This window comes from Amia ocellicauda, chromosome 9, assembly GCF_036373705.1.
Source record: "Amia ocellicauda isolate fAmiCal2 chromosome 9, fAmiCal2.hap1, whole genome shotgun sequence".
Classification (NCBI taxonomy): Eukaryota; Metazoa; Chordata; class Actinopteri; order Amiiformes; family Amiidae; genus Amia; species Amia ocellicauda.
This window is the reverse complement of record NC_089858.1, coordinates 2,480,182-2,624,360: the sequence shown is the minus strand read 5'-3', so window position 1 is coordinate 2,624,360 and position 144,179 is coordinate 2,480,182. Positions and strand designations below refer to the sequence as shown.

General features: G+C 45.4%; 3 protein-coding genes across 3 annotated transcripts; all 3 read right to left on the bottom strand.

Moving 5' to 3' along the window:
- Positions 1-54,491: 54,491 nt before the first annotated feature.
- Positions 54,492-74,524, bottom strand: lhx3 (LIM homeobox 3). The gene is made up of 6 exons (XM_066712620.1): positions 74,128-74,524; positions 64,538-64,709; positions 63,422-63,624; positions 60,094-60,245; positions 57,054-57,225; positions 54,492-56,416 (listed from the first exon to the last, which is right to left on the bottom strand). Exons 1-6 carry the CDS (start codon positions 74,195-74,197, stop codon positions 55,998-56,000), a joined length of 1,188 nt encoding a protein of 395 aa, XP_066568717.1. The 5' UTR covers positions 74,198-74,524; the 3' UTR covers positions 54,492-55,997.
- Positions 74,525-80,332: 5,808 nt separating this feature from the next.
- Positions 80,333-103,967, bottom strand: qsox2 (quiescin Q6 sulfhydryl oxidase 2). The gene is made up of 12 exons (XM_066712619.1): positions 103,656-103,967; positions 98,035-98,135; positions 97,580-97,628; positions 96,448-96,553; positions 95,925-96,015; positions 95,362-95,507; positions 93,830-93,973; positions 92,353-92,482; positions 90,358-90,480; positions 89,955-90,105; positions 87,586-87,774; positions 80,333-83,728 (listed from the first exon to the last, which is right to left on the bottom strand). Exons 1-12 carry the CDS (start codon positions 103,927-103,929, stop codon positions 83,226-83,228), a joined length of 2,007 nt encoding a protein of 668 aa, XP_066568716.1. The 5' UTR covers positions 103,930-103,967; the 3' UTR covers positions 80,333-83,225.
- A 333-nt stretch (positions 103,968-104,300) lies between these two features.
- On the bottom strand, positions 104,301-140,335 carry LOC136758184 (centrosome-associated protein 350). The gene is made up of 26 exons (XM_066712454.1): positions 138,437-140,335; positions 138,221-138,277; positions 137,603-137,697; positions 137,183-137,226; positions 135,765-135,858; positions 135,566-135,659; positions 135,008-135,471; positions 134,167-134,247; positions 133,283-133,375; positions 131,639-131,758; positions 130,828-131,405; positions 130,267-130,361; positions 129,681-129,952; positions 129,274-129,343; positions 124,646-124,758; positions 121,016-121,149; positions 120,101-120,288; positions 119,024-119,108; positions 117,977-118,723; positions 117,445-117,584; positions 114,516-114,799; positions 109,252-111,830; positions 108,618-108,893; positions 108,240-108,380; positions 106,474-106,599; positions 104,301-106,224 (listed from the first exon to the last, which is right to left on the bottom strand). Exons 3-26 carry the CDS (start codon positions 137,625-137,627, stop codon positions 106,027-106,029), a joined length of 7,041 nt encoding a protein of 2,346 aa, XP_066568551.1. The 5' UTR covers positions 137,628-137,697; positions 138,221-138,277; positions 138,437-140,335; the 3' UTR covers positions 104,301-106,026.
- Positions 140,336-144,179: the final 3,844 nt, after the last annotated feature.

The following is a 144,179-nucleotide window of genomic DNA, read 5'->3' as shown; positions in this document are numbered from 1 at the left end:
TGGGTCTCCCCTCATGAACATTTTTCTTTGGACCACAGTGCTATAGAAATACGAAAACACCAACGACAGCACCAGCAGCAGTATGGCGTATGGCTCAACAACCACATTTCTCACAAGGGACACAATCTGACAATCTGTCGGGAAGCTGCCCAGTTATAGAAACATACTCTTTAAAATGCAAAACAATCCGTCGCTTGCCAACGCCACAGAGACGAGCGATGTTAACTCTTTCTCCTCCGCTGAAGAGGCGTGGGAGGAAATTTGCATTCTCACATTGATCATTTGCAGGGATAATTCTCACCCTGTTGTCCTTTGAGGTCCTCGATGTCTGGGATTATGGGCAGAAGAAAGAGTTCAAGGTCTTGTGGCCACTTTTCTGCGAGTCTTTGGCTATTGTCCCTCCCTCAGCACTAAGCAGTTCTGCACAAACTCTGACACTGGCTCCGCCTCCCAACTCCTGCCAACGTATTTCTGATAAGGTGCTGTCTCTTCCAGCTGAGAGGAGATGTGGCTTTTTGACCAGATGTGCGTGGAAGACACATTGAACCGCAGGCTTATTTAGTGGGATCCTGCCAGCAACAATCTATACCAGTTTTGGATCAATACTTGTTAGCAAATGCGGACAATGAGCCAAAAGCCCTTCTCTATTTAGCCAATCTTTCTTACACTCCAGTAATGCGACACGAGTTAAATGTTTGCCAGGACTTTGATTCAGTTTTAAAAGGCAGGAGCAGCATCGATGAGCATCCGTCTGCGGTGACAGAGCAGGTTGGCCACAGACAGGTCTAGGAGGTGCAGAAATTGTATACATCTATTTAATTAATTTATGATTTCTCATTGCTATCATGTGCCCATTATATATATATGTTGGATTACAGTAAAACAAAACACTTATTTAAATAAACTCACAACAAAACAACCAGCACAGGGACCTGAAAAATAAAAATGGCTACCAGTCCCTCTGTTCTCTCTGAGTCCCTCTGTCCTCTCTGAGTCCCTCTGTCCTCTCTCAGTCCCTCTGTCCTCTCTCAGTCCCTCTACTCCACTCTCTGTCTAGGGCAGCTGAGTCTCCTTTAGGGTGTGGTGCCGCCCAGGGGATAATTGACTGGTTGGCCAACCATACAAAAGCATGAGGCATGGGCTGTATTCTCACATTAGCCAATTAGACAATTAAGTCTCCTAGAGCGGCACAGCAAATCCATGAGGCAGAGGGGAGCTCACCCGGTCACACTATATAAGAACATAAGAGAACATAAGACAGTGTCCAGTCTAGAGGAGCCCATTTGCCCCATCGTGCTCGTTTGGTGTCCATTAATAACTAAGTGATCAAGGATCCTATCCAGTCTGTTTTCGAATGTTCCCAAATTGTCTCTTCAGCCTCATCGCTGGGGAGTTTGTTCAGATTGTGACGCCTCTCTGTGTGAAGAAGTGTCTCCTGTTTTCTGTCTTGAATGCCTTGAAGCCCAATTTCCATTTGTGTCCCCGGATGCGTGTGTCCCTGCTGATCTGGAAAAGCTCCTCTGGTTTGATGTGGTCGATGTCTTTCATGATTTTGAAGACTTGGATCAAGTCCCCACATAGTCTTAATACCAATCGCGAGGTGTGTGGTGCATGGGCCCAAATTAAATTCCAAAAAGGTTACACAACACAGCACTGCTCTACAGTGTTGGGCTGAGGGTCGGCCATTTGTCTCTGAGTAGATGTGTTTGAAATGTGGAGAAAATAAATTATGGGAGCTGTTTGGGAGAAGGGGTCAAATTCCAGGATTCTCTAGCTGTCATCTCAATATCCTGCGCTGTGTTGTTATTTCAGTGCTGCTTCTCCTGTCCACTGGTTTTCATATAATTTCCTGATGAAGTGAAGTGTCCACCTCCTACTGCCATCTGGACTTCTCCATTAATTAATCTAGCCAATTAGACGCTCGACATTTTAGTCTGTTCTTTTTTCTTGACTTGGTGGCTCAACACATTCTTCTAAGTCAAGATGTCACAATTCATAATAACAGTCTGTGGAGACCTGTGACATCCGTCCAGTTAATCTGCTGCTTAGAGCTGGGACTGAACAAAAGTCAGTAGACAAAGCGGTGTTTCAGACGCCTGACTTTATTCCTGGATCTTTATTTACAGGACACTCTTGAGAGCTGAGCCTGCAGCCACCAGGGGGAGCCCTGGCCCCAGTCAAGAGACGAGAAGTGAGAGGAAAGATGTCCAGATGTCAGCATTACAAATGCAAGAGTTGGGAGTTTAATACCAGGAGGAGTTCGAACTACCTAAATGTCCCTGCATGTCTTTAAGAAGTAGATCACTAAAACAGTAAAAGTAGTTTTAAACCTAAACCAGGATTACATTTTTCTACCAGCTGGGATGGACTGTTATGATTTAATCACAGCCCTACACACCAATACCAGAAAGTTTAGGTTTCAACCTTCCTGCTGCAATGCACAGCACTTTTAAAAATGAAGCTTTAATGTATGGACAGTATTTAGGAAAAAATCTAACCAAAAACAGGCAGTTTGTACTTTGTTCTCTGACCACAAGATGGTGCTGTGTATCTACCAACCCAATGGACCGGAGCGACGGATCTCCGGGAAGGAAGGGCGAGAAGATTGTGTGTCTGGCGGGCATGTTTTGTATTTTGAGGGAAAAAGAGGTTTCTCAGTTTTCCTGAAAAAAGACACAATATTCCATACAGAAATATGCCCAGTCCTCTCCGCAAAGCATCTTAGATCCAAGTCACTGTTTGGATCAGTACATTATTCTTTATTGAATTGTATTGAATCTGCTACCGGGGTTTCAATTATCCACCAGCAGACACAGCCCTCCAATGGGAAGAATCTCAGGTGGAATTATATGTATAAGTATATACCCTCACTGTTTGAGACTAAAATGACTTCCACAGGTCCACTAGGAGGGTATGAATGCAAATTTGATTGCCTATATCTGGCTCATCCCTGGTAGTCGGGCTAAAGGAAGGAGCAGTGCTTAATGGGGGTTCCTGTAAGACGCTGCAGGGATGTGCAGGAATGGGAGACATTGAGCAGCACTAGGGCAGAGACGTCTGGTCAGGCCATAGCAGCGCTTCCCCCAAAATGATCAGTTGATTGGTTTTATATTTCTCACATTCCTTAGATCTATATTTTACGATATTTCATAACACAGAGAGGTGCAAGCTGAGCACTTTCTGTAGCCTCGGTTTTCACAATCTCTGAGCTTCCTAACCCACTCACATTCACACACACTGGGGCACACAGGAGTGGAAAACCATCCCCGGGAAACAGAGCTGTGATTCAGTGGTTCTGCTGTAAAATGTTCCCCTGACAACTGTCTCTTGATTATCTTTTTGCTCTTGTTCCTCTCTCTCTCCCTCTCTCCCTCTCTCAATTAGATTCAAAATTGACAACCATGTACAGATGGATAGTAAGACATAGAAAATAAAATAATACAGTAAAATATAATAATAATAAATGTATGGTTTGTGGTTAAATAATAAAGGTTTCAACTTTACAATGACAATAACAACAGTTTGAATCTAACTTACAGAAGGGGTTTATAAAGACGTGACTTTTAATTCTGCTCAGGTTAACTGGGGTGTTTTGGTAAATCCAATCTTTCAGAAATCATGTGAACACACAGAAGAATCCCTCAAGGACCAGAGTTCACTGGAAAAGTTACTTCCTTAACTGATCAATAACTGTCATGTGTCCCCAGTGTAAAGACACTATAGAACTATTGGCATGACTTAAAATAACCAGAATGGAGGGCTGCAGCACCAGGACCAGTCTACATACTGCACATTTGTGGGAACCAACACTACTGGACCGTTGAGAAAGAAAGACAAGAGAATAGAAGCTTGAAGGTCATCTTTAACTTGTGTTCCCAAAAAGACAAGTCTCCCAAATATGAACTTCCCCGCTGATGTGCTTCCTTCAGTCTTGGCCATTTCACGACCGCCTGCCTCTTTAATGGCCAACCGAGCGCCAGGCTGTTCACGAGTTACTACAGCCAGACGCGCTGTTTGCTGTTCTCAAGGGCACGGCGCTGACAAATATTTCTTTAGGTTGACTGGCTTTTTGAACAAGGTCCAACTTATACATTAAGAACCTCTCCTATAAATTCCAAGTTCTAATACTTACCTTCAGTGCTAACATTAAGTCTCCACTGGGGTCATTATGTTTAACCACTGACCCAACTGAGATGCAGATTTCAGTGCAAATTACATCCCGGTGCCACATTAATCTAAAAAGACCATATTGGATTTCAAAACCTATAGTGATTCAATGTATATAACCATTACACCTCAACACCACCTGTGGCTTCTGCTGCTCCAGTGAAGGAACTGAAATGTCTCATCACTCACATCCTGTTGCGTTCTCACACATACTAGTCCGATGGAATCTCTTCCAAGATGTCAGCCTGCATCGGTGCAGGGGGCGTGTCCTAAAGCCCGCTGTCTCTCTGACATCACTCCCAGCATTCCTCGGTTCTCAGCACACATTTATGGGTGACCTGCAAAGGATTACGTATATATAAGTAGAAAGGATGTCTCCAAAATTTGCTATTTGAACATACACAACAGGGACACAATAGCTTTCATTTAGGCCATTAACAATTTCAAAGCACCTTAGAAATATCCAAGATATAAAGGGATATCTTCTTAATTCAGACACACAGGCACAAATTCATGATTTCAGGTTTCAGTTCTGCTAACCTCTTTTCTGCGTCTTTCCAGAAATTTGTAGAGGAACGGCCTGACATTGTGTGTAATTTTGATCTCCATGTTACAGGATGGACATAGCTTTTCTAGAGAGATCACAAAGACAAGTGACTGGAGTAAATTCTGGGTTACAAAGGACTTCTTTCTTTTACGCAGATTAAAGGGCCTGAATCTGTTTAGTCTTGAACAAATCTGATTATGAGGGGATTTTATTTTGATCTTCCAATTCCTGAATGGGCTGGAGAAAGTCCACTCCAAGTGGACAATGGATTAAGATTAAGATTCAGATGAGGTACCTTCTGGACTGAAAACAGAATGCACTTCCTTACAAAAAGTTGTGGGGGTCTAGAAAAAGCTAGCCAGCCCACTAATTGGAGCTTTCACTGCTAAGACATGGCTGGGTGAAATCCTGAAGTCGTTTCACATCTAAGAAACAGATGAACAAGCTGGGCATTGAGTGAAGCTCATATCTCATACTTTTTCATATGTGCTCATAAATGACACCTAAAACTGTTGGTCTGATGGAATCAGATGCACTTTACCCACAAAACTGAGGAAAAAATATAAATAAATAAAAGGACGACAGGCGCCAACACTTTGAGGAAAGGCAAATTAAATCAATTACTGAGACTAATAAGACCCTGAAGGACTTTAATTAAAAGAAGTTTAATTAAAGCGGTGTTAGGTTGCAGCATTATGAGGTTCTGCAGAGCCCCCAGGAGACCCATGATACTCAATGCAATTTACACACTGTGGATTAATCAGTGGTCTTCATATCGGCGCCGGACCACCGCAGCCACCGCGCACTGAGCCGGAATAACAAACACAGACGGCCTCCTGGACACGGTGCTCCGGGGCGCCTCCACAGCCATAAAACTCTTCTTTCTTTCTTGTTATTTTTTTCTTCCACAAATACGCGTCCGGGAGCCATTGCTACATGAGGCTCGTTTCACAGACGGTACAGCCAGGCCTTTGAAAAGCATTTTGGGTGTTATTGGGCAGCACTGGGAGTAAATGGGAACTTTGGCGAGGGGACCTGCATTATAGGGATGGATGAGACAGTGTGGGTATAAATCTAAAAAAATAAAGCTTTGGTTTCCTTAAACAAATGTGTCAAATGAGCACAAACTGTACTGTTGTATTGTTTTCTGCTTTTCCCTCCTCTACCTCTTCTTCTTATTGGTGATTGGACTCAGACTGGACACTGGCTGGACACTGTCGAGACTCGGGCTGGACTCCCACTCAGTGGACCTCAATGTTGACATCCTGCCTGTCATACAACTGGACTCTGGCCGTTCTGTCTGTAGTGAATCACTGTCCAATAACCCCTCAGAAAATATAATTGATAAACACATAGTTGCATGAACAATATTTAAGAAACAATGAATCTCTGCATTACAGCATTTCAAATGGAGGGTGTCAGTCCTACTAAGTCTCCTAATTGCAGATCTCTGTATTAATCAGTCTCTTTCCATTATGGCGTGTGTGTCTAATTAATTAATTTTACTTGAAAGGCACTATATATGGGGGTTTTCAATGGGGTGGGTGTGAGGTTGAGGGGCTATAAAAGTGAGAGAAATTAATATGCCAATAAACCAAAGGGGCACCAACGCTTTGTCCTTGAGACCCTACAGTGTTCATTCGAGGACGGCTCTTAAGCAACTCATTGACCCAGATACACACATAACAAACCTATTTCCAGCTCTGATGAATAGAATAGAATAGATCTGCTCTTAGAGATTGCAAATTGAAGAACACTGCAAAACTGCCCACAGGACCAGGGGCGTCGCAAGGGGGTAGGCATCCTAGGCAATTGCCTGGGGCCCCGGGTAGAGGGGGGGCCCCCAAATGGGAACCCCCTCCCCCCCCCGGTCCGCCACCCCCCCACTCTCACGGAAAAAAACTCCACCGCACCCCCCCCAGCATCACCATGAAGAATTATTTTGCCTGGGGCCCACACATACCCTAGAATTGCCTCTGCACAGGACCTACAGTGGCAATCGTCCTGCTCGGCCAGATCTCCCCTTCGTCGCCTTAAAACACAATCCTGCCGCCTGGTCCAGGACTCCAGCAGCGCGTTCCCGTCTCCTCTGCTCTCAGACCCGGTGCTGTTTCACCTCGCTGCGCTGGTGTATCCTGATGGATTAGAGGGCGAGCAGAGGTTAAAAACGCAAGACATTTTTCTGGGGATTTGAATTGCTTTTCCATAAGGTTCCCCTTAGCTGTAAGATATTGGATTTTTTCTTTTTTTTTTGGGGGGGGGGAGGCGCAATCAGGAAAATCTTGATATCATGGTGCAATAAGTTACAAATCCTCACTGATTGTCCCCCACCAATCATTTCCCCCTTCAGTTTTATTGCCATCTGCTACCATCAGATCTGCACCAGTGTAGGAGACGGGATTCGCAGCATCAACATCCAGCTGTATTTCTTTCCTGTGCTGATTCTATCTGATTTCTGGTTCTCTCTCTCTCTCTCTCTCTCTCTCTCTCTCTCTTGCTTTTTTGCAACCCTCTCTCTCTCTAAGCATTTAAAACAAATACATTTCAACATGCATTCCCATTTTAAAACTGGATTAATGTTTAAAGTAGTTTTGTTAAACCTTTCAAAAAGATGTTCCTGTATTATCTATGTATTATATATCATGAAGATTCTTCATTATTGAGGCCTGTGCAATCTCTAATTGCACTCGTTTGTGACAGCAGGGCACATCTGTAGACCAACAGCTGGGCTGGAAGACTTCAATGTCTTTCTGTGTCAAAAAGGATTCGATACTTCTGTGACCGGTCACTGTCTATTATATTGCTATAGTAAATCTCTTCTTCCCTCTTTTGCTTTAACACTGGCCCAGTTGAGTGTCAGTAGAAATCTCATGAAGGACCCCGGACTGTTTTGTATAGGCGTTTGGAAAGCCCATCTTCAAAGTAAAGATTTTTATTCCAGCTGAACATACCAATTTATTTTTCAAATCTGCACTGCTAACAGGGCATAAAACAATGCTCTGGCAACACCCGTGACTCTTTCCATCGATGAAATCTCAGAATCGAGGGCCTCAGCTCTCAGATGTCTCTGGATTTGTTCACAGAATTGCAAAGTGAAGTCAAATTTCTTACTACAGAACTTTGCACAGAAATAGTCACGTTATATTCCCTCAGGAACCCCATGAATTACACAGACTTTCGATATTTTATTTAAGTGTAATGAAGGAGCCACAACCAATATTAATATTCAATAAAATCAGATTGAGGATGATTTGTTTTAAGCCTCATACGCAAAAGTGGTGAATTCACTTTTCCCCATCATCTATTAAACACTTGAAGGTCCAGATTTACACCAATGTCTGAGATATTATGTTTGACTTGCAAAGTAAATTAATTTACATCTCTGTGTGTTCTCTATACTATTCAAATGTGTGGAAAAAAATGCAAGAATACATTAAAAGCACTCAAATCAGAAATTAACCAGATTTGTTCTATATATAAAAGCCAATGTGAAGCAGAAAAAAGGTACAAGGTCCTTTCAATGATTCATTTCTGCTTTTAGGAATCAAAAACATCTGTAGTCGCTGAATGGACGTGGGTCTGTTTTGCTGCTGATCTCAGGGCTAAGGCCTTCTCTCAGCCCTCCCAGGACCCAGGTTCAAGGCCAGCCGAGAGAGATCTCACTATGTTGCTAATCCCTAACGCAGAGGACTTGGCTGGATTAAAGTGTCCGGGAATATCTGATGGGCCGCAGATCCGAGGGAACGGTGGGGAAAAATTAAGATATCTTGGATCCTTAAGACCTTAATATCCACCCAATATGGGACTTTCAATATGGGCATGAATTGCAGCAAGCTTGGCATTATTTCCTGACACAGCCAAGAAGCTTCAGGTCGAAGTAAATCTGTGATCTCTTTCTAATTTGCCACGGCATTTGATTCTGAGGACGTTCTATTGGCTTTTAAATGATCTCATCATGTTTCACCATGAACCACAGCAACGCTCCCCCCTTTGTGGCATGGTTCATCATGTGGGTATCTGTGTGGGTCCTCACCATTAAACGCCATGCTGACAAGTGACTGTTGTCCAGAATATCCATATGTACTGGTGCTCACTCTGCCCTTCACCAAACAACAGGCTAAACATAGGACAGAGCCCCCGGTACAGCCCAAGTCCTGTATCTTCTCTAATACAGTTTATACTCCTCTGCAGGGTGAGTTCCTGTGCATCTGCTGTAGATAATAAGGATTACTCAAAGAGGTCCAGCTCATCAATACAAACACATTCCTCACACACATCAGCTACAGAAAATGTTGCGAATGGGTCTCTATGTGCTTTCAGACCCTCAAGCGCGGCTCACTTTCACCCAGATTTATGTGTGCATTGAATTGTGTAATGGCCTCCTTAACTTTGAGGAGACGTGAGGTGTGTATTTGTGGACTGCGTGGAGGTGTGTATCTCAAAGCATGGGGGGGACATTTCCACCATGTGCTGTAACTTATCTAAGGAGGAGAATAATATGTGCAGAATACTTGTCAGTAGGTTCCCAGGGACTATTGACTCTCTCATAGCAATAGAAGACATTCCAGTTTTCTTCATGCATGTTGGATCATCCCAGTCCTGATATGAAACGCACAGTATATTATTTCCTCCTCAAGAAATACACACACCGGTTTCAGCTCCCAGAAGAACACTTTGCATAAGCAAAAGTTGATTTATACGGCTGGTCAAGGAACCGCTCCATATGGAAGCGTTTGCGATTTATTTCTGTTGACATTGTGCAGGGCTGGCACTTTTAAGAGCCAATGGTAGGGATCGGGAGAAAAATATATGGTGTTACACATCATTAGGTGTTGCTGTGACTGTCTGAGCAATGTGCCCGTCATCTCTCTTTGCCGCGTTCAAATCCTGACACATGATTTTTCTCTTCTACTTCCACAGAACTCAGAAGTTCTAGTTCACTTTATTTCAGGATTGGTGTGTGTCCTCTGGGCTGAGTCTGTATGATGTCACCTTACATTTTGTCAAGGTAACGCCTTTCTCCAAACTCTGATGCAATGGAAGCCCCTGGAGCCCCAAGTCTCTTCCACAGCTGAGTTTCAAGACAGACGACAGTGTTGAGGTCACCCTCCAAACGGCTGAAATACAAGCCGACACAATGAAAGGAACTGTACTGTACCAGCAAATACTTCTTTCAAAATGTGAACAGTGGGGCAACAATACACCATCGGCACTGAAATAAGATATGAACCAAATCTTTTATCTATTATTCTATGTGATGAAGAAAGAAGGTTAAGGCATGAAATGGTCTCAATGAGTAACTGACAAAATACAACGTAAGATTCTCAACCATCTATGAACCTTCGTGAACGGTCACAATGGACCTGCGCAGCAAGGGAGAGTTCAACACTGAAGATCTCCTTGATAAATAAAGAGAGACATTTCTAAGTAGCATAGACTGGGTCAAAGAGCTCTCGACAGGACTCTGTTGGAACCTGTTGTGTCAACCGGTCTGAAGCCGCACAGATCCCATGGCAGGAGCTGCTTAACCCAGTGTTCAGATTAGAGCTCTCTGACATGTCGCTTGCAAGGGTCAGGGCTGAAGCATAAGAAGGGAGATCAGGAAACTTGGGGGCTTAGAGATAATCTGCCACAACTCCTGCTCTCCATTCATAACCCAAATTTGAAATCCCTGCAATGTCTATGTTAAGCAGCCTTATTTTGTCACTCGACAGCTCTGTCACTCGAGCCCAGTCTGCACTCAAAACAGAGGCTTGCAAGTCTCATACATACAGAACTCGGCTCACCATCTTTTGGACACAGAAGCCAACACACAGATTAAAAACAAACACAGCCATCACTAGCAAACGCAATAATGGCACTACTGCATTCCCAGCAATTCAATTCAATGAAAATGGATCCCACTGGTCAATACAAATGGTGACTTATACTCTGTGTCCAACTCTCTGGGTAACAACTGATGTCTGGGGGCATCGCCGTGTGGGTCTTATGAATGTGAGAGCAGATCAATGACCAGCGTATGTCAGATCCTCCTTATTTTTCGGAGCTAGTAGCTGGGTCGTGTTGCTGGGCTGGTTGTAGGAGGAGGCGGCAATAATATGCTGTCAGTTCATCCGTTACCCCCCCAACACCACTCCTTCTTGGGGTTTGATTGAGTCATCAAATGGAGTCAATACATCAGAGTAGGAGTTGCTCAATTGAGTGACAGACAGGGGCAGGGCTGTTGGACAGGCGGCTATGAATTGAAAAAGTGGCCGGTTGGCTTTGCCTTGACCTGCCTCTCTTACTGATGAGACATCAAACTGAGGCACTGTCCACCCGGGGGGGCAAATAGCTGGGCTCAGAAACATCCTCACGTTAAGGAACGCAATCTGGTTCTGCCACGGAGGTAACTAGTCTGTTGAGTTCGACACACTTGTTTTCATGATGTCAGCTTGCATGGGTGCAGGGGGCGTGTCCTGCGAAGACCACCGCCCTCTGATGTCACGTAGTTGCCTTGGACCGAGTCCTCCACTTTAAAATACTCATCAGAGGGGAAACCACTGAAGGGGACACCACAGGCTCATTTCGTACACGGCCGAAGCAACTCATGGCGGTTCGCTGTGTCAGTTTTCATTTTGACACACAAAGAGTTTCGTGTTTTGAGACATTGAGCTCTTGGCACGTTGTAATAACAACACCAGAGGCAATATGCTGAAGACAAACAAGTGGGGAAATGGGTTAACGCTCTAAGAATGGGACAATCACATAAAAGTCACTACATATAGTGAGGCAGGAACCAAGTCTGTGCTGCCCACTTTGTCTTCTGCCCTTAAAAGGTTTATAGATCCGTCCTGAGCTCCAGTGGCCCAATTGAGACTAATAAGCTACCTCTTTTACCGATTTTGATACGACACCGTTCTGCATTGTCTAGAGCCAAGAGGAACAGTCACAGTCTTAACCTGTGGGTAACATAACTGCATAACAATGATTAACTGGTTTCCCCTGCCTTCCTTGTGGGCAGTGATCTCACTCGGGTGACTCGTACAGTAACCTGCCTGACCTCCACTCAGTCAAAGCAGGATTGGCAAACACATCCACAGTGCAGAAGTCAATACAGCGCGACTCGATGGAGACCCCGGGGTGACCAGGTCAGGGCTGGGGTGAGTCTGAAGAAGGAAATGTGTCGACAGAGTGAACAAAAGCCATAAGATTTGTAAGCTGAGATCATTTGAAAAAAATAGATATTTGTAAATCCCTGCACCTGCATACACACTAATTCTACAACAAATATTAAAGAAATCCACAATCCGTATAGATTCCCAGACCCTCCACGGAAGACATCCTTTCCATTGCAAACATCACAGCACTGATTCTGGCCCCTCAAATGTGCTTTTTTAAGTTTTAAGGCACGTTTCAAAGCCGGTCCTGAGTTAAAGTCTCTAGGGATCACAGGGTCAGGTATCCTGCACGACAGCACAGACACCTTCGCAAAGTGTATATATCTTTATATATTCTAGAGAGAGAAATCTAACAGAGATTATAAAAAACACCCAGATAATACAAAAGGGAAAGTTGATCAGACTCTGAATATTGGTGACAATATGTTCTCTGAAGTGGCTCTCTCTCTCTCTCTCTCTCTCTCTCTCACACACTTCTCACCAGCCTGTCGATATAGCGATCGGCGATGGCGGTTAAGTTTTACTGCCCCGGCGAGCGAGAGAGGTCAGTCCTAACGAGGGTCCGCGGACAGGACTGCCGATACGGCCAGTTAAAAACAGAGCACTTTATCAGGGGCCGGTTAGAGTCCTGCCGCGCTGGTGGGGGCGGCACACTCAGGACAGGCCATTAGCCTGATTGGCCCGGGGTCACCAGGGGTCACAATCGCAATGTCAATCCCGATTTCAGCCAAAAAGGGGCTGACGTCTTGCGTGGACCCGGCTCTCCCCCCCGGTGAGTTATGAGCATGCAGGGGCCGGACTGCATTAACAGAAATCAATCCCCCCCCCCACCAATACACACACACAAAACAAAATAATAAACTGACATCAGGTCTGTTTTGAAAACACAGCTTTGCTTTCTTTGGTTCTCTAAAGTCTCTGGCGGTCCTTCTGAAAACAAACCAAGCAAAACAAAACTGAGGTAGCTTTTTATGGGCTAATATCTAAAAAAGCATAAACCGGATTCAGAAATACTAATCCTGTATACCTTGCACAGACATGGGGTTTATTACAGGCATGTTTTAAGTACTGCTTGAATCAGACGTGTTTTGAATGCTAATGTACGAGTTTATTCCTTTGTTTTTGTTGCAAATGCTCCCTTAAGTCGAAGTTTTTTATACGCACCGTTCTCCCACTATTCATACAGCGCGTATTGCATGACGAGCAACACAGAAATACCCGTGCAACCCCCCAACCCCCCAACCCCCCACGCAATTACTCAGGACTTTCACTTAGACGTCGCTTTGCATTTTCACATATTTTCCACATTCATATTGACCCCTCATAATTTCCGCATTAACTTTTGCCAATGGCCGTCGATTCCACCTCTCGGGGCTTGAAAGCCTGACCTCGGGGTTCAGGAGGGCGAAAGGTGAGAAAGTGGAGAGACCCGGCCCATCGCGCCACGTCTTCAGAAGCAGCCTGTTCCGCAGCACCTCGTCGCAGAGAGCCGGACCACCCTCTCCCCTCCCGGCACCTCGGTCTCTAAGTGTCTGATTGATTACCGCAGGCTGCTATATTTCTCCACTGGCTTGGCAGGAGATTACTGCCTGCAATTTGTGTTTATGGGATTCCCAAAATTCGCTTAACAACCGTGTCTTATTAAAAGGTCAGGCAGGGAGCAGTCTGTGGTTTATCGATTTTGATTCCGTCCCCCCACCTTCCTTTCTTCTTCTTTTTTTTCTTCTTTGCTTCAGAACGAGGCGTCTTCAAGGTGATTTCCCTCCCAGGATTTCCCTGTCATCCTCAGACCCAGGCAGGTGGCTTGTCTCCTCATCCCATCGTTAGCGTTATCGCTGATGGCGTGATAAAGAAGCGGCCATTAAGGACCAAGATGAATCTGTTCGGTGTGGCCGGCTGTCGCGTTTCTCCCCCCTCCCCGTTTTATGAGAGACGTTGTTACTGTGACGTCGGGGGGGGAGGAATGTGTAATGCCACTATTTTGTGTGTGGAAACCTGAAAAGAAAATACAGGCGATTGCCACATGACAGAATCATTGTCAGACATTGTAAGAGAGTAAAAACAGAGGGGAGAACAAGGATGTTAAACAAAAGGACACATTATATCATCCTGTCAAAAGATAATATAATTATAATAATTTTTGCATTATTGTGACCCTGTGTCTGCAATAAAATTTTAAGAAAATGCTTTACCCTGTCTATACGATGTGGCCCTACAGAAGTATTGTCATTAAGCACCCCCCCAGCCAGCCTAGATTCTTAGAAGCTCTCAAACACAAATCACACAATTCCTGTGCCCATTAAAATGCCAGCTGGGTGATTTCCATATTTCCGAGCTCCAGAGAAGACCTGCCATCTCTGTTGTTACTCTGAGTTATTTGAGAACGGGGTGCAGATCTACCAGGAAGACATTATAGGTCAATGGCGTAGCTTTAGGTAGGGACGATTGGGTCATGTCTCTACCAATGTCAGGGGAATGTTGAATTGTCCCTATCAATAATTGTGATGAATCTGAAACGTCAAGTAATTTTATCTGCTCCAGAAAGACTTAACTCAGTCCAGATAGTTGCCCCAACTGCTTTAAATGTAATGGCACCCTGGGATTTGTAGGTGTTTGGAGATCCTTACCTTTGGTTTGGGGCGCAATCAGCAGACGAGAACTTCTAATCCCATAATGCATCACGCATTGCGCGGCTGACGTCAGGGGCCGCGTCGAGAGTGTTTTTAATCACCGAGGCGCAAAAGTGTGTGAGGACTCGGGAGGAAAAGGTAATTATCCGGGTTTAAAATAAAATAAAAACCCAGTCATTCTTAAATGGTGTATATTGTGCCTATTTAAGACACAGTAATGAATATAATCAGTTTAATATCTGCTTTGTTAGTTAAGGTGTGTAAAGTGCGAACTCGAACAGTGTATCGTGTATTAGATTGAATGGACGTGTGACTATTCAGGTATTATATAGGCTAGGCCTTTTTAATGTATAAGTTCATTTGAAAAGTGGGGGCGGGGCAGATATTAAAATAGTTTTCAGTGGGGGTGCATCCGTGGCTCGCTGTTGTTTCCCAGCTACATCATGATGTAAGAGTGCGAGCATGTGTTGTATGGAGTGAATTCACTGTCAACATTCAAGAGTAAAACTGCACTTTCTACACTCGCGGTTTGTATTTCACACACAGCTCCTTCATAGCGGTTACACATGCGCAGTTCTGTCTGTGCTCACAATACTCGCCGCCCACTTGCAGTAATTTCGATGATGATCGATGCTCTTTACTCAGTGACATCAAAACACAGTGCAGATCAGGCATCCTGGATCATCGGTACTGTCAATCTCATCAAACATGGCCCCAGCAGTGCGAGAGTCTGCGTGAATACATATGGGAATGGGAAAGAGAACTCTCCTTTATTTAGTGTTAATGAAAATGATGTTTTAGGCGAACTGCACAATCTAGGTTTTCTTCTGTCGAGGAGGGGTGACGCAGACATAGATTCAGAGACATACAAAGACAGACATTGCACTTTTTACCGTGTGGCTCTATGAATTTAATGATTTGTTCTTGTTAGTGAGCTACTTATACCCTTCAAGGTAATATTCCGCTACTTCAGTAACTTAAGTTTGAACTGTTCTCTGGTTGTCAGATGTTTCAGCTGATTTCAGTGGCCCTTTGAAGTTTCCCCATAAAACAAGGTTTCTAGTTATTATTGTTGTTTTAATTGGACTTTTCCAACAATAAAGCACTTCGAAGTTGAAGTTGGAGTCTGTCCTTATGACAGAAATACAGTGACCGACAGTAACAGTCAGAGTTTAGAGACAAAATGATCTATGAAGTGTGTGCCATTTAATATTTACTTTATGTATGTTATGTAGTGTTTTTTTATTTTCTTGGATATCAAGTAGTATATTCAGAGCATGACTGGCTTAGACATGCCTAAATCCCACTCTGAAACGCCACAAGAAACAAGCCATTTAATGGGTGATTTGAGAAAAAAAAAAAAAAATCCCAGGGGGGCAACCTTGACTCCACCCCCCCAAAATGTTGTGTCCCCACCAATGTTCAAACCAAACCTATGCCCTTATTATAACAACAGCAACAATAATAAAATACAGATTAAATTAACCTGTGTTAACCCTGACAAAATGAGCGGACGTGTATCTGGAAGTTCCGCACATTTACACTTGAGCAAAAGCCAGGTTATCTATATATCTGGATACAGGTGGTTCAGTTTGCTATATACCTATGTTTACCTGGATACAGGTGTCGTGGTCTGTTCTGAACAAATGCACACAGACAGTTATGTAGATTTTAAATTGTTCTAACTATATGTGCATTTGTGCTTCACAGATGCGATGCCAGAAACTGATAAATGAATGTATTCTGAAGCTGGCATACACTGTAAAGCCTGTACGGATTCCCCTGGACGTCGTGATCTCTAACCTAGAATGACGCGTATGGACTGACTGAATAGACATAAAGCACAGCCCTGGCCTGACTGAGCTCCCGTGACATTTCTTGAAATGTCCCAGAGTTGATAGCGACTCCAGAGTGAGTGACCCGTAGCCCTGGTGTTGGGTTTCATGCGTCAGTCACTGTACTCCAGTACAGCCCCTCCAATATTAATAAGGTGCTATAGTGCTGGAGTGGGGGGGTGGCATTGTCTCAGTCTGGCTCCTGTTACACAGAGAGAGCCGCTGTTGTGCCGAGTGTGAGTGCGCGTGTGTGTGTGTGTGTGTGTGTGTGTGTCTCTCTCTCTCTGTGTGTGTGTGTGTGTGTGCGTGTCTGTGTGAGTGTGTGCGTGTCTGTGTGAGTGTGTGTGAGTGTGTGTGTGTGACTGAGAGCGTGAGTTTGTGAGTGTGTGTAAGAGTAATAAGAGTGATACGGACACAGCTAGCGTTTTTAAAGATGAAAAGTGAGACAGCCCCCGTATACTCCTTAATTTGAACATGTACTCACTTTCTGTCTTTCAAAGGCTGTGGTTTAAAGAAAAGCATCCAAAAACATCTGAAGAGCTCATATAAATACACACTGTAAAAACACCTGTATTTTTGGGTGTGAAAAACATCACAGTTAGGCCTTCAATCCGGAGCAACGTTTCACTGGATTTCCAAGGCCATTCCTGAAGTTGTCACATAACACAATACTGAGAAAAGCTTCTCATTTCATTTATTGCCACACAGCCAATCCGGTGGAAATTGTCTTCGGTACAGCATGATTACAGATACATTAACTCTATTACACACCAGACATGACACCAGAAACATAATAAATAAACAAGCATCACATGAAACTGATTTACAAGCAGCAATTTGTGTTTCATGTGATGTTAATGTGATCTATATTTCCATATAAGACTGGAAATAACTATTTAAACACTTTAGTAAACTTGTCTACCTGGGACGCTGCTTGTGAAAACTGCTAGGTGCCTTGGGAAAGGGTGTCTGCTCGTAAATAAATTATAATAATATACAGAAGGAGCTCAACATCTAGAAGATCGCTATGAACCCAGAAAAGGAACATAACACTGTGACAGGTCAATTGTAACCAGTGGACAGTATTTAAATTGAAGACACCTCAATGGATAGACTAGAGCTTCTGCAGAAACACGACGGCGAGCTGCCGCAGAGTTGTGCTCGTCAGGGTCACTTTGTTTAACCTCGTTAGCTGCTGCTGCTAACGGTGGTGTCGACGAGATCTTGGTGAGTGAGGGCGATCGTGCGCTGACCCCTCTGTGATCCTGGTCACGGAGGGACAAAGTATTTTGCTGCTGTTTAATAATGGAGAGGCATGGGCAGGACACAGCATATGGAGTGTAGGTGAAATTCGAGCGCGACACACGAGACAGGGAGACCTCTGGCATTCGGTGCCCCGGGCGTGGCCCCCGGCCTGCCACCTGACCCTCTCCCCGCTCCGCCATGGGCTTTCGGGTCACAGGTGGGTGAGCTGTGGTCTCTCCCTCTCTCCCTCGTGAGATCACAGGTACAGACGCCTCAGGGAAGCCTAAGGTACAGACGCTTCGAACACACTTCTCAGAAGGACACTGTTTCTAGTCTTGATAGTTTAAAGCTGAAGAACCCTTGATTGACAGTGTGTGTGTGTCACGGACATTACACAGGCTTGTTTGTTTGTGTTTTGTTGACTATTCTCATTAGACATCAGGGGGGCCTCCTCCAGCAGTGCGTGTGAATACGAGACCCTAATTATTCATAAAGATGTGAAAGATTGAGCCTCACGTGTTGGTTATGCTCAAGAGGGGGTGTTTGCCTCCTTTTGGGCTCCTATATGCTTAACTACCTGCTCACAGATTGGGCTCTGATGTGGCTCCTTAATGAAGCAGAACAGAAAGCTATTGATTGAAGTCAAGGTCAATTGTTTTCGCTGCATAACTTGATTGAACTCTTTTACTGACGAAGAAGGAAGAGGAAACGGCCTCTAAATCAGGTGTGAAGACAAATGCGCCTTTTTCTGGCAGTTGTGCATTTGTTTGTTTTTCCACTCCCCCCGGCCTAGTTGCATTAATTATTTATTGCTCATTTAATTCAACAAAACACTCCCCAGAAAGGCTACAGGAAGCACGTTTAACTAGAAGCTCAAAGAGGAGTCTCTGCCTGCTAGCGGACGCCGTGCCAATCAATAAAAAACTCTTCACGACGAACGGGCAAATGATTGAGACAGGGAATAAAGAGGGAACTTTGTACACGAGAGCAGTGAGGGATGGAGGCCGAGGAGACCTAGAAGACCCTACTGAGGAGCTGGAGCTGCGAGACCGAGACGCCAGTGGGCCGGAGCTGAGATGCTGTGTGCTAAAGCTCCAAGAAGCGGGGCAGTGGGGCGCTGGACCGCTGTGAACTGGGCCGAGACGGGCTGAGACCGACGATCGAAGGGATAGGGCTGGCTCAGGGGAACGCAGCGTTTGGTGCTGAAGAGGCTGATGTGCCAGAGCTGGGAAACGGAGTCAACATTCAGCACTGCCTTCCACCTCTCTCTCTCTCTATCCCTGGTAGAGCTGGAGTCCCACTTATCACCCTGACAGTTCAATCAGCAGACAGAGAGGGAGGGCTGCAGTTCTGCCGAGGAAGAGGGTCCCAGATCCCACCTCACAAACTTTGGTTGGCATCTCCTGATCCGTGTCCTCGATCACGGCAGCTGGTTTCAGTCCAGCCAGCTCTGAGCACCTCACAGACCCGCACCCCTACAGACGGTTACTTTGCTCCTTCCCTCTCTCTCTTCCTCTTCCACCCCGCGTCTCCCTGCCTGCCTTCACTCTAATCCCATCTTGTCTCACCTCCTATTTTCTCTCTCCTGTTCTCCTCCTCCCTCCCTCCCTCCCTCCCACCCACTCCCCCGCCTCCCTCGCTCCCATCGCCCCCTGCACTCCCTCTCTGATGAATGCCTGGCCTTCTATTGATCGGTGCCGGGTGATGGATGGTGTGGCCGAGATGAGTGATGGGGTGCCTGGGAAGCTGCCAATAAGGGGGCTTCCGAGGTGCTGCCCAGAGCCGGAGCCTAATGAGAAGAGACCGGCCTTGGAGATGGGGGCCCCTCCCTGGCCCTCCCCGGCCCCCTGGCCCGCGTTGCCAACGCCACCCCCCCACCCCACACCGATAACGAATGGGAGGGGAAAGGGGGCCGGACGGGGGGCCAAGACACGCGCCGGGAGATGATGGATTATGAGCTGGGAAGGGAAGACTGCTCCCGCGCTCCAAATTGATACTCAGACAAATGTTTTTGTCTGCTGTGAAAAATGGTTCTGTGATCTCACTCGCGTCGCCCCCCCCACCCTCCGCCTCCATACACACATATTCAACTGCATCACCGATGCAGGCAATGCCCCCCCCACCCCACTGCTTACCCCAGCACCCACAACCCAAACTCTGCCACTTTGATAGACAACTGGAGGGAGACGGGGGCGCCTGAGAGGGGCGAATCACGACACTCCACTGGGTCAAAGCAATAACAAATAAAAAAAATTTATACAAAATAAAAAAAATCTCTCTTTTTAGGGGCTCAGTTTTTTAGTTTTTCAGCTTCCGTTCACAAAGTTACAGAGTTTAAGCAAAAGCAGGAGAAGAATAATAACACAAAAGTGCATTTTGCTCCCACGGTCAGCTTTGGAAATGGAATCGAAACCTGGTAGACGTCCCCGACATTTCCATTCTCTCTGGCTTCTTGCAAGAAAACAAATACATTACCTACATAAGAACATCAGAGAGTGTCCAATCGAGAGGAGCCCATTCGCCCCATCGTGCTCGTTTGGTGTCCATTAATAACTAAGTGATCAAGGATCCTATCCAGTCTGTTTTTGAATGTTCCCAAATTGTCTCTTCAGCCACATCGCTGGGGAGTTTGTTCAGATTGTGATGCCTCTCTGTGTGAAGAAGTGTCTCCTGTTTTCTGTCTTGAATGCCTTGAAGCCCAATTTCCATTTGTGTCCCCGGGTGCGTGTGTCCCTGCTGATCTGGAAAAGCTCCTCTGGTTTGATGTGGTCGATGCCTTTCATGATTTTGGAGACTTGGATCAAGTCCCCACGTAGTCTCCTCTGTTCCAGGGTGAAAAGGTTCAGGTCCTCAGTCTCTCAGTAGGACATTCCCTTCAGACCTGGAATAAGTCTGGTTGCTCTCCTCTGAACTGCCTCTAGAGCAGCGATATCTTTCTTGAAGTGTGGAGCCCCGAACTGTCCACAGTATCCAGATGAGCTCTAACTAGTGCATTGTACAGTCTGACCATCACTGCCCTTGTTCTCAATTCTACACTTTTGACAATATACCCTAGCATTGTGTTTGTCTTTTTTATTGCTTCCCCACATTGTTTGGATGGAGAAAGTGAGGAGTCCACATAGACTCCTAGGTCTTTCTCATGCGTTACTTCATCTAGTTCTATTCCATACATACATACACACATACATATATAACTTTCTTTCTTCAACAATGCCTGTGACAGACACGGCCACACAGTTAAAGACACAGAGTCCCTCTATTGCTTGCCACTCCAGGTTAAAAAGTCAGACCTTTGAAACACAGCCTGTTCCTGGGAGGTGGGGGGAGGCGAGGTGCTTTTCTGATGGCGTGTCTGGTGCCTGGATGTAGTTGAACACATGCTGGGCTGAAACAGGTCGACGACCAACGAGACCTCGACTGCAGCTCACCTGATCCCCTCAGACGGTTGCCTATTGATCCGAGCCGAGGAATTAGCAGGGGATCTCTTCCACTCTTGTTGTTTCCTTCAGACTTGTAGCCGGGGCGCGGGGATCGGAGACCCCACATTTGACTTCACCACGTTCTACCCCCAAAGTCAGGGGCTGATTTTACACCACAATGCAGAGGAGAGCATGGCGTTCTGTTGGGAGGTGTTTTTACCAATCAATTTGACAGCACGCTCTGGTTTGTGGTGCTCCCACTCTGAGTGGACAGACACTGTGAGGGCTGGTGAGGTGATGGTTGAAGGGGGGGGGGGTCTGGAATTGGGCTACTCCTTCTGACATCAGGGATCAGGGAATTAGGGATAAACTAAATTCTTCTGAAGTGCTTAAGGAGCGAACCATCTGCATAAAGATCGGGCCCAGATTACAGTTAACCTCATTCCTGCGTGTGGATTATGGACCCACGATTACAGTGTGTCACAGCTGTCAAGACACCAGCGCCAGGGAGGCAAACTGCCGCCCGCCAGCTGCCTCGCGTTCAGGAAGGACAAAGTTTGTTCATGCTGTTGAACAGTATAAAAAACAAACAAACAAAACGTATATGCACATAAATAAATATGACAGCACACTCAGTGAGAAGTAACAACCAGTCTTGGTTAGATTGGTTTATTGCCGTTCAGAAACTGTTTCCACCTGCATGTTTTTCTACAATTCCTCTGAATTTTTATAATAATAAGATGACAACACTGCTCAGTCAGATATTTAAACTGTATCTGATTAGACCATATCATAAAGATTCTTCCTTTAAAGAAAACTTGACCATATTACATTTATAAATTATTTATAACTACTCTAGAAACTGTAAATACTCAGAAGCATTCGTCTTTATCCCATCTTTAACTCCGTATGTTATCAGCTCGGGTAAGGGTCAAAGTTCTGCAGAATTTGGAAAAATGTCCCGCAGATTCTGTTCGGCCCGATTCATGAGCAAGAACAGCAGTGTGAAGACACTTTCTAACCGTTCGCAGTTTTTAAATAAGATTTATTTACAGGGGGAGTTCTACAGATGTAACTCTAACAGATGCATGTATTGTGTTCACCGACTTGGGAAGATCAGCACCCACTGTCTGGGATTTCAGTTTGTTAATGGAGGTAATTCACTCATTCATCCATCCATTAATTTGCTCAAATCAACCTTTATCAGCAATACCATACTTTGATCAACTGACACACGTCCTGCGTCGAGGACCCGCCCCACAGCGCCTGCACCGTTTGAATGATGAGCGCAGATTACAGACTGTTGAGCACATGTTCGGTGTTACACGGCTGCCCTCTCGCTCATTAAGCGCGGCCCTGGGGCTCCAGCGCAGTGCAGCGCAGTAAATACCTGCGATCGCAGGAGAGGAACTGGGCCACCAAGCCATACGGCCACAGCTCCGGCCTCTGCTTTGATAAGACCAATATCTGCAACATCTGGGCGGCAGGCTTTGCCCGTGTTAAGACGGATGCAGTTTACCTCTTTGAGCTCATAAGCCCACAAAAACAGATCACAACTGTTTTTTTTCCCTTTAACTAGCGCCAAAATAAACGACTGTGTGCAGCTTTATTTCCAGCCCGAGGAACCGAGCGTAGCAAGTCAACATTTTGTTTTAATGATTTAATGATTATGTTGTTTTCTCTGTTTGACTTCCACCTGAGATGCATCCAGTTTATCACGTTTTGTGGTAAAAGTAAATTAAATAGTAACATCTGCCAAGAATGGACACCCTGTATTAGTTTAATAACTTCAGGACAGGCTACTTTTCTTATAATTGTCACTCAGTCAACTGCTGTGAGGTGCCAGCAATCAGAACAAGCCAAAACTAATTTGCAACTTAAGAATTAAGTTTAGAATTAATATAATGTATGGCCATGCTTTGCTTGAAGGATTTTGCAACTATGAAGGGTTAACAACAGAGTTATTAGCACATTATTACATACATATACTTACATTTATGGTGGTAGTTGGCAGTAAGTATTGTATTATTTACTTATTAATGGTTTATACAAAGAGGAACATTAACATATATTGATCAGCATTCCATTGTATGAATTCTATCAACTATCAGTTCACATTTTCTATGAATTAACTGTTGACAGTACGATAAATCTGTTAATATGGGGTAAACCTAGACCCAAAAACTATCTTTTAGGACGTCTTTTAGGATTATTTATTTGTCGTTCCAATAGGCGCATTTACACGGCCATTTCTGATCCGGATCAAATGCATCAGAACATTTGATCAGGATCAGTGGTGTTGCATTTACACTGCCATTTGATCAGGATCAACTTTCTGCCGCCACAGGGGTGCTTGCACACACCAGCACGCAATTCCAAACTTCATAAGAGGCATTTATTAAATTAGTCCAATATCAAAAACTGTAGTTTTATCTCGTTATGAATTATTATAACAAGTAAATCCAAGGCACTTGCATATTTTTTCACAACCGAAGCATTGAAAATAAAAATACAATGATGTATTTTTGATAACATAAAGTAACAAGCCATTTAGTGTTAGTTTTTACAATATTTTAAGTATAATATGGTAGTAGGGAAGTGTTCTCCTATCTGCTCCACTGATGCGCCGGCTGTTTGTCTGCCCTCCATCTCTAAACACACGCCGCCGCAGTGCATTACAGGACTTCAGCCGGTCGAGTGTTTAAACTGCCAGGATCAAATGCTACTGATGCCTTTGATCCAGATCTGTACCATCTCCCTGAGAGGAGCATTTCATCCGATCGCCAAGTGTTTACACGGACGTTTCTGATCCTGATTGAATGCCACTGATGCCTTTGATCCGGATCAGAAATTGACGTGTAAAAGCGCCTATTGTTTAGCTCCCAGACTGCTGTTTGATTGGGTCAATAACTTGTGATTTTCGTTACCTTTCTCCTTCTAAAGCCCTTTGAGACATTTATAATTGGTATATAAGGTGCCACTATATATGTTTTATTTGATGGATCGGTTGAACAAAGAAATGAAGAATAACTGACTCTCTATTCACAAACAAACAAAATAAATACTTTTTTTGTAACACAACTGGTAACACTAAATATGGGCCCCTTAAAATCAGGAGTGACCGGAGAAGTGTTATACACAGCCATGCATGAAAAGATGCATTTAACTGCAAGGTCTTTTATTTTAATTTTTTAAGGAGTCACAGTTATTTTTGTATCGACCCATTACAAGCCAACAAAACAGAAAAATACAGATAAAAAGTAGATGTTTTTTAGTATATTAACACAATAAATATAAAAAATTATATAAAAATCAAGGATTTACCAAGGGGAGGACTTTAACTCCCCCCCTCAACACACACACATTTTTATCACCTTCTATAAATTTACGGTCAGCTGGCGATCCTGTTGGACGGGCACTATTAAAATAATTGAAGTTGTGATTTGCTGTGGTAACTGCACATGTTATTATGAGTGTAAATCAGATCGCAACTTCATAAAAATGAAAAATACTGGAGTCGCAGCAGCTCCCTGTTGATTTAGTGGTCAACTCTCCCCCAGCAGAGCAAACCCCAATCTACCCCCCACTCCTCGATGCTGAAGCCCTGCATTCGTCACATTAAACGGGGGCACAACGGCAGTGCTCAGCTCATTTTGGGACTGCGGCCAGTTTGGGTACAGAAATGTCACTGCGTATATAAATATTTTGACGATCGACGATCCCGGCAATCTCTATTAAATCTCCGCATTGAGAGTATATACACAGAGCTGAAGTGTGCTTAAATGTTTAATAGCACATTTTTAGATATTACCGAAAAGATGCAAGTAATCTTTTTTTTATATATATACATATATACTTTTTATTACTGCTCGATATGCATCTTCGCCTTTTACGGCGGACACTGTAGACACTGCAGCTGACATCCAGTATATTTCATTGAAATGTTTTTCCTCTTTTATGTTGTTGCTCCAATTATTCCATTTCACCCTTTCTGTGTGGAAACCGAAGCTCCGATTATACTGAGGTGGATTTTGAGGGCATGGACTTGGGGAAGAAAACTAGTGACGGACACTGCTATGAAGCCCATCAAGACGTAAAGCTTATGATATGCTTCTGTTTGAAGTATTTTGACAGCAAATTATTGTGAAGTGAAATGCCTCTCTCTTAAATGTGGATTTGACAATGATTTATTCTTTGTATGTCCATCCTGTGATCTCACACACGTTCCCTACTGTAGCTGGAAGAGAAAATGACCCCTAGATTTTTCATACGCCAAAATCGGCCCTGTTTCCTATATTTAAATGGGATAGACATGTTAAATATATTTCACTCGAAACACATCTATTTAGATCACACCTACAGACCATTCTGATCACCTCTTATACCTTAATGTAACGTTTTCTAGTTTTGTTGTTACTACTGAAATATTGCGGATAAAGATATTTGCTAAATGACATATATATGTTTATTAATTTATTTTAATTTTGACACAGATTCTCCCTCTTCATTGCAGCACAAACCTCAGAGCCACGCTGCTGTCACAGGGGCTGAGCTGTACGGGGGGTCTCTAGGGACATATCACAACATTACTTCATCTTTTGAGGAATCTAGTCAGTCAATTAAGTACAATTATGATGTTGAAATGTATTAATTCCGGAGATAATTAAGATTCTTTCCCTTTCTTCCAGGTTATTGTGGAAACACCTTTTTCATTTTGCGTTCCAATTTTCGTACGTGTTTCTCTTTTTCTTTTTCTATGCTTTTTGAGTTTTCCATTTTCTACCTTTTGCCTTTTTTAATTTTGTGTTTGTAGTTTTCTGACCAACAAGTTAGAAACCCAATTGTTTCAACTAATGTAGAGACTGTGGCTTAAACCCTTCATACTTTCAAATCTTCTCTCGTGGGGATGTTTGAGAAAAAGCCAGATTTCCACCTTATTACCAAGATCAATCCTGAGGAAGGCCTCGTGTTTTCTTCTTTCATAAAAGGACAAGGCATTGAATTGGTCAGCTATATTTGATTTGCTTGGTATGTACAAGTGCATTAACTTTCTCCAATGGTAAACAAACATATCCGATGTATTTTCAGATTGAATGTGATAAATATCAATATATTAAAACCAACAACAAAACACTTCCATATCTGTTCTTGTACAACAGTTTACACTTGCAATATATTGGCATAAGCTTTAGCAGACACCTCCCTCTATGCCTGACAGATTGTACTCGAAGTCCTGAGCCACAGAGAGGTCGTTTCTGGTGACCATTATCAGCGGTGCGTGCCGTAATATTCTGGACAGCAGCCTGCTTCCCACTCCGAGTGGATTTATATTGAGGGCGGTCTGTACATTGTCCGGCACAGTGATGCTGTGCTTCAACACCGCCGTGACCTCATAGAGAGAACACCCCTGAGATGAACTGGGATGGGCGAGGATGGGAACACAGAAATCAGCTGCTCCAGCAACTGCTCAGTGGAAGGACTGGCTCAGTACGTCTACAATACACAGGATCACAGCTGGAAACCAGGCCAAGTGTCGGCCTTCACACTACTGCACGGGCTGAGAGTGCTGTCCCAATAGTTTTGGTTAGATTGTGTACATTGCACATTGACAGCACAGACAACATTCCTCATGCACTTCACAACAAAACCTGAGCTCACTTTCCATAGACACCGAATACTGAAGTGCTAGAATCGACACACAACAATTCAGTTCAAAAGACTATTGTCACGGTTCTCTCACTAGCTGCGTCCAAGCAATAGCCAATATTGGCCAATATTTCATTTCCCCCAACAGGAAACCAAGACATCTGTATCCCCCATCGCACATGAATGCAGTTTCTTTTCCTTTCGTTTTTTTTTAAATTGGTTCAGAACAAGTCAAGACCCGATCTAGTCTAGTCTAATCCTCTACCTCGTGCTGCCAGAAAAACTGTTTGGCACAGAACACAGTAACCCCCAGCAACTCGACACACGCACCGAAAACAACACACGCTGTCGCAAAAATGATTTTGACATATACATCACCGAACACCGAGTGTCCTTGAAAAAGCTCCCCGAATACACACACACACACAAAGAGTTAAGAGGTATGTAGCCTAGTCCTGGTTTAAACCCATGGGATATTGTAAGGAAGTCACCTGAACTATTACACCCCAGGAGTTTAAGGCTGAGATCAAAACAGATCGGACGCCCACAGGCAGGAACACAGAAAATGACGATCGCTCTGGTTTCTCTTTTCTCGAAGACAGAGCACCTTGATAAAAGTTCTTATATTTTTATTTTTTTAAACATGCCTCCTGTTCTGCGGGGGGTTATAAATTTCCTCGGCTGCCCCCGTTGGAGCAGATGTTGATCCTGTTACTCCGCTGGATAGCTCCCCAGTGGCAGCAGCCCATCGATTTTTCGTCTCGCAAGCGCGTGGCCAGATTAACACGGTGATAAATGGCGGAGGATTGATTTGTACTTAATTGACAATTTGGTGGAGCCGTTTCTAAACTCTATGGTTTTTTTTTCTTTCCGTTTCTTTTTTTTTTGTGGGGACCAGAGAGGAGTGTGTATTCATGGGTAATTTATGGTCTGATCAATAAGTCTTGGCCTAACATCTATAGTCTGAAATAAGGAGGCTGGGAGTACTGTCAGGGTTTACACAAGCCAGCCGAGTGGAGGGATGGAAGGAGGGAAGCGGACAATAAAATAGGGGTTTCAGAGGAGGGAGGAAATGCACGCGCACACACAAATGCACACACGCACACACACACACAACTTCAGAAGATATTTGCATTACTAAATACATTTTTTCACCGCTTTTACTTCATAAAGGTTTGTTTTTCAGAAGGGGGAAAACACAAATCTTTCAGGCATGATGCTGACAGCGCTGTAAAGCCAAGGTCTATATTTTAGCTCTGTTGGCTTCTGGAATAAACCCTTAAACACTTTCGCCCCACTGGTTTATGTGGAGAGACAGAGGAATCCTGTTTGAGGAGAGAAAGGCAATTGGCCTGGGCGCCCTGTGAACGTGTCAAAGGGCTCTTGTCACTTTTTAAGCCCGAGATTTGAAAGATTTACAGTCCGAACAGGGCAAACCCCAACGGAGAGTGCTGGTAACTGGGAAATTCAGCTTTGGTGAAATAAATAAGTAAATACACACTTACACAAACACACAACATGCTTAAAGAGGTAAAGAAACATAAGGCAACTTGTCTCTGTCAAATCAGGAACACAACATCCTCCTCTTTTTTTATTGGTTTAAAAAAACATTCATGCAGAGGTCACACATAGTCCTCTGATGGGAATTGGGAACTCAGCCTCAAATAGGATTGCTACAGATCCCCATGAAAAGTTTTCACCCAGTAGGATTAGAGATTAGCTCAGAGGAAAGTACTCAACTGACCACCCACTAGACTACCACCACAATACAAATTAAGCCACCAGCACTGGGAGAAACTTGAGTCCTGGACAGGAGGAATACACACAATGGCCAGATTTCACAGAGACACAACATGGAGTGAAAAGCAGGTGAATGTATTCAGTTTGCTCACTGGGGTTTACCTGTGGCTTTGCTATTCAGAGGCTAGGAGAGTGAGGGGAGGGCTGGCAGTGCTGTCAACCGGCCAGTGGAGGGCAGTAGAGATTTTAAAAGCATCCTATGAAACATCATGGACAAAACAACACATATTCCAATCAGGAGAGGATCTTGAGCATGAATTACATCCAAACACATGTAGAAACACCTGAGTGAATGGTGAAATACACAGAGGTATCCTGGAGGATGACGAGACCGACGGGCAGAGATTATTTCTTGCTGGTTTATGTTAAAGAAGTGTTTTTCCCTGAAGGTCCGTCTGTTTGCGTAGGTGTCGGCCCACACAGATCTGTGCTGAAAGAGAAGGGACACGTTTCCCATAACTAAGTGGTACAAGGACTAAATCAGTTTAGGGCAGGTGTTTATCTCGTACAGTGGCTCTGTAGATCAGTTCTTCTACTTGATAAATTCATGCTGAAGAGCTTTGCAGTATAATCCCCCCCACACACTCCCGCCTTCTCCAGTGTTGTAATAAAAAATGTTTAATCCCGTGTTTAAAATATGAGATTTACTTGTTCAAATCCGACAGGGCATGTTGGATTATAACTGCCCGTCAGCAGCAATGTTTTCCTACACTGCCTCCCCCCTCCCCTGCGCAGTGTTTCCCGGGACTGTGCCACCCGCCTCCCCAGCCCCCGATGGCACACGGACCCCCGTCCCGACCTGCCCTGTCTGTCACCTGTTCCCGGCTCCTTTGTCTGAAGCAGAAGGTCTCCCCGCGACACGGTGGCTAACAAGCCGAATGAAACACGCAGGTCAGTTTCCCGAAGGGGCTTCATGTTTCCCTGTCGAGGGGGATCGTGTTTTAGCCCAGCGTCTCGTCTGGGGGGGTCTCTCTCACACAGTGGACTCCCTCCGGTGGATCCCTCACCTGCTACTGTATTTAGATGGTACACACTTGTCATAAACCTTCATCACCCATTGATTCTCACCCTTCTGTCCCACACACTTTGGTGGAAATCTTCTGTGCTTTCCTGTCATTTAGTTAAGGGATGCCGTGTCATGATCCTACGAGACACTGACGCCGGTTGGGTGCCAGCTCAGCTCAAACTCTGATTCCCAACGTCCCACCTTCCCTCAGTTCTGCGATCTAGAACAATGGACCCCACCTTGTTTTAATTTCCACTGGTCTGGGAAAGCACAGCCTAGAAATGTCCAACTCTTTTCTGAAAACAAACTGCTTTCGGAGAGACTGAGGAACTGAACCTTTTCACCCTGGAACAGAGGAGACTACGTGGGGACTTGATCCAAGTCTTCAAAATCATGAAAGGCATCGACCACATCAAACCAGAGGAGCTTTTCCAGATCAGCAGGGACACACGCACCCGGGACACAAATGGAAATTGGGCTTCAAGGTATTCAAGACAGAAAACAGGAGACACTTCTTCACACAGAGAGGCGTCACAATCTGAACAAACTCCCAGCGATGTGGCTGAAGAGACAATTTGGGAACATTCAAAAACAGACTGGATAGGATCCTTGATCACTTAGTTATTAATGGACACCAAACGAGCACGATGGGGCGAATGGACTCCTCTCGTTTGGACACTTTCTTATGTTCTTTCTTTCTTATGAAACCTACTCTGATAGTTTACTGTGCAAACTTCATTTCCACCCCGCATACTGAGGTGCAGGTGTGCGATTTATGACAAATATTTGTGGAACTAATGGAACTTTAAGTAAGAACTTCTAATGAAACATAATGACTTCTCAAGTGTCACTTCTTTCTGGGAGGCCTGGCAGGACCCCAAGTAACGCTGCCTGTCCCGAATCACCTGCTTTTACCTGCTGGAACTGGGCCTTTGAGCACAATAAGTATTTTTTGGTTACAAATGAAAGTGCGAAAAATAAAGAGCTTGCAACCCATTGGAAAGTGATTGTCCTAAAGAGGGATTATTGAACCATAATGGGATGTTGAGGGTTACTGTGGATGAAAAGTGAGCTCTCAAATTAGACGCACATTCTCCGGGACCAGGTAAACAAAGAGGTGGTTTGAACTGCAGGCCAAAGTGAAAGACCTTAATTACAGGGGTCGGAGAAGAAAGTATCCAAACAGGGAGAGCCAGGCATCTCCCAACACAGTTTTGATTTTCACAAAGTGTGACCCTTCTTAACCCCAACTTGTGGAGTTAGGTTTCATTTTGTAACAACTTCACTGTTTGATGGCTATTGTTTCCAAACATGGAGACCTTTCAGAAGGAGACATCAGGGAAAACAAACAGACAAACAATACAAGTGGACCGTGTCACTTTTTTTCATGGATCATTAAACTTTGTGCTTCACTTTATCAATAGTAATAATCAGACCACACTGGACTTGTGACCATTTCAAAACCAAAAGCCTACACAGAAATCTTTGACAAAGATACACATCCCAATTCAGGTGCATTTAATTATACCTTCACTTTTTGAATGCTATATTATTTTATTGGTTATAACAATTCAGTACAGAAAACAGGCGATACTAGTATTTGATATTTAGCTATCTGACCGAGGTAGATTTTGAAATATATTATTTTTAGCACCTTTACTCAGGTGCAAAATCTGTTTCCATTATTCTTTACTTTATTTGAACTTGGAATAGAAGGGATGTATTGATCAGCCATACAGAATACATATACATTTTTAATATATGGTTGAAATGTACAATCCTTTTATATGGTGAGAGTAGTTTCTACAAAATATGATCCACATTTAAAATAAATATATGGATTGCAGACGATAATATATTTAAAATATAGAACATATAGGCCCATTTTGGCAAATTAAAAGAATAAGGATTACATATTTCTACAATATATTCAAAATACACATTTGTTTAGTTTTAATGTATCAATGCAAAGCCAGCACTTATCAAACCCAGATCTTTCCAATGTCTATTCTATAAAAGGATGGCCATTTCTGCTAAATCTTTTTATATCGTTTTTCAATAACAATAGAGCAACAACAACAACACAAAATCTGTCACTGTAGGTCTCTCACCTCCACCCCCACCACCCCACTCTCTCAATACCCGCTCACACACACAGAGATCAGAGGCCTAAATTTATAGTCTAAAAATGGTAGGAAATATCAGCCACGGGGTGATTTATCGCTGCCGGGATCTGAAACGGCCGGACGGGCAAACCAGCGTTTCCCTGCTTCCCCCCCTCCTTTTACAGCTCATTTCTTTAATACCCCTCAGGATGTAAATGCTTATGCACACATGCATCCCACAGAGTGTCCCGATATGAATTTTATGTAAAACGCAACCATAACTCTGGGATGCAGCGCAACATTCGACTAATTATATAAAAGGGGAATATGGCCCAGTCGGACAGGGGGAGGGTGTATGTGTGCATCTGCGTGCGTGTGTGTGTGTGTGTGTGTACATGTTTGCTTGTGTGTGAGAGAGAGAAACGGGGGGTAAGACGAATGCAAAGAGCCTTTCTACTTTAAAAAAGACAGATCAAACACATTAAATAAAAGTAAAAGCAAAGGGAGCGAGAGGCTTTATGAAGCAGCGGACAATTTCCGTAATTATATTTAGGACAGCAGGCGGAGTCGGGCGATCAGGCCTGAGCTCCAATCAGCCTTAATAAACAGGAGAGGCTGAGACGGCTTCAATTCAATCACCCCCCCCAACACAACACCACACAATATAAAAATGTAGTCTAGCAAATAAGGAGATTCAGGCACAGTCTCAGGGGACAGTATTGTGTTTGATTTCCTCTGAATAGTCTACTTCCACCACCACCCCCGATTTGACCTGGTTTCCTGTTGTCCTGTTCAAGCACTCTCTTCTGGTCACAACGTCCAAGAAAGGTTCCTTGAGACTCAATGGGATGAAGTTACCTGGAGGAAGTTTATTCGTGCAACACAGCCCTCAGCGCTTCACCAATAGGCTTCAGAGCCCTGTGCTGCGCTACGATTCGCCTTCTCTCCACTGTTCGATCCCATTCTCTCACTGAGAAGACTCTGTCCTTCACACACTGAATACAGCACAAAGCAGACACAGGAAGTGGTGTAAATCTGAGGGCAGGCACACTGATGCTAGGCATACATATGATGGCATAGAATACAGATCAGAAGACGTCACGGAAAGTCCGGAGTCGTGTCCATGTCTATAAGGAAAGCCTCCCCTCCCACTATCAAGGCTACTGCAAGGTCAGTTGGACTCATCGCATCGGAGAACAGGTGCTCTGAATGGATGTGCAGCAGGACGGGCTTTGCTGGGCCTCCATGTTCAAAGGGATGGCGGAAAATTAAACCCCCTATTTGATGTGCGTCCGCAAGGAAAGAGGATTTTGACAGCTGCCCTCTGACCTTGGCTGTGTCCCTCTGGATTAGTCTTTGAACCCTGAGGACGCTGTGCCGGGCCAACTCCTAACATCTCTTTGGGGAGAGCTGCTCCGCTTCCCTCCCGCTCTCCATCTGGAATCAATCAAGGCTCCTTCGGTCCAACTATGGGTTCCATCCAAGCGTATTGACTTGTGATCCTTCACCCAATGAATGCTGTTGCCATTCAGATTTCTTCATCTTTTTGATTTACCCTGTTATGTCCAACTGAACAGTACTTTTGTCTTACTAGGGAATATCCCAGGCTGTTTGATCAGCTTCTCATTTTCTCAGTCACTAAACTAACCCTATTTTAAGTGAAATATTAAAAGCAGCCGCATGTTATTGTCATAATTACAGTTATTGTTTCTATTGTTGATAATATATATTTATTTCTCAGAAGTAAATATACAAATATTGATGATGATAACTTTATTTAGCTGACATTTTTATCCAAACCAACCTATAATTCTCATTTATACAGCTGGTTCATCACTGAGTGAAACTACTGGTTCTGGTTAAAGTTCAAACCCCATCCCATTACTCCACACTGCTGCCCATATCCAAAATCCTGTTGGGGGGACTTGAGGGGAAAATAACAATCCCTGCGGCCCGATTTCAGAAAGAGTTGTTCACCTCCCCACTCTTTTGTGTCGGGAAAATGATCTCCAAATACTGTGTCCCTCTCTTCTGTGATGGACGGCATCTCCTCTGTCAGCCCACACTCTCTCTATCCTAACAATAAGGAGGCTGCCGATGCACAGCGCGTGAATCACTCCCCCGGCTCATCGATCGGGCCGCGCCGCGCCGTCGGGCTGCGGGCGAGAGGCACAGACACTCCAGTCTATTGGATTGAGATTCATTCGCTATTTAAGGGTCAGGGATCAGGCCCAGCCAGCAGCGAGACCGCGCTGCAACTCCCCCTGATCGATATGCCCCGCAGCCGGGATCTTCCCCGACAGATTAGAGCGCCATAAATTCCTTCATCTGGGTTTTTATTTTTTTTCCATTCGCTTCCTGCGGGTGACTATTTAAAGAAGAGCGAGAGGCCAGAGACGGGGAGGACGGGGGGAGGTCTGTGACACCGGCTATTTATGTCGTGGGATGTCTTCTTTTTTTCTCAGTTTGAGTGTGTAGCCCACGGCACTTTGTGATGACCATCAAACGGGTACCTGTGAAGTCCAGCACCCTGTGATGCCAGTTACGGCACAGATGGGCAATCCCAGTCTCACCCACGCAAAGGTAAACACAAACTTAGGACACCCAACTTCTCCAGACCACCGTGCCGCGTCCCGGGTCTCAGTGCCAGCTGGGAAACCTCGGTGGAAGAGCGAGAGAGTGCCTCTTAATTTCTCCCGCACTCAAACCCCCCCATGGATCTTATTTCCTGAGCAAGAAAGCATTGAATATCAGAGTGTGCTTTAATAATGCACACAGACACATCGGAAAACAGGTTTCAAATACAGGGCTTTCACAGAATCACCTTTACAAGTGTTTTAGATATTAGTTTTTATCCCCTACAATGCTTTGCCTGTCTAATCTTGAATCGTTCATTTTCTAGCCCCCTTTCCCTCTCACTATCCCCCCGACTTCTCCCTGTCAGTAACCCACCCTGCCGCGTCCTTGAGCTGCCCTTGAGTCATGCTCATTTCCATACAGAATGCAAACAAGGGTCCCATCCCCCCACTCCCTCTCCTCTCTCCTCCCTCCTCCCCATCTTCTCGCAGACGCACACGCAGTCTGCCTCGCCTCCTGATATAGTGGGGCCGGGTTCTCTACGATCACCAAGGTCATGGTCGACCAATCTATTCAATCCACTCACTTATTAGGGATATAAATAATTTGGATGAGGACTGAACCTTGACTTTCGCCCTTTTACCCCGAGAGAAATGCATCTTTTCTTCCCTTCTCCTCCCGGTCCAGTCGCATCTGGAAAACGTCGAATCCATTAGGACAATGAGAGTTCTGCATATGCAATGATCTCAGATACAATTTCGTTAGGGCAATAGGGGAGACAGGAATATTAATTTTTTCCCTTTCTTTCTTTCTATTCCTCACTCTCGTACTTTAAGTCAGCAAGGGGAGTGAATTAAGTTGCCATAATTTACAGCGGATGTATGGCCTCTTACACCAGTCAAAAGGTTTCAGTCAGAAGGGGAGGTTGCGTCGGTGGAACTGGCCGTTTGGGAAGGTTGTGGGCGCTGCTTCGGCTCCCCAAATAACAACAAAGCAAAACAGAAAGACAATGCGTGATTGTGAAGCTACACAAAGCTTGCATGTTATAGGCCGAGCGGGTCAGTAACTTGCGGATTACCAACGCACAATTTGTAGTTGGTTTGATGAAGTACACAAGGTACACACTCCCACAACATTGGGCACAAAGTAAAAACAAACTTGGCTTGAAAGTCGGCTGAATTGGCATTGTTGTGGTGTGCCAGGGCTGTAGCTGCAGAGAGTAAGCCAGACTGTATGTGCTTGGTGTAACCTTTGAGTAAAAGTGTGTAAATGCACCACTAATATAATTTGCAGAGTGTGAACACTTTTGATGTTTAGGTTTAATTTATTAGGTGTTTTGTTAACACCTTTTTGCATAAACCTTATACGTGTCTTGTAATAACAGAACGCCCCCTCCCAAAATGTATTAAATTACAATCATGGGAATGTTTCTTGAGTTCATTTGGATCTATAGACAGAAGTATTTACAATTTGCCACAGATAGACACAGGAGAGTCCAGGTGAGAGGCAGCCATCTTGTTGTGTTCCTAGTTTCAGTTCCTGATTTTGTTTTAACTGCCTTAATTGAAGTTAATCTTGTCTGTAGTTTGCCTTAATTGTAGTCAATTCAGTTCAGCTGCTGAGTTGGTGAAAGTAAATAGGATGAAGGAAAGGTGATTTAGTCAAGGACGAGCAGGAATTCAGTTAAGTGAGTTGTGCCAGGTGGATCCAGTTGGAGACAGTAAGGTGTGAATTGGGGGCAGGTAGACAAAAGGGAACTTAAAAAGGGTAATGTGCCGTTTCTCTGTGACCAAAAAATCAGTTGACTACGGGACAGAAACCAAGAGCCCCCAAAAAATTAAAAATTAAAAACTTGCTAAATTTAGAAACATGTGGCTACAGTTTCAGGTTTGCAGAATGATTGCCTTCCTGGATTAACTCATCCAAGAAGGTTTCATTTGTCAATGTTGTCGGATCCGTGATCTTAAGGCTCAGCTTGTTGATCTGCACTGTATTAGGGATATACAGTGAAGGAAAAAAGTATTTGATCCCCTGCTGATTTTGTACGTTTGCCCATTGACAAAGAAATGATCAGTCTATAATTTTAATGGTAGGTGTATTTTAACAGTGAGAGACAGAATAACAACAAAAAAATCCAGAAAAACGCATTTCAAAAAAGTTATACATTGATTTGCATGTTAATGAGGGAAATAAGTATTTGATCCCCCTATCAATCAGCAAGATTTCTGGCTCCCAGGTGTCTTTTATACAGGTAACGAGCTGAGATTAGGAGCACTCTCTTAAAGGGACTCTCCTAATCTCAGCTCGTTACCCGTATAAAAGACACCTGTCCACAGAAGCAATCAATCAATCAGATTCCAAACTCTCCACCATGGCCAAGACCAAAGAGCTGTCCAAGGATGTCAGGGACAAGATTGTAGACCTACACAAGGCTGGAATGGGCTACAAGACCATCGCCAAGGAGCTTGGTGAGAAGGTGACAACAGTTGGTGCGATTATTCACAAATGGAAGAAACACAAAATAACTGTCAGTCTCCCTCGGTCTGGGGCTCCATGCAAGATCTCACCTCGTGGAGTTTCAATGATCATGAGAACGGTGAGGAATCAGCCCAGAACTACACGGGAGGATCTTGTTAATGATTTCAAGGCAGCTGGGACCATAGTCACCAAGAAAACAATTGGTAACACACTACGCCATGAAGGACTGAAATCCTGCAGCGCCCGCAAGGTCCCCCTGCTCAAGAAAGCACATGTACAGGCCCGTCTGAAGTTTGCCAATGAACATCTGAATGATTCAGAGGAGAACTGGGTGAAAGTGTTGTGGTCAGATGTGACCAAAATCAAGCTCTTTGGCATCAACTCAACTCGCCGTGTTTGGAGGAGGAGGAATGACCCCAAGAACATCATCCCCACCGTCAAACATGGAGGTGGGAACATTATGCTTTGGGGGTATTTTTCTGCTAAGGGGACAGGACAACTGCACCGCATCAAAGGGACGATGGACGGGGCCATGTACTGTCAAATCTTGGGTGAGAACCTCCTTCCCTCAGCCAGGGCATTGAAAATGGGTCGTGGATGGGTATTCCAGCATGACAATGACCCAAAACACACAGCCAAGGCAACAAAGGAGTGGCTCAAGAAGAAGCAGATTAAGGTCCTGGAGTGGCCTAGCCAGTCTCCAGACCTTAATCCCATAGAAAATCTGTGGAGGGAGCTGAAGGTTCGAGTTGCCAAACGTCAGCCTCGAAACCTTAATGACTTGGAGAGGATCTGCAAAGAGGAGTGGGACAAAATCCCTCCTGAGATGTGTGCAAACCTGGTGGCCAACTACAAGAAACGTCTGACCTCTGTGATTGCCAACAAGGGTTTTGCCACCAAGTACTAAGTCGAAGGGGTCAAATACTTATTTCCCTCATTAACATGCAAATCAATTGATAACTTTTTTGAAATGGGTTTTTCTGGATTTTTTTGTTGTTGTTCTGTCTCTCACTGTTAAAATAATGGTGCCCACTCCCCCCCAGAAGAGGGAGGTAGTTATAGTAGGAGACTCAATTCTTAGAGGCGTAGATCGCACAGTGTGTTCTAGTGATAAGGAGACCTGCATGGTATCTTGCCTGCCTGGTGCTCAGGTTCCAGATCTCCCTAAACTAGTAGACAGGCTACTGGCTAAAAGCCGGGGGGAATCCACTGGTCATGGTCCACATTGAAACCAATGACATAGGAAAAGGTAGGGGAGAGACACATTTAAAGAGCTAGGAACAATACTAAAGAGCAGAATCTTCACGGTACTTTTCTCCGAAATACTTCCGGTACCACGTGCCAGGCCAGGGAGACAGGCTGAGATTAGAAAGTTTAACACGTGGTTGAAAGATTGGTGTAGGGAAGGGGGATAGATGGGATAGATGGGACCTGTACAAACCGGACGGTCTACATCTAAACAGAAGGGGGGCTAATGCATTGGGAGAGCGTATGTGCAGAGAAATTGAGAATCTTTTAAACTAGGGACCAGGGGGGCAGGGAGCTCTGACAATGGGAGATGTTCCTCTAAGGAAAGAAAACCAAGGGAAACTGCTAGTAGGAAAGTCCTGAAATGTTTGTACCTCAATGCCAGGAGTATAAGGAACAAGATATTAGACCTAGAAGCCACAGTGCTGGCATGTGAATATGATGTTGTAGGTGTGACAGAAACATGGCTTACAGAAAACGATGGGGATAAATACAAGTTGAAAGGATACACACAGTTTAGGAGAGACAAAATCGAAGAGGGGGTGGGGTAGCATTATATATGAAAAATGACATTGAGGCAGAAGAACTGAAATTAGATCCCAGTAACGGAACAGAATATTTATGGGTGAAACTTTGGAATAAAAGATCCGGAGGATTAGTGGTAGGAGTGTGTTACAGACCACCAAACTCAGATATTCAGAAAGATGCTGCATTGTACAGTGTAATCAGGACACTTGCATGTAGCAAGGATGTGGCTGTTATAATGGGGGATTTCAATTTCCCAAACATAGACTGGGAAAGCCCAGTCGGAACTACAGAAGCAGAAATAGAAATGGTTGAGATGGTAAATGACTGCTTTCTAACTCAATTTGTCAGGGAAACATCCAGGGAGAGTGCATGTATTGACTTGATCTTTTCAAATGACCAAGATAGAGTCAGAGGGAGACTAGTTAGAGAACCAATGACAAACTGTGATCACAATATGGTTAGCTTTGAGGCATTCTTTCAAAGGTCCAAGTCTAAAACAATGGTCTACAATTTTAGAAAATCAAACCTTGAAGGTATGAGGCGGCACTTAGAAGAGGTAGACTGGAGCCCATTGGATACAGAGTCAGTTGAAAATGGATGGTTATATTTTAAAAATATACTACTTGAGGCTCAGGAGAAATGTGTATCAAAACTTAGCAGTATGAGGACCAAGAAACAGTGTCCAAAATGGTTTAATTGAAGTATGCAAAAAAAGACTGATCCTCAAATTGGAAGCTGTAGGCATTCAGGGTAATGTAAGTGGATGGGTTATGAACTGGTTGATGTCTAGGAAACAGAGGGTGTTGATTAGAGGAGTTGCTTCTAACTGGAGTGAGGTTGTTAGTGGAGTTCCACAGGGTTCAGTACTAGGGCCTTTGCTTTTTCTAATCTATATTAATGATCTGGACTCTGGGATAGTTAGCAAACTTGTCAAATTTGCAGATGATACTAAAATAGGCGGCTCAGCAGATACAATCTCGGCAGCACAGGCTATTCAAAGGGACTTGGATAATATTCAGTTGTGGGCCGACACCTGGCAGATGAAATTCAATGTGGACAAGTGCAAGGTATTATATGCAGGTAACAAAAATGTCCACTATAATTACACTGTGGGAGGAATAGAACTAGATGAAGTAACGCATGAGAAAGACCTAGGAGTCTATGTGGACTCCTCACTTTCTCCATCCAAACAATGTGGGGAAGCAATAAAAAAGGCAAACACAATGCTAGGGTATATTGTCAAAAGGCATCGACCACATCAAACCAGAGGAGCTTTTCCAGATCAGCAGGGACACACGCACCCGGGGACACAAATGGAAATTGGGCTTCAAGGCATTCAAGACAGAAAACAGGAGACACTTCTTCACACAGAGAACAAACTCCCCAGCGATGTGGCTGAAGAGACAATTTGGGAACATTCAAAAACAGACTGGATAGGATCCTTGATCACTTAGTTATTAATGGACACCAAACGAGCACGATGGGGCCAATGGGCTCCTCTCCATTGGACACTTTCTTATTTTCTTATGTTCTTATGCAGTAGGCTGAGTCTTTGTGTTATTCTTATAAGCATCATCATCATACTTATTATTGATAACATTGCTACTAGCTGTGGGCAAATCATAAGTTTGAGACCAAAATTATACTAAAGAATCATATCACATGCATATCATATCGTTTGTGTGCTGGTATATGAAACCATCCATCCATTTTTGAAACCGCTTATCCATGTGGGTCGCGGGGGATGCTGGAGCTGATCCTGGCAAGCATAGGGTGCAATACATCCAGGATGGGACGCCAGTCCATTGCTAGGTGCACACGCACAAGACAATTTAGTGTGGCCAGTTAACCTAACCAGCACATCTTTGGATGGTGGGAGGAAACCCACGCGAACACAGGGAGAACATGCAAACTCCATACAGACAGACACCCTGAGCCGAGACTCAAACCCAGGACCCGAACCACTGGAGCTGCGAGGCAGCAGCGCTAACCACCGCGCCACCCCTAAATAAAACCAAGTCTTTGAAAACAGACTTCAAAGTGGCTGATAAAATTCCCCCCCTGTTTCTCTTTGGCTTCCACACAGCAACCGATTTCCTGTTTTGCCTGAATGAAATCTCACAAGTAAAAACCACACACACACACACACACACACACACACACACACACACACACACAGTCTGGACATTCATTACACCAGTACATAAAGGCAAAAGCATGCCCTGAAATGTGCTCCTCAACTACACACCTGCCCAAACATACCAGCACATATATGTCTCCATCCAGTGAGCAGCTTAAAGCAAATCACAAATATTTCATAAACACACACACAGTTCTTCTTTTAAATCTGTAAATCTACCCTAACAACCATGCGCTCTTCTCTGCCCCTGATCCCCCTCAGACAAAATTATTAAATCATAGAAAGGCTGATGAGATTGCTGCCATTTTATTAATCTTCAATAAATACATCTTGGGCAGAGATTAAGCTTGCGCCCTCTCCGCCACGGATCAGAGAACAATAGATTGAAAGAACAAATGTTCAAACCTGGAATCCGTGGCACCAAAGTTGTGTCCTGAGAAACCCACGTCAGCCGGGATTACAGCAGCGCACATGGACCTGTGGACATGGCTCGACTGAAGGCCACTCCACGCTCTGTTGACACTGCCGGCCTGTCACATGACCAGAGTGGGCCGTCAAAACATCTGCTTAAATGAAACACGCAGTTAAGTTAAGGTTAATGATTCAAGTCTTCAAAATCATGAAAGGCATCGACCACATCAAACCAGAGGAGCTTTTCCAGATCAGCAGGGACACACGCACCCGGGGACACAAATGGAAATTGGGCTTCAAGGCATTCAAGACAGAAAACAGGAGACACTTCTTCACACAGAGAGGCGTCACAATCTGAACAAACTCCCCAGCGATGTGGCTGAAGAGACAATGTGGGGACATTCAAAAACAGACTGGATAGGATCCTTGATCACTCAGTTATTAATGGACACCAAACGCAGGAGCAGGATGGGCCGAATGGCCTCCTCTCGACTGGACACTGCTGGAGTCTGTAGTCCATCTAGTTCCTTATTTGTCTGTCAGTTTATGCAAATTGATTATATTGTTGTCTTGTAAACCACATTAGATTGTTGGATTAAGGCCTGTGCGAAGAAGAAGAAGAGTACTGCACCTATGTAAGCAGATGTACCATGAAGGACAATAGAGTCTGTTCCAATGACAGGCTTCATTCATTAAAGGTGCAATTTATCTTCAGCAATAAAACTGCACATGCAAATCTGAGCTCGACCCTCCCGAACCAAATGACTTTGTCTACTGGAGAGAGAAGCTCAAAAATAACAAGGGGTGACAAGAAAATAAAAAAAAAAGCACAAGTGACAGCAAGGGATACTGCTTTGTGTGACACCCCTGGGGAATTACTGTGGACCGTGTTTTAACCCACCCCCAATGGGAACCTTAATGTAGAGTTGCCACAAACGCGGTGTGAAAAGCCGGGCCAGTGTGTCTTAAACAACACGCTTTGCATTTCGAGATTTTGCAGCAGCTTAAAACAACCCTAATCCTCCATTAGTATGATTTTCGTTACCATTTGGTAATCCCCGAGTCATCCAGAATGGCAGAATAATTCAAACATGGAGACCTGCAGCGCACAGGACAACCTATAGCTGCTGATGTCTTGGTCTCCGCTGTCTTGAAAGGGGACAGGATGCACAAGTCACTTTCAAGGGGATGGTTTTTGTAGCATCTCATTGACACACTGCACATCTGTAAAGACAGCTGGGGGGCAGCTTTAAGGATGGTAGCCATTATACAAAGCTACAGTCTGCATCACCGGACCTGGAGAGACATTGAGGATTTGCGCTTTCCTGCTGGATAAGCTCTGGGCAACTCACTTGGACCGATTGATCGTTTATTAGTCCAAGAAAACATGTTTTCCAGGTCTCTACACATTAAGGCTCCCTTTTAAAGCCACAGAGCTAGAGCTACAGGGAGCCTAACGGAGAGACGCCTAATGTTGGGTCGCACGGTGGAAACACACCAGAGAACATCGACCACCATCTTTGAAATACAAGCATGTGGTGTCTGTTTAACACTAGACTGGGTTTGGGTTTTCCAATCACAGCAGCGACCCGACTCCTCGGCTGTGCAGTTGTATCCCATCATGCCCATTATGAGTTAATATGAAATCTTAGTCAATGATCAGAACCAAAAAGCAAACCAGTCCCTGCATGCGTGGTTTGCCGGACAGTTCTAGAAACACATATATTCAGATTTCTATCCAATTACTCCTTTAATAATGTTGCCGTTGAGCTTGTTAATGATCATGTCGCCCTGCAGCCCTGAAGTGGGCAAATAATCCTGACGGATGGAAGGAGCGTGTCATTGATTGATCTGCTGGATGAAACGAAACAGATGAATCGAAGCAGGCCGGCTTCCCAAAGCCAACCAATTTGCACTGATTAAAAATCTCTTCATGTGTGGGTTCGGAGGCAGGCTGAACCGTCTCCTGAGCGGCACGGCGAAAATAAAAGGCTTGCAGGGCCAGGTGACCACGTTTTACATGCCACTTAAATGTTCTTCAGATTTTCCTTTAGCAGGGTTGCATGTGAACTTTACTGCCCTGCCCCACTCTGAAAAGATGACTGATTATCACAGTACACGTTACAGGATAGTGACTGAATAGCCACACAGCAACAACAAACGAAACAAAACAAAAACAGAAAACGGAACTGCAGCGAGATGTCGAATGTGAAAAGGCTGGCACTCCTCCCAGTATGGCTCCATCATATTGAGACGTGGAGGTTCTGAAGGAAGTTCTGAAGGAGGAGAATCCAAACTCAATGGGCACCTCAGCTAAAGCAGAGAGGGACGGCACCACAACATTGTCACCCCAGTGGTGTTTTAGCCATGTCATGTGGTTGCAGAAGGTTCAGGACTGATTTTAGACTTGCGCAGGTGATTTATCGTCACACCCGCCTGTCTGTCTGTAATTATATATTTATACGAATCCACCTCTGAAGCCCTGATGCTCTACTCCTGGATGGACATCTCCCGGTATTGGAGGAAATGACCATGACTCCCCATGACATCATTTTGACCTCTTGTACCCTGAACAGCTGCACACAGCTGTCTTTCAAGGTCTACAACAGTGGTTCCCAGCCCTAGTTCTGGGGAGCCCCTGTCCTACTATTTTTTGTTCCAACAAACTTCTCAATTACATAATTAAAATCTAAATTGAACTAATTTACTTAATTTGTGTATTATGTGAAAATTCCAATGATTTAAAAGTATTAATAAGCTTTGATTAGGGAAATTATTAGCTCAATTAAGTAATTTACATCTTGCTTGGAAAAAAAACTACCAGGACATTGTGTTCCCAGGACTAGAGTTGGGAAGATTAAACATCAAGGACTGTGGCTGAACCAAAACACATACAGCCACCAAATACACTGTTACTACAGCCTTACCCAGCAAGAGTAGAGAAATATACAGTGTACATGTGTGTTTAATGTGTATGGGCGGTCAGTTGTTTGATTGACTGTGCAAGGAGAGCAAGGCAAAGAAACACTTTTTCATGCAAATCTACCAACCACTAAATCACTAAACTAACTAACTTCAGGTAGACAAACCTCTGCAAATCTAACGATAAGGAGTGGGAGGAGTGAGCCCCTCCACATAGACGAAACATGCTGGCTACTGTAACTGTTGAGTCCAGTTATTTGCCCACTGGAATTTATTCTGCGCGCATGCGTGGTGTCTCACTGCGCCGTGTTGACCGTTAATACGGTAGTAGGCGGATTATACAAGGACATACTTTTCACATTTCAAGCATGTTTATACAAGCAAGCACACATGCATACGAGCTCGCATTCACCAGGTCACATCGCTGTAAGTCCACGGCGGCTTCCTGGGCTGATCCACCCGGACACGGTTCCGAGCGGGCTGGACCTGGGCCATCCAGCGCAACCCCGTGAAACCGGCACCGGCTGCCAGGCCCAGCATATGCCCGCGGGTTAATGCACCGGCGCTAACTGCACCCACTTGTTGCTCTCGTAGCCCCCCATCCGCCGACCCTCGTCCAAAACAGCAGCACACGGCGTCCGAGATCTGCGCCCTGCGAGCAAATTGGACAACTTGCTAATGGCTGGTACGCAATTCGCCAGTGCTTGTCGACCCAATGTCCTGGTAGTTTTTATTTCAACCAACAATGTCAGTTACTTAATTGATCTGAAAATTCATTTTAAACAGCTGGACTTTTCACATATAATACAACATAGTAATATGCACCTGGATTTTGCAGCATTTTGTAAATTAAACAATTTAAAAGTAATTAAGTCAATTATAAGTTCAATTATGAGAAATGGGTTGAAACAAAAAAGCAGCAGTATAGTGTGTCCCCGGGAACAGGGTTGGGAACCATCGCAGTCCCACATGACGTGCGTGCTGTCCAGCAACACCTGTTTGCGGAAAGGACAAGCGAGTCTTTGAGTCTTTACAAGCACCAGTCATAGGAGATGTTTAGTGATTTGGACATGTATGATGGAAGCATGTTACACAACGATTTGTGGTTTCACAGGGAAGCGATAAAAACTGCTTTATGGCATATGAATTGTCTTGGTTTCTTTTCACGTTTTAACCGATGATAAACCGCTGATGTTCGGTTTGGTATGTATACTGACTCGGTACATTAAACAAGAATAGCAACCTTTCAATTATATAACATTACAAAACTAAGCATTTACATTATGTGTGACACTGACCAATTTTCTCTGTTAAGGTACAATTTTAAACAGAAATCGAATTTAACCCGTAGTAAATTACAGTGTTGTATAATTAGGGCATAATGTAATTACATAATGTAACGTAGGAATGCAACAGTATTATTAATTAATTAATTTATTATTATTATTATTATTATTATTAATATTATTATTATTAATAATAATAATAATAATAATAATAATAAACCATCGGTGTTTATTTGTTATTTTAAAATTGCTGTGATCCGTTCTGGTATAAGCAAAGGTTTGTTTATTTAGATTTATTTTTTGGCAATGGTTTAATGCTCAATTTACGCATTAATTTCTGATCAAGAGCAAAGTTTAAAGAATGACGATGTGTTATGAAGCCAAATCACAAAAACGTCTTATGTGGGGAAAAAACAATACTATAAATAATATACTTTAAAACAATCAAAAATATTGGTCGTTCCTTTTATAAACCAAACTAAAAATGTTACAAATGATTTGTTTTACTTATAATAATAATAATAATAATAATAATAATAATAATAATAATTGTCACAATCTGAACAAACTCCCCAGCGATGTGGCTGAAGAGGCAAATTGGGAACATTCAAAAACAGACTGGATAGGATCCTTGATCACTGAGTTATTAATGGACACCAAACGAGCACGATGGGGCGAATGGCCTCCTCTCGATTGGACACTTTCTTATGTTCTTATGTTCTTATGCAGTAGGCTGAGTCTTTGTGTAGTGGTGGACCGCACAACACCCTCTACAACCACCTGACAGCTAAGAAGGCTCCTCGTCTCTGTTTTGATTTCAGTTCTTCACTCAGAATCACCCTGGAGACCTCAAGTTAAATCACACCAGAACACTTTAAACCCTTTCGTGTCCTTTCGAGCACGATGGGTTGAATGGCCTCCTCTCGATTGTAACCTTTCTTACGTTCTTAATAATAAAATAATAATAATAATGCCAATAGTCTGTGCAATTGAAATTATTGTGGCAGTGGCCAGTGCAACAAACGAAATAAGACACAAAAGAAATACAATTTCATCAGAACTGTGCAGATTTATTGCCACCTGTTACACGCCAGGACCCGCGCAATGGATTTCATCTTTTTGACGATATGCTTTGGGTGCGAGCCACGCAGGCGCGGCAGGGGTTACATACTTTAGTTGAAGTGAATTGAAATAAGAGAGACCCAAACACTGCGCACACTCAGCCGCTCCGTGTTTAAACTGGCCACCTCCCCGCTGTTTGTTGGTTTCTTATTCTTCCCCACGGCTCTTTGTCGCCGCTTTCCATGCACATCGCATTGCGTCCCCTAAACAGCTTGCAGTCGCAAATAGCCAAACCCGTAAATCATCCGGGGGCTGAATAACTAAGACTCTTAAGGGGATCTGTCTCCTCTGAGCCCTATAAACCCATATTTAAATTAAACCCTAATGAGCGCACGGGGGGTGGGGGTGGGGGTGGGAGGTGGCACTTGAACTGGTGCCCCGGGCCGCCGCCACCCTCTCCATCTCCTTCAAAAACAGAAGATAGAAATATCCGTCGCACTTACGGCCCCATCGATGGATCCCAGGCTACCAGGACGTACAGGAACCCAAACCTACAGAGCATGAGGTTCTCCTCTCTGTTCTCTCTCACACGCACACTCTCTCCCTCTCTCTCTTTCTTTTCTCTCTCACTCACACACACTCTCTCTCTCTCGCCCCTCTCTCCATGCTGACACTCTGTTTGGTTATGAAGGATGGCCTTCCCTCCCAGTGTAATTGAAAAGTGTGGCTGCTGTTGAGGCCATCTGGGCCTGTGGGCTCTGTGGGGTCTAGTGGACCTCGGCTGGAGTCTCAGAGGGGCTGTTAACACTTTATAGACATGAGAGGCTCCTGGGACTGTGGGGGGGAAGGAAGAGAGGGTGGGGTGCTGGGGGTGAGGGCCTGTTAATTGGGTTTCTGAACCGACAGAGGAAATGTTTCTCTGGAAAATCAGCTGCAGTTTGCACCCTAACTGGATCAAATACTCGTCATCCTTTGAGTCAGTGCAAATTATAACTAACTATTGATTTAGGAGGTGAGATTTTTTTCAGTTCTCTAAAGTTATTTCTTGGAACAATATGTAGAGATAGATAGGAACATTGAAATACATATACTGTATATATAGCCTTAACTAGTGCGTATTAATCTATATGTATAGAAACATGGATGGATGGATAGATATGTTAGTATAATTACTACACCTGCACTAGACCAACAGTCATATTTAAAGAAACCATGACCTGAGAATGCAGGAACCAATTTTTCATGGAGTACAACCCTACATTTGGCAGAAACGTTAATGCTCTTTCTTACAAAGGGCATTTTAAAATCATATTATCTGTACAAAATGATACAAAATATAAGAAACTCGATTAAAAAATACTTGAAAGGGGTTTGGCTTTACCATTTCTTTGGCAGCTGCCAATACACCTGGTGTTTTATAGTCAAAATATAACAACAACGACAAGACCAGGAACACACGTTGCTGACAGTGGCTACACACACTAGATACTGAAAGCTATAGCTGTAAAACTGACTTTGTTAGGGAAACAATGCATTCCTTTAAATGCATACTTAGCTACTTCTATTTTCAGCATCTGTTTGCTCTGAGGAAGATTTTTTTCGTTGGGCCTTATTCTGTGCTTTGATTGAATACAGCTGTTCCCTCGAAGGCATCTGGCCACAGTCAGGAGGTTAGTTTAAAGAGTATGAAACAAAAAAGACAATGGGGGTGCCATAGAAAAGTGATGCCTCTGAATAAAAATACAACTTGTTTTTTTTCCAAAAAGATAGAAATCACAATCGTTTCCTGTGCAGTTGCAGCTTCTAAAGACCTTGTTTTGTTTTGTCCAGTCGGTACAATACCCCCCCGCATAGATAGGCAGATATTGTGTCGCAGTGCAGATTATTAAATTAACAGATAATTAACGCTAAGAGCGGATGATCGAAAGCAACGACCATGATGGATTGGAGGGAAGTCGTCAGCGAGAACATGCTAATGTGCTTGTTGATTAGGTGGACGGCTGTAACGATGCTGCCGGCATTAATCTACAGTATAAACAATCGTGTCAGTTATTGGGGCAGAGGTGGGGGCTGGGGGAGAAGAGACGGTACAGTAAAGATCAGAGTCTGAACCTTCACCACCGACACACTATACAACACGGGGCCAGTGGTTATGTCTCTCACAGGATGTTTCTGCTTGTTTTCCGGGCTGGTCAGACGGTCCAGATCAGTAAATCTTTTCACCCTGGAACAGAGGAGGACTTTGTGGGGACTTGATCCAAGTCTTCAACATCATGAAAGGCATCGACCACATCAAACCAGAGGAGCTTTTCCAGATCAGCAGGGACACACACACCCGGGGACACAAATGGAAATTGGGCTTCAAGGCATTCAAGACAGAAAACAGGAGACACTTCTTCACACAGAGAGGCGTCACAATCTGAACAAACTCCCCAGCGATGTGGCTGAAGAGACAATTTGGGAACATTCAAAAACAGACGGGATAGGATCCTTGATCACTTAGTTATTAATGGACACCAAATGAGCACGATGGGGCGAATGGACTCCTCTCGATTGGACACTTTCTTATGTTCTTATGTTCTTATGCAGTAGGCTGAGTCTTTGTGTAGTGGTGGACCGCACAACACCCTCTACAACCACCTGACAGCTAAGAAGGCTCCTCGTCTCTGTTTTGATTTCAGTTCTTCACTCAGAATCACCCTGGAGACCTCAAGTTAAATCACACCAGAACACTTTAAACCCTTTCGTGTCCTTGGGTGCTGCTAAGGTAAGAAAATGGCAGACTGGTTATCGGATAACATTTGGGGCACATGATTCCACAGATCTCGCTCGCAGAACGCACCCCTCTGGTAGAGAGCGGGGTTTTATGTAAAGGGGCCGACCTGCACCATACAAGGCTGTGGCCACCGAAGAGATGTCCTGGAAGGTGCGATATTGAAACCCCTGTCCACCCAAGGACATCAAACACAGCTCTTGAAAGAACATCTGAGACTGCTCCCCTGCTCCTCAGCATTTTTTTATTTCTTGGCATCCTCTGGGGCTCATGGGTTCAGAAACTGGCTCTCCGTACTTTAGTCTCTGATCAAAGAGTCCTGGGCTCCTAAACAATTAGACGCAGCCACAGCTTACCTCCCAAGTCCCCCGGCTCTTAAACAATGCAGCTGCCTCCCTCCCGCATGACAATTGACGGCCACCAAAAGGAAGTTATTCATTAACACACTGCTGTAATTGACTGGGGATGTATACTAATCAGGGCTCTCTTTCTTGGACACCCAACCACACACACACACACACACACACACACACACACACACACACACACACACACACACACACACACACACACACACATATCCATTCCCGCCTCCCCCAACAATCCAGTCCTGTAGAAGACAGGGTACTCTTTGCTGCTTCATTACCCCTGAATTGTCGCTCTAACATGTGGCACCCATGGGAGATGTAGCTGTCAAGGCTGATATACTTCAGCCAGCTGACACCAGTAGCCCGGAGAGGGAGGCGGGCGGGCAGGCACTCACACTCACATGCTGACTTCATCCTGTGGAAAACACAATACAGTCCCCACTCACAAACACAGACCTGTGAGTGCATTAGTGTAGTATAGTGTGTAGTGCTGGCTTTGCACACATTGTATAGGCAAAGCAAACAAGTAGATTTTCCTTTCTTTAAAAAAACTAACAACCTTAAAGGCACTGCTACACATTCATGTTTGTGCTCTGGTTTTAAGTGTGTTTAGAACAAACAACAGACAACAGTTTTTTATTTATGTAAAACATAAAATAAAATAAATGCTGCAAAATTGCACTGTGCTAGACATTTTATGCACCTAGTATGTGCTGTTGTACCTCTTGTGTATATTTATCTATAGGTTTAGAAATACTATTGAGCTTTTCAAATATAATAATAATAACACCAACAGCAGCTCCTGAACAACAGAGCAGAAAATAAGATATCCGCTCGCAGATCTGCAGTGTGCAGGGCTCTTGTGCGAATGGCAGAAGGACAGAAATTGAGTTTAACCCTGAGATTTGGGAGGAGGACAATCCCAATCTCAAACCTGACTTCCGCATACGCAGGCATAAGAGTCTGGCAACCAATGCACTTCCCAGCATTCATCGCTCGGCCTCCCTCCTCCACCCTGAACACCGCCATGGCCGCTCCTCAGCTCGTTCCCTCTAGTGGGGGGGTGTCATCCTGAAGGCCAGGTCATCGTTCCCTCAGTCAAGCGAGTCTAAGCCAAAATAAACTCTGTACCTTCTACTACATATGTCTACTGGGGTTGCCTGATTTTCATATTAGTTTGACTCATGGACAGTCGTGTTTACAATATTTTAATACTTTAAAATATTTGGAAGCATAGTAGTTATATTGTTGTAACCAGCAAAATAAAATATATTTCCTTCAGGAAAAAAAAGTGTTTTTGTGTAACAATCTCTCCTTTCACAACAGCCAGCTAGACCAGTTCCCAATGCACCCAAATGGAAAACAAGACTATGAAGACATTATGAAGATTTACACCTGTGTGTTTTCTAATAATTGTACGTTTTACAATTAGTCCACAATAACTTGTCCACACAGCTATTTGTTAAGATGTATAGTAGCAAAATCATGGACGTATTGTATTTAACTTCACCCGTATTGCAACTCAAAACCATATGTTTAACTTGCTAGATGAAATATTCAATTCTAGATTTTATTGAAAATCTCACAGTGCCTTGACTCTCAACCAAACAGTTCAGGTGTGTGTGTGTGTGTGTGTGTGTGTGTGTGTGTGTATTTAATAAAACCCAGAGCCCTTGCATTTAGGTTTGAATTTGTGTAATTTCCTCCCATTTTCTTTTGTAAGAGAACCACCCCCCTCAAATAAAACAGACTATGTTTTGTTCCTCTCGTCCTGGTGTTGGTCCCAGAAATCTATTGGGCATTTTACTCTTCCGCCAGTCTCTTCAGTGTGCTGTCTAGACCTTGGGGAATGACTGTCCCTTCAGGGACACCCTACCAACATGGCTGCCATATTGTAGGTATTGTGCTAGTTCACAGACAGAGATTTGTGAAGGATTGTGTCCCAAGCTTACATCACAGGCAACCTTTTCCTCCTGTCTTTGTTCTGTTTTTCAAACCCTGTAAACTCTTTCCTATATCTCTGACCCCTCCTCCACCCAGCACAGCCACGAGCCTTGCTGTCGGAGGACTCTGCTGTCATTCTGCCCTCGCTGTTGGGCATTGCACGTTACTCTTTGTATCCATAGCACTGCACTTGTGTAATATGGTCAAATTATGTAAATGTCGTGTCCTATATTGATTACACTGTAATCTCACAAACCTTGTAAACCACCCTGGATATAATATGGAATGGATACATGAAAATATGATTAAAAAAGTTTGTTCTCCAGTAGTCTGGGATACAAGATCCTGTTGACCAACCAAGTAAATGGACAGACCTTTGGTGGAGGCATTGGCTCATCTGGAAGAGATATTGCTCTCTTTAGATGCGGAAGCTGTAGCCTATTATATCTCAATCAAATGCCCTAGTCTTATCTTTATGACTCTACCTTCAACATTATTTTCACCAATATCCCAAACTGTGAAGTTACAAAAGACAACATATAACCTATTGTTTATTGAACCTACTAAATGTGGGGACCCCATCATCTTCGGGGCTTGATCAGGACCAGATTTCCTGACAAAAATCAATACACGTGTTTTGGCTTTTCTGTTCCTATTAACAGCATGGGTTATTATCATTGTGCTACCAGTTCAAGGGCTCTGAAAACAATAATCAATCATTGCGGCTTTTTTGATTGTATTTATTTCGTGGCACAAAATTGTGAATGTAGGGGAACCTGAATGCTAAATGGCGCTGGTGACGGAGGGAGCTGCCCAGCACGCACAGCTCATATTAAACAGGTGGTTGGTTTAAAAAAGGTGGAAGAAAGGAGATTTTGTAGATCAGTGGGACAAAAACAGCAATCAAAAATTCCAAGGACTAACAGAAAACACAACCAATCTGTAGAGCTTACAAAAAGAAACAAGTTACTTATAAAAACAAAACTAAAACTAAGGAACATTTTACGTATTCTTAAAAACTTTATTTTAGTTCCTGTCCAGACAGGAACTATACTGAGTGATTAATCCAGACTCATCTAGACAAATGCCTGATAATGTAATTCTCCAAATTCTCAAAATCTCACACCTGAATACACTGTGTGGTTCACCTGCAGGTCTGAGCATCTGTCTGCTTAAATCCCTCCTGTCCAGGGACCCATTGTCCTCTGCAGGCCAGTGAGAACAATGCCGGCTCTGAGAAGCACCGACCGGCTCAGCGCTGTGGAAACCGGATTCTCGGCGCTGTGTGGGTTGGCCTCTCCCGGGCGGGCAGCGAGATTAACTCTCTTGGAAACTGTCTGCTCGTCAGCCAGAGAGGGATCTGATGGGATTAGTGACACTGCTGACTCGTCACACAGGCGCTGCCCCCCTCTCCGCCACCCTGGACCCATACACATCGCCAAATCCTCACGCTTCTCTGGTTACTCACCTGTACCCTGACCGAGGAGATCCCAGTGTTGGGGAGTGGCGGAGTGGAATGATTCAGTTTGGGGACAGTTCGAGGTTCCGGGTCAGATACGGGTCACTGCGCACGGGGAGAGTCACCTTGAAGTGAGAGGCCTGTGTGAGAAAACAACATTCAGCCGTCCGTCCGGTGTCCTGTTGCAAATTAAGCCCCGTCTCTCTGGCAGCTGCTAACTCTGAGGTACTTCCCCTCCTGATCCTAGATTCTTTGTGCTTGCCTCATAATAAGCACACTAGCATGAGCAAAGCATTTAGTTTCTTTACTTTCAGAAGTTCAGAAGTTACACACACCAGAGCAAATGTGCCTAAATCGAAACACAATTAACCTGGATGCCATAGAGTAACATGATTGAAAGCAAAAGTGTGTTGACTTGGTGGTCACCAGGAAAAGGTGATCTAATTTTTTTTACCTAACTTCTAGAATAGAGTGGAAGCTCCCACTCACAGGTAGTCTTTTATCCAGTATGAAGAATAAAACTTTGTAATGCTAGCTCCAGAAAACTAGGGACAGGTTTTGTACAAGAAAGATCCTCACAAAAGTATTGTTGCATTGGTAGTCTTTTTTGTCAAAGATGGTCTTTACTGCTTCTCAGGATTTGTGACTGTAAATAGCTGGGAAAATGAGCATATCCCTGCAAGTGACCTGGTAGCCCTTACTCCACTAGGTGATGCATCTAATTAGTCTTTACCTTTTCTGGGCAACTTGAAATAAGGAGATACTTCCATCGCAGTTTCTATAAAGGTAAGCAGGCTCTGGCTCCTGACGTAATATGGTACTTGATCTCCTCAATGGATTAAGTCACTCCATCACAGTGGGGCATCAGGGTAAACAAAGCAGTTATCTCCCAATCGATGCCAGCGGGATTGCTGTGCATCAGATGTCTGTGCTAAAGAGTCTCTGAACTCCTGATACCGCTTTGGTAATTAGCCAGACCAGCAATTTGCAGATTCGGTGAGATCTCTCATTGCCCTGGCTCCATTGTCTACACAGCGTTATAGGAGCAAATTGGGCAACTTGATGCATCAGGGAAACAAGGGGAATAAATATTTCACAAGAGGTTTTCTCAGATTCTCTATGAAAGCTGACCAACTTGTGTTCGTCCCAGGCCAAGGGTTTCTTATTCCGTGTGTGTGTGCACTCGACCCATTTCCGATTCTCAGTCCATACTAAGACTCCTAATCATCAGGCCTTCTATTTCATACATAGTACATACAACACAGCCATTTCCTTTAAGCTGGAATTTGTGGACCCATATAGAGCTTTGTCTACCATGATATGAGCATCGTTTACTTTCCCAGTGAAGACTGCACCCCTGCCATCTTTCAAATTAATCTTCCTAGCGCTCAGACGATGCAGATTGTCATTGTCTTCCTCTCACTCATACTGTTTATATCTCACTTGGATGTGTTACAGCAGATGGAAATTCATATTTAATAACTCCAGCAGTGCCGCAGAAACTGAACAGCTCAAACTTGGGCAAGGTCATTCTGGCTGGAAATATGAATGAGTGATGGAGAGATGAGCAATGTGGGTCAAAGTGTGTGAACTAAACCATTTCAAATATATGTGTTTTATCAGACAATTCATTTGTTTTGTGTTTGGTTTGTTCAGGAAGCACGGGACCTTTGGTTTTGGTGACGTTCTGATTTACACACAGAGGCAGCACTGATTAGATTTAGCTGACAAATTTATTAAAGACCTTGTATCGCTTAATCATCAGAGAGAATAAATAAAAGACATAAAACATTTCCACAGAAACAAACACCTACACCAGCCCAGGGGCCCAGCGTCCCTGGGTGTCTCAGCATAATTGCAACGTACAAGATACATTTGAGGACACACAAATGCATAGACTAATACAGGTGAGTCGCTTTTTACAACTAGCCTGTCCCTTCTTTTTCAGCATTCTGGTAAAGTCCAATGTCCGGGTTCGGGTTCCGGGCAAATGCGGCTTCCAGAGGGTTGAGGCGTTTAAGAAAAAAACCCTAAAGTCTCTGCGACATAAACGGTCTTTTGTAGACATTTGGCAACAACCAGATGCTGTAAAACTGAGATCCTGACAGAAACACTCTCTGCTTTGTGTTCCACCAGAAAAGGCGGAGACAGACTTGGGGCTGGGATCAGATCTTGAGACTAGGAGGCCGGCCAAATTGTACCTTCTGTCCATGTGTACAATACCGTGATGGCTAATGCAGCACAAACAAAACAACTGACTCAAGTTAAACAGAAGAAATTGCAAAATGTCCTCCAGATGTGGATTTTAATTTCCTCATTCACTCAGCTGGATGACCTCTACCCCCTACACACACACACACACACCTTCAACAACCCAACCTCAATCAGTCCTCCTGGCAGACGGGCTTCAAAAGCCACAGTGGCCATGTCGATTGGAATTCGTTTTCCCTTTTTAGTGCAAATATGGCGCTGGTGCAAATCTGAGGGATGGATGGATAGAGGAAGTCCTGCCAACTCTGTGGAGAATGCATCCCAGGAAACACATTGCTTCTTTCCAGGTGTTTGTTCAGCCTTTAGGAATTACACATCCTATCTCACACCTTTAATTCTGGCCTGCGTTCCAGTGAAGGACAGCTCCATAGCTGCAGTAGGTGCTGCTGGCTGAGGAAGCAGCTGAGGAAGGTCCTGATTGGTGTTCGATGACCATCTAAAGGCAGGCAGGCAGGCCGGAAGCTGGTTGCTTTTCCTCTGTAGAAGATGTGGAGTGTGATCTTCAACCCGACACCCGGAGTTGAGCGTTCCTTAGTTTCTGAGAGAGAGAGCATCCATTGCTTTGCATTTTGGTCTAGACTCTTCTGAAGTAAAGACCTATTTTGAAGGCCTTTCTTATATATAAACTCCTGGCAGTTGATTCATGAAAAGTTGGAAAGCTCTTTCATCCGTCTCCAACCGATGCCCCTTTCGGTTCTTTGTAGGCCCGCATCTTTGTTTGTTTTCTCTGCCTGGGTTGCAGTCTTGCCAGTTCGGCGTGCATGGACACTAAGGGGGAGCAAACAAACCAACAAAGACAAACGATAGAGACAGAGAGTAATGCGCCCTGCGAACAGAGAAGACCTGACCCCCTCCACGCTTACTTTGAAGATACTGTGAAAAGACTGTCCATTTCCAGCCTTGAAGATCTTCAGAAGCAGCCCAGAAACAGCTGTAAACACGACGCCAGGACCTGGGACCCGAGACATCATCAAAACTGAGTGTGGTCCACTTCGTCTAACCAGGAGGCCGGACTGGCAGGGAAGTCCGGGTAGCCCCCGCTGCTGCCAGTGGACAGATCTGAGCTGGGTCCGTTGGCTCCTAATACTCTCATGGCCTGGGTCATGCCCTGTGCCCCTTGTGTCATTATGGCTAGGCCAGAGTCTGGGTAGACCAGGCTGGAGATGAGAGGCTGATGTCCAGGCATGGCCTGCAGGGAGTTGGGGGACTGAGGTAGGCCGTAGGGGCTGCTGGAGCGGATGTCGTGGTACTGGTCCTGGGACGGGATCACACCGTGCTCCAGAGGGAAGGCGCCGTGGCTGCCAGCTGGCCTCCCCAGGGCCGGGGGCGTCTCACTCAGGCCACTGTAGATGCCATTCGAGTGGCTCATCTCGGACATGGATGGCTCATCTGGAGAAACAGAGAAATGCTGGTCAGTTAGCTGCTCTAGCATTGGTGGCTCATTTTCAGCTCCCCCCCATCCCAAGCCCTGCAATAACCATCTGTATTTGGGTCATAGATGTGGCTGGAGAGATCCTTTGCACGGTACAATACTGAACCAGCAGCATTACATTCCCAACACAATATATTATTCTCTCTCTAAGGGCTCATCTTCCCCCCGATTGAAGTCCAGTCACTCTCAGGATTCCCGCTTTGATTTATGTGAACGATTCCATACTGCTTGTGGCAAACAATTAGTGTTTAGGGAGATAGCATTGATGTTTACGGGCTGGTATCGTGTCTGAATGCCAAATAGGCTTCACACAATGTAAAGTCATGCAATAATACACATTCAGGAGAGAATAAAGAACATTTAATGTTCTAGAAAAGAAATGTTTCATTTTGCAGAGTATATTTGAAATGCTGAATGCCCACAATAAAATATATTAAAAACCCACTTAGCATCCCCGGGGACAAGGCAATATTTTTACTTTAATTCAATTTATTTTGAAACGAAGGGTCACTTAAAACTAAACACAGTGCCAGTTAAGTGGCTGTTCGTGGTTTAACAAGAAAGACATCTCAGAGGCTGCGTGTCTAGACGTACCTGTGAAAGAGACCTCTGCGTCACTGTCCACCCCCTCTTCCTGGATGCTGTCCTTGTCAGATTTGGAGCTGCCTCTCGACCTCTTCATGTTGCGGAAGTACTGACCCCATCTCTGTCTGCCCGCATCCTTCTTCAGCCTCTTCTCCTTCGCTCGCCTATTTTGGAACCAGACCTGCACAAGGAAAAAGTAACAATGAAAATGCCAGTCAATATGCAATTCCCAGAGAGAATGTCATGCCTTTCCCAATGCTAACATACCTGCACAATTGGGACCAGTTTGAGGCAAGAATAGAGAGTAATAATGTCCCTTTGCCCGAGGTAAGGATGTTCCTGGCATTTCTCTCCTGCTCCAGTGTTTCATGGAACATTGTTGTGAGAGTTGTGTGCCGGAATTGGCAAATTCATGACATTATATTTCATTTATTTATTTTGTTCTGGAATAAAGTCAGCACAAAAAAAAAAAAAAACAGCAACTGTCTCGGTCCATCCTCAGTACATCCTTGTTGTTTCTCCTTTTAAATATCTCATACCTGAGCCTTTTAAGTGATAATCATTCAAGACAACCTTAGAATGCTATAATTGTATTATTTCTTGCTGCTCCTGTTGTTTATATGTCACACACACATTGTGTCACTTTCTATAGATTTGTACCAAAAGCACTTTAATTAAACCTTTCATTTACTCAACATTTCAACCTTTTAGTTTACTCAGTAACATTGCTGTTTCTTATTCATAATGGGTGTTAGAGCGCTGTATTTTTGATTTAAAGTTTTACATTAAAAACTGGTAAGACATGTTTGTCCAGACAAAAATAAAATTAACATTCCTTGGTATTTACTATAGGACATGTATCTATCTATCTATCATAGTGATCTAAATAACGAAAATATTTATAGAATTTTAAAAATACTGCAATGAATGAATGAATGTTGGGGTTTTGTTGTACTGTTACTAAACACTGCAAATAAATTGTGGGCAACGATATGTTTCGCGACTCTGAATTTCAAGAACAGTTAAAAATATACCGATACTGACCGAGCCCCACATGTAACAGGTGAGGAATACAGCCCCTTCAATATTTCATATCGGATTCAGACCACACACGACGCCTCATTCCGCTGAAACAGCCGACCAGCGGCCACTCTGAGCCGGTTTCTCCAGCCCTGTCCCTCCTTTCCGTTGAAACCCGTTTCATTGTCTTACCGATCTCTGTATTTTTACGGTGCAAGAAAAGCGTCAGCGTTTTAAAGATATTTAAATACTGTAAGTTTGATTATGAGGTCCGGTGTTATAATAGGTTAATTGTGTTGACAGCGTTTTAATGCCATTATTGTACTCTATTGTTTTACTTTAAATACAGTTTTTTTATTGAAATACATCCATATATACAATGAAAGGCAGATATAAATCAGTGGATCTAAATGAAGCTCTTATTAAGGACTGCATTGTCGTCCCTTTATCGCGTCGCTGTCCACACTGCAGGTGCTGAAAGCGCATTTTTCAGTTTAAGTTTCATATTGCTACAACGATATTATATAAGGCTGGTGTAGAATAAAGCTAATTAGCATTCAGTAAAATAAACCGGTAATAATCCTCTCGGTAAACATTTTAAACATGACACATATCGATGCATTGTTTTATGTGTTGTAGATGACAATTTAAAACAGTGGTTCCCAAACCGGTCCTGGGGGACCCCCTACCCTGCTGGTTTTTGTTCCAACCGAGCTCTCAATTACTTAATTGAACTTAATTGAAGTAACAATCTGCTTAGATTTTTACTTTTTAAATTGTGTAAGAAAATAGTTGTTTCTTCAATACGTTTTAATATAATTCTATACTTAATTATTTTAAACAGTAGGGGTTTTAAGTTAAGTCTGATTTAGGAAATTTGTTCAAATAAGTAACTGAGAGCTCGGTTGGAACAAAAACCAGCAGGGTAGGGGGTCCCCCAGGACCGGTTTGGGAACCACTGATTTAAAAGATGGTCGAACAGGGAGCGCAACCGGGTGAAGGCTTGGAAATGAAGCCCGTATGGATATTCGTGTTGGGACAATACTGACTTTACTTTATGATTTATTTCTGGCCATTAACTTCGAGACAGCTACAAGTTGTCCTCAACCTGTGGCACAGACGGGTTATATTTGGTGATAAAGATCACGCGTTGCTTGCATGAGATACTCCGCTGCTCAATATATTACAATTAGTGTTTCTTTTTGTCTCTCTCCAGTACCAGACTCAATTAAAAAAACCATTGTAAATCACGTTTCTTTAATGAGAGCTCAACTACTCGTGTACAGTGTGATTTTAAAAAGGGGGTCAAAATAAGCTGATGGCAAATAACTTTATAAATCCTAGTTTATTCCAAAGGGTTTATATACGTGTTGGCAACTTTATGTCTTTACAAATACTAATGACATGATTCGGGTAATTTAATCAGATAATTCAATTTTAAATACTAGCTTCGTACTGTGCTCATGTCGAGGACAGTGCTGATATGTCAATTATTATTATTATTATTATTATTAATAATAATAATAATAATAATAATAATAATAATAATAATAATAATAATAATAATAATAATAATTCAAACATGTTTGACTTTTGCACATGCAAGCTAACAGGACAATGAACAGTAGAGGTTACTACAGACAAAGCGTGTCTGTGTCGAGGACAGTGTGGGATGAAAAGGCGAGGGGAAGTCCTGTTGTCCTTGCAAATACATAAAATAATATATATAGCCACAGTCAGACACCACGAAGACCCCCCTCCTGGAGTCGTTAACGAGCTTGTCTCAGCCCTGTCCTCCCCACCCCTGACTTTCCAACGCGGGTCTCTTTTGACTCCATCTTACCGTAAATTAAGCCCATTAAACCCGCTGGCATCCAAAGACCAATTCAAGGCAATACGGCAAGTGATGCGCTCTGAAGACACGGACAACAACTAGGCCCTGGTACAACTGCTGGGCACCGGTGGGCCTATACTGTCAGTGTGTCGCTGAAACAACACAGAAATACAGAATAAAACCGAAGGGCGGTACCTGCACTACTCTCATATCCAGGCCGGTCTCCGAGGACAGCTGCTCCCTGACATGCCTGGCGGGCTTGGGCGAGTTATTGTAGGCGTTTTTCAGGGTTTCGAGCTGTTTGGCGGTGATGGTGGTCCGGGGTCTTTTCGCGGTGGAGTCAGCCTCTGGAAAACATTGAACGGCAAAGTTGGGTGGTGTGATTTGGGGCTCAGAGCTTGTGGGTGTTTGTTTGATTCCCACACAGAGTGGAAATTGATATGATTCCCAGTTGTCCAGAACCTTGACAGACTTCAAATGCCAGAGCTTACATTTCACTTCGGCACCCACTGTCCATAACATTGCGTCAAAACATGGGCAAAATACGTGGACTGATTGATTCGTTGATTGATTGATTGATTGATTGGTTAATTTAAACAAATATAATTTACATTATTTAAATATATTTGTATTTGTTTTATGTGTGACTACTTTATTACATATTGCAGTTACGTGCTTGCCTGAAGCGCTTTTCACACAGCAAATCAGTTCACCTGGAATTCAGGTACCCAATTTAAAAACAATTAGATTAAACTGGACAAAATCAAAAGCGACCGTCTTATTCTGGGAAGGCAGGTTCGTGCAGCAAAAATACTATGCAGGGAACATCCTGTCGCTGTGGCTCCAAAATTGCTTATAAGTAATGGCGCCCCCTTGATAACAAAAAACAAACTTGTGTGTTTTTGCTGAAAACTGCTCTGCTAATTGGCGAAGTACAGTGGAGTAAATCAGCGCCGGCGGGGACTGTAAATCCGGACAGGGCGGGGGCATCAGCAGCTGCCGAGAGACTCCGAGCAGAAGATAAGATATTTTGTCAGCAAAAAGCAGAATTCATTTGCATCATTGCTTATGTCACGACACCGTTTTTGGTTGCAACTGAATGAATACAATGCCGACATTGGGAAATGGATTTGGATGCTTTTGCGGTATTTATGTTATCCCGTGTAATGCCTTTTTGTAAAGATAAAAACGAGTGCTCTGCTGGAAAAGCATGCAAAATTAAATCAAAACAAAAGCACACAAAACATTATAAATAAATACACCGTTAAACGAGTGAGTTACAAATAATGTTGCAGTAAATATCACTGATCTACACGTTAGTGATTGTTAAAACGCACGCGTTATTTTATATAACCCATAAAACTAAACAGACAGACAGACAGACAGAGGTAGATAGATAGATACTATATATGTTTCACAAAGCTAAGCAGTTAAGCAATTATCTGTTTTACAATCAGCCAGAAAAGGTAATGGCGCTTTTTGTCAGTTGTGATGATTTTGTATTTTTTCTGGGAAGCCTCCAGTTCAATCAGTGGTAGAAAGTGCTGACTCCCCGCCCTGCCTGCACGACTGAGGGCCATTTTTCTTTTCCATCGCACTTGGATTTGCGATATATATATATATATATATATAAAGCGCGTTATCGATTAGGAGGCAGGCTGCGGCAGCGCTGCTGGGGGGTCAAGCGTTTATGGGTGACCTGCTGACCCCCGGGATGAAGTTCACAGTTCAAAGCGGTTGTTTAATGAAAGGTTATTGAGTACAAATAGAGAAAGCATCGGCTCACTGGACGCGGTGCCCAATCCTTCATTTCTATTAATGATACGCATGTATGAAGTGTGTGAGCCAGGCGAGCCGCACGGGGTTCCGTTTTTAATATTATTAATAATAATACAAATAATAACAACAACTGCAAAATGTTGGGGGGAAAATATCCCCTTTACATCTGATAATTGATCATTTAATATGTTCTGATTTAGAAGAAGACGAGAATGCAATTTACCACGTTCCAAATATTGTATTATTGGCGGGAAACACGGGAGAACTTAATATTTATTTAAATAGTATTTTCCAGCATTTAAGAATTTCAAATCGAATGCAAACCGCCGTCTTGTCTTCAACAAAACAATATCAGACGTCCGCCATAATGTAATTATTATCCATGTCGAAGTATTATTATTATTATTATTATTATTATTATTATTATTATTATTATTATTGCAATTTTAACACATAGTATTTAATAGGCCATTGAAACTGTTAACATGTTAATTAAATTATACATATAGGCTATATTATATACAAATAATCCAAATCCTCAAACAATCCTTCGGTGTAATAATAATAATAATAATAATAATAATAATAATAATAATAATAATAATAAAAATAAAAATAAAAATAATCTAATTTAAATCTGTAAAATACAATCTTATCTGTATAACGGAATTCATTATGTTGCCATATGTTTAGTCTTAGCCGAAAATATGTATTACACAGTTTTCCCAGTAAGAATAAATACAGTCAATAAAGTCTGAACATATATAATTGGAAAGAAAGTAAAGTTGAATGAACAATATTTAGTAAAATAAATAATTCACATTCATAAGATGTTCGACAGATGATCGTATGTACACAGCATTTTGTTTTCCAAATAAACTAAAACAAACCAAATAAATAAAGTCGCAGCAAAATAAATACTCTTGAGAGAAATACAAGCCAATGTCGGAAATTAGAAGTACTGATGCATTAGTAAATATGACACGACTGGGCTTTCTCCTCTTTGGTTTCAAATGTGGGAACCGCTCCGTTTCCCTGGACTGAATGAGCGACACACATCTAATAGCGAATTAATATTATTCACTGTGGATTTAAATAAACCCACATTGACAGAGTCCGGAAAGACGCCTCCTCGCCTGTTTAACGGAACCACTTGTGGCGTCTTCAATGGCTTGTATTTTAATTGCGACGTTACAGCAAAGTACAATTTGTCAAGAGGAGGCAAATAACCTAATTGTGTTACCCATAATGAACATCTGTGGGTTAAAAATAAAAATGATAATAATAATAACTATATGTCCCAAAGCGTAAAAACATAGTGTATCCTTGACGCCTTTTCTGATGTGGAGTGACAAGACGGTTTGACTGATATAACCTTGCCTCTTAGTATTAATAACGTTCGTAACAATAAGCTATTTAAGTGGAGTTACACTAGAAATGTGTCATTGTATTTATGTATTTAAATATGTATGTAGACTTGACCTGCTGACACACAGAGCGGTCCCTGGCCTCTTTAGAAACCCTACTAAAATCCAGAGCAATGGACCATGAAGTCAGATAACGTAGTCGGATATATCTGAGACACACACACAATGATCACAGTTTTAAGATAGTCGTACAGCGTGTGTGTTATTTGATATGCACACATGCAGGGCTGCGCAGGCTGGCGCGCTGCTCCACTAACGCTAGTGCAGGGGAAGGGTGCAGGGGCCTCCTCTCGGCGGGTCAGGGTGCAGGGGCTCACCTCTCTGTTTGGCCGTCTCGTAGTCTGCCTTGCACACCAGCCGGCTGTCCTCCATCAGGTAGTACTCGTCCCCGGTGGCCAGCTGCCTCTTGCACACGATGCAGGCGAAGCAGTGGAGATGGTAGACGAAGTCCTGCGCTCTTCGGACCACCTGGGTCGGCGGAATGCCTTGTTGGCAAGCGGCGCATTTAGTCCCAAATCTCCTTTTAGGAATAAAAATAACAACATGAAATGTCCCGCTATAACTAAGCGTGGTCTGTTACTAATATTGTCAGCATGAGCACGGGGCTGGTCCTATATGCGACTTTCTATATTTTTTATAATAATAATAATAATAATAATAATAATAATAATAATAGAAGAATATAAAACAAGTTTGTAAGACGATAACTGGGGGGAGGGTGGATAGGGTGCATCCTAATGGGTGCATAGGTCATATATGTTAACATCCCCCGCCCATTTCAATAGAATTATGCAAATGTATGAAAATAAATAAATACATACATACATACATACATACATACATACATACATACATAAAGCATGGAACTGCCTCTTTACAAACCATCAACATGTATTTACATTTATTTATTTATTTTTAAGACTAGCTGATGACCTTTTATCGGGGCCTTGTCGAAAGAAAAAAGTGAAACAATAACAGGTGCATCTATTAAACATTTATAAATGTCTAATTTAATTAAAAGATTGAAAAAAAATCTGAGGTCAAATAACGCCAATAGATAGAAAACACACAGGCGAGATGGTGGTGTAATCGCAGCGTATTAACATCCACCGCCCTAAATAAAGACAAATCCACAGAGAACAGAGGTGGCTGAGGACGGGCTGTGCCGGTGTGGGACAGAGGACCGGGCAGAGGACCCGCTGTGGGACAGAGGATGGTCGTGCCGGTGTGGGACAGAGGACCCGCTGTGGGACAGAGGACAGGGTCGTGCCGGTGTGGGACAGAGGACCCGCTGTGGGACAGAGGACAGGGTCGTGCCGGTGTGGGACAGAGGACCCGCTGTGGGACAGAGGATGGTCGTGCCGGTGTGGGACAGAGGACCCGTTGTGGGACAGAGGATGGTCGTGCCGGTGTGGGACGCTGAAAGCACTCACTTGAAGAAGTCTTCCTTGCAGTAGACACTCTCGCCTCGGCTGAAACACTTGTCCGCCAGCTGGGTTTGGCAGTCGCTGCACTTCAGGCACTTGCTGTGCCAGTGTCGGTCCAGGACTTTGAGGATGAAGCGGTCCACTATGTGCTGACTGCAGCCCGCACACACCGGGATCTCTGTGAGACACACACACACACACACACAGACACAAACAGAGACACACACACACACACACACAGAAACACAGACACACACACAGACACAAACAGAGACACACACACACACACACACACACAAACATAGACACACACAGACACACACACACACACACAGAGACACACAGACACAAACAGAGAGACACACACACACACACAAACAGAGACAAACATAGACACACAGAGAGAGAGAGAGAGACACACACAGACACACACACACACAAACATAGACACACACAGAGAGAGAGAGACACACAAAGACACACACAGAGACACACACACACACAGACACACACACACACAGACACAAACATAGACACACAGAGAGAGAGAGAGACACACAAAGACACACACAGAGACACACACACACACACACACACAGACACAAACAGAGAGACACACACACAGACACAAACAGAGACACACACACACACACAGACACAAACATAGACACACACAGAGAGAGAGAGACACACAAAGACACACACAGAGACACACACACACACACACACACAGACACAAACAGAGAGACACACACACAGACACAAACAGAGACACACACACACACACAGACACAAACAGAGAGACACACACACACAGAGAGAGACACACACACAGAGAGAGAGACACACACACACATCAGCCTTCGCTCCTTACTGTGCAACAAGAGCCGTCAGCAGACGGACAGGCATTTCATGGAATAATATACAGTCTCTCAGTTAGTATTATGATTACTGTTATTGATTAGTATTATGATAACAGTTGGACTGTTTAAATTATAGGCAACTACTGGATTGATATTATTTAATTATAACCATCATCATCACAAAAACACCGACGAGCCAGAGTGGTACAGATAGACTCTACAGTTCATTTTGACGTCACTGAAGGTTACATATTTTTCAAATAGATCATATTTAAGTTTAGCAATGGTGCCTTGATAGAGCAAAGAATACGATCCCGAGAGCCGAGCGGACGGATATCTGCGCATAAGGGCGTCTGCTACGAAATAAATGATAATACATGTGTGTATATATTCCACTTGTAATGTTCTAATAGATATAGGTATTATAAATATAGATCTATAGTGATTATCTTCATTTATCAAAAAATCGTGATTCAATTATTGTAAATTAAAGCATTTAATAATCTAATGTTTCCAGTTGTGTGTATAACAGGTCTGCTGAATCGCATTATGATGCTCCTATCATGTTTCTACCATCACTGAAGCGACTTGTAACATTTGTACTTGAATAATAATAATAATAATAATAATAATAATAATAATAATAATAATAATAATAATAATAATAATAATAATAGGAGTATAATTAAAATCTGTATATGACATTTGAAATTAGGAACTATTGGGGTTTGAAATCTAGAAACACAGGAATTAATAAAGTGGACTATAAAATCCATAAAACATCATTATTATAATTATTATAATAACAATTATAATAACTTTAATTTTCCGGCTCAGACAAATACATTTTTGAACAAGAAAACAAAACAATTGAATTCACAGATGTTTCTTGTGTAAAGTGCAAGTCGCACAGACACAATCAGCAATTGCAGCGAACTATTATTCTTTTATTCTCCTTATTATTGGAATGGTGAGAAAATATTCACAATAGAACGTTACAGAATAACAACCACAACACCACCAATACCACCACCACCACTACTACTAATTATAATATTAATAATAACACATCGCTGCGAGGTATGATTATTACACAGCCTATTTTTAGCTCTAATACGCAGAACAAAATTAAATCATCACGCAGTTTCATGCTCTACGTCTACAGGTGCAGCTGCTGCTTTGGAGACCCATAGGGCCCCTGAGGACCCGGACCCGGACTGGCCGGCGGAGGTGCGAGTCCGAGGCAGGCAGCCCATCTCCGGCCACAGGAGTGATTTTAAAGTTTGAAGAGCAGTTTCACACCGAGAGCCGCACGGAGCCGCCCGTACCTCCTCTCTCCTCCAGCAAGCCTCGCAAATCACAACAACACACATCTCTGCAGCCCTGTCACATCTGATCACCCAAGACCGCAATCTATAATCTCTTAATTTAATACCAACATCGACTCCCGAGACATCAATGTCACACCAATCCCCCCCACGTCTACCCCAAGGAGACGAGCCCCTCCAGACAGCCACCCCCGCGGCTCTTACTCTGCATGGCGGACGGCGGCCCTGGACTCGAGTCCCTGAAATCCCAGCAAATGTGACTGCAAGGTTGCTCTCTTCCACCGGTGTTTTTTTTTTCTATATAACTATAAAAGGTGGGTCGCGTCTCCTCGGATGTTTGTGCCCAACGACCACCCGTCCGGAGCTACTGGCGCTATTCCTCCTCCATGAGCGCGTCTCCATGTGTTGCTCCACAGGAAACTTGGTGCTAAAAACACCAGCCTCAGTTTACTGCCTCCTGGAAGTGAACCAGGCAAATCCCCAAACGGCTGAAGCACATAATGACTTAAGTCAGCAGCTCACCGGCCAATCACTGCCGGCCCAGGGCTGCTGGTTGGGTCTGCTTTCCATCCCACCTCCACTGAGTACCAAGGCGTGCAGAGTGAAACCGCGACATTTAAGGTAACGGCGCTTCATCCGCTGCTTTATTTTTCATGTTAAAGACTGTATTCCAGACGTATTTCAAAACGTTGTTCATAAAACCCAAACTGTTGAACACCTTCTCAAATCGAGCTGCATTAAAACAGAGCAACGTGCACATTATTGACTTAAAAACATTTTAAATCAGTATACTTCCTATCTATCTGTCTAGTCATCCATCCACCCGGACCTGCTCTAACCATCCTGGTATAACACTGGGCAGCAGATTTTGAATTCAACAAAGTCTTGCATGATCGATCCCTCTGTACCTGTGGAAAGGATGCCACTGCAGGCTGGGATCTAGTGACGAACAGCAGCTGAGATAGCCACGAATGGTGGATTAGAGGCCTATATGCATGAGTTCAGACAATGTGGAGACAGTGTGGGCTCTGCTTTATCTAGTGGCGAGGTGAGTTGTGTAGGCTGGTGAGTATTTGAAATCTACCTCTCCGCAGCCGAGGGAAATGGGAATCTCTTATGTATCCCTGTGCTGATGCCTCGGCTGTGTTTGAGCACATTTACGCACGACGGCGCATCTTAGAGAGTCACACAGAAACACACACGGGTTGCCATTCCTGGGCTGGTGGTGTGGTTGATACGGCTTCTATAGAGGACAGATAGTAAGTGACAAGAGACAGAGCCATGTGGGACAATGGGGTTTTTTGTTGCATCTGTCAATCATATTAACAACAGGAAAGTTTCCCAGTTCCAGGGTTACACGCATGTGCAGAACGGGTGCGAGGAGCTATATTCCGCGAATGCAAAACATGTATGTAATGTAAATATTCACGGCAAAACTTGGTTACTGCATTTTCCACATTTCATATTGTCTATACGTTTTTCTCTTTCTTTCTGTAAGTCATGGACTCGATTAATAAAAATGTCGTATACATTATTTATAATTAAACCTATGTTGCCTGCCAGAAGAAAAAAAAAATAGTAAAAACGAAAATAAGTGGACTGTTGCTTGAAGCGGAAATAAATAATTTCTTAAATGGGAAGGTTAGGGGGGATTAAAATAAGAAACAAGGGGTTTAAGGAAACGACTTAACGGAGAAAATGGTCCTTAGATATGTATTATTATTATTATTATTATTATTATTATTATTATTATATCGCAAATAATAATAACAAATATTGTGAGGAATCTACACAACTTCATGTTTTCATGTTTAAAATAAATTGTAAACACAATAACGTATGTTTTACAATAATATAATATGAAAATATATTAATAAATAAATATAATACAGTATTGTGTTTTTTTTTTAATCTGTGAACACAAATGCGCAATTAAATTAGTGAATTTCCTTATTTGTATGATCGTATCGGTTTTCAAGTCTAACCAGGTAAGAGAGGTAACCTACAATAATAATAATATTAATATTATTATTATTATTATTATTATTATTATTATGAAGTTCAACAATAGCTTTAACAATTCAGGTGTTTTAATTTGTTCGGATGGCGTTTGGTCACCTGGCACAGAAAAATAAATAAAAATAAAGACTTCTGAAGGCAGCAAACGGGCGACACTCTGCAATCCAGGTATTGCCTCTAAATTATGCATTAATGAAGGCCGGCCGGAGGGGAATCGGTTTCCATTGTGCGTTTTGTGGATCATCAATAAAACATGGACGCGAGGTTTCTGCAGCAGCTCCGTGAACAGGTGCGCTTTATCATTTATTCAGAGCCGAGGACAACTAGCAAGTCGGGTTTCAAACTCACGACTTCTTTATTTGAAGACATTTTTAAATACCTGAGTAATATGAGTCTGAATAGAAACAATAGAGTCCTCTAAGAATATATTTTAGACGGATAGCTTTAGTTTTGGCCGATCGGAAATTGTAAAATGGTTAAGATAAACTCTAATATCTTATATCGACCAATTTATCATAGTACGTAACTGGGGAGGTTGCATTTCACAGAGGACAACATAACTGAAATTAGATTTTGAGCTCAATTTAAAACAGACTTGTGTTTAGATCATTTAAGGGCGGTCTAATTTAAGTCTTGTATATGTCCACACTCCCCTTATCCGTTTTCTTCTCCTCCTCCTCTTCAATGCCTTTAACAAACACTTTTTCAATTTGTCCGAACAACACACTCGTTTATAGCATCGACCCGTTTGTGAACATAGCTCTGTGTGAAGAATATCGTTATGAGAAAAGCGGCGAGAAGTGACATTGGTTTTAAAGAAAGCTACTGGGGAGACAAGTCGCTTTGTGTGCAAGAATAAAAAGATGAGACATATGTCAGTTCGCAGATCTACCATCTTTGCCCCTAATCCTTTGCCATCCAGTCTTAGCAGTAATCCAGTGCATTATAGAGATAAGAGAGCGATGAGTATTAGACAGAGGAAAAAATCTGGAAAAAGGAGCCATCCTCCTCGCAGTTTAGGTACCCACACCATAAAACAGCGCTAAGTGGGAAGCTGCTTGTGCGTAAATACGTCAGTGTTGTTAAACGGCAGAATCTATCCAAGCACTAATGAAACGTCCCGTTATAGTCGTGCAATTTGATCAATATGTACCCATTTAAAACCGTACTTAAAGGCCAGTGTTTTTCACTCATTTGCTTTCGTAAGTATCATTCAATACGTTAAGGCCGTGTCTCACAACGTGCAATAAAATGGTGTCATTTGAGTGCTTCAGTACTTGGACTTTTTTGAAGCGCAAAGGTAATAGTCGGCATTCCTGTATTTGTATACATTGAGAATGAATTATATTCCCACACCAAATAAAAACAAGGAAATAATAGTTTTACTGCTTACATTTAGAGTATTATGTCATCCTCTGAACGACGCCCGTTTGTGCGACAGTGCAGCTGCAGTCATAGTCTGTACCACCGCGCAGTAACGCAAACAGCGCGTCCGCAGCGCCGGGAGCTTCCGTGGGAGCGACGACCTCCAGCGCCAGGGTCTCCCCGCCGGGCCGCAGAGACGCGGGTCTGAGGGGCTGGGGGGCTGCGGTTCAGGGTCCGGGGGGAGGGGGGGTTGCACAGACATGTCCTCATAGGGGTCGCCTGTCTCCAGAGTTAGTCCAGTCAGGGTCCAGGGAGTCCCGCGGTTAAAGCGAGTGAGCGCAGCGCAGCGCAACGTTTCCAGGGATTCCTTTGTAAAACTGCACACTCGAATCTGGACGGTTTATTTTTCAAAACTGAACGGTTTAGAGTGAAACAGATACATGATGGTCTGATTTGTATGGTACGGCCGGTGGGTCATACTGTATCATTTGTACCAGTTATAATTGTTGCTGTTGTGCCGGATGTTGGATGAAAATGTCAAATTAAAAATTGGAATCTTGAGGGCAGACGGACTATTTTTGCAAAATACGCAATATATGCATATAGCGATATGTGTGTGTGAGAGAGAGGGGTGAGAAGTGTATAAATATTATATATTTAAATAATTGATTATGCTACAACGAATGTGTTGAAAAAAACATTTTCCCAATTTCTTATTCATATTTTACTTTAAAAACAACCAATAAAAGTATCTTATTTAGAAAATAATGCTGTACAGTGATCTTCTGGAGAAGGGCAGCTGCGGTACAGAGGGGTCTTATCATTGTCAGGGAATACAGCTCTTGGTTCTGGTCTGGTTTCATATTGTTTCGAGGTTATGTGGTTAGGGTTAATATTTCGATATATATATATATATATATATAGTGTATATAAAAATACAGTCTTAATAATCACAAAGTTGCCCTAGTGATACATGCAACTCAATTAATTAATCAACATAGTACAAAGCAGAACCAGATATTATTATTATTATTATTATTATTATTATTATTATTATTATTATTTATTTATGTATTTATTTTTAATCACTGTGTTCAATTTCTTTCAGATCCGTTATAACATACATCTTCTATTTTTAGTCAATGAAATCAAGGTGTAACAGTCTATATTTACTGTTGCACAGTTATTGGAGATGCACCGATTCTGTACCAACGATGAAGGCTTTTATCATTAATATAATGGTTATGATTTTCTACTGGCGTCAAATGCAATATATATACCAGAGACAGAGCGTGAACAACGAACGAAACAGTGAACTAATGGAGAACTAATTCCACGCGTAATAAATAGACTGTGTAACTTGTTGGCAGTAAACAGACTGTGTGTGTAAACTGTAAACGCGTGTGTGAGTGTGTGTGTATGTGAGTGTGTGTCTGTGTGTGTGTGTGTGTGAGTGAGTGTGTGTGTATGTGAGTGTGTGTCTGTGTGTGTGTGGTTGAGTGTGTGAGTGTGTGTCTGTGTGTGTGAGAGTGTGAGTGTGTGTGTGTGTGAGTGTGTGTCTGTGTGTGTGTGGTTGAGTGTGTGAGTGTGTGTCTGTGTGTGTGAGAGTGTGAGTGTGTGTGTGTGTGAGTAAGTGTGTGTGTCTGTGTGTGTGAGTGTGTGGTGTGGGGTGTCTATACAGTGACTTCTAAAAGACAACTGTTTACTTTAGGAAGACCGTGCGCTCAATAAAGCGTTAAGCGAGGCAACACCCTGATACATTTTATTGGCTCTGATCTTTAGTGCCAAAGGGCGCCTGGGGAAATCAGCCGTAGTGCCCCCCCGACTGCAGCTCTGATGGATACAAAATCAATGCCCCATTTGCCTGCATTTCACAGTATATGAAACGCATTTTGGTGAAAGGTGCGCGATGCTTCAATGTTCTTCCTTACTTTTAAGCTTTAATAATATTTTTTATGTCCTATTGATCGCGCACTCTTGAAGGGCCGCGCGACAGTAATGGCATCAAATGAGCGATGCCTCGGGCCGGGGGGGTAAAGTGAGGGGCATCTTCCACGCAAAGCCTCTTAATGGGGGCTTCACCAAAATGGACACATCAGGGTGAAACTGCTTATCTTCCATTTTTCTTGCATTAGATGAAGGGGAGCTCGAACACTTGAACTCACACTGCATTCAATACAGTGAAACCCGCGGACCTGATGAGGATCATTAACTGCGCGCAAATACTGTGCAGAAATCCACAGGGCACGGCATTGTCCCGGCTGATGAATTTAAAAAATGGATGGCAAACGTCCTGGAGTTAAACATCTTCGACTGAACAAAGCGATAAGTGATTTATGATCAATTCAGCACACAGGCGCTGCCTCTCGTTTGAAGGAGATGTTGAGTGAAAATATTCTGCGTGTCGCTCTGAAATCACACGACTTACACACGCGAGTTGCCATACGAATGATTTGTATGTTTTTCAATTAAGAAATAACAATAACATACACTTTCAAATATTTGCGCTTCACGAAAATGATGATATTAGTTTATAACAACGCAAACAAAATTAAACTGGTAAATTTAGAGATGCATGGAAAAATCATATGAATGTATTTAAATAATCCGAAGCTTGTTCAATTAAAACAATATATAATACAGTAATACAAAAATAAGTTTCACTAAATTATATACATTATGCTCAATTTGAGTTCGTACATTAATAAAATTAAAAATTGATACGCTACAAACAACAGACAAAAAATATAGGTTATTTTGGGAAGATATCTTGTTTTGTTGTACTTGTTCAACGCAATGTTGTGTGTTTAATATGCGTGTCCTGATGATTTCCAGGAAACTCGTTATCATATTTGAGATGAATTGCACAGGCTGTCACACAGGCTACAGGTTTTCTTTTAGCAGCGCGCAACACTAAGGAGAAACATGTCTTTAATCTGTGCTGCGTGCGGGTAACTTTTCCAGTTTGAACACAACAAGCTTTTACATGTAGTTTCTCCCGCGAACAGCCCGTGTTCTCCGGAGCGGAACGGTGTGTAAATCCTCGCTGGTGCCTCTCTCCTTCTCTCTCCTTCTCTCTCCTTCTCTCTCCTTCTCTCTCCTTCTCTCTCCTTCTCTCTCCTTCTCTCTCTTTCCTTGCGCAGTTCAGGTGCCGCACCTGTGCCGAGAAGCCAATACCTGCGCAGGGCGAGGGAGGCGCACAGGCCGGCTGAGCCTCTGCCTCCGCAGTGCCCCGGTGGTCTCTCTCCCGACAGCAGTGAGTGATGGTGTGAAATGACAGCACACGCTTAACATCTGTTCATATCATTTACTAACAATAAAGCACATTACATATTCATAACGTCTGCTGCTCGCGGTGTAAACGGCGAGCGGAAAAAAGATAAAGTTACTCCCTGCAGCTCGCCAACGCGTTTGTGAGAAGCACCGGCGCTGTGTGCTCCAGAGGCGGCGGCCCTTGTTTCTCCCGTGGAAATACATCCCTCTCACGGCCTTCGGTGGAAACTTGTTTTGTGTAACATATTGTTGTAAAAACATGAAATGAAACTCAACTGCTCCCGAAATAAATAATTAATGGGCTACTTCTAATTGCCAGCACTCTAAACAGTTAATTCAATGGCGTATCTGTGCATTTTAGTGAGGCGACAGTGCGACGAAAATACAATTAGACGAGCGATTATACACAGTGTTACTCAATTCCAGTGCAAGGGTAACAATGCGCTCTAACCTGCTTTTGGAAAGGAAGGTTTCTTTGCCCCAGACTTGTTGGCATCCAGTGGAGTTTATTATACTGACAGGTTTAACAGGTACCATTTCACGGCACATTGTACCCCGTTGATAAACATGCGGGGGTTAAAGAGCGTGAAATGGACAATTACTCGCCAGGAAGGACCACAAAGAAGCGGCGCAGGAAGACTGACCTGGGCACAGCTGTGCATTTGCCTTCCCACATACACAACTGATGCAAACTAATTAAACACACACACACACACACACACACACACACACACACACTGTCTCTTACCTGCACCGGAGTTGTATCTGGAGTAACTGCCGGGATTCTGGCAGCTTGATCCGGGATGATCGAGCAACATTTTCGATGTCAAGAAAATCAGCTCTACTTCACAACTCAACGCACAGCAGAGCTGGAGGCCGCGCTGTCCCGCAGGAGATGCCCGCAGAGCCACAGATGTCACGGACGCGTGTGGGCTCCGCACTGCCGGCACTCAAATGATCTCCAGAGCGGGATGCGGGGGGGGCTGTGTACAACAGTGTCACGGAAAACCTCTAGCAGACGCGCAGCTCCGCTCACTCACAACTTTTCGAGCTGTCAGCCGCAGTGCGCCGGCGCAGAGAGCTCCCCGCGGCGTGCGGACCAGTTGCGTCTCTGGTGGTTTGGCGCAACGGCGCTGTCCAGCGTGCTGAAGGGTGTGTGGCGCTGTGGGGGTGCGCTGCTGTCTGTCCCGGTCTTTAATCTACACCCCCACCCCCCCAGACACATACCATACACGTGTCCATCTTTCATCGGGCACAATAGGACACCAGCGACCCGCGTCCGGACATTGTCTCGGGGAAATAAAATAAAAGGAAGGAGAGAAGAAAAAAAAAACTTTCATTCTCTGCTCGCCTTTTGTTCCCCCAGAGAGACAAAGTGCGACCTGTTCCTGTCGCCGCTGCGCGTTGGGCTTTCCATTCTGTTCCTTCATGGGAGAACAAATAGACAGTTTACTAATTTATAGGAGTAGGTATTGCATACTTGCTATAAACATGCAGAAAACAAAAACAAACAAAAAACAGAAGAAAAAAAATATATATATATTAACGTATTTAAATATTGTATAGTAATTCCTCATGAAAGAAAGCAAATGGGGTGTTTTCGGATGTAAGAAATGTTTTATTAATCAAACAGAATTAATAGAGAAAAACGTGTTCGTGACTGTTGTCATCCAGATATTAACGAAGATTTGTTTCAAATATATTCAAATTTTCGTAAATGTGTGTTAAATGTGTGGATTTTATGGTTGTCGTTAAAAGGACATTTTAAATATGGAACTAATATATTCATGATTTCCTACACGGGACGTATTAGAGATAATAGCAGGCTTTTAGAAATGTAGAAAGGGATGATTTTATAAACCTTTTCCGCGATGAAGCGGCACAGCGCGTGTGGGATTTCTATGATTTCATCAACGAACAAAAGACACAAAACACGAAACAAAGCAGCAACAACAACAGCGGCCTGCGACGAGCGCGGCTCAAAACGTGCCATTGATTTCTATTCACGATATTGATGATTATTATGGTGATGGTTTATTTGATTGTATACATTGTTATGGTTTATTCGTTTGTTTATTTTGTTGTCTGTTTCTCAATCTGTGGCTTCCCTGCAAAGGGCGCTATACAAATGGATTGATTGAGTATTATAACGATGACGTGAATATTGTAACGGTTCATCCTGGCGGTCACAATTGCCCCCGCGGTGTCGCTGGGTCAGCCGGAGGGCTCGTGTGTTGAAGAGTGAATTAATTTTTGCAGAAACATGGAGATGCCGAGGATTCCTGAGGGCAAAGCATTTTTACATATCGGCACCAGAAGCAAAACCGGGAGGAGAACCAGTTACACAATGCGCACATTTACACACACAGCAGCCCCACCAATAAAAACACAAAATAGTGCACATTTCTGAAAGTGTATCCTTTGTTTTAAATATGACCCTAGGTTGTAGCAATTTGGGCTGTGATGTTGATCAACTAAATTTTGGCTCTTGTCCTAAATCTTTATTTTATTATTACTTATTATTTATTATTAATTCTCAGAAGTCTGTATATCCTCTAACCTTATTAGTCCACTAGTGTCACAAACCCACATCGCTGTCCAGCAAGCGAACAGACATTGACACCGATTTACACGACTGTGGGATCCTGCATTTATTTGTTCATTAATTAATTAACTTTCTCACACCTCTACGGGGTTTCCCACGGGTATTCCAAACATGACCAACATTTAAACGACGCTGAATCGCCCCCCCCCTCCGGGCGATAATTAATGTTAGTTACTGCGAGTCAATCCGTTTAACCCTGATCTGAGCGGATTTCACATTAATAAAGCCCGTTAAAGAGGCCCGTCGCGCCCGCGTCAGACTCGCTTCACTGGAGGCGATGGAAACGGACGCAGTTTCACGGAGTGGAGCCGAACCGAACCGAGCCGAGCCGAGCCGAGCCGAGCCGAACCGCCTCACTTTCCAGGCGCTGAACAATTACATCAAACCATACAGATCTGAATATGTTCAAAGTTACGACAGCACCACCAAAAACAACAACAGCAATAATAAACAAAATAACACAGAACAACAATAATAACAACACTAATACAAAAAATAATATTACACACAACAACAACAACAACATTATTATTATTGTTATTAATAATACATGTTTTCTGTTTTGTGTAAGAAGCATGACAGAATTAATATCGTCACCAGTGTAGTTTTGAATTGGCTCGGGTGCCGCTTTATTTGCCAGGGAAATGTGCTGCAATGTTGCAGCTCCGGACTTAATGACAAGTAACGACCAATGGCAGAATAACAAGACATGCAAGAATAATAATACGAATCAGAAACAGTAATGAGACCGTCAGAGGGTCGGTGGATCGATGATTTGATGCGCAATGAATACTCGCGGCTGCGAAATATTCATTAACAAAATGAATGAAACTGAAGTCTACAGGACCTTTCTGTTTTTTATGTGCCGCTCTTTGATATACACTCGTAAAACAAACATTTTAACCAAGTAAATTAATTAATAATGTTCATATTTGTATCTGTGTATTTTATAATAAACTGGAATAGCGAATTGTTACGCATCACATTTTTTCAGAGTAATAATTGAACCCACTAACCCAAAACAATATGCTAAAGTGATCACAAAAAACACAGATTTCAATCATAATGTAGTTTTTTTTAATAGGCTAACGTACTTAACATATTACTCTAACGAGACATACACTCACCTAAAGGATTATTAGGAACACCATACTAATACTGTTTGACCCCCTTTCGCCTTCAGAACTGCCTTAATTCTACGTGGCATTGATTCAACAAGGTGCTGAAAGCATTCTTTAGAAATGTTGGCCCATATTGATAGGATAGCATCTTGCAGTTGATGGAGATTTGTGGGATGCACATCCAGGGCACGAAGCTCCCGTTCCACCACATCCCAAAGATGCTCTATTGGGTTGAGATCTGGTGACTGTGGGGGCCAGTTTAGTACAGTGAACTCATTGTCATGTTCAAGAAACCAATTTGAAATGATTGGACCTTTGTGAGATGGTGCATTATCCTGCTGGAAGTAGCCACCAGAGGATGGGTACATGGTGGTCATAAAGGGATGGACATGGTCAGAAACAATGCTCAGGTAGGCCGTGGCATTTAAACGATGCCCAATTGGCACTAAGGGGCCTAAAGTGTGCCAAGAAAACATCCCCCACACCATTACATCACCACCACCAGCCTGCACAGTGGTAACAAAGTATGATGGATCCATGTTCTCATTCTGTTTACGCCAAATTCTGACTCTACCATCTGAATGTCTCAACAGAAATCGAGACTCATCAGACCAGGCAACATTTTTCCAGTCTTCAACTGTCCAATTTTGGTGAGCTTGTGAAAATTGTAGCCTCTTTTTCCTATTTGTAGTGGAGATGAGTGGTACCCGGTGGGGTCTTCTGCTGTTGTAGCCCATCCGCCTCAAGGTTGTACATGTTGTGGCTTCACAAATGCTTTGCTGCATACCTCGGTTGTAACGAGTGGTTATTTCAGTCAAAGTTGCTCTTCTATCAGCTTGAATCAGTCGGCCCATTCTCCTCTGACCTCTAGCATCAACAAGGCATTTTCGCCCACAGAACTGCCGCATACTGGATGTTTTTCCCTTTTCACACCATTCTTTGTAAACCCTAGAAATGGTTGTGCGTGAAAATCCCAGTAACTGAGCAGATTGTGAAATACTCAGACCGGCCCGTCTGGCACCAACAACCATGCCACGCTCAAAATTGCTTAAATCACCTTTCTTTCCCATTCAGACATTCAGTTTGGAGTTCAGGAAATTGTCTTGACCAGGACCACACCCCTAAATGAAGAAGCAACTGCCATGTGATTGGTTGGTTAGATAATTGCATTAATGAGAAATTGAACAGGTGTTCCTAATAATCCTTTAGGTGAGTGTATTTCACTGCTTCCAAAATAAGCTGCACAGAGGAACAGATCTGTCGGTGCAGAGCAGGCAGCGCCGAGGCGAGGCGAGGGGCTGCCGGCCCTAATCCCCCCAACAAGTCAGTCTGATCTCTTTATGGAAGATTATAAAGGACAAGTCTGGAAGGAACCGGATAACTATCAAAGGAGCTTAGATGGGAAAACAACAACACACTCCCGGATCTCTCTTAAAAGCAGCGCAATATCTGGACTTGGATTAGATGAGTTGTTGATATTAGTATTATATTTGTCTTTGGCTTCGGTGGTGCTTTTTCTTGTTTGTATGTGTTTTTCCCTTCCCTCAAATAACTTTGACAAACTCTGTCCACGATATCATATTTTTAAAACGCTGTTACTTCTGTCAGAGCAGGCCAGCTCGTAGGATGTTTGCCCACAAATCACATCATGCCTTGATTACAGAGTTACGGTGAATTATATGCAACGCATTCCTATATTTTCTAAATCATATATTGCATTGTATTTTTATATAGTAGTCATTTAAGTGTCGCTCGTCTCTCCAGTTTGTGGGACTGATTTTGAAAACTGCTCTTTCAGTGCTGCTGAAAAAAACACTGGATATACACCACGACGCAGCACTTTTTCATTTAGTGATCAAAAGTGTGACCAGCAGAGCCTTTGCTAAAGCAGAACTCAACAGCTGTAAACGAGAGTTCAAAAGAGATTTGATTATTGGTGCTGAAAACTTACATAAGGATTAATTTTCTTGATGTGTTTTAAGTTATAAAAAAATACAAATATCAAGTCATAATCAATCACAAATCTCTCTATTTATTTATTGGTGGTGCTTTCTGAGTTTAGCTGCCTCCGGAGGGCCTCCACTCGAGCAGATTGGTTAAGTGTCGACACATCTGGGCCCCTCTTGAGCCGCCCGTCGCAATCACGCTGAAACCGCCGCCAACAATGGAGCCCGCCTGCGAGGCCGCGGCGCTGCGGCTCCGGGAAGCGGGACTAAAACGTTGACGCATGTGGCTCTTGAAAGGCAAGAGTCACTTGAGGCCCATTTTTACACTCCGCTCCCGAGTTTGGCCCTTTTCATCTCCGTGGCTGTGCGGGTCTCGGCGCACACGGGCCCGGCCTCCCCGCTCTCTCAAGAGCCTCATTGACATCCCTGACAATGCGTATTTATGCCCAAGTGGCCGGCCGGGCTGACAGGCAGTGCGAGGCTTTTAGGGCTCATTTGCAGTTCACGTCTAATAGGCCTGAGCCGGCAATAGAGCAAGGATGGCGGCTCTTAAAACCCTCACTTTCTGGAGCCGCCGTCTCGGCCTTATGTGGCGCCTTGAGAACCGCGACTCCGGTGGAAGGGTTTCCATTCTGTCCATTTTTCATCGCGAGTTTGTACGTGAGCCGCCCTCAGCCATATTTATGACCTGCCGTAACGGGAGTGACATCCGTTCCCAAACAAAATTGCCTCTTTCCTCAGAGCTGCCCCCCCGGCGCCGGGATGCTCCGGCTCCCATCACTCATGCATCCGGGTGGCACCTCCGCCCTGACCGGAATCATAAACGCGGCCCCCTCCGCAGCGGGGAGATTGAACGGAGCTCAATCTGCAACATTCACAAATCAGCACGACCTCGGCGACTCCTCTCCGTGCGGCCCGGATTACCCAGAGCAATGCCATGAAACATCCCGCGGCGGGGAAGGCCTGCTCTGCCATCCAATCGACACCTCTAACCTCACAGCAAATCACTTGCACAGGGAAACGACTGGGGCGAAAGGGATGCTAAATAAGAAAACAAATTGTAAGATACTAGTTGTGTAGGAAAACCAATATCAGTGGATTCATGGGGGGTAAAACATATTCCAACGTCTTCATTGCGTTAATTAAGTCGCACAGTTCGAGGAGCCAAAATGGGACACGACCAGCCCAGACCGTACGGCCAGGGTGGAAGACAGCGATTGCATCCTGGACTGCTCTCTCCAGCGTGGGGTCAAACTCGAAGCAAACCAACAAGAGGAGACGTTTAGTGCACACACCGCTTTTATTTCTGAACACAAATCATACATTTATCTCACATCAATTATTGTACAAAAATGTCATCTCCCTTTTGTACAGGAAAAATAGACGAACACAGAAAAAGCACTACACACAGACGTAATGCTGATCTCGAAACCCGAAACAAAAATGCGTCTCAGACGAATCCCAGAGCAGTCCTTAGCAGCAGCAGCAGCAGCGGCGGCACAGGGACCCTCGTCAACGTGACTGAAACAAGCCCCCGTCCCACACAGGGCGTCCATCCGCTGTCCCTCGGGACGGGAAAGAGTGAGACCCATCCGCCCGGGGTTGAAGAAACGGACACCCGACATGGGGCGACCCACAGGACAGTTCGACAGCCACGTGTCCCGGGGAGGCCCATGTCTCCCAGATGCCTTTTGACAGTCCAAATCGCTCCAGTTCTCCGGCCTCAACGCAGCTTGATCCTGCTCCACTTGACACACTTAACCCATGGAAGTCTGGGCCTGATGTACGGAATCGGAGCTTCACGCCCATCGATGCTTCTGAACCCGATTTGAGAAATCTATAAGGACTCTAATCACACGGTGCTGAAAACCCCCGCTGAGATCTGAAGTTGAAATCTGCAGCACCCTGTATAGCATTGCTGGCACGGTGGCGAACGGATATCCGTCACGGGAGTCACGGCAGACGATAAGATTACCAGACAGCAACATGGACTGGGATGTCAAAGAGGGTTTTGAGTGATTGGGAGAGGTCCCCAAATACGGACACCACATAATTATAATACAAAATCAAAACTGATCTATGTTTGTGTGGTTTAGTTTCCTTGTGTGTGCACGTCTGCGTCTGTCTGTGCACATGTGCGTCTCTGTGTCTCTCAGTGCGTGCGTCTCTCTGTGTATGCGTGTGCGTGTGTCTCTCTGTGCATGTGTGCATGCATGCATGCTTGCGTGTCTCTCTGCGGGTGCCTGGGTGTGCATGTGTCTCTCTGTGCATGTGTGTCTCTCTGCGCGTGCCTGTGTGTGTGTGTGTGCGCGCGTGTCTCTCTGTGCGTGCGTGTGTGCGTGCATGCGTGCATGTGTGTGTGTCTGTGTGTGTGCGTGCGTGTCCTCACTGGGATTTGTACATTTCAGCAGTTAGCAATCAAGCGTCAAAGATGCTTTTATAATATTGTTTTCATAGGCCTTTACTAATGATCAGAGAAATGAAACGGCTATGTCACTTGGCTACGATTCTTCTTAACTTCCTTTTATTCCGTCTCTCCGCAGCACCGGCAGCAGCGGTCCAGGCGAGATCCTCAGAGACGGCAACGAATGGATCAATCCCGGTGTTCAGACTCGGGGTCTTACCTGCTCGAGCCGCTCAGACAGTTCACAAATCGGCTGCCGAGTTAAAGGCAGGCCCGGATCAACGCAGAGTCCCACGCGCATCCCCTGAACCGAGGAGCCCCCCAGAGTCGCGTTTGTGGATTGTGCACCGACAGTGGACTTCACTAGAGCAGTCACACAACGACTCAACACACTCATTGGCTTACAATCGTTCCTTGTGTCCCCTTGACAAAGTGTGCTCAGGTTGTCCCTGTTGTTGGAACGCTTCCCAACAAAATAAATAAATAAGAGAAATGACGTCTTTGTACAGGGCGTACGTTGGCGATCAAAGTGAAGGCAGCAGGAGCCAAACCGACAGTCTGACAGACTAACACTGGCTGCAGAGCCGGAGTGAAGGCACGGTTCGCCCCTTTTATTCTCAAGCGAAGAGAGTCATAAAAACAAAACACACACAGACGACCCGAATAACACAAGTAACCGTGAAAATCAAAATGGCACGCTGACCTCCCGTTTAACAGCTGCCCCGCCTGCTCGGCACACGCCTGACCCGTTCCTCCCGGGCCGGTGGAGGAATTCTCCACACGGTCCTCCTTTAACACCCCAAAACCTCTGCATTCCAGATACACATCCCACTCTAAGATCTCTCTCTCACTGCAGGGTTAGTTCTCCGCTGTAAACCGTCTTCCTGAGTAACAAGACCGGTGGGAACTGATGATGGGACGACGGAGGCAGGACGGGTTCCGATCACAGCCTCGCTTGGCTCAGATTCAGATCAACACACGCTATGGATCGGCGCTGCCTCGGACTCCTGTTCGCTTCCTCGCCCACAGCAGTATTCATTTATTTATGCATTTCAACTCTGGACAGTAACACCGGAAGAGGCAGCTTTGACACAAACGTGAACAAAAGGACGGAGTTCACAGCGTATTTTACGTGACCGATGATTATGAAGACAGAAAATATGATTTACGTGCAGGGGTTGTATACAAAAGTTATCCTTTCCTATGGTAAACTATATTTGTACACAATGAAAACCTCTCCTTTCTCAGGGGGACAGGAGTAGCACTGGGGTGGGATTACAGCCCAGAACCACCACCAGAACACCGATTCCAAGAGCACCTGACTGGCCGGCCTGGCAGTAGCGGTGGTCCGGTGTGAGTTTTGAAAGCGAGGAAGCGAACGCAAGAGGCAAGGGCCACTGAAGAGATCTGTGCGAGTTTACTGTCCACGTTCAATTATAATAGGAGTTCAAAGCCTGGTGAACTTTCTTCACCTTCCCCCAGGTCCCCAACCCCACGTCCTCCCAGGACTCCTTCAGCACCAGCAAACTCCACCGAAGAACCCCAGGACAGGGTGATGGGGCCACCCCCGGGACCACGGGGCAGAGGATTCATCCATCGGGGAAACGACCGCCTTGAGATGCGCTCCTTCGTGCGCCAGTTCCAGTTTTAAAGACAAATGCAACGAAACCGAAAACAAAAACACCGAACAAAATCAAACGATAGAATAACTGGCGCCTCCTTCGCTGCGCTCCGTCTCTCGAGTCCGGGGCCGGGCTCCTCTCCTCTGCGCTATACATAGGGCCGGCCGTGTCTGAACTTCCACCGCTTGGAGCGCATCCTGAAGAAGAAGAACATGACCATGAGGAAGACGCAGGAGGCAGCATACAGCAGCACGCACAGGCTCATGTCGACACTGGAGAAGCCCAGGCCCAGGAAGCTCATCCCGGGCTTGTGCTCCTTGCGGACACTGCCGGCCGCCTCCTCCACCTGGCCCTCGTGCCGGTGCGGCTCCCTCAGGGCGGGGGGCGCCGGGGATGGGGTGGCTCGCCGCCCGGGCAGGAACTCTGCCCGACGCGGTGGTCCGTCTCTGCCCGCTGCCGCCCCGGCCCCCCGCTCCGGAACGCCAGCGTACTTCGGGGAGATGTTGGTGGCGCTGTAGTGCTGCAGCAGGAAGGCCAGCACCTTCTCCTCGTTCCACACGTGCAGCCCCTCCGTCTCCTCGTGGCAGGCCGGGCACAGGTCGGGGGTCGGCCACTGCGTCTTGGGGAAGCGGGGGTCTTCGCTCAGCGCCCCTGTGGGGGGGGAGGGAGGAGAGTCAAGGTTAGGGGCTGGACGGCACCATTTGGGAAGCCAAGATAAAGACCAAGTAGTGCTCCCACCTGGATATATTCATATCAAATCATGTGCAGCAACGAGTTATAGAGTTTAAAACAAGGGCAGTGATGTTCAGACTGTACAATGCACTAGTTAGACCTCATCTGGATACTGTGGACAGTTCTGGGCTCCACACTTCAAGAAAGATATCACTGCTCTACAGGCAGTTCAGAGGAGAGCAACCAGACTTATTCCAGGTCTGAAGGGAATGTCCTACTGAGAGACTGAGGAACTGAACCTTTTCACCCTGGAACAGAGGAGACTACATGGGGACTTGATCCAAGTCTTCAAAATCACAAAAGGCATCGACCACATCAAACCAGAGGAGCTTTTCCAGATCAGCAGGGACACACGCACCCGGGGACACAAATGGAAATTGGGCTTCAAGGCATTCAAGACAGAAAACAGGAGACACTTCTTCACACAGAGAGGCGTCACAATCTGAACAAACTCCCCAGCCATGTGGCTGAAGAGACAATTTAGGAACATTCAAAAACAGACTGGATAGGATCCTTGATCACTTAGTTATTAATGGACACCAAACGAGCACGATGGGGCGAATGGGCTCCTCTTGATTGGACACTTTCTTATGTTCTTATGTTCTCATGTTACCACATGATACATACGTGTTCTTCTAGAATAGATCTATCGTTCTATATTAAATCAGTAGACTGTTGGTATCTTATTTTACATCATCAGAATATACCAATATAAATCATATACATTTGCTTTAACAAATTGCTCCTAGCCATTCCTAAAAAATGTTGTTAATCTGTGAAGTTGGCATTAAGATGGAAGACAATTCAGAAGCTCATCTGAGGTCCGCACACCAGGGACAGACAACAGTCATGGGATATCATAAATCTTCTACAAATTCATAGAGAATTAATATAAATAACGACGCATTATTGAGCAGGAACCACATGGAGCAGAAGTAACAAACTGCTGTTGACGAGGAAAGTAGAAATCCGTGCCAAGGAAGATTCATCACAGCGATCAGCCCGAGTGCCTCGCAGATTCATCTTTCAGACCAGGCCAGGGAACTTACTGGGCTTTGGATCTTGTTGAAATCGGCTAAAAATGCTATTGGTAGACATGACTCCCTACATCAGGGACCAGAGCCACAGGTTTCCTGTTGGCAAGGCGAATAATTCACCCTAAATTTCATCTCATGACACGGCCGAGATAAAACAACGAATCGCACTGCATCAGACATGCCTCCAAGTTATATTGTTCTCACCCCAAAAAGCTCAAAAGCGAGGGGAAAAAAGCATTTTATCCGGCATTGTAAGCCGAGTTGGTGTCAATATCGCACCAGAAATCGGCACTGCGAGTCGTTCACAGCCGGCCTGTCTGTCTGTCTGTCTGTGCATCACGACCCCCCGACTGCAGTTTCACACACCCTCTCCTCCCTCACGAATCAGAGCAGCGCGAGTCACACAGCTGCACCTCAGAGCAGAGCCTCCCGACACCCACACTCCCTCGGCCCCGGCCCGGCGGCACATGTGGGTCTGCCCTTGGTTGCTCCAGTTTCCCGACGCCGCGTCAGTTACACCGAGCCCGTGTGCAGACCCACCCAGCTGTCGCAGCAGGCCAGCGCCGGGGCTGTCCCAGGGCTTGTGTGCGTCTGTGCGTTTCCAGAGCGCGGGACCACGCCAGCCCTCTCCGAAGCAGACCCCCATTGTGCGCCTGTCACGATCAATCACCGCGCTCAATGCCCGGCCTTGTGTCGGGAGGAGGCGCACCAATTATCCGCCTCATTACACCGGCTTGGTTATTCAGTGCGAGGTCGTCTTCGGGGACACCGCTGGTGGCATCTCAAAGGCTGGGTGGCGCAGCGGTGGGACATGGACGCGGTCTCCTCAGCGGTCTGGGCTCAGAGATGCAGGACACATCTACAGACACGTCTGTGGGCCTCAGCAAGCGGAGCAGATCCAGGGACAGAGAGCAGAGGTGCCTCGTGTGACCAAGGGGTCTATATCTATACATCTATACTTATTAAAACAGGAGCACTGAAGTCTCTGACCTGCCTGTTTATCCACCAAGCGCTTCATCCGGGAGGCACAGGGCACCTTTAGGTCATTTTTTTTAGTCAGTGGTTGCCAGGGCATTTTTTATCCACCTCCCCAAAGAAAGAGAGGGAGACTGCACTGATATCACAAAGGCCTTTGTTCCATCTGAACAGCGGGGTTATGGAAGGACAAACGACACCACCTGTCACTGTCAGCAGCCCCAGCAACGCTGCTGTGCGTCTTTTCTTCTGCACACTCACCAAGACTGCGGTCATTACAAAACACATACAAATATGAATATCCCCCTACAATGAAGGAGTAACTGATTCTACACTTCAACAGTGAAGTATGTGCATTCTGGCTTGGGCAGAACAACCGGTAAAGTTGAAGTTCATTTCTCGAGTCGATTTGATCTTTTCCGCTTCTCGCTGCTGCCCCGGATCTGCCCGAGACGCCCGAGTCAAGACCCGAGCAGGGTCCGACGCTTCCACGATAATGGACTCACAGCCGCAGACAGCAGGCCCCACGTTCTAGCGCCGATCCACCGGGCTGCAGGTCTCGGCTCATTGTTCGGTGCCTCCATCTGCTGGGTTTCACCGAGGAATCGCCTCCTCGACAGCAGGGCAAACTGCCCAACCGACTCTGTAATCACACTCTGTAACCGACGCGGATGGCTGGCTGGTCTCGCTCTCAGGGAAATGATGAGGCGGAGGAGTGAAGGAGAGACGGACACAGCCGGGCACCCCGTGTTGCTCTTTACAGGATCCTACATTGCCAGTGTAATCACACAGGGGGCACGCGACACTCATTACAAGTGCTTTTCAACGTGAAGCAAACGAGGACGAGTCACACTTCAGAGTCTCGTGACGGAGAGGAAAACCCAGCAGAAACAAAACGCATAAGTGCAGGGAGAGTTGCCCTTTTCTCTGCCTGCAGGAAGATTCAGAGACTTGTGCCACAGGCTAACATTTACTAAAACCTACTTATTTATTGGTTATTTCCCTGTAATGGCCAATAGGAGTATAAAAATCTCTCATTCCCTTTATTACAATAGGGAACAGAGTTAAATATATTCAAACACACAAAATACCATAAAGTGCCTTTAACAAAAGAGCAAAAGTCAAAGTCAGTCTCGAACTTCCCGTGTGATGCAGGAGTGTCGGCTGCTGAAGCAGAGATGACTTCTGAGTACAGGTCTGTGCAGAGCGCGTCTCTGAGCGCGGGTCTGTGCAGAGTCCTTCCTGCTGGTGTCGCAGGAGCTGCACCCCCCCCAGGAGCGACAACCTCGGCGCATTCACATGCTAATGCGCTACAACGCCAGAGACAAAGGCGCCGGGCCGCCGCTGGACTCCCGCACAATGAGTCCTAACTCAGAGACGACACTTTTACAGCCGAACATGTGTCGCTTGTTTCGGGGAGGCGCTGTCGTTCCGGAGTGGAGGACAATGAGGCCGACTCACTTTAGGGCTCCGAGACCTGTCCCTCCGCGGCCGTGACCTTAAGGACCTGCGCCGTCCCCGTTCTGGGCGTCGTTCAGTTTCCCCCGGGGAGTACAAGCGCCCCCCAGCAGCGTGTTCCGGGACGCCGGACTACGCCGGAGAGAGGGGCGGTGCCTCGGGGGGACACTGTTCAACACCCACGAGGTTAACGGAGTCGGGCCGAGGCGGGGCAATGGAACTCCAATGCAGAGTTATCGGCCCGTTACTCAGGACCCATCAGTTCATAAACGCCAACTTTGGTCCATAAACAACATCGCCCCCTACCTGCCAGCCGGTTGTTGACCTGGTTGTGTTTGCTCCACAGCCACAGCACTGCCTCGTTGTGCGTCTTCACCTGCTCCAGGGACTCCTTGGCCATCTCCTCGAAGTGGCGGCCGCACTCCTGGCAGCCGAAGAACGTGCCAATGTAGCGCCGCATGGTCCGCAGCACGGCCAGGGGGTCCTCCTCCAAGCCTGGCGGAAAAAAAAAAAAAAAATGGGCGGTAATCGGTAAACGGAGCCCACGTGTCCAGATGCCAATTTAGGCCTTCCAGATCAAAGTGCTCTGGCAATTAACCCATGCAAACCCTTGAAATGCAATCATGAGGGGAATTATACACCTGATTATTTAAGGCAGATTCCCTATGAAAGGGCTGTTATACGATGTCAAAATTATTCCATCGGCAAAACCACCCTGCTAAGAACAATAACAGGTCCTTCAGTGGAACCCAAATAACAAGGCCAGGGGGTTATTTCACACAATATGAAAACAAATTAAAGTTCTATCCATCGCCGTACGAAAATCTCCAACACCGGAAAAAAATGCCCCGCAGGACCACGCAAAAAAAGGCGAATCATTTCCGACAGCGTCTATGTTGCGGGCGCCTGGGCCGCTGAGAGAGAGAGAGAGAGAGAGAGAGAGAGAGAGAGGGGACCGACAGAAGTACCGAGAACTATTTTGATGATGGATGTAATCACTACTCCAAAATTAATGTATTCATTATTTACTTATTAATCATACTCTGCTTCGGGATACGCCGGACAAACAGCCTGCCACGCGGAGCCGAAAGGCCGGCTGTTTAAAAGCTGGCATTTATCATGGTGTCATTATTAGATGTCATTATTGCCGAGCTCGTCTTGATTCAATAAATTAGAAAACAATTCGAGTAACAGTCCGGGAAATGAGGGAATCGACGGCGAATGTCGGAAGACAGTCGGTCGTCTGCATCCACTGGGTACGGCTCGTTCTGACAAGCTGAAGATGGATCTCGAGGCCTAAAGAGTTTGACTAGTGCTTGTTACTAGAGGTGTTCAATCTCTGGGCTGTCTGAACTACAGACCGATCAGGATTTATACCGAGATACATGGACATGTGCTGGCAAATACACAATCTTCAAAAATTGCTGGGGGTGGATCGGAGAAGAACAGGGTGTAGTTTGGGAGATACAGTGTTAACTGGTGTGAACTAGATTGTCGTTGTGTTGTTTTAGTTACTGGGAATCCTTGGAACAGCTGACAGATGGACAATGACTTCTTTACAGCAACGGGGACATTTGCTGGCATTTCTTACAATTTGTGATGATCTCCCATTAGTAGCTCTTGTTCATAACAGAAACAGTTTCCGTGTGGCATTTTAACTGGGGTGTTAAGTTTCCTCTGGCTGGTTTGGTTTGCACAGAACACTCTGGTGGCGTATCGTTCATTTCTGTCCCCTCTTTCTGTGTCTATACAATATCAACTGAAAGTGTTTTTTACTGGCTTGCAGACAGTATGAGACTCTACACAAATTACAGTTTTCGCTTTATAACTTTGTAATCTGCCTGATTTTAATTAACACCGACATTTCTGCAGCAAAAAAAAAAAAACAATACCAATCTTCATCACATACGTTCCTGGTCAAATTCCTGGTCAAACTTGTCTGAATTTGTATTTCTTACTGCAATATTACAATAAAAAAGCACATCAATTTATTGCAACAGACAGCAAGATACATCTATGTATAGGTGTTGAGAACTGAAGACATTAAATGATCGAACACACCATTTGTCGAGTCGTGTCGTTTTCACATAGAACCTTGACAAGACTAAATGTTTTCCACAAATCCATAAAGGGACCCTCGACATTTAAAAAAACGCCACCCAGGAGTGCCCTCGCTGCTGCCGGGACGCCTGCCCAGGGAGGCAGCATCAGTCGGTACCTGTTGGGGGGCCAGGGCGGGGGTGGGGGTGGGGTGAGCCAGGCACGCTCCTCTCCGTGTCGGGGATTTAAAGATCATGGAAAAGGAAGGGGGACGACTCCAATAATCCCAGTCTCAGTCTGACCCACTTTCTTGCCAGCAGTGGTGTGAGCAGCCCCTCCGAGTCCCCTTTAACCTCCGGGGGGCCGTGGCTCGGGATCTCAAGCTGGCCTCTTTCAGCCACCAGAGAGCGAGAGGGTCCCGCGGCCGCGAATCTCCCACCCCGAGCAGAGGATCTCAAAGAGATGACTAATCGCCGCACAGTTTGAGAAATGGGGACCAGACCGCTCTCTCGTTGGTTCCCTTACACATGAAGGAAATACCCAGAAGAGAGTTTTATACCGTGACTCGTGCAGAAGCAGATTATCTTTAATAAAACTGCTGTCCTCAAGCACAGTGCGTTATTCCCATACTGAACCTGTGTTGGCCAGGGCATCGGGTCTCTGCGCCGCCTGCACCGTCAGCGTGTGGAACAGCGTCCAGAGGGAGCAGGGATACCCCCGCAGCTCGGCTCGGCTGCCCTGGCAGCCAACCCATTCGACACGGTCACTCAGGAAGATGCCAGAGATCTGTGGGCAAGGATGGAGGCCCGGTTAGCGAGGCTCAGAGGGCATGGTTACGTTTCATCTCAATTGGTGCTACAAAACTAAATCCCCATCTTCCGAAACGCTGCAGCAACATCAAGCAACATTCATCCCCTCATTCCTAGCGGTAAATCAAGGAAAAGTACTGGAAGCCATTACTGTTTGTTAAAAAGCCAGCCCTTGAGATCTCCATATGTGTAAATGTGGATAAGGAAGCCCCCCAGTGTGGAGTCGTACCCTCATCTTGTTGTTGACCAGGTCCAGGATGGCGTCGTAGGGGATCCTCTCCAGGGGGAGGCTGACCAGCCACTCCAGCAGCGTCTCCAGGAGCTTCACCACTGACTGCTGGCCAGGAAACAGCTGGAGAGAGGGAAGCGCTTGGTGTGAATGAAACAGCGGCCTCTCTCTCTCCCACAACTGACATTGAGCTGCCATGATAACTGGCTCGACCTCCAGACACAAAGCTGACCACAGCCACTCTGGTGTTCTCCTCAAAGAGCCCCTGAACCTCAGCCTCAAGGGCCTGGGGTAACTAGCCACAGCACCCTTCTGTACAAGTTAGAGCTCATCTGGATACTGTGGACAGTTCTGGGCTCCACACTTCAAGAAAGATATCGCTGCTCTAGAGGCAGTTCAGAGGAGAGCAACCAGACTTATTCCAGGTCTGAAGGGAATGTCCTACTGAGAGACTGAGGACCTGAACCTTTTCACCCTGGAACAGAGGAGACTACGTGGGGACTTGATCCAAGTCTTCAAAATCATGAAGGGCATCGACCACATCAAACCAGAGGAGCTTTTCCAGATCAGCAGGGACACACACACCCGGGACACAAATGGAAATTGGGCTTCAAGGCATTCAAGACAGAAAACAGGAGACACTTCTTCACACAGAGAGGCGTCACAATCTGAACAAACTCCCCAGCGATGTGGCTGAAGAGACAATTTGGGAACATTCAAAAACAGACTGGATAGGATCCTTGATCACTTAGTTATTAATGGACACCAAACGAGCACGGTGGGGCGAATGTCCTCCTCTCAAATGGACACTTTCTTATGTTCAGATGGAGACAGACATCCACAGTACCGCTGCACAAACATACAACCTTCATAGGACTTGGGGAAAGCCAGACAACTAATTAAATGTTTCCGATCCCATGGAAAGTTGATCCTGAGACACAAAATGGGAGGATGGGGGACTTGTACCCAAGCATCTCGCATCAGAAGGGAGGGTCAGGATTAAAACACAGATCAAAAGAAATGCACAAGCGCCACTGTCTGTCCCCACAGATCCTGCATTGAGAACATGGGCGCCGGGGCGGCAGTCAGCCATCAGGCCCCGTCATTGCGATCGCCGTTATTATTGTTGTTCTCAGGACACGCCTGCTCTTCTTGCCTCGCTCTTCATGTTAATCCCTGGCAGACTTTAAGTGTCTGGCATTAGAGAGAAATCCCAAACCAGAGAGAGAGGCCCTTAATCCCTCCCTCCCTTGGACTCGGGATGCCCTCATTTCACCCGTCTCAAAGTAGGCCAAGAACCAGGGAAGCAAGGCACTGAATTAAGCCTAGGCCTCCCAAAAGCATTATCCCCTATACACCCTCCCCCCCAACCCCACCCAGTCGGTCCGAGCCCCGTGCCTCACCAGGTGGCGGCCCTTTGCAGGCTGAGATTAGGCCGGGCACTTTCTTCAAGGAAAAGAGGCCAGCGAGAGACTCCTGCTGGCAGGGATAAGACCCCTTTACTAAGATTTACAGGGGGGGAGATTGTGTGGGCTCCCACGGACCCCCGCAGGTGGGCCAGCTCTCTTAACGAGCTCCTCGTTAGACAGGGGCAAAGGAAAGGGACAGCGGCAGATTGCGGTGCCTCATTGACCCGTTCTCAGTGGTGCATCGAGTCGGTGCAGTTTTAATTGGTTAATTTGGCAGTAGACAGCACTTCTGTATTTCACTTGACACAGTAACAGTGTCAGGTGACCTCACGTAAAATCCCTCACTCATATACGATTAAGAGACAAGAAACAGGAGAATACACAACTAAGTTAAAGACAACGGAGAACAATAGGAATCGAGCCACAATAAAATGGTGCAAAATGCCCTCGATGTGCCTCTAAATCACACGTACAGCGTGAGAGTGGGGTCCAGTTCTGCAGGAGGGGGCGGATGCTGCCGTGCCGGCTGGGAGAGCGGTCTCTGTGCTCCCCTGCCGGCAAGAGACACCCGACCCGGCAAGCTTACCTTGGCGACAACCGTAACAAAATCCTTGAAGGCCTTGAGCTGCTCTCCCTCCAGGGTCTGGTGGCTGGCCAGCTCCACCCGCAGCAGGTAATGCAAGCCCGACTCCAGGTCCGCCATGTACACCTTGGACCTGCGACACACAGAGAGAGACACACAGAGAGAGACACGGAGAGAAAGACACACACACACACACACACACACAGACACAGAGAGAGACACACAGACTGTCAGGGCTCGTGAGACACAAAGAGAGAGAAGGCCAGACACACCAGGAAGAGACTAATCGGGCACAAACACTAACTCCTGCCATCTGTCGAAACCGGAGTCTATACCCGGTGCTGGTCAGGCAGGGAAGCCCCCCGGTGTCCCCCGGCAAAAGGGGCAGGCTGCCCGGCTCACCAACACCTCTGCGGCACAGCCCTGATAAAGAACGGCAGCCCGAGGCATTGCTTGATTTGGGGTGGGAAAACCACCTCACAGCACATTGACCATTTCCACACTGGGACAGAGAGAGGCCAGTGGGGGGGGGGGGGGGGAAATCGCTGCCCCCTGGTGGCGCACAAAGCAGCACCAGGTGGGGGGGTGCTCGTATCTCAGTGCAGTCATGTTTACATCACACGCGTAGGCATGTGAGAGACATGCCAGACGACTCGGGGTTACAGTTAACAGTCAATATGAAGAATAAAATCTCCCACTCACCAACTATAAATCCCAGATCAGACTCCTCAGTATAGAGAGAATATAAACCACAGACTACAGTTACTACCCAACACAGCCAGCAGGTGGCACCACAGCACTGCAGCCATTCGGTGTTTCAGGCTGTGAAAACGACCATCACCATCAGGGAGTAACCACAGCTAGGAATCCTCTGCTCGTAGTTATAGAATCATATTGTGCTGCATTGGACTGGCAGTCACATCTCAGATGCAATAGATTAAAGAAGATTGTTAATAAAAACCAGTAGAGTTTATGATTTTAATCGGTCTGTCTAGAGCTGGGGTGTCAGACTCCAGTCCTGGGGGGCTGTAATGTCGGCCGGCTTGTTCCTACAGGAGATACCAATTGTTTAATTAATGTCATTTACTCAGGTGGGCTTATCTAAAACTGTCATATTCAATGTTTATAGTCGATTCCTGATGAGTCAAAACACTGAACCCACAGAGTCTGGAGAGAAGGGCTCAATTAAACCAGGTAATTATTTAATTAGGCCAATTAAGGAGCCGAGAGCTGGGATGGACCGAAGCCCAGCCATCAATACGGCCCCCCAGGACTGGAGTCTGACACCCTGGTCTACAGAGAAGCTGAGCCCAGGAAAAGCCATGCGATAATGTGCCGCAGCGGCTGCACGACCCCAGGACACAACTCTCCACAGCAGACGTTCCTGCTCCCTGGAGGACCGAAGCCCGGCAAGGACTTCCGCAGGTCCCCTCGTCAACCAATTAGAAATCCCCACAGAAGGACAACGGGAGAGACGTACTTGTCGAACTCCTTCCACACGGTGGCGGCCCCGTGCCCAGCCATCCCGGCGTGCATCTGGCCGTCAGCGGGGGTGGCCTGCTTCCTGCGGACCCCCGGGAGCAGCTTCAAGTAGGAGGAGAAGAAAAAGCGCAGCCGCTTCTGTCTGTGAGGGGAAGGGAAATCACAGCAAGTTCAGCGCAGACACAGAGGAGGATGGGGGGGTGAGGAGAGATCACTTATTTATTTATTTTAACTAATCAGTGCAGAGCAGCGCTGCCCAAACCCAGTCCCCGAGGGCCCCTATCCAACAGGTTTTATAGGTCACCTTGTGATCTGTGAAATGAAGTTGTGTACAGATTTGGTATATAGAAAATGAACCACCCTTTTCAGCCCTCAATGACCACAATCCCCTTAATTGAATAAGTTAATTGCTTAATTGATCAATACTTTCCATGTGGTCCCAGTCTGTGTAAATGAGCGATTTAGGGAGACTGATGAAACTCTGTATACAGCAAGGGTCTCAAACTCAATTCCTGGAGGGCCGTATATATGATGCTGGTTTTCATTCCAACTGAGTCCTCAATTACTTAATTGGTCTAATTGTTTAATTAGCTAGATACATTTAAAGACCTATCCAGGCGCGGAATATTTTATAAGATACTGTACCTCGAATCAAATGCACTTTTAGACCATCAACTGTAAAATACCTCGCAATATTTTTTAAATATGTCAAATTGAAAAATTAATTGGACAAATTAAGTAACTGAGGACTGTTGGAATGAACAGCAGCATACACACGGCCCTCCAGGAATTCAGTTTGAGACCACTGCTACGGGGGCTCTGCAAGGGCCATGTCTGGGTCCCACTGGAGAGGTTTATGGCCTTTAAACTGTACTGGCATAAAGCTGGGATTCTGGTTTGAGAGTTTTCTGTCTATTTCCCTTCAAATAACATAAAAGGCAACCAAGGAAACCCAGACAGGCACCGTTTGGCAGCCAGTCAGAAGCGTCAGAGACTGAGGTACTGATACGATTGGAACAAGAGACATTCCCCTCTTATCGTGTCATTTTCCACTCAAGGACTAGGACTAGGACTCATTCCTAGTGTCAAACCACAAGATGACATTCCCCACTTTCACTGTCGATACGATCGATCATGGGAGTTGCAGAACCAGCTATTAAGAATGCTGAAGAACTACTTTTTCTTCTTCCTACACAAGTCGTTATCGAGAGCTTAAAGGCACAGAAGACACGGAACAACTCGGAGAAGACCATTCATCTGCATACAAAAGCAGCGGCACACAACACTGCTTCCAGCAAGACCGTGTGGGACATCACTGTAACACGCCAGGCCAGAGAAATAACCAAGTTCTACACCGGTCCGGAGGACACCGGTGCCGTGCTAACCACGTGTCCAGATACTCAATCACAGCCGTGTCCACAGGGTTCATGTGGCTCTGAATCTCTCCAGACCATCGCCTAAACACAGACCGGACTCGAGCCCCGGCCACGTGGGGGTTCTGTGGTCGCGCCGTGCCATGCCGACACTCACAATTCCATAGGTCCGTGCGACCCGTTGGGCTGGAAGAGGTAGGCGGAGGGCAGGGAGGAGACGCCCAGCTTCTCCAGGAGGGCCCGGTCCGAACTCAGCACCCGCCTCACCGTCACACCCTCATACACCATCAGGTCCAGGATGACCTGCGAGAGACAGGGGAGAGCCGCTCAGATCCTCAGCATCAGCACACGTACAGTGTCAATTTAAGACTTTCCAAGCTGTTGTAAAGAAACTTTTTAGTGGAATAATGGAATAAACTGAAAAAGTACATATTGTTTCGAGTTACACAACAAAACAGCAGAGAGCCACTGAGACAGGCAGTGATAATGATACACCTGCAGTGAAACTCAATGTCACTGTGTTGGAATCATATTCACGTTAACTGGCGATTGTGTGCTCTGTAAACTATTAAACGTACATGATCAGATCCTTCCGAATACGCAGAATACCAGACACTTGAACCTTTCAGCATCTCTGCGGTGACAACCTTCACAAAAAGGGGCTTCATTGTAGCAACTATTGAAACCAGAGGAACCCGGGGCACTCTCTCCAAACCTCACCTCTCGTCCAACGTACGAGTCCTGGTCCTCGATGATGACGGCGGTGTACTGCTCCGCCTTCTGGCCCAGCAGAGCGAGGACTTCAGACGGCCTTCGGGAGACAAGGATGCCAATGTCAGCGGGACCGGAGACTCGCCTGCCAATGCGGACCCGTTCCTTCTAGCGGAACCATGCGTGGACATGAACTTTTAGGTCTGTCTTCATAAACAAATAATCAATATGCTTCTCTGTCTTTTGCAGGCAGCGTCCCACTCACACATGTCTATATGGCTGGGAGGTTAAAGTCGGCCTTTTTAGCTTCTGGCGACAACTAGGTGGGACTTTTTAAACACTTCATCATTCTAATTGAAGAACAGAACTGCTAATTGTTGCCGCAGTGTAAACTGGATTGTAGCGGTGGATGATTTGACATCATGATCAACAGAGGGGGTGCGTGTGTGCGTCTCTATCAATGGATTAGTCACGGGCAAAGTGGGAGGATCGTCACAGGGAAAATCGCAGCGCAGCAGGAGACCGGCAGTACCTGGCAGGGTCCAGCGGCGGGCAAGCGGCCGGCCAGTCTTCGCGGCTGTGGTTCTGCAGGAAGTTCACCATCAGCTGCCTCACCGTCTGCAGCTCCCGGTCTGCCCCTGGCAACGAGGGAAGAGGCTTGAGACGGGACGGGACCCGATACACCCTGCCGTGCCGCTGCTTCACAGGCCGGCGCTCCTGGCAGCCAAAGCGCTCTTTCCACTCGTGCGTCCTATCTCTGGGCCGGCTGAGATCGCCGGGCCTCGAGGGCCTTATCGCTCCAAGCGTCACGAGGAAGCAGCCGAGCACAGGCTTAACTTTGTAGAATTCATTTTTAAAACCTCGTCAATGGCATCTTTCCACGCATCGTAACAAATCGACCGAGATTCTGTCACAAACGAGCCACCGAGAACAACACAAGAGCCTTAATAACGGAAGATCCCTTTTCAATGAAAACGGGGGCAGGAAAATGAAACGGAAGTGATCAGGCAGGAAAATACACCCGTCAAGGTCTCGATTAAACCACAACACGGACCCGTCTGCCAATCGGGGGCCGTAAAACAGTATTTTCCGTTGGAGAGATGAGGGAGGGGTTGGAATCGGCTATCGGCAGGCGGATCGATGCTCTGATCTAATCTGGAGCTGATATGGTAATTGGGGCATGACAGACACGGGGCTGGTGAACAGCAAGAGCATACGTCACACTGCGAGGAAGAACCGTCCTCTAAATACACCCGATCCCGTCAATATCAGAGAGCGAATATCGTGGCCTCTATTCTGTGTGTTGTTCTCGTTTGCCTGTACCGGAGCTGATAATCCGGTTAGATTTGCCTGGAACGAATACATTTGGTTTGTCAGGGACATCCAGTTCCTAGTTTTTGCATATGCATGTGAAAAAGCTCCTCAGCAGCTGCGGTCAAAACCAGCTTGCGACCAAAAACACATCTCACCCAGGTCTGAAAGCAAAGCCCTGCCGTGAGAGTTTATAAGAGAACCTGGCATTCCGACATAAACACATCAATACCACACTAATAATACACTTCAGCTCATCGCTTGGTGGCATCGTGCGATTAAAAAAAAGTCATCCCTGTGAAGCTCCGCAGATGGTACCTGCCAAGCACGTGCTATTTATAGACAGAACTCACCTCTGTATGTTTTCCCCACGTCAAACACGGTGCTGTGCGCTTTGAAGTACTGCAAGGGAAAAACAAGCACGATTACAGGAACGCAGGGACAGTAGGGTTTTCAATAGTTAGTCACGCCTTCGTTTAGGGTTTGTGAGCGATGTGTCCTTGTGTGTGAAGACAGTTTATCAGACTATTTAAAGACTGCCCCACCAAGGACATAAGCATGGAACAGGTGGGACAAAATACAGATTTATAATCATTAACTAAAAATGAAAGAACGCACAAGTGATTCGGCCTAAACTGTATGTTTCCATGAAGTCTGACTCTTAGCTGAAAGGTCTCATGTGTGTCTGAATCGATCCCAAGTTATTTAACACTTATAATTACGGGATCAAAACCCTGATCGGTTTTGTGGTCGGTGATATCCACACATCTCACACGAAGAGCAATCCTCTCCCCCCCCCGACACGTACCCTGAACGTGGGGTAGAAGTGGATGCCGTAGTCTTTGCAGATCTCGAAGTTCTTCTCGAAAGCGCAGTCCAGCACGCCTATCTTGATTGCCTGGCCCCAGTCTGTGGAGGAAAAGCAAGCATCTCACACTGTAAGCACGCGGGGCAACAGATGGGACAGTCTTTCATGGGGGGGGGGGGGGTGGTGAGAGACAATGAGGATGGGGGGGTCCTGCTCTCTGTCTCCTGTGCTGAGCAGGAGAAATAAAGTAAGAAAAGAAGCGGAGAGGAGGAGCGGGGGGTTGGCTTTGGGCACAACTCTGGTCCTGTCCCCCACCTATCTGTCTGTCCCTTTCTCCGCACGCACACAAAGGGCGCTGGCTGTGTCATGGTAATGAGAGGCAGGGGGGGACAATGGGGCCGGCAGCCTCCCATTGAGAGCGTGGCAGATGGGAGGCGGCCGCTCGCGGGCCGGCCTGGTGACATACATTAATACATACATACATACATAAACACAAGAGTTCAGTTCAGGCATTTCATCTGCACACAACCGTCCTTTGCAACATATATCTAGACCGAATTAAAGTTTAGGAAAGACGTCCCGTCCCGTCTAAGCTTTCATTCGGTCCCGAAATACAGTGCAAAGGACGGTTGTGTGGGTTCTTTTGAACGGTTGAGCCACAATTACAAAAAATATGATGATTGCAGTTTTGAAAGGTAAGCATTGTTGTCATCCGCCCACGGACCATAGGAATCTGCAACTTCACGGGGATATTGTCTTCGAGCCATTTGTACAAGACACACATGCTGCAGTCTGTGCAGTTTATGCTCTGGTGTAAGAGATTAACATGGGGCTCAGGGTCCAGATGACCGGGACAGGATTCAATGGAATAAAAATCGCTTTTAAATCCAAGGTGTTGTACTGAATGCTCCTCTCTCTGTGTGAGACATAAGCCTGGGTCAGAGGACAGGCGTAATAACTTTAGGACAGGACATCGGGGCGGTCTGAACCCTCCAGACAAGGGATATGGTGCTTCAAGCACTCGGTCATAATCAGCCTTGTGTACATGTGCTTATGCATTGTGGATCAAGTGTGGGTTTCAATTAATCCTTAATTAAACTAATAATGCACATTTGACTCTTTAAATGGTGTAACTGATAAAAAGTTGGTTCCTTTATAAGAGAAGTTCTTTATACAGTTTTACACTTTACTTTAACTCCCCGACTGTTTCAAATAATCAAAAGGCTCCGATTTAGAATATTATTTGTTCAATTAAGTAACCGAGAGCTCAGTTTGAACACAAACCAGCAGGGTACAGCATCCCCCAGGCCCAGGGTTGGGAACCACTGGTTTATATCCTAGTATGCATCTATAGCCGTCATTATTAAAACATGTTTGGGATACTTATGGAATATTATATAATTTACAGGCATGGGGAATGAGCCCCCCCACCTCCACAACAACAACTGTGTATATATAATAAAGCGCCGTTTGCCAAACAGACAATAAGGGGAAATCGAACTACAACACATTCTTCCGTTTTCTAGGAAAAAACTGTGCTGGTACGACTTCCTCGGGAGCAGCTGCGGTACAAACATCAGAGTAATTCAGAAACAGGCTGCTGAGAGACTATCCATGTGGAAAAGCCACCACAATCAAGTCCAGCTGTTGTTCCGATGCAGGGAACCACACCTCGTCCACACAAACACGGTAGTGCGTGTAACTGTAGAGGGGTCTGCGTCATGTGACTGATTTACAGTGGCACCATTATAAAGGGGTGTCAGGGTGTGAATTTGCACACCACATCCTGGTGCCATTGCAGGGGTGTGAAACTATTTATTGACGCCCACAACAAGACTGGGTCAGGGCAGGGAAGCAGTTGTGCTAATTATCCTATTGTTGTTCTACAGCACAGATAATAACGCTGTGCTATCAGATGACTAAGTGGCAGCTTCTCAGAGGAACTCACTGAACCCAACACCCTTCAGGGCACTAGCACTAGTATTCGTTTGCCCAAGATAGGCTCTCTGAATTTTAAACTACCCGTGCCTCCCTGACTGGCTAGTTGCCTGCCTCTACACTGGCCTGGGAGGGAAACTTTGCAAGGAGCTCAAAGACTCACACAGGCCCCCTGCTCCTCCAGTCGCTCGAGTAGCAGATGGAGACGGGGCCAGAGGCGTCCACAATTACTTTGCAAGCTGCTCACCATGATTCTGTGTGATGCGAAGCAATACAATACTAGATACAAGCACAACAAAATAAGAACCCCATAAATCTCCCACCACCACCAAGACGGGTCTTTGATTTCTGTCCGAGAGAAAGATCAGCTATAGCTATATTGACAAGCATTATGCATGTGTGTGTGTGTGTGTGTGTGGAAATGCTTAACTATATCTGGATGGGATGAAAAAAAATAAAAAAGAACCCCAAGTAATATTTCAATGTTGCATTTCTTAAACTGGAAAGGAAAGGAAACAGTCAAGCAGAAAATCACTCGGTACAAGGCAGCAGATCTCGGATGACTAGGAGAGGAAGCCGGGTGAAAAACAACATGACTCAGATGCGACTGCAACCCTGCCATCGTAAATACAACTTCATGATTCAATCCATGCCTTAGCCTGGCTTTCCTCCATCTCTGACAAGGGTAGCAGGAAGCGAACACGTCTGTACATTTCTACAACCTCCAGCACACAGCGAGCTCAGATCATCTCTAACAAGGTTAAATTTCTCTCAACTCTCTCTCTGACCTTTGCATTATAAACCACATCGCCATCTCTCCACAGACAGCGTCAGCATCAAGAGTCCTCTATTAGGACTGTGTGGCATCAGGGGGGCTGAATTATATCTAAGGGGATCTGTGGCCAGGCCCTGCAACCACAGCAGAGGGCCCAAGCAGGCCAGAGCGCCCCAGCTGGGGAGTCCCTGAGGAGGCCCACAAAGAGAGGTGAAGGGTCGCTGCTCTGGCACAATGGCGGCTCTGCCCAGGGGAACAAAGGCCGCGCCACAGAAAACACGGCCAGCCTCTTTGATCAAACGTGCTGAGCACCGAGGGGCCTGACAGGGGCCAAGATTGAGAGCTCAACAGAGCCCGGCCAGGCCTTAGCCGCCCAGCGGACCGCGGGACAGGGCAGGGCAGAGCCAATGGGCAGCCAGTGCTGGCGTACTTTCCATGGCAGCATTGGATCGTTTAGAGTACAAGACTTATTTACAAGAATAAAAGATTTAGAGTACAGCCAGGCCTTGATCAACACCTGTTTTTGTGGTGAGGTGAACAATTAATTTGGTCGAGACTTTCAGAAGGCAGAGTTGCCAAAGAAACTCAAAAGTCTATTTCATTGCACTCACCTAAAACTGTACATCACATGACAGATACTAATTCCTAGACACCCTGCCCTGTGTTGAAACTTGTAACATATCCCGAGAGCTGGCGTGCCGTTGCTGAGGGAATGCTACAGATGTTTGTGATCAAATCAAATGTGTTTCATGGACAGGAGACACAAAATACTGTTCGGAGCATTCAAACCACAGCATACCTCTACAACGCGAGTGTTTGCCAGACTGTATTCACAAAAGATTTGCCGACACACACAAAAGATGTTGATGTACACATAAGAAAGTGTCCAAGCGAGAGGAGGCCATTCGCCCCATCGTGCTCGTTTGGGGTCCATTAATAACTAAGTGATCAAGGATCCTATCCAGTCTGTTTTTGAATGTTCCCAAATTGTCTCTTCAGCCTCATCGCTGGGGAGTTTGTTCAGATTGTGACGCCTCTCTGTGTGAAGAAGCGTCTTCTGTTTTCTGTCTTGAATGCCTTGAAGCCCAATTTCCATTTGTGTCCCCAGGTCTGTGTCCTAGGCTGTACACTAGGCTTTGATGGAGACATCTGGCAGCAACGTCACTCTGTTCTTCCATTGCAGAAATGACAGAATGGGGAAACAGGACACAGCCTACTGGTCTACCGTCTTACAACTGCGGGTCATATTTGGTGGACAGTAAAATATCGTCCTGTTGTGTGTAGAGCAGCAGTGAGAGAGCTGGAAAAAGTTAACTCTCTGGACAAACTAGGGTCCTTGTCAAGGTCCTTGGAAGCTCGTCCAGCAGAATTCAGATGAGCTCAGGCGTCAGTCTGGCAGCCATGCTTTACACACCCCACTGTCAGCTCTGCAGAAGTGTTGCCATATCTGGGACGAGGCCGGCCATCAAGCGGAACTAGCTTTTGGGGAAATGGCTGGATGCCAAACACTTTAATTGCCTCTCCAATTTTATGGAACAACGGCTATTTTTGATACAGGCCATGAGGCGGTGAAGTTTTAGAGAAACTTTCCAATTCATCTCCGCCAAATCACTTTCCCTCAAAAAGACTGACCAACCAGCAAACAAACAAGTAATTAGGCGAATAAAAGACTTCCTGAACCGCTATTAGTCTTTAAAAACAGCTGAATATCCTTTGAGACGTTTTGAGAGTGAATGGGATCAAGCTGTTAAGTGACAAAAACAAAAGGATTAGCCACAGGGTTGGATCACAGGCTGTGAGAAATGGAGTCTATCTACAGGGATTCAAAGTCACTCTCAGTAACCAAACAGGATTGGAGGCCTTGATAGCAATCTTGGCGTTACCTGCAAACCGACTCGCTTTTGACTAATCAAACGAGAAATATCAGAGCAGGTGCACAGCTGGCCTTGCTACATCCACACAAAGTCACATTATATGCCTTATAAGCATTCATTTTTTAACAGATGACAACAGATGAGCAGACGGTTTACGGCGAGTGGAGGAAGAGCCTCCGAAACCACACTAAATGACCATTTCCTGGCATCTAAGTGATCCATCCGTCCTGAGCGGCGCAGTCTGCCCCCCGTGGGACTCAGGGTGCCAGAGCAGAGCGCAGCTGGTGCAGCTCAGAGGCAGACAGCTGTGCAAAGAAACAAACCGCACCTGAGCCAACAGGTGGGTTCAGCAGAGCAATGCAAACACAAATGCAATAATGCAAACACAGGGGCCACCTCATTATGGCCATAACTGAGCGCAGAGCATTTTGCACTTGGCCTGTGGTTTGTACAGTAAAATAAAAAATATACAAATCAGTGCTTCTCTGCAGGAGCTGTGTGGGGGTCTTTTCTGAAAGAGGGCCACAGCAAAGGTGGTCTGACTCTCCACAGCTTTGATAACCCACGCATCGTCTGTCCTACATCAGCACCCAGAGGCACCCAGGTTGTCCCGAGGCGGACTGTGCCCTGAGGTGACGTCACTGGAGTGTCGGTATCCAGAGAAAGCCTGTAACGGTATATCACCTTAGCTGCGGGGTTTTGACAATCCCAATTGCGAACTCACTTGGTTTAAACACATGCGACAACCTGCACCCTGGCCAGCCCTTCAAACACAGGAGAAAGAGCCGTTTAACCCCTCAGCCGGCATGCAGTGAGAGCAGTCATGCATGTGGCGCAACTAATAACAGAAACCTGTGCGGCTCAACAGATGCACAGGTAGCGATATTGACATGTAAACTCTGCTTCCAATGCCAGTGACGGGTGCCAGCTCTGGGGCCGGAGTCAGCCGAGACTCCCATCCCTGTGCGGGGACACCCGTCCGGGCAGCCAGTGCAACACAGGCAGAGCGACGGGTAATACCGAGCGGTACAGACCTTTCACATCCCCGGCCAGAGCCTTCCATGTCGGCGAGTACTGGATGCAATGCCCGCACCACGACGAGTAGAACTGCAGCAGCCAGGCGGCGGAGGAGTTGTGCAGGGTCTGCTTCAGGCTGTCGCTGCTCAGGATGGTCAGCGGGTCCCCGGGGGAGTACAGCTGGGTGGCCCGGGCCCGAGCGACGACGCAGAGCGCAAGGAGGCTGATCAGGGGGCCGCAGAGCCCCGGGAGGCGCATCGCGGAGCAGCTGCCGCAGACGCGGGTCGCCATGTCGCCGCCGAGACCGAGAGCCTTTGAAGAGAGGAGCGGCAGTGCGCATGCGCCGCGCACGTCCCCAGGAAATGAGCCTAGCAACCGCCTGCATAGTAACGCGGGGGGCGTGTCTTGAACAGGAAGTCAGTGCGGAATCCAGCCAATCAGCGGCCCCGCAGCAGAGTGACGTGCCGGGGTCGCGTCCGCGCTGCACCAATGGGAGCGCTGGGATTCTGCAGCTCTGCGCAGACATGCGTGAATCTGCGCTATTAGAACGCGACCATGGCTACCCTACCTGCGCAGCTGCAGGAATGAGCCACGTCTGCATAATGATTATAAACCTCAGCAGAAACAATGTGGTTTAAATACAATGACATCACAGCGCGATGTAAAACACAGCAGACTTTATTAAGGTAGACGCCAGAATTCAGTACAATCTGAAAACAATATTGTATAAAAATATAGATTTCATAAAACAAAACAAAATTAAATAAATTAAAATCGGATTTGTATTTACAGCACAGTAGATAGTGGCCCTGATTGTGTTTTTTTTCCCTCCAAGTATTTATTTACCTGCAGTTAAATATCGAGGGCTCGGTCTGAATTAACATTTAATAACTTCATGAATGAACAGTTCATGATTGTATTTGTTAAATCATTGATTTATATTAAACCCTGATAACCAAACAAAAAAATCACGATTTGTCATCCCTGAAAAAAGTCATTTTTACAAAGGCAAACAAAGTTGAGCAAACCTTTAAAATATCAAGATTACTTTCAACATAAAATCAATACTGTAAACACAACTAGTGCTTTTGTGGGGTTGAATTCAGTTTTCACAATTTTGCTTCTGCCTAAAATCTTCCATTTGTTTTTCTGTGGGTTATCAATGATAACTTATCACACAAACCCCGTGCAGAAACGCATTTTTGTGAAAGAGAATCTACCTCAATTTCAAAACAATATATTTCTTAGACCAAAGAAATGTCCAAATAAGCGTCTCTAACGATGCTTTGGTTTACTGTGCTAATTGTTGTCATATAAAGCGATGTGTTAATAAGGAAGAGTTGAAACTCAGTCAATTAGTTTTTGAGTCACAGCACACTATGTTTTATGTATGATGGCTAATTTGCAAATCATAAGGAAACAGTTTTTAAAATCACCCTTCTTTTCCATTTAATTAAGCCCACAGGTAATTAAAAGTCTGACAGTCTGACAGTAATAAAAGCTGTAGAAACAAAATGATCTAGATTCCTACAAAGTGCAACCACTGTTTGTAGAACATAACACACAAGGTGAACAGTCTAACGAGCTTAACAGCCGTTTTGATTTCCTACTTCTACAATTACGAATTGGGAAGCCCAATCTGCAACACACGTGTCTTAGAGAGTGCAGAGACGAGTGAGAAACTGTAAACACAGTCTGCGATGGCTGTTGGACCTGCTTTTGAAGTGTGTGGAGATTGTCAAGCAGCTGTCAGAGAACAAGGCCACAGTTTTGTCCAGGACAGACAGTCAGAACACAGCTACGTCCTTAACGTGTCCTTAACATGTGTATTGTGAATGCAGTGAAACGTTTACTGGTGATAATGCCTTTACTGGTGGCTAACTACACTGTAGCCCCAGCATTGCTCCCGAAGGTATCAGGGCTATACACAGTCAATATTGTGTTTGTAAAAAAGAAATAAAAAATAAGCACCAACAGAATCTGTTCTTTGGATACGATATGCTTTCGATTGAGTAATTTTTCATAATGAACAGCCTTTTCCTGGTCATGAATACTGGAGGGCTGGGAGTTGTGGTTAATGCAGCCCTGGCACCCCCAGATCTGTGATCCAAACAACAGCCAACTATTTTGAAGTATAAACGATTTTCTTTAGCATTTCAAGCTTTTCCTTGTTAATGTAAAATGAAGGTCTGGTGAGTCTCATAATCCCTGTGTAGGTTTATTTTTAAAAGGGGAAGTGAGCTGGTGGTTCTATCAAATGCTCGGGACAACGAGTTCCTGCCAGAACGGAGGCTGGGGATCAGTGGGTAAACGGGCAAGAACTGGGAAACTCTAAAGGTGACTGAAGAAAAAGTTGAAAAGTGAAACCGCCCCGGTGTCCGTCGTGGTTTAAGAAGCGCCGGGTCGAGCTGAGTCGACAGGGCCTGCCGGGCTGATAGGAGGGGACGCCCTATAGATGCGGTTGAGGACGGAGACCGTGTCTTGGAGCAGCGAGTCAAAGATCTGCTCGGTCAGGTGCATCTTTAGACCAAGCTCTTCGGCGCTGTAGTCGACCCACTGCGGCTCCTCCTGGTGCAGCTCTTGGATCTGCGGAGACGGAGACAACAAGTCAGAGATGCCAGAGGAGGGACTAGAAGTCTAAACACCCAGAACAGTAAACAGGAAATCCTGGTCCAGGAACAGGCCAAACACTATCAACACACCTGGACGCTCTAGGGACGAATGCATACAGCTTGTATCCCTGACTGCACTGAAATCTATTTACATAACAAAAGCACACCCACACGATAGTTTTTTTATGGTAAAGATTTTAGCTGGCTCCTCCTTCCCGCCTACCAGAATTAAGTCCACCTTGTCCCTCTGCACCTTCTCAAACTTGGACATGGTCTGCAGCATCCTCTTCATCTCCAGGTCGCTGTGATCCAGGTTGAGCGACCTCTGCACCTCGGACTGGATCATATGCTGAGAGAGACATGAAACATCTGTTTTCATTGGTCACACATCTGGAGCAGGTTTTTAAACTGGACAGAAAATAAGGCAAGGCTCTACAAACCCAGGTCCCGGAGAGCCATGTGGTCTTCTGATTCGCATTTCCCCCTGACATCTGAATGTTATAATTGGACCAATAATTGGCTTAATTAGTTAATTTGTCTTTCAGGAATCTTGTGTCTGACCATGTGACGATCTCTTTCAGATCTACAGGATTATAACTCTCCAGAATAAGCATAGCAAACCTGTTCAATAAGGCCACCCACACTCATTGCCAACATGTCAGCTTTCATTAGAGCAGGAGGGATGTCCTTGAAGCTTCTGCCTGTTGGAGAAACACCCAGTCTTTTCTGTGCATCACAGTTTAGAAAGATAATTTCTCTACTGGCTTCAAGTGACATCAGACAGTCACAAACCTCTTGCAGCAAACGCAAAATAAGAGTGATGGACTTATCGTGTTCTTTCTCAAGATGTGCCAGAAAGATGTGAGAAAAGTGAAAGGAAGGAGAGACAGGCTCTGGTTTTAAACAGCAGAAACAGAAGATGCTGTACATGTCCATATGTTTCACAGTCCTGATACTTGCTCAACAGGAAGGAGCATTTCCTTGGCAACATGATCGTGTATGTTGTAAAATGTGTCTTTGGTGCCGAGTTAATGCGTTTCCTCAGAGGGTTTAATGAAATTAGTGCGTAGCAGGGTTTGTATCCAGTAACACAGGAATACAAAGCTTTTAGCACTGGTTTGGTCAACAGTACAAGTCACCACAATAGAAGTAATACAATTATGTTCCTAAGCAAAATCATTACAGAGATTTCTGTGTCTGTGACGACACTCACATCTGTATACAAGCTGCTTTTCTTCCAGAGACAAAACACAATTTACCAAGTTCCCTTGAGGCCAAACATGACACGACACCTGCCACGAGTACGATCTGAAACTGGGAAGCAACACGCCCAGGCCATGTAACAGCACATGCCTCTCTTGCTCTCACATAGGGGAAGAGAGGTGTCTTTGTCTTTCTGCTCCCTTTTAGAAACAAAACTCGATTGAAACTTTCCACGCAAACAATCAGGGGATTGTGCTGAAGCAATTATGGGTGATGATCGGTAATATATCCCTCTACCCTCTACAGCAGAAAAGATCCTCCAATCAGATTACAGACTTATCTGATATAAGCCGTATCCATTCTCCCCATCTCAACTGGGTGTGTGAATAAGGCTGACCAGAAATGCTATTTCCTTCTCTCGCTCTTTTGTTTTGTAAATGGTTCAGTATTTGATGTAAAATAACAAGTACAAGGTGATGCACTTCCTTGTAAATTACCAAGTATCTGATTGAAAACTGCAATATCTATATATTTTTTTCTGATATACAAGGGGGATGATGAGCAAGATTAAGACTGGTATCCTTTCCTTTTGATGACAGGGTCTGGAATTTAGCAATCACGAGATATCTAGGGCTATAGTTTACACTGTGAACCCCAATAGCTCAAATCCTTATTCAGCTTTTACATAATTTTTATGATTCATTGACACAAAACAGTAAAGGCTGCACAGGCCATCTATCACCAGTGACTGATTTCAGGTGAAAGAAGACTCCTGTGGAGGGTTACCTTGACCTCTGCGAGGGAGGTCTGTTTGGACAGGTGAGCTGAGAGCAGGGAGCCTCCTGTCCCTTGCCACGGTAGCAAGCTGGACTTCAGGTCCTGCTGGAAGGCTTCGCGAAATATGTCAGCGGTGAGATCAAATATCACCTGAAAGAGAAGGACGTCTGTCAGCCGTCTGACCAGTGATGCCAGGGCGAGTCTAGGCATTGAAGCTTTAGGGGCATAAGGACAAACTTCTGACACCCTTTAAAACTTCCAAACGACTGACATAATTTTGGGGAGTTGCATTGCATTCTGTGAAATACTCCTTCATCGTTCAAGTTTGAATTCTATAAGCAACACATCTGCTACTGTTTAACTAGTTACTAATTACTAAACACACACCTGTCTGTAGGTCCTGCGACTCTCTATGTTGACCAGACTGGTTGGCCCTTCACACCCATCGGGGAATTGGCACACTGTCTGCTCCTGGCCCATTGCTTGAGTCCACAGTTGCTCCACCGTAGCACCCACCAGTTTGCGCACCATCTCCAGGTCGTGTGGATGGACGGTGGTCTCGGGTGGGGGTCCTGGTGAGACTGTGCAGTGCCACTGGTCCCTGAAGCACAGCTGGTTCACTTTCATCTGATTCTCGTCCTTCTTACCCGGTACAGTGCTGCCCTGAATGGCAACACAGCACAGAGTATTAGTTAGATAGCAGAAAGGTATTAATATATATGTATATATATGTATATATATATATATATATATATATATATATATATATATATATATATATATATATATATATATATCATAGTTTGGTAAAGTTTAGTGAAGCAATTAAACTGAGGGCTACATGGCGTAGTCAATGCACACTTTATCTAAGTCTTATGAGTGAAATGTGGAAATTATCGCAATATTTGACACTTAAATCACAACTGTGTCGAATATATTTGTCTCACCTCAGCATTATCTGCAAATGGTGGGGTAGACTTTAGACCACACCTATACAACTGATGACGTTCTACATACTTACAGGTCCCGTGCTGTGTGTGTCCTCCTTCACTGTTCCTCTGCTGTCTTGTTTAATCTTTCTGAGCTTCTCAACATCCCTCACCACTTCATTCAGCAACTCCCCTGCCATTCGGTCGATCAGCAGTTCCAGATCATAACCGTGCCCATTGGTAGAAGGCACCTTCTCTACCTGCTGGGAAGAGTGGGCAGACTGGACATTCATTGACCCTGATTGTATGGACTGAGCATCTCCCTCTTCTGCCTTGTCAAAGCCAATCAAGGGAATTCCATCCAAGTCTTGCCTGAAGTAGGTCAACTGGGTTGGCTTGGGTTCTTCTGCATCACTTTCTCTTCTCAGACTTTCAGACGAAGGTACAGAAGGTTGGTAAACAATGTCTGCTGCATCATCAGTGTCATCCAACCCCAGACTTAGATCTAGTGTGGAGTCAGAGCGTGCAAACTGCTCCACAGCCCTGGCAGCCTCATAAATTATCTCCTCAAGATTAGTCGTCATCAAGCTTGATTCGGACGTTGAGAGTGAAGCCTCTGAGATCAGAACCTCTTCCATAATACCACAAGTGTTGTGGAAAGAATTATTATTAATCTCTTCCAGTGAAAGCCTGTTTTTACACATCCTGGGGGAGATGGACCTATGTCCTCTATGATCCTGTCTCTCACTTGCGTTTCCTTTAGAACTTCTCTCTGAGGATTTGGTCTCTTTCTGTCCTTCCTGTTTTGATTTCAAATTCTTTGGTGGGTCCTCATCTGAGAAGGGATCCTCATTGGCCTTGGTGTCCAAGTCGCTGTCTTGTTCCCCAAGCAGATGAGAGATGTCCTCAGCCCGGACCAGAACTCCTCTGTTCTTCTCACACTCAAAGTACTGGATGCCTTTGAACGTGCCATTGTGGTGTCCATTTGGGCTGTCAAGAGCCACACCAGCCCAGTGGCCACCAGCAAAACTAGTGAGACCCTTGAATTTCAGCGTGCCAGGCTTGGTGTGGAAAACTAACACCCGGTCACCAATGTCAAAAGATGCCAATGGGTCGGAGCTGTCATCGCTGTCATCCACCACAGATAGAGTCAGGAAAGGCTGAGACTTGTTGTCTTTATTGGTGTCTTGCTCTTGTTCTGCCAACAGTATATTAGGAAGTGGAGAAGGAGGCAGCTCAGATGTCTTGAGGGGGTCCACTGTTATTCCATCAGAATCCATTGCCACAGTCTTTCTTTGCAGAGATCCTGGAGCCTCTCCTGCACTAGTGAGGTTCATCATCTCAGCTCCATCACACTCATCAATGGGAAGGGGCAGATCTTCCGTGAGTGAGGGCAAGTCTTCGCTCTTGATGGACCGATCATCTTCTAGTGAGTCTTCCTCTTCCTGGGACTGGACTACACCCTCCGGGGGTGGTGGGAAGTCTTCACTTGTCCATGTGATGATTTCATGAGCAGGAGGAGGAGATGGGAGGGAAGCAAACAGGCCTCCTGCCAGGGACGGAGGTAGTTCAGCGCTCCCATAGGACAGAACCTCATCCACTGGAGAAAGTATCTCTGATAAGGTCTCCTCAGAAGCCAGGCTTGCTGTCATTAAAGCCTCTACTTTTCTTGTAAAAATTATTTCTTTACGTAGCATCCACTTCTCTGAGGCTGAGGAGCCTAACTCTGGACATGTCCCAACCACTTGTGTGGTTTCTGATTCCATGGAATGTGTTTTGTCAGGGCATGATGGAAGACCTGGGGTCCTTTCATGGACTGATACCTGCAAGCTTCTGTCGTTCTTTGCTGGGCCTTTCTTAACCCCCGTTCCCGGCACCTGTTCCTCTTCTGAGGACACCTGTATATCGCTGCCCAGGGAGAGCACTGCTGATTTGTCTTCACTGTCCGAGGACTCTTCACCAGAGGAGCTGGGACATCTGCGAGAGTTGTCCTTTGTCCTGCTGACTGCACTCCTGCTCAGACTGTCTATAGCAGCCTCTTTAACCGACGCCACGGGTCTGATTGAGAAGCTTCCTGTGGGAAAAAGTGGTTTACTAATGCTCTGGCATGCCTGGGGTGAAGGACGCTGATGGTCTTCAGCCCCAGCAACTGCAGAAGTTTGCTTCTTCTCGTGGTTGTTGTTAACTGAAAACACACTTTGGGATTTTTGATTGTTCTGATCATTGTGCCTCACTGTCTCCTCAGGTAGTCTGGCCACTGCTCTGTGACTCTCTTTGGGACAAACAGGACTCGTAGTAGAGAGTTTCCCAGGACTTGGACTGTCCACATCCTGTCCCCACTGGCCTCCATTGTCCGTCGATTCCCATTTACTGCTCTCCGAATCGAAAGGGAGATCTTCTTCAATCTCCGTCGATGACAGGGACACGTCGGAGATGTGGATACGGATGGCGGACACTCTCTGGAACTCTGCGAGGGAAGGGAAGGAGCCCGCACTCTTCTGGGACTTCCAGGACGCGTCGTTGGAAGTGGGTGACAAGGGCTGCTTTGTAATGGCTCTGGAAGACAACGATTCTTCCTCTGAGATCTCCATGTTGATTTCCATGGAACCAGACCCCTCCTGGGTCCCAGATAGAAGTGGATTCACTGCTTTACTGTCAGTGTTCAAGTCACCTGTCATAAGATAAAGAGTTCTGATCAGGAGATGTTAACACATAGTCCACTTAGTCAGATTAACTTATTATACTTTCCTGATATAAAAAAAAAGCTTTGATTTGCTTTTGATGTGCTGAAATCATCATCAATTATGCCCTGGCCTTTAAACATAAGTTTTTATCTTGAGCTGTACTGGAATCTATACTTGTTAACTACATAGCACATTATAGTGCATTTTTGGTATTTTCACTCTCTGAAACTAACAAGAAGCATCAACTGCTCCTGCAAAACAAATACATTAAGAAAATACAGAGCTGTGATCTAAAATTGTCTTCCTTTTGAACTGCTGTATTTGATCTCGTCAGAAAGATGTCTCCCCCCTAATTTGACCTAATTACGAGAGACGGTTGTTGTTTAAGGATTGACTTTGCCTCATTTTGAATTCAAAGTAAGTAGGTAATTAACTGAATAAGGCACATAAAAGAGATTAGATCCCCCGTCTCCCCACTGCCTAGTCACACTGATGAGAGAAAAAAAAGTGAGCATTAAATGGTGAATACTTATGGAGCTTGTGAAAAACGTATGTATGTATTATAAAGGAGGTAGTCTATGTATGCTGTTATTACTGTATTTATATTCAATCACTATTCCTCTCACTAATGTGAACCTCATCTTACAAGCCTCTCATCGAGATCTCAGGCACTGTAAACGCTACAGTAAACTAACGGCTCCCAGAGAAGTAATTTTGTTCATTTTGTGTCTCTTTCAATCAGGAACCCTGTAAAGATCCTTATTACAGCCATTTCTAGACGTTGAGCCCCATTCTCACCGGAGATCAATAAAGTTAATCACACTTAAACGATTTAGACAGATTGGGAATCCAGCACTACAGGCAGTCGGAGACGGGAGGCGACAGAAGACTTCGGCCGGGTAATAAGGAAAGAGAAAGAGAAAACCTTCGTCCTCAAACTCAAAGTACATGTTTTAATCAACTAAAACACAGAACAGTGCTGTAGCTGTTTGTTCCCATTCTTTAGAGTAACATCCCAGGTCTTTTTTTAAATCTGCTCTATAAAAAAAAGCAAGAAGTGAATGCCATCCTTCTTTGTTCTCCAAAATATGTAATTAAAACTGTCAATATTTTGTTCATCAAGGTTTTGCAGTTATGAAAACAAGAAATCATATATATATAGCGTTTGAGAAACAAACATCAGCTCCCAATAATTTAATAGATTTGTAGAATCTCTGAATAAATGGAGGTTTGCCGTTGACACTAGGATTATAAAACCTTCGTACGTCTCTTAAACACCCTCCTGATTTCAGGGTGTCATTGCTATATATAATTAATATAATTAAACTGTCTCGGAAATAAATCAGAAACAACTCAATGGCGAAAGAGTCCCAAATATTCTCCTCTAATAGCTTGTCCTGAAACAGCGCTGATTACAGCTTCACTGTCATAGGAAGGCGGACAACAAAGTCTGCGAGAAGCGTTTCACACAACAAAAGACTGCTGGAGAAAAACTGCTAAATTTAGAACAGAAATACATGAAGAAAAAAAACAAGAACAACAAAGAAACAGCATTTCGTTAAAGGTAGAAAATCCTGACAATGCAGGGGTGTCACGAATGGTGATGACATGATGACATGAGAAGAATCTGATCTTGATTGCCATCAGCCCATTAGGGTAAAAAGGTGCACAAAGAGGGCATTTGTGCCAGCAGCTCAGCTCGCTCTAGTGCTGCTGTGAACTCAGAGCAAACAAACCTAAAAATACACGTGATGAAGGGGCCACTTGGGACAACAGTACGAGACCACACAATGCGTAACGTGTCAGGACTTGCATGGCCTTGAAGAAAATGAGCCAGTGCTCAGTTCATGCATGGATTCATAACTTACTGTGACACGGTGGCATTTTCTGAAAGGGCACAGAAAAGGTAGTCCATTTTATATATATCTTTCTCCTGCCTGCCTGCCTGTGTGTGTGTGTGTATGTATGTTTGTATTTGTTTGTGTGTGTGTATGTATGTATATATGTTTGTGTGTGTATGTATGTGTGTGTGTGCATGCGTTGTGCGTGTGTTGTGCGTGTGTCGTGTGTGTGTTGTGCGTGTGTGTGGTCGTTCAGCCAAAAGCAGTAGTGAGTCAGCAGGCCAGTTTATAAAGCTCAAGTGGCGACTCAGCAAGATTTCTCCCGAGGCGTCGGAGACCGGCAGCGCCGGGCGTTTTTTTCGGGAGCGGAGGTCATAGCCGATGAATGTTAATGCGGCAGATTGTGCTGTGGAACTATTAGGAAATGTTGGGATTTTGGTTACAGATTAAGGAAAGGCTGATGAAAAAAGTAAAAATAAACAGTGGAGGGAACAAAGGCCTCGAATCATATCAGTCACGATAGTAAAACTGCGGTGCGGACACGTACTGTACCGTCTGTAATGATTGTAACGTACACAAAACCTGTAGCTCTGAAATATTAATGTTAATGACAGAAAATAATCTCACATTAGAAAAGCCAAGTGTAAGGGATCTTAGACCAAGGTAAACATTTGACTATTAAGCAAACACCTACTGGAGCCTGGGAAAGACAGAACTCCAGAAAACAGAAGATGTCCTGGATTTGGGGTCGAATGGTGGTACTGGTGTCCACATGATGACTGAAAAGCTCAATGGTTCTACATGGGACTCGCACTTCCCCTCCCAGCTCACCTCTCACAGGGCCACCCTGGGCCACACATCCAGATCTCCTGTCAGTCGGTCCCTTGCTGTTGTCCTGCTGCTCGGGAACTCTGTCGTCGGGATCTGCGGCGTGTTGACTTCGGAGCAAATGGGGTCGGTTGGCCACTTTGGACCCCAGGGAAGAGATGGCAGTCGTCTCGCTGGGTTCCATGGCTCTGGTACATATCTCAGGGTCATCCCTCCTTTTCTCCCAGCTCCAGCTCTCTTCTGATGGAAGGAGTCCCCTCAGCCCCCCGTCGGGCTTCTTAAACAAACTGAGAGAGACACCGATATTTCAAGGGGATATTTCTCACCGGGCAGACGGACTGAGTCAGAGTCCCGCAATAGAAGCCCGGAAACCCTTTTCAGTGCTAAAGGCTTTGACCCACTGAAGATACGGGTCAGGGTTAGGGTTCGCTGTATAGTCATATTCTCCACAACACGAAACCGAAACACAAACTCTTCAGAGCTGCCGAGGAGTTTCTGACAGATCTGCATTTTAAATGATGAGGAGAAAAATAAGAAACTCGTTTGAATAAGTAGTTTGTTACATTAACGCAAAAAAAGACAATTAAACAAACACTTTTAGAAGGTGCTCAAATGCTTCTTTCACATCTACGTTTGTCTTCATTTCAGATACAAGTATTTCACACGATTTTGCTTTCGAGGGGGTTTTCGCACCGTCTGCTCACAGACCCATGGCTGGTGAGCCGCAATAAAACTTATGGTTTAAAATATTGTGCACTGGGAAGATGCAATACTCTACATACTTTTATGTCGGTGTCATTAAAATTATATTAACAGGCCGGGGCGACGCACCCAAATGCTTCTGCTTTCTCAAAATGTAATTTTAATTTACAGCCTTGTATTTAATAGGCCAGACAACAATCTCGTAGTTACCCTTCGCACCACAATTAAGATGCAGATCTACACCACAGGAAGTAAAAGAAACCTTACTGAAAAAAAAAAATAATACACTCATTTCTTTACTTCTTATTCAGTTCGTCAATAGTGATCTTCAATTTGCAGACTGACATACATTGAAGCCGCCTTCATTTCAGAGCAACATTCTGAACAGCGCAGTTTTACAAGATATCAACCCCAGGCCAGGAAAAGAAAAACTCCTGATATGCAAAATGTCCCTTAATTACTGCATCCTCTCTCTCTCTCCCTCCCTCTCTCTCACCATTCACTCGTCTTCTCCTGAGCTTTTACTGTGGCAGGGAAATGACAGGCCAGATCGCGTTCGGTGCAGCACTCAGAGCGTCCTCTTTCCACGCTGGATGAGAAGCAGGGTCATGGGAGAGAGGCAGAGTCCCACGGGTGATATTAGCACGAGCGCCTGCATCTGTGCTTTAAAAGCATCGTCAGCAACGCGAATCCGGAGGAGACAGGCGGCGAGTGGGACCTACCCGGCTCTGCTCATGACTGGCATAGTGGCAGGGTGCGCTCGCAGGGACGCAGCTCAGATCCACAGACAGGACGTCCTACAGAGGGATCCCTGGGCAGGACCCATCCCCTCCCCCAGGCCCTGCTCCTGCATCCAGCCTAGAAGCGCCTACACATCTACAGCTCCCTGTCCCGTCTGAGCCCCCTAGTCCGCCGGAGAAGAAGAGATCAGTGCAGCGCTGTCTCTCGCTCTCTCTCTGGCACCTTGCTTCTTCTCCACCTCTCTCTCTCTCTCTCTCTCTCTCTCTCTCTCTCTCTCTCTCTCTCTCGCTCTCTCTCTCTCGTGCTCCCTCTCCGAGTAGCTGCCCTGACTGACGCATTAAAAGCAAGATCTCTCACAGCAGGCTGCAGCACGGCTCCCAGAGGCCTGGAGCAAGCGCTGCTCGGCTTAGACGCCTTCCTGTGCCCTGCTTTTCCGCAGCATTATGCACGCTGTAGGAAGGGATGCGATTAAACTCCGACTGTAGTATCTGCTGTGTGCTGAGTGTCTGTGTTCACTGCAGGATCCTCGGCTCCACTTTGAAGTGTGAACTGCCGTGCTTGTGAAGACGTTTCCCAGGCCGTGCAAACACACCTCTCCCCGGCGCCGGGAGGGAGACGTGCAGATTTGTATGCAGGTGTCAGAAATCAGCGTGCTTGAGTGTTTTCTGTTTAATCCACGATATCGTTGCTGTTTGAATCGGGCACTTCCAGCTCAGCCAAATCACAATTAAGGTGTCACTTGAGCCCTCCTGATTTTGAGCAGAAGAAGAGCGCAGGTACGGGTCGTGATGCTGCTCAACAGGAAACAGACCACGGAGTCGTAATGTAAGTCAGTGGTCGCTTTCCAGTCAGGATCATGCAGTATTCATGCTGCTGGGCTGTATGTAGGAGTATTTAATGCACTGGATACTACCAGCTTTAACAGACATCACAGACTATGTGCGGAGGATTGACGAGGGTGAAGGTGAGCAGAACAGTGATATCTGGAATATTCCTGGCCGGTTTAATTTCTATTTTCGGTGCTCAGAGCTGCTCAAAGGCAGATCTGTGTTGATTTCTACAGCAGCCTTCCCCAGCAGTCAAGTGGTTTGTACATAAATAGATTTAGACTGGAGTCTCTATAGGCATTATTATTATAGTGGCACAGCATAAACACAGAGATGGTCTAATTCTGAGACACCGATAGGGGTTCTGCTGTTCGGTTTTTCCTAGTGAAGGTCAGTGATTTCAAATACGTGGGAGAAATGTCTGACCTGTTGCCAAGCACAGCTAAATTGGGTTGAAATCATTTTAGTCGTTTTTATTTCAGAAGAAAGGCATTTTATAGGCATTATCCCATTCCCCGTCAACGCCTTTGTGTCGAGATGACTTCACATCCCCATCCCACGGCCTTGTCCAAACCTCCTCACCCTCCTATTATCCGGGGATGTGAAATCAGCTCAAACCACACCAGACTCCCTCGAGCCCACCAGGCCTCCCTCTCACTCACCTCCCCTCCGGCCTTTCGGGGCCCTCCTGGCTCACCCCGGCCGAAACCGGTCTCTCCTCTCCTGAACCGGGCCACACTTCTCTGGCTCCCGAGTCAGGCGAGGTCATGGTGGGGTCCTGGTCTTCAGCCCCACGTGGATTCTGTCCAAAAGGGGACGCGTTGGGGTTTTTGGAAAGCCGATTCAAGGGAGTGGAGAAGGACGGAGAAGAGAAGGGAGAGAAGAGCTGCATAAATATTTAAGGACAATGCTGAGGGCAAAGTGAGTTTAAGAAAACAGCTTGCGTAAGTATTGGAGTATCCTGAGGTACCCTGTTCTTTCGATCTACATAATGTCAAGGCAGTTTTGAGGAACAGCTTTCCCAAAGTGTTTCTCTGTAATTGTTGCAATTTAGTCATATCACGTATTAATGCTTAATCCACTTAATCACACACCGCAAATCTGGACATTTTCCACCAATACAGAGGGCTCACGGTTCACAAGACATCTGAGGAGCGGCTATCAAAGGTAATAGCTCCACATTTCACAATCTACCTGGTTGAGGGTGTGGTCAGCCCTGCTCTCCTGTCGTAACCCTGGTCCATCCCCCTCGAATGCATCCGCATTGGTATCTTCCTGCGCATCCCTGTTCGGCGAGCGCAGAGTGACATCTCGCCCAGCAGCCCCCGGAAACTGATGAGTCCCGATAACTTCCTGAGGACTGATGTGTAATTGGGCCAAAGTGGCATCTTCTTGGCTGTTAACCTGTAACGGGAGCTGATCGATGTCCTCCTTGGAAGCGCGCTGGGTCTGGCTCAGAGTATTATCTGCTAAACCCTTTGGTGAGGGATGTGTCTTGGTGTGTTGTTGAGCTGCATTGCCTTCCTGCCCCTCTCTGTCCACTCGGATGTTCTTGACTTTAGGATCGAGGTGGGACGTCCGCGATGCTCTGTCTTCACTGTGACGCCCTCGGGAGTGGAGAGCAGGTTTACTCCGGCCGGGATCAGCGTGGGGTGTGAGAGGGGAGCTTCCATGACCCTGTCTGAGGTGCTGCCATCTCCCTGGGTTCGGGTCCCCTACGGCACTATTCCCGGCCTCGCCCCATGCTGTCGGAAGCAAGAGGGGCCCGTCTCTCAGTCTCCCCTGCGTCCCGTGGCCCTCAGGCGTGCACCAGCTCTGCAGGTCGCTGTGGATGTGTGCCGCTGCCCTCTTGATGCCCAAGATCTCTCTCTGGTGCCTCAGCAGCAGTTTCCTCTGCTGCCGCGCTGCCTTGTAGACGTTGTGCAGGTGCCTGATCTCGGCCTGTGTGGAGGCAGGAGGACAGGGATTGAGTCTAGAGTGGGATGGCTGTGGGGACCAGTGAGAGACAGCTACTGTACTGCAGGCGGTCACTGCACATTGTCTTCGTTCCCCTTTGGCACATTTTTCTGGGGATATTACTAACAGCGGTATGCTGTAAATTATCTATTAATTATGCATCTGTTGCTCATTAATTAGTAGTGTTTGTCTAATCTGTGGTATGTAGGGAATAAAATGAGAAGCGCTGACTGCGGCTGGCCACCCTGTCGAGGAGGGATGTGTGCAGATCAATCCCACAATCACCTGCTCCTGCTGCAGCCTGTTGAGGACCTCCTCTTGCCTCTTGGTGATGTCCAGCAGAGCCACGTCCTCGCCTGGCCTCAGAGACCTGTTGGAAAACACACACCACCTCTGTCACAAAACACCGCCTTCCAAAGCTGCATCTGACGAAGCATTATTTACCCGGAAACACAGGGAGCGTCCTCTCCTGTGTGTGGGTGTCGGGTCTCGGAGGAGAAGCCTGTTTTGTCACCGGACTGAGCCAAAGCCATGATCATTATAGCTTCCCCTCGTTCTTCAGATCAATGAAGGGACTTGGCTGGGCGTCTGCTGTTCAGCTTTATCTTTTCTTCATCGATCAGCGAGAGCGGCTGCCAGGGCTGGGGTGCAAAGTTCACAACAGTGGCATTCATCTGCGCACTTAACACGTAAGGAGAAATATGAGATTTAGAAAAAGAACAACTGGGGTGTCTTTGAATTCATCTGTGCCTTTCTGCGGTTGACAGCATCCCTTCTTCCTACATGAATCAGCTCCTGGGCTGTGTTAACTGCGTCGCATCGTCTGACCAGATTGTGCTCAACCCATTATCCTCTCAAGGCCGGTTTACAGCGTTTCAGCTTGCAGCATTTCTCCCTCACATCATCACTCCTGTATGCAGTGATATTAAAAAGCACTTGCAGATCCCTGCTCTTCTGGCTCTTTACACATTAACGCACTCGAATTGCAGGCTTCGTGGTGGACAACCCGGATCTTGACAGTTATTTGGTTTTACTTCTCTCCTCTAGGGCTGCCAGCAAAATCCAAAGGCAGCTTTTAAGATGTGACAGGTTTAAACTGCTGTCATTGCTTTGGAGTTACTGGAGACGATTTTAGACGATGCTTTAATGTGTTTATTTGTAAGACACACTGATTAAATGTGGCTCCCTCTTATCTGTCAGCAGAGCCTTGATGACGACTATAACTGATCTGACAGGGGGAGAGGAAGAGCATAGGTCTCAGCTTTGAAATATCAGGTCTACACTATAATGGACGACACCACCTCCAAACTCTACTCCCTACCACCCAATTCTCCCCCACGGCCAAAGAGTGGCACCACTCACCGTCTCTGGTGCTCCAGCCAGGCGAGCTCGGCCTGTGTCTTCTCCCGCAGCGCCTCCTCCCGCAGCCTGAAGAGGGCACGGTGCTGTCGTCCCCTCAGCTCCTCATCGCGCAGGGACTGCCGGGACAGCTCCAGAGACAGGCGGCTCAGCATGTCCCCGCGGCCGTAGAACTGGCTCAGCTCGCTCCACTGCAAGCACAGCACACGGCGGCTCAGCGATCACAATCACGGCACGGGCCAGGGGCACAGACTCTCTCTCTCACCGGGAATTAAACACATCCTCTGTGTGCAACTAATGTAAAGCTGAACATTCATTTTCGCGAGTTCATGGAGGGTCGCGGACTGCGTGTGTCTTCTGTTGGACGTGTTACACGGTCTGCTTGCGTGTGAATGTCAGGGACACACACTTATCTATACATCGGCATAACTAAATGCAAATGATCCAATATATAAGAAAGATGAGAATATTCAGCCTCTTGCCCAATTCTAGATACAAAGACAGTTTATGCATCCATCTGCCAAACTATCGACCCCTTTCACAAGTTTTTAATGCGGATTCGATCGACATTTCTGCTTGGAAGGCTTTGATACAAAATGTGTGGTTCATAAATGATATTGTTAATTGCACTTCTGTGGAATTGGCTATATATTTCTCTTACAGACGCCTATGGGGAAGCAGGACACGGATATTGCCATCAGAAAAAGTTAGAAGTCTGCATAGAATGTATTTCAGTAAATCTATGCCGACACAGGCAAAAAAAATCAACAACTGAAAACCATAGGAGACTCTTGTGAACATTTCTAATCGAACAGATTAGAGGAAATCAAATATTTATCACATAATAAAGTATACAGGTCTGCAGAGGCCTCAGAGATCCAGAAAAAGCTGATTAATATAGAGGGATGTCTCCCTTACCCTGCTGGTGGAGTTGGTGTTGGCTTCGCTCCCGCTGTTCTCTGACTCAGGGCTCACTCTGCCCTCCGAGGGAGACATGCGTGTGCCAGGCTGTGCCCGTTTCTCCGGCCCACGGGCATCCCCACCCACAGATGCTACAAAAACAAGACACCGGCACATATGTGTAAAACCTCAAACATCCTGTCAATGTATTTTAGATATAAGTTGCAAGGACAGAAAAAATGTAGTGAAATAGATTAAAAACACACACTTTCAAGTCTATGTACTCAGCACACTTTGACATATGTTCCGTGTCATATTGTTTATATTTTATAAATGTGCATTAAAAAAAAAAAATCCATCCAGTTTTAAATGTACTTTATAAGTCAGGATAAAATAGCAATATGCTATTTCTGACAAAGCTTCTGGTGTCCCTTGAAGAACCCCTGGAACGTTTCAAAGTAAGTGGTGCAGAACTGAGGAACTACATGCTCCCACTGGTGTAAATAATCTGAAAATATATATATATTCTCTCTCTCTGTACGTATGGAAGGAGAGCAAAGGAAATAAAAACAAAAACGCAGTGTAACTCGACAGAAACAAAGCTGCGAATCTTGACACAAGATGACAAACTCAACACTTTCATTGTCTATCTGTGTCCGGACGATGCATTTGGCGCACTTCCTCTGTTCTCTGTTCACAAGGAAGAGACGCTAATTTCTTCAATCCCGACGCTAAGCCAAAACTGTTGTGAGCAGCTTAGTGAAGGAAAGAACAAAAGAAAAAAACAGCATTACGGCATGGCTAAAGCGGGCCGAATCCAAGGCAAAATGGCCATTAGTGTAAGGAGATTGGGAGCATAGGAGGCATTGTCTTGGGATTGCGGCTGGGCACTGGAGTTTTAAGAGGTTTTAGAGAAGGGCTAAAAGACTTCAGCCCCTCCGTAACCCGAAGATATGGCGGAGCACAATGAAGACAATGCCTCGGATTTACAGCTGATCCGCTGACCGGCTTGGCATCGCAGAGCAGGCTTTGGGAAGATTTGTCCACACTTTCCCTTCCTAGAGTACCCTTCATTAATCAAATTGTTTTCTCTCCCTCCCTCCCTCCCTCCCTCTTCTCTCCCTGTCTCTCCTGCCAGGGCGCTCGAACACACAGCGCCAGGCCGAGCGAACGTCGTCGTAGAGTCAGCAGGCCACATCAGAGACAATATGTTTCTCGAGAGGCGTTGGAGTTCACTTATTCTTCCGATGGTTGATTAAAACCTGTATCTCTAAATATATACGGTCCTGGTTTTACACAGGGCCTGAACTCTTCTGGGTTTCTGATGCTCATCACTCACTTTAAAATGAGTTATTAAGACATATCTGCATCCGAATATCCAGGAAACGTTTTACCGTGTGGGTCTAGAACGACATCAGTGGTTGACTCTTGTGTTCAGATGAAATAGTCATGGCTGAATCAAGATATGAATGTCAAAAGAAGAGCCAATGTTGGCTTATTTACAGCTGTTCCCTAGTCACATTGACCAGCCTGAATTGGCCCTAAATAAAGGAAAAAGGAGAAAACGCCAACATTTGTCGAGTCATAGATGTGTGATGAAGACTGGGGTAATATCGTGTCACACGAATGCACTCTCTAGGGGGCCAGATTCCTGTATGTTTTAAAACATACCTTTCAATTAGCAGCTGAGTCTTCTATATGATCTGACACTGAATTTAAAAACCTGTGGATCCTGTAGGCCTTGGAGTTGCCTGTCCCTGCATTGTGCGATAAACCAGAACCCAAGGGCCCATGTGTTGTCTCCAACCATAGCCTCTCCTGCCCTGGTCCCCCTACTCGATGCACACATTGCTGGGCCAAAGCGTTAAGATGGGGCTGAACAAAGGGCTACATACACATGAAAATTATGATTTCTTGAGTAGTGGACACAAAAAAACAAACACAAACACACAAAGCCGCACTTGTCCTCCGGGGAGAGGGAGTTTGCGTGAACACGGCTGCTTTTCATTAAGAGATCCACATGTTGTGCGGTCTGATCCTCCGCAGGCTGTTTAAAAAGGGGATTTCACTTTCTTAGTGACTTAGGCAAGGTCTCCCACAGACCCATTAATATCTCCAGGCTGGGCATTACCCGCAAGCCGACGGGCCAAATCCCACTAAAAGCTTTCGCTAAGTGCTTCTCTTTCGTAAGTCATAGATTCCCCCCAGCCCCTTCTCCACTCGCCTTCACGATTACGGTTTTTTTCCAGTTCTTTAGATGTTTAATTAATGAAGAGGAGATCTACCTGATGAGTAGAAAAAAAACAAAAACGTAAAATCAAACGTATCCTACCTAGATGCTTTAATCCGGCACGCAATGATATTGAGAAAGTGTATTAAATAGTCACCCCAAGCCCAATGGTGTGTTTGTTAAATAAATAATATAAACAAATGATCAGACTGGTGTCGAATCAAAACAAGTCTTAAAAATTAAACAAATGATTTTGAAAATGAATAATAATAATGATAATGATAATAAAATAATGGAAATGGATTAAAATATACAAATATGATCAAATTCCATATTAAATTACATGTTGTGCTGTTAGTTACCATTCTTTGGCAAACACCAAATCCAAACCGTGACCGGCCCGCACACCGCACGTTTCTAACTTGTCGGCTCTCATCGCTTCATTTATAACTTCCACACAATGGCCGCAGACAACACATTAAACTGCGATGGGGCACAGGTTTCTGATCTGCGGTCTGCAGGTCAAAGACTTGGTCTGAAGTCTCGGCCTCGGCTATGTGTTTGACAGGTCTGTTCTTCTAACCGATGCAAACCCGCCACCGGCCGCTGAGTTATGTTGTGATTTGTCGCCGGTCTGACATTTTGATTTGGTGCAGGCCTCGGTCACGACGTGTTGACAGCTGCCATATTTGGAAAAAAGACAAAATATTTAAGACCAGGGATCCCCAACCCCGGTCCCACAGACTCACGCGTCTCCTTCGCTACTTTCTCGATCCCTGTGCTGGACGGGTTCCTAACTTAATTTGACATCGCTCATGATTTGTCCTCTCTTAAAGACCCACACTTTTCACGTTACTCATAAAAACGTACAGATAAGATAGAAATCTCCATTTATTGGCGCACCTAATCCAACGAGAAAGGTCTAATTAAGCAGAGTATTAGTTCAAACTAAGGGTCCAATTAGGTAAATGGGAGCTCGGCGATAAAAACCAGGGGACACCAGGGTGTTGAAGACTTTCCTTCTGTCAGACACTTATTCATTCCCCGCGTGAAATACGGCCCGGTTTCGGCACGTCCAAAACTTGACGCTAACGGCTCAAACCATTTTGAAATGAAAAAGAGATATAAGACTTTACAAGTCATTATTCATGCTACAACAAAGCCCATAGAACATTCTTTGGCTAAAGTATTGTACTTTGTTATTTTTATTGCCATACTTTCACTTATTATAAAAGTGTAATACGGCTAATAAAATCCATAAATTAGTTGGGAAGTTTTATAGGAGCAACATGTGCCGGTGAGGAGCCACGGGACCCTCCACAATGGAGCCATATTTCCTGGCTTCGGACGCAGTTAAAGGGAAACGTGTGTGTGATTTCAGATTGATTTAAAAGGCAGCGCTGCCCTCCGGGTCCTACCTGGGGCTCTGCGGAGGGGGCCTGGAGACCTGGCCCAGGAGGACAGAGTGACCGCTGGCTGTGTCCCGTCTCCCGTCCCCGCCTCGCCCCTCCTCTGACCACGGCTCTCGTACCTGCAGGGCACAGAGAGGTCAGTCCAAGTGCAGGACAGCGGCTCTCTCGGGCGTATGATCTGTGTCTCCATCCACAGAGACCAGTGAGACTCTAGCACCAGGTTTACACTCCCTTCTCCACAGGGCGAGCGGAAATAAATATCTTTTCCTGCAGAATAAATATGAATGTTGCAATGTTGACGATCTGGAGCGATGCATAAAATCAACGTGTATAAAGCCCAAATTGTCAAACTGGCAAAATTATATATACACATATCATTGTGTTCTTATTAATTTCTTACTGTTATTCAGCAGAAGTTCTTATCCAACACTGGAATACAGGGTACTACAAATTACAATTAATTCATATCCAGCAGCTTTCTGTAACAACAACAACAAAACAGCTGGAACATGAGAGAAATGCACGTTCACTGGGTGATTTTTGGAGACGTAAAAGGTGACCGAGCTTTTTCTAGTTGCCACAAACCCGTAAATCCCAACATCTAAACATATGAACAAAACAAGAATAGATGGGCTTTTTTTCCCCACTCTCAACAGTAGATTGTGCACCCTGCACCATTACAGACCCAGGCAGGCTTACTGATGTAAAAGTGTGGTATGATGATGTGTAGCCAACAAACAAACCCACAAACAAGCAGAAGAGACAGGAAGTGTCGAGCGTGGGTATTTATTCTATCATGAAACTCGGCAGCTTTAACTGGGCTGTGAATTGAGTCTGTTCAGTTCCTGTCTCACATTTACAAGATGCTATAGTAGAGAAATGATATATATAAAGACAGACAGAGACAGGGGGTGTTTGAGGTTTGCTGTATTTGTGCTCTGGCCTCGTATGCGTTACATATTCCTAATGAGTGGTGACTGATGTTTCAGACCGGTCTATTCTCACGTTCATGAGGATTGTCAATCACTAAAGGGCTTTTTAATTTTTTTCAGGTTCAAATAATTGGAAATTAGGGCTAGAAATACCAACAGAGGCATTAAGATCCTTCATACATAGATTTGTGTTCCTGGAAGTTTAAAAAAGGAAAAGGAAAGCTTATTCATCTCCAAAGTTGATCAATAATACATTTAAACAGATTATAAAAATAGCTATTCTAATATAAGGCATTTTATATAAGTCTGGTTGCTAGTTAAGTGACAAACAGTTGGCTTAAACAGGCAAATAAACCTATTAAGCTAGAATTTGTTGTGCTCGGTGTGTGTGTGGCGGCTGTGTCATATTTATTGAGCGACTAAGACTCACGGCCTGAGTTGGATTAAATCAGGGCTGCTCAGAGTGACAGTAATGTCAGGCCAAGAACTATGGCAGGGGTTAATCACAACATCCAAGACAACAACAACGACAAAAACAAGAAGAATCTGTAATAAAGTAATAGTGGCAGATGTTTTTGGCTTGTTTGTGTGTGTTTTTGTTGGGGGAACGCAATAGATGTGAAAGGGTGTTTAAGCTGCAATCTGCTTACTCAAATCTCATGTTGTCTTATTTCTCTCCGCGTGGTAATAAGCTGTGCACTTGTGTACTGATGCGCAGAAAAACAACGAAAAATGGCCCGACTTAGAAACGCACACAATGACAGATTAGCAGAAGGGAGTTTCCTTTTAAAAAGCTTGTTTTTGTTGTTGTTTTATCCCAGTGGTGAAAGGAAAGATTGTCGTTTTTCCAAATCTGGATCATGTAGAAGTTTATAGATTACAGCTGCTCGTTACACAGACACACACACACTAATTTATTTATTACTAAATAAAGACTACTCGTTATAAATTATAGGGGGTGCTAATTGAAGAGTCCAGAATAATCCAGAGAGAGAGATGTGCGCTCAGTGAAAGGCATTTTTATGCTGGCAGGACAAGAGATGTGTCTGAAGAGACAATTTGGGAACATTCAAAAACAGACTGGATAGGATCCTTGATCACTTAGTTATTAATGGACACCAAACGAGCAAGATGGGGCGAATGGGTTCCTCTTGATTGGACACTTTCTCATGTTATTATGATTGTTGAGTCACGCGACTGGCCAACACAAACCATTAAAGAAAGACCCCGTGAACATAATCTCCGGTGGTGAGCTCAGCTCGGACCCGACTCACTCGCTCATTTCATATGTATCTTCGAATCAGGCAGTGCTGGGACACATTTCGATTCTATAAAGTATTTTATTTTGGCCGGAAGAGACAAAAAGTAAAGTAACTTGTCTGTCTGTCTGGAGCTTTGAACAATAGAGATGTCATGTGAATATAAAGTAGGTCCTAGAAATATTCCTTCTGCTTATTTTTTCCATACAAACATTATTCTACATTTTTTTTAATATAAAATAAAATGCAAAATTATTTACCAGTTGCTGCTCTTTGGAGATTGAATAAAGCACTACTTGATTTGAAGGTAGATCTGATTGCCACATAGTTAAATGTTGCACTAAGCTGTATCCACATCAAATCAGAGGTCATATCATTTCAAAAATTGTGAGAAGAAGGAGAGGGAGAAGAAGAGAATCACATTGCTCAGCTTGACTGCAAGGATCTCTCTCGTTTCCAGGCTGGTTTGACATATCCCTGCTCCCTCTAGTGCCGAAACACTTCACCTCCATCCCCCGGTCTCTCTCTCTTGCTGTAGATTCGCGGCTGTTTCCCTGTGAGCATCTCATCCCCTGGTGACGACTCCAGAGTACGACACCCAGAGCAACAAGGTCCGACTTATTTCTCATCTGTCGGCCAGTTTCTGAAAGTTGTTTTAATTGTTTTAGTCAAACCAGAGGAGCTTTTCCAGATCAGCAGGGACACACGCACCCGGGGACACTAATGGAAATTGGGCTTCAAGGCATTCAAGACAGAAAACAGGAGACACTTCTTCACACAGAGAGGTGTCACAATCTGAACAAACTCTGACTGGATAGGATCCTTGATCACTTAGTTATTAATGGACACCAAACGAGCGCGATGGGGCGAATGGCCTTCTCTCGACTGGACACTTTCTGATGTTGTAATACATTGACATACACTTCAATGTATAGTGAGATACTTTAACTTATATCTAAATGTATCTGACACTCCGACATACGACAAATGTGGGATAACGTGATCCTGAGATATATTTCAATACCAATATCGAGTTGATCTATTTAATATATAACAAATGCACAATGCGCAGTGAGAACTGCGTATTCTCTGCAGTCTGGTCCAAACAACGAGTGAAAGAAACCTTCAATAAATTATAATATAGACCAGTTCCAACACAGCACAGACGGGAACCATTTATACGATAAATGCTTCTCACAGGAACAGTGACCACTACAGAGAAAAACACTACCTCACTTGAGTTTCAATACACAAACATCTACACAGCTGACCTACAGCTGGCTGATCTCCTTCACCAGGCGGGGAAAACAGGGCTGATCTCCCTAAGCCACTACAGATTTTGACCTTGGTGTGTATTTGTGTCTTTAAAAAAGGAGGCATTACCGTAACGAATATCACTTTAATCCAAAAATGCTTTTGTATTTTGTTTATTAAATGTAGATTCACCCCCAAAGATTTGCGACTCATTTTAATAAAAGTCCCTAATACCCCGTCCCCGCGAAGCTGGATTCACCTCATAAACGAGATGCAGCTTTCGAAACTTTCAATAATTACTTCCCTGTAATGTGATTCCTGGGAGCAAAGCCGGTGACAGAGGCAGCCGGCAGGTGGGACAATAGCCACGCAGTGGGATTGACAGGAGCGCCGCAGATTGAAACCCAATTTGTCAGGACGGTACTCTCACAAAGTGCCGCGCAATCTCCTTAAAAACTGGTCGACTTAAGGCTGCATTAACACAAGAGTGCGCAACGGTGCATTAAATATATGAGGGTGGGCCAGATCATCTTTATTAAAATCATTGTTTATGGAGGAAAAATTACTCTTCCTCCCCGGCGACTCCGGCTTCTGTCGCTTTCTGCCCTCAGGCGTCACTAACCTGGATCTGAGCTGTAATCCTGCAAAGGGACGGGGGGGCGGTCTATTTCAAACGAGAGGGAGCGACGTTGTGGGAAACCGGAGCCCCACGCCTCTCCACATGTGATGAGGAATGAACTCAGCGGCTGACATGGGGGGTGTGTGTGGGTGGCAGACGGACTCGCACTTTGGTTCGGTTTCTGTCGCTGAGGGTCGAGGGGACGGAACCACGTAAAGCACAGCGTGGGCAAGTCATCTGAAACAGACAGTTTTAACGAAGTAGGTCAATAAAACAAAGGAAAGAAAAGGAAAGACAAAACGGCATATTAACAAGCGGAAGTTCGTGCCGTTTGTGAATCTTGTATGGATCTTGATTGTGCTTTTCCTCACACACAGCTGTTCGGTGTTGGCCTCGTATTGACACTTGAGTGTTCGGGGTTCCTCCTGTGAAGAGGTGTCCGAGAGTGTTGCGGTGCTGCTGCGCGGCTCGTCGTCGGTTCAGGAGGCCAAGACGGGCTCTCGGCTGCTTCAGACCCCGCGGGTGTGAGAAGTGACGTGTGAAGGCAGTGAGGGAGCATTTTTAACATACCCTGTTGACTTGTCTCCGCTCCCTGCCTCTGTCTCTCGAGCTCTCAGCCTCGTCTGTTTCAGGACTCCAGCTGTTACAGGGAATACTAGGGTTAGGAGTGGGAACGTCTCTGAATCCGCAAAGTCCGCTCAATGCATGAAAGTTTTTTATTGCCAAGTTCAGCTGCAATTGTTCAGGCGTTAACAGCATTGCAAACATATCCACATTACCAATCCACACTCAAAAGAATGAAACAACAAGGAACAGGCGGTGGATCGAACCTCTCACATCTCTTTGTGCGAGTCCATAACTAAGATCATTAAGTAACAGGGTGTGAGTGAGCGCTGACGGGGAACGGGCTGTTTTAAATGGGTCAGATGGTCCACGTTTGGGCCCGTGTTATAAAACAATGAGAGAACCGTCTGCACCTGGCCGCGCTCCTCTGGGTTCACTGACTTCCCCGGTCCAGGGAAGCTCCTCGCTGATGGACGTCGAGTCCCACTCTTCGGGCGCTCCGGCTGCCCGTGCCTCCTTCCCCGCAGCGCCGCTGTCCCTGCCTGTAGACCGACTGCGACCGGCTGCCGGGCTGACAGTCGGGCTGCCCGTGGCCCCCAGCCTCGCGGCCTCCTGCTCCACCCGGGCCCCCAGTGCCGCCGCGGCCCGTCTCAGGGCCTCCACCCGCTCGGCCACGCCGCCCACCCTGCAGATTTTCAGAGCATTACCTTGTGAGTCTAGCACTGCATTTTCTCATGCAATTCAGGTCAAACCTTCATTTGATAGTTTACAGTGCCCTCTACTGGCCTTGTGTGAGAATAACAGATGCATATTCACTGATCTCTGTGTATGAATCGACAATTGTGATGGTAGGAAGCTGGCACCTGTGTACATGACATTTAGGACAGATATGATCCACAGAACTGTCTCTCTCTAGGATTGGATTGGTACTTCATTTTCTTCAGAGTGACGAACTTATTCAAACAACACACACCGGCTGATACAACACACAGCCCTCACCCTCTCTTCTGATTCGCTGGGCCAGGAGCCGTTGCCCTCGTCTCGGCGGACACCTTCGTCTCCGTGGCCCCGGGACTTAAAGACAGAGGCGGCCCCTTGTGTACGGAGAATAGAAACGGTCAGAGCCAACACTCCCATACAGCGTGACAACAACAGCAACACAAAAGCACGAGATCCTGTGAATATAGAAATTATTTTAATTCAGAAAATGATCAGACGATAAATAAACGCATAATCTGGCAGTAACTGGGATCATAACAGCACAGGCTGCCAGACTCAATGCAAGTAAAGACAGCATTATTGATTATTAATGATCATTATTAATGAAGTGAAGGATCTGATTGTAGGCAAACCAGAGAAGAGAATTAAGTGTTTGATAAATCGTCTTCTCCTGCCCTGCAGCTCCTTCGGGCGTGGGGCCCTTTTGGGGAATAATAAGACTGATCTGTGAACCCGGCTGAGACTGATGTGGAGCAGGGTGTGTGCGAGTCTCTCATCACAGACCTCGAGTGGCTTTGCGCCTCTCCTCCCTTCCGGCACCGGGCCACTGCGGGGGCTCACCTTGACCTTCTTCCGGGCTGTTTGCTGCTTTCGGAGCACCTCCTGCACCCTGCCCTTCCTCTCCTCCTCCTGCCTGAGAGCCGCCTGCTTCTCCTGCCTTGCCTTCCTCCTCCTCTCGCTCTCCCGACGGCCCATGAAAGCCCGCACGTCGTCGGCGCTCTGGCTCTGGGGCACCGAGGGGCGCTGTGAGCCCACCTGCTCCTTCTCACCTTGGCCAGATGCTTTTCTTGAGCTTCTCGAAGCGAGAGGAGGCGGTTTATTCTGCGGAGAGGCGGGGCTCCTCACAGGGAAGAGAGGGTTTCTATGGGAGGGGCTTAGTGAATGACCATTGATTGGTTGGTTTGGGGAAGTTCTAATCTGGGGAGATGAAGGTGAGGGACCGCGGAGAGCGGAGTGTCTCTTGGAGGCTGGAGAGCTTCTATCGGAGGTGGGGTTGTCTTTTGATGGGAAGAGACCTCGTCTTGTTCGGCTCTTTAAGGAGGTCGAATGGCTGCTGTTGGAAGTGCCCCGAGATGTACCAAGTCTTGCTTCGGATGGGGCTTCGAGGCCCAGCGCTCTGTCACTCTTTAACTGTGAGTCTCGGAGAAAGAAGAGAAGCAAACTTTAATTAAATGTAGATCAATCCAAACCAAGACAAACTGGGTACCATTTCACAGATCAAAGGCTGATAGCTTGGCCGTTCCAAGAGATGCACAGTGCTTACACAACCTTCTTCAGTTTAAGCACAGCCATGTCAGCCTTGTCAAAGAGCAGGAGGGAACTCTTAATTCAGTGCGCAGTGTAATACAACACAATACAACACACATCCTACCTCCGGTCCCGGGGGTGGTGTTCTGTGCTGGAGAAGTCAGAAGCCGGGGACGGGGTCCCAGCACCTGCCTCACCAATCTCTGCGCCTCCCTCCAGGCTGACACCCCAGGAGAACGCCCCCCTGGAGAGAGAGGGGCAATCGCGCCCGTTTGTAATCGACTCACACACATTCCATCTGTTAATGGGGGTTTGGGATCATTTAAACAATTGATTAATTGGAAAGGGGCACGAATTGTCAGCCACCTTAGTCATCAATGTAGGAGGATAAGATTAAACATACAAGGAGAAACACTTGTATCAAGTCATAGCTCCACCAATCATTTCGCTGCGTCTCTTCTCCAGTGCAGTTATTTTGAAAGGGCACCTTTCAAACCTCAGTGAAACAAACCCTAAACATCATCCATGCATTACAACGTATAGTTCATCTACTACATGTTCATTCCAAATGTCTTTTATAAGGCACCTGCTACTCTGAGACGAACACAAGCATAATCATTGGCCAATCACAAGTCACACGGATATTTAATACCGAAGAGATTTACTGACCCAGGTTCGAATAGAGCGCCCAGGTCAGGGACATGGCATTGTGAAATTAACTGAATCATACAGGGAATACACCCCAGTCAAACAGTAATGATAGCACAATACAATATCCGTCCCCCTGTGACATTATGAAGGCATCTCGATGGGTTTTCTATCCTGAAAATCTTGACATCGTTCAAGCATTAACACGCTCTGCGCTGACGCACGTCATCAGTGCCGTGACATGAAGGTGTTATTAAGTGAGGGAGTGACCTTTGAACCCCCATCCATCTCCTCCAGCCCTGACCCCTGTTGACCCTGCTCGGAGGACGTGAGTGATGGGTGTCTCCCGATGATCCAATGGACTCCAGGCAGCGGCCCGGGCGGCTCTGGGTCAACGCGGTGATTTGTCAAACGCTCGATAGCGCACTCTGAGCCCTGGTGATGTATAGCGTCTCTGCGGTGCTCTTCAGACGAGACCCCTGCCTGGGATGGGCTGGTGGCTCCCATTGCTTTGACTGTACAAGTGCAAGTTAAATATGAACGGCTGGATTGAGTTTGTCCTCCAGCCGTCCTGATTAAGACCCTGCCTTCGGATGCAGATGTCAAACGTGAACAGTCGTGCCAGTGGTAATGCTCAGCGATCTGTTACTGGCAGCCAGACGTTGATCAATCAGTGTGAAAAGAGGGGAGCCGCACCATCAATCTTTGCTTGGATCAAGCCCCCATCGTAACTCAAGTTAAACCATTCTGCGGCACTGCTGAGTCTGCAGAGGAGGACACTGCCATTGTGTTTACATATTTTATGTTATGATGAGATCCCATTTAATGAGTATTTTTATTTTTATTTTATTCTCTGTTACTTTCAGAGAAGACAAAGGCGCAGACATTACAGAGCAGACGAGCAGTCAGTGTGACAACTAACAGATGTGCTTTGCCCAAAATAACAGCTATAACCATTTCAAAAACACTTTAAAAATGAGGAATCTCCCGCGTGCAATCGTTTCTGAACTTGACAAGCTTCTCAATTTGATTTCTCTTATTGTTTTGTCCTGTAAACAGCGGCAGGGGGTCACACTCCTGCCCCAGTGGTATTTCTTTGAGTGACACTGAGATAAAGCACCTGGTTTTGCAGCGCCGACTCTGGCAGCAGGGGGGCTTGTGCTCGCTTTCTTTCCTCGGACCCCGGCTCCCAGGGCTCCTCTTGCTGTTCCCTCTAGAGACACAGAAACACATCCAGACAGATACGTCACACCGCTCTGTGCTGGGAAAATTATTCAACACAAATAGAAAAAGTGGGACTCCAGACGCAACGGTAATTTCAGCTCCAGCTGCTTGGTAGTTTGGTAGGTATTGTAGTTTTTGGTGTCTTGTGTTTGTAACTAGTCCCCCTATAGTCAGGTGTGACCCGGTGACGTGGCTGTATGCAAAAATTGAGTAAGTACTCGGAGACAGATTTATTATTTTTCTGGCTTGGACGTAAACAAAATACAGGGCCTCCTTGCCATCCAAAACAAACTTAATAAAGAAACAAAAATAAAAGCCTACCTCCGCATCGAGCGCTGCCTACACCCCGATTCCCCTAGCTACAGGTGGGACCGCTAACCCGCTTGCCCAACAAACCATAATTATGTAAACAAAACAACAGACAGTTATTTTTTTTAATCCAACAGCAGTTTCCCCCCCCCCTTCCACACTCCATATAAGCTATTGCGCCAGTACAGACTCGTAACCTCATTCCCAAACTCTCCCCACTCACACACACAGCACAGACACCCTTATGTCCCCACTTAATTAGCTAATTAGTTGATGCAGCTGTTGTCAATTAGCAAATCAGGCCCTGGAGAGAACCAGCTAAATTGTTTTTCTGGAAACAGCACCCTCTGCTGTCTTAAACTCACATACCTATTGTCCATGACCTCTCCACACACAGGATGTGATGAATAATCTTGGTGCACAAAAACACAAACATCGTGATGTGACTGTATGGTGATCCACGGCACTGACCTTCCTTGGCTTGGGTTCTCGCAGCAGTTCTGACAGCAGGCCCGGCCGGTCTGTTTGCTTTGTCCCCCACTATGCTGAACCCTAAAAAGAGAAGTTGATATAAAAAAATAAACAATTTTTATAAAAATGTGGTAAATGTCAAAGTGTTCTCTTTCAGAGGAGAAGATGACGCCAACAAACGTAGCGAACAACACATCCATGACTCCGACAGATCCAAACATATTCTTCTCAGTCAAATGGAGTTTAGGGTTTAACTGTTGATTTGGAAACATGGAACAAGGTTTGCTCTGGAGACCACTGCGAAATGTTTTGTCTTTCTTCCACGAACACAGAGACGAAAGACTTGAAATTAGAATTGATCTGCATTTACTGAAACAGACATTTTCTTACCATTCCACTTGTTTTATCACTTAAAACCACCCAGCAAATAGATGGGTTAAAACCCTGTACCGAAAATAAATGAATCCTTCATTACAATGACACATTAGCAAATTAGCAGAATATACTGTGATGTTACTACACTGGTAAGAAGAAAAGTCCCCCTGTGTTCAAAACAATCGCTCCTTCAGGGTTTAGTATCTCAGTATTCGTACTTGTTTTTTTTTAGTTACTTATTTTTGTTTCCATATTGCTTATTTTTCCTATTTATATGAATATGAAATAAATTGTCATCAAGCCCGGATACCCTGGGGAATTATAAATTTGAAACTACAAAAACCCGGGCCTGGAATTTTCTCCCGGTTTTGGAAACATTAGCTCTGAGTGACACTAGTGTTGATCTGGGATGAGACTAGGAACCTTCTTCTCAGAAGACGAGGAAGAGAAAAAGACTTGGACTGACCTCTATAGGCCGGCGGGGGCGTGGCGAAGGAGACTCTGCGGACCTTCCTGACGACCGGGCCCCTCTGGCTGACGTGAGTGGTCCGAAGGGGGCTGTCAGTCACCCCCCCCGCCTGGCGATCTTGCTTCTGCTGCCAGATCCTCTCGCGCAGGTGTTCTATGGCCCGGCCCGGTGGGGAGCCGACCCTCAGCAGCTGTCTGCGTCGTTCCTGTGACCCCGAGGACGGAGAGATAGCGCCCCCTCCAGGACTCCGAGATCTCCTTCCTGGACATCTCCCCAGGCTTCCCCGAGTCTCCCAGTAGCGAACGGTCTGAGGCTCGGGAAGATGTCCACTGAGATCATCAGTTTGTCCTTTGGGTTTGGTCGCGTCCGGCCGGGGCAGGTTCGTTGTCTCCAGAAGGACCCCAGAGTCAAACAGCAGCCTTCTTGAGGTTCTCTGTTCGGGAGTAAGTGTCAGGCTGGTCCTGCTAGGGAAAAGATCAGTTTCTGTGTTAGTCTGCAGTTAACAGCATTTCAAAGGGTATGAAATGGCCATAACCAGGAGAATGAATTGTTCACCTCAGTAAAGTGCAGTCCGTTGCCTCGGGGCTCTTCATATTTTCCGAACTCTTTCTCTCTGCAGTCAGACGGCTGTCCATCTCAACACACCAGCCTGCAGGGAGAACTGAAATGACAACAGGTCCCATGTTCTCCACTTTAAGCATCATCTGGTAACCGTCCAATCGCACACATTAGTGCTCACAACCTTCTGATGTACCTGTTGGCGAGTCTGGCAGGACTCCTGCCCTGGGTGGTATGAACCCCGCGGTGGTGTTTCCTTTACTGCCCAGTTTCTCCTCGACTAGATGGAGCTGAGCAACAAACAGAGAGAGGTGGGGGGGTAATCTAAGAGCACTGCGACAGGGTAAACAACATCATGGTCTAGACGCGTGAAGAAGTATTTCGCTTTAAAGGGAAGCCGCTCGGTTCTGAGACATGTAGTCCTCCATGTCTGCCCCTGTTGATACGGCTCTAGTTAAATACCTATAATTTGCCTTTTGTTTGAATCGCTCTTTCCATTCCATTTGAAAATGCCTTCTCTCAGACTGCGTGGAAAGTGCTGAGGTGTGCGTATGGAAGAACAACAACAACACTTCCTTCTGGCAAATCTCAGGTAGTGGACCAGTGAAGCATGCCACACGCACACGCGAACACGCGAACAAGCACACACACACACACACTCACACACACTCACACACACACACACACACACAGATACACACACACACTCACACACACACACACACACTCACATACACACACACACACGCACACACACACACGCGCACACACTCACACACACACACTCACACACACACACACACTCACATACACACACACACACTCACACACTCACACACACGCACTCACACAAACTCACACACTCCCACACACTCACAAACTCACACACACACAAACTCACACTCACATACACACACACGCACACACTCACACACACACACACACACACACAGATACACACACACACTCACACACACACACACTCACATACACACACACACAGATACACACACACACTCACATACACACACACACGCACACACACACGCACACACACACTCACATACACACACACACGCACACACACACTCACACACACACACACACGCACACACACACTCACATACACTCACACATGCACACACGCACACACTCACACACATGCACACACATGCACGCACACACATGCACACACATGCACACACATGCACACACACACAAACACACACTTGCTATGGACAACCCAGTTCATTGACACAGGGTATCCAAGGTTTTAGCTGTCACAAGGGGAAGGAAATATTGCAGCTATGTTACTTGGGTTGCAACAAAGTATCCTGCTATATTTTGAAACCCTGCTATTTTCTATTTAAAGCAAGAAAAGCACATTGGATGGAGCACCGGAAATCCTTGTTTGGTGTGAAAGAGAATAACTAAACAAGAGCATCAGAAACACCAGTTAAAATTGATTCAGACGAGCACAAAGAGAGGTGGACATTGCTCCTCAGTCCCAATAACCCTTCAGGATCGAGGAGCTACAGGTGTGTTCCTTCAGTTTTAAGCATACAGAATATAACTTGTGTTTGGGGTGGCACACGTGTTGGGTGTGTTACTCACCACCCGTCTTGCTTCGCTCAGCCTTTCCCGAGCTCCCTCCACATCTAGGACAGAAACAGACACCCTCCTTAGAAATCAGTCATTGGCATTTATAGTCTTTATTAAAAAGCAGCAGCACCGACAGCGCAACACTTCAAACTATTGCACAGATTTATAATTGTGATCAGTAAAAACAGCCACATTTGTTAAAATGATCCCTTGATCTGGGAAGAGGGTTAAATCTGGTCTCATTCAGCAGATAATTAGTCTGATTGATAGTGAAGACCTCAGATTTGACTGAGAAGCACAAGACTGCGCTGCTCTGGATTTCTGAGGTGTGTAAAAACACAGATGTTCATTGCTCCACGTTCATTGTTTAGAATCAGTAAATGCACACCGTTATTATAAATCGTCAGAGGTTCAGCTTAATTTCACACTCACCCTGCAGTTTCAAGGATCTTTCCATACTGGAAGAGCCAGGCTGCTTATCAACGTCTTCTAATCTATAAAACTTCCCTGAGTGCGTTTTTGTGTTTCTAAATCAAGAATATAGAAATGAGGAGGAATTTAATAAATATACATGCACTGTTTTTGTTCACCACTAGAGTCAGTCTAAAGTATTCACACTCGTCCTTTGAAGCCAACTCATTTATTTAAAAATGTATTTTAAATATATACTTAATCTATCGATGATATATGGATCAGAGTTTGTTGATCTCTGATTCAACCTAGAAAAAGCCATAAAGATTCGATAGAAAATGAACTTGTATTAAAGATCTTAAACATATTAATTAATTTATATCAATGTGTGGTAAGTAAATATTCCACACTAGTAATTGTCCACCTTATGTAGTTGTAATGTCATTTTGAACTTGTAATGTGTACTATGTTTTGATCTGTAATTGTATACTATTGCGCTTGTATATTGCTCTTATGTTTTGTAAATCGCTCTGGATTAGGTCGTCTGCTAAGAAATAAATAATAACAACAATAAAAATAATAATACAATTACAAAGGCAAATTGCATTTAACCACCAGGTGGCGTAAGAGACGTGTTACCACAGAAGTGCTTCATATGGTTACATAGGCGCTGAGCTGCACGTCGCAATGGCTGAACTGTAACCAGAAAACAAACACAAGATCAACCAGATCCAGTTAAAATGACGAGAAATAAAATACCAGCCAGTATGTCTTAAGAAGAGGACATATCATTACAATATATAATTTACAGTCATGTACTGACAAAAGGAAGAAACGTGTTTAAAATGTACTTACCTGCATCAGAGTGAGTGAGTGAGGGTGGCGGCGCCAGTGCGTCCGCAGCTGCTCGGGCACCTTTTAACTAACGACGCTCCCTGGCTTGTTGTTGTTATGATTATTGGTATTATAATAATAATAATAATAATTATTATTATTATTAATAATAATTATATTATTGATTGAATACCCCCATTACACAGTTTCTAGAATAGCATTCCGTGTCTGAGCCTTGGCTGATGCCTTTTCAACCCCCCACACAATGCCTGCAGTGCCCCACCTGTCGCCCAGGTGAGAGCGCCTGTCTGCGCCTGCGCTCGGTCTGTCCCCCCAGCGCAGATGTCCGCAGCTCTGCGCGGGTCTTTGCGGCTGCACCATTGGGATCGCCGAGATGCTGCAGATCTGCGCAGAACTGCGGGAATCTGCGCTACACGAACGCGACCAGTGATTCCCGCCCCACGTCGCGCCAACCAGACCCACCGTTTCCAGCAGCAACATCTGAGCGTCTGCGGTGCGAACTGGGGTCGTCAATGCAACAATATCGAGAAACTCATATAATTAGGGCTCAGCGCAGATCCGGACAGCAGGCGCGTTCACTGCGTTGTGCGGATGCTACCTGACACTTTCAGCCAGGAAAGCACCCAGTGACTCCTTTTGAATGCATTGCGTTAACAATCAAACAGGTACAGCCAGAGAGAAATCCTCTTATTATATTTGAAACATAACATCCTGTCCATTTTCATATACTTTCTTAGAGCTTGTGAACTTTATTCTTGGTCTGTAACTCACTGCCACATTTAGCAATCACACTTATTTTAATGTAGATTTCGTGTCTGTAAAGCCGAAGTCAGATATTCTGTCTGCTAAGTAACATGTCCTTCTCGGTGTGAAGTGAAGGTGAGATAAAATGTGAAGTGCAGGGACAGTGTCTGCTCGGTGCGGTGCTTTCACTTGCGCTGTGGTCTCGTACCAAGAAACCCAAGCAGCCACACTGCTTTCCTTTCTGCTGACGCTCAGTAAGTTCTCACCGCCAAGAGAAGCGTATTGTTAAGCTGCACTTCGGGCTCCTCGGTCCTGTGACCTGTTGGCACTCTGCCCTGCATGCTTTGCTATCGCCATCCTGCTCAACCATCGAGCGCAATGTGTAAAGTCACCAGGGCCATCTGAACACTTCAAAAAGGCTTTTTTTGCTGTCAAGACGCCAGGGCACTAATGCCAAAGACTGAAGCCACAAACTCTCGATTCCACCACTTCAGCACTTAGCATTTTACAGCATTCCTCACTTTGTTTCCAATGGAAAGGTTCCCATCTCCCCAAAAAGACTGATTTATAAAATGCTGTAAAAGTTCATCCACTGAACAAGTAACAGGACAGAACGCTCTCTGAACCAAGACACTGTTCAGCATCAAAGGGTGTGAGGGGAAACACGTACATTTCCTCTTTGTCTCTTATTGTGCCAAGTCTATCAGTCACTTTTCAGGACGATACTTATTGTGCATGCAGTCAAACACAACCCTGATCCTCTCTGAGCCGCTGTTACCGCTCTTTCCTGCTCTGACTGTGTTTTGGGTCCAGCCTTGTGACACGGTCTTCCAGTTCCTCTGGAAAGTCACCCGAGCGCTGAGCTGCTCTTCATAATAAGGGATGTGGGATCGTTATGAATCAGCTGCCACTGAGGTTCTGTTGTAGCTCTGGATTGCTCCGCCGTGGTGTAGAGAAATGCCTCTCGCTTTGTGCCCTGAATAATCTTCTTTAGTTTCCTATTTGAGCTTCAAACAGTTTCTTCACCTGCCAGAAGCAAGTCACCCTCGTTAGTCCTGCAATAAATCACTGTAATGAATTCACAGTTCGATGAGCTCAGTGTTCGAGAGTAGAGTAACCCTGTATCTTATCTCACCTGCTGTCCCTAGATCTATATTTCCCTTCACTGCATTCTGCTGTTCTTGTTTTCCTCCAAGCCACTCTACATTAATTAACATTTCACTGTTTGCTAGTACATTTATAATGCTTTTCAGTGGGAGTAACCCTGGAATCAGCCAAATGCAACATCACAAAACACTGCGTAGCTTCTCCTGAAGTAGTTCACCCAGAGTTGACCTATAAATAACTCGCCTACATGACTTGGAAATCATAGAATGAATCTTATTCTTAACCTATGCAGGGCTTTGTTGCTGATCTGTGACTCAGATTTATTCTAAAACCAGCTACACAGACACTGGACTAAACCTGAAAACACAGAGCGGAAATGCACATCATTCACACAACCTTGCTGCAACAGTTAAACAAAGAGTGTATTTGGCATTTCGGCCGGGTGCAGCAGGTGCATACCTTTTACATGAGTCCCCATCACTTTCAAATCCAGGAAAGTTCACGAGCTGTGGGGGTTCATCTCAGAGGTCTTTATTTTGACAGATCAGGCTCGCTGCGAATGTCCACAATCTTCTCATTGGCACTGCCATCAATCGCTCTCCCCCCCGCTGTATTTCATTAATAATCTTGAGATTCAGATGATGGATGCTGCTGGGTCTGCATTACTGTTTAGCTTCCACTGACTAAAGATTCCTCCCCCAACTTGTGCGGCGCACTGGAGTGGCAACACCGTGCTCGCCGGCTCTCCCACCGGCCTGTGCGTCTCCCAGACACCTTAGAACAGGACTGGGTGGCAAAAAGATGTTTGCAAGGGTCGTGGAAAAACACATCAACCTAGTGTGGATCAGTCAACGGATCAGAGCCAGTGGGCAGCAGGCGATCACCATGAGAGCTTAGGAGATGCCTGTGTGTTAGTAACTAGGAAAACATAAGCAATCTTAAAAATGTCCTTTCCCACAATGCTCGTGTGTTGTGTATTTAAGACACCTGTTTGTAATGAAGCAATGCCATACAGTGAACAAAGTGCTAGTACTTGCAGGCTATTCATTCACGCTAGTTAAGTTCTTGCACATTTCAAAAGTTGTCACGTTTTAAAAGGCCACCAGGATTGTGGAGGAAAGTGACAATGCTACACTTGTCTTTGTCACAGGACCTGGGAGTGATCGTATTGTTCCCCTGACAGGACTGAGTTTTAGACCCTGAACACATCTAAATTGCACTGTTCTGAGCACCGGTGTTCTGTGACTGTGAATGACTGAGAAAGAGCTCAGGCCTTCAGTCCATCAGATTGTGCTCATGACCGGCACCATGGCCTCCTCCTGGCTCCTGGAGGAACACTCTGTACCGGCTTAGACAACATGACCTGCAAACTATTCCAAGAATGACCGCCCTTCACGTATAACCCCTCTCCTGCCACCAGGGCAAAACCCACATGGAGTTGCTTATTGTTTGCATTGTCCCTTTCCGCTGCATTAAATACATCTGATTGAATCGTGACTTTCAATTCCAACATTCATTAGTCAGCACACTCAAGTCTTCCCTTAAATAGTTAAATTTCTCAATCTGTAATCAAAACGTGAGACTTTTCATTCGTTTCATTCGTTTTCTCATGACCATGGATCTGAGAAGCACCAGTGTAGGTGTCCTTGTTCTCTAGAAGACCTCCCTGCCAGACGAAGATCAATGGCCACTAGATCAATCTAGCAACTCCTTGCAGATTGCCAAGGCACATAATTTCAAGGAGAAAAATTCCTGTGCTCTATTTAAACAAACAAATAAATAAGGTCTAGGTCTCTTTTCATGTCTTGGGATCCATTTGATTGCTTCCTCTGTCCATCTTTGCTCTGTTCTTCTCGCAGTGTGTCCGGCCCACTGCCATATTAACATTTTCACTCTTTCTTTTCGTTTGTTCTCTGACCCGTTCTTGGATATCTATATAAAGGTATAGAGAATGTTTCCAGTATGGTCCAATGGGAAGCCTGCATGTGTCCCAGCAGGGAAGGTCTGGATATGGCCCCATGATGGAAAGTGCAGAATATTCCTGCTCTGGAACTTGGCCGCCTCTTCAAAGCCTGTCTGGCCGCTGTCCATGTGGAGGTGTCCTTGTGCCAAAGAAACGGAGGACTGCTTCAGCTCACCCGGGCGGATGATCTGTCATGGAGTCATGATGTGTGTCCTGGGGGTTTATGCATGCTCCCAGTTGAGGTGTGGTATTGCTCTCCGTGGTTCCTCTGCCCTCTGTCCTGATCAGATCCCACGGTGGTCCGGACCCTTTACAGACCCTTTGGGAAGCAGGTTCAGATCAGAAAGATAAAAAAGGGCTTTCTGTTGAAACTTGTTCAGGCCGTTGTGAGTTTCAGCTCATCACAATAACATTCTTTACACTATTCCAAGTAGTCAAGTTAGTGCATTTGTGCCTGGCAATAAAGCATAACCGATACACCTGATCCCTCTTTCACTGTAACTTCATCCGCTGTTAATGACCATCCCAGCGAGTGGCTGAATACCCACAGGGTCCTAACGAGGCACCGGTAATCTCAGGGCACTCGTTATACTCGTTAAACTCACCTTCAGGGGGAAATCAGGGGAGTTATTTCTTTTCTTTTCTCCAGTGTTTTGCTAATTGATCTGCGAATGTTTTGCTCTAGGAAACACAATCAAGTGAAACATGCACGAGAGTTGCTTTGTTACAACAACCATGTTATGCAAAGAAGTCTGATGTTTTTATTTAGTTTTATACTAAAAACACATTTGATTGTTCCCCCAAGGCCGAGAGTTGGACCACTCAGCGTTTGGATGAATGGTCCAAAAATAATAATTTGTCTCTGAGTTTGTTTTAGTTTTTTTCTGATTTCTACAGCAGGAACGTTATTCGCGGCTCCTTTAGATATTCCTCCTGTCCTTCCCACCGTAAACTTCCTCTCCAATCGACCTTCTCCAAGGCCAAGAACATGACAGGCTCTTGAAACTGTGATAAAATCTGCTGCAGACGTGCAGAACTTTCATCCTTTCATCCTTCAAGACAGGCAATTGTTTTATGTCGCCTTCCTTGCCGGTTATGCAGTACTAGGTAATGCAGGAAACGTTTGATCTGGGTTAGAAACAGCAAATTGACATTTTTGCACGTTGGCTGTTAAATAATGAACTGAATGTTCTGTTTTTAACACAATTCAGTCAAACCACACTGGGGACGAAGCAGCTGAGGTGTTGCATAGGCTGCCTCCTTGAGAAGAATAAAACCAAAACCTCAGCCACACGTCAAGGGCTGAGACAGACGGCTTAGTTCTCTAGATTAACACACCTACTTCTCATTTCAAGGGTATTTTTATTGTTCTGTTTTATTACTATTGTTATTATTATTATGATTACATTGTATGCCTCATCGGTTATGCCCACATCTTGACCACACAGAATAAGAGGAATGAAGAAAAAACGCACATCGCTCCACTGCCCACGACAAAAGGACATCAATTTTACACCGTCTCCCCTCGTTTTGAAAAACACTGGGATCTTAGCAAGCAACACACACACTCCCCACCAAATCAATGCATACACAGATGCAATTCCTACCCTTTTAAGGCAATGAATCGATATGAACCTTCCAGAATATTGGTTAGTATAGTGTGTGGAATGAAACACAGTTACACTGTCTGTTATGCATCACCTGCACTATTTGACTGGTGTGCATATGCTAAAGCGCTTCTGTCGCATTTCTATTTCCATATTCTTGTGGTTTGGCTTTTTTGTAACGGTTACTCAAGAAGAGATTTGGTAATATGGTTCCTTCTCCCACAATCCCCACACAGAGGTGTTCACTCACACACGAGTATCAGGGGCAGGACAGAAACAGAGACGAGAAACAGAGCCCAGAGCGATGTGGACGTATTGTATG

Excerpts from the sequence above, each read along its gene's own strand:
- qsox2 (XM_066712619.1), bottom strand. The coding sequence starts at position 103,929 with ATGGCGACCCGCGTCTGCGGCAGCTGCTCCGCGATGCGCCTCCCGGGG. Across the intron at positions 96,016-96,447 it reads CCGCCGCTGGACCCTGCCAG|GCCGTCTGAAGTCCTCGCTC; the intron begins GTACTGCCGGTC and ends TGTCTCCCGAAG. Across the intron at positions 83,729-87,585 it reads GGTCAACAACCGGCTGGCAG|GGGCGCTGAGCGAAGACCCC; the intron begins GTAGGGGGCGAT and ends CCCCCCCCACAG.
- LOC136758184 (XM_066712454.1), bottom strand. The coding sequence starts at position 137,627 with ATGGAAAGATCCTTGAAACTGCAGG. Across the intron at positions 131,406-131,638 it reads CACCACCCCCGGGACCGGAG|ACTCACAGTTAAAGAGTGAC; the intron begins GTAGGATGTGTG and ends TCTTTCTCCGAG. Across the intron at positions 118,724-119,023 it reads ACAGGCTGCAGCAGGAGCAG|GCCGAGATCAGGCACCTGCA; the intron begins GTGATTGTGGGA and ends GCCTCCACACAG.
- lhx3 (XM_066712620.1), bottom strand. The coding sequence starts at position 74,197 with ATGTTGCTCGATCATCCCGGATCAAGCTGCCAGAATCCCGGCAGTTAC. Across the intron at positions 64,710-74,127 it reads CAGATACAACTCCGGTGCAG|AGATCCCGGTGTGTGCGGGC; the intron begins GTAAGAGACAGT and ends TGTGTCTCACAG. Across the intron at positions 56,417-57,053 it reads CGCAGAGGTCTCTTTCACAG|ATGAGCCATCCATGTCCGAG; the intron begins GTACGTCTAGAC and ends CTGTTTCTCCAG.